This window comes from Poecilia formosa, unplaced genomic scaffold (assembly GCF_000485575.1).
Source record: "Poecilia formosa unplaced genomic scaffold, Poecilia_formosa-5.1.2 Scaffold21, whole genome shotgun sequence".
NCBI classification, from domain to species: domain Eukaryota; kingdom Metazoa; phylum Chordata; class Actinopteri; order Cyprinodontiformes; family Poeciliidae; genus Poecilia; species Poecilia formosa.
Window position 1 is genome coordinate 3,780,594 of NW_006799960.1, and position 126,335 is coordinate 3,906,928.

At 39.4% G+C, this 126,335-nt stretch overlaps 6 protein-coding genes across 7 annotated transcripts; all 6 read left to right on the top strand.

Annotated features, from left to right (window-relative positions):
* The first annotated feature begins 48,035 nt into the window (after nucleotides 1-48,035).
* pard6gb (par-6 family cell polarity regulator gamma b) lies at nucleotides 48,036-81,403 on the top strand. Its single transcript, XM_007547775.2, has 3 exons — nucleotides 48,036-48,564; nucleotides 54,972-55,194; nucleotides 79,836-81,403. The coding sequence occupies exons 1-3, from the start codon at nucleotides 48,493-48,495 to the stop codon at nucleotides 80,909-80,911; spliced, it is 1,371 nt and encodes a 456-aa protein (XP_007547837.1). The 5' UTR covers nucleotides 48,036-48,492; the 3' UTR covers nucleotides 80,912-81,403.
* Nucleotides 81,404-83,923: 2,520 nt separating this feature from the next.
* Nucleotides 83,924-88,524, top strand: bloc1s4 (biogenesis of lysosomal organelles complex-1, subunit 4, cappuccino). 2 transcript variants are annotated; one of them, XM_016669325.1, is made up of 5 exons: nucleotides 83,924-84,349; nucleotides 86,402-86,473; nucleotides 86,593-86,694; nucleotides 87,171-87,305; nucleotides 87,459-88,524. In XM_016669325.1, the coding sequence occupies exons 1-5, from the start codon at nucleotides 84,020-84,022 to the stop codon at nucleotides 87,549-87,551; spliced, it is 732 nt and encodes a 243-aa protein (XP_016524811.1). In that variant the 5' UTR covers nucleotides 83,924-84,019; the 3' UTR covers nucleotides 87,552-88,524. The 2 variants fall into 2 exon arrangements, with proteins under 2 accessions (XP_016524811.1, XP_016524810.1); XM_016669324.1 differs by having other exon boundaries at nucleotides 83,928-84,349; nucleotides 87,453-88,524.
* A 497-nt stretch (nucleotides 88,525-89,021) lies between these two features.
* Nucleotides 89,022-91,761, top strand: LOC103135165 (nuclear transport factor 2-like). The gene is made up of 5 exons (XM_007547777.2): nucleotides 89,022-89,133; nucleotides 90,526-90,646; nucleotides 90,754-90,825; nucleotides 91,001-91,099; nucleotides 91,466-91,761. The coding sequence occupies exons 2-5, from the start codon at nucleotides 90,542-90,544 to the stop codon at nucleotides 91,580-91,582; spliced, it is 393 nt and encodes a 130-aa protein (XP_007547839.1). The 5' UTR covers nucleotides 89,022-89,133; nucleotides 90,526-90,541; the 3' UTR covers nucleotides 91,583-91,761.
* A 121-nt stretch (nucleotides 91,762-91,882) lies between these two features.
* On the top strand, nucleotides 91,883-97,369 carry rrm2b (ribonucleotide reductase M2 b). Its single transcript, XM_007547778.2, has 9 exons — nucleotides 91,883-92,031; nucleotides 92,513-92,677; nucleotides 93,255-93,371; nucleotides 93,631-93,764; nucleotides 95,031-95,125; nucleotides 95,241-95,374; nucleotides 96,031-96,135; nucleotides 96,223-96,336; nucleotides 96,548-97,369. Exons 1-9 carry the CDS (start codon nucleotides 91,984-91,986, stop codon nucleotides 96,698-96,700), a joined length of 1,065 nt encoding a protein of 354 aa, XP_007547840.1. The 5' UTR covers nucleotides 91,883-91,983; the 3' UTR covers nucleotides 96,701-97,369.
* Nucleotides 97,370-97,939: 570 nt separating this feature from the next.
* Nucleotides 97,940-107,249, top strand: mtdha (metadherin a). Its single transcript, XM_007547779.2, has 12 exons — nucleotides 97,940-98,448; nucleotides 99,781-99,879; nucleotides 100,021-100,147; nucleotides 100,734-100,895; nucleotides 101,068-101,139; nucleotides 101,367-101,540; nucleotides 102,462-102,533; nucleotides 102,667-102,738; nucleotides 102,852-102,985; nucleotides 103,730-103,840; nucleotides 103,954-104,053; nucleotides 104,161-107,249. Exons 1-12 carry the CDS (start codon nucleotides 98,080-98,082, stop codon nucleotides 104,226-104,228), a joined length of 1,560 nt encoding a protein of 519 aa, XP_007547841.1. The 5' UTR covers nucleotides 97,940-98,079; the 3' UTR covers nucleotides 104,229-107,249.
* A 2,182-nt stretch (nucleotides 107,250-109,431) lies between these two features.
* Nucleotides 109,432-121,644, top strand: LOC103135169 (lysosomal-associated transmembrane protein 4B-like). Its single transcript, XM_007547782.2, has 7 exons — nucleotides 109,432-109,744; nucleotides 111,983-112,100; nucleotides 114,219-114,292; nucleotides 114,387-114,509; nucleotides 114,751-114,849; nucleotides 116,357-116,452; nucleotides 119,348-121,644. The coding sequence occupies exons 1-7, from the start codon at nucleotides 109,652-109,654 to the stop codon at nucleotides 119,420-119,422; spliced, it is 678 nt and encodes a 225-aa protein (XP_007547844.1). The 5' UTR covers nucleotides 109,432-109,651; the 3' UTR covers nucleotides 119,423-121,644.
* The last annotated feature ends 4,691 nt before the right edge of the window (nucleotides 121,645-126,335 follow it).

Here is a 126,335-nt window from a genome sequence, read left to right on the forward strand (position 1 = left end):
CCAGAAAAGTCCACGCAGAGGAACCCTCCACCTCTCCCCCCCCAGTCATGCCAATCGAAAACAGAATAAGTTTTGTTCTCCCTGCAATCATTAGCAGATAAAGCCTCTCTTTCTTGCCCTTTAATCAAACAGGCGATGGCTTGCCATGGCTGGTTAGCTCCTCGATAGAGTGCTCATTGTGCTGGCGCTGAAAAGAGCTATAGAGGGCCTGTCTGCGAGCAAATCATGGGATCACTGGATATGCATTCCTCCTTCACTCCCCCATCCATGCCTTCCTCTCTCCATGTCCTGTCCCATTTAAAAACCGTAATGCCGGGGAGGCTTATTGCGGATTTCCAGCCAGCCACAAACTTCAGGGACGTGCGACCGAAGTGAGAAGATGCTCAAAATAGCAAAACATGCAAGGATTACAAAAACAAAACTTGTGTTTACTTCAGGTGATTCCATTTTCCTTCATTTTATAATAAGGCTGCTCCCATAGAAAGGGTTGAGAACAATAGGTTGGAAGGTGAAGGAGAGTCCGTCATGCTTGCTGTCTAGTTCCTGATGAACCCTGAGGGGCGACGGCTCCTGAGCTCTGTAAAGGGTTTTTTTTTTTTTTTTTTTGGGGGGGGTTCTCTCTCTCTCTCTCTCTCTCTCTCTCTTTTTAAAGGTTTCTCTGGAGCGATGTGTACTCAGCTCAATTGTACCTCAGCTGCAGATGAAGAGGAACAACATTGTGACCTGATGTAAGGATTTTAGAAGAAATATGACCAAAAAAAAAAAAAATAGTTTTAAAAGGTGAGAGAGTAAAAGTGATGGAATAATACCCACGAAGGAAAAAGATAGTAAAAGAGACAAAGCGAGGCAGCAGCACTTCTTTCCATGTTGCATGTGAGGGAAGAAGAGACGGTTGAGAAACAAGACATTGCGGTTTCCCTGATCTAAATATAAATATGTGGTTGAACCCACTAACTGCTGTGAGTTTTTTTTTTTTTTAAGCGCCTGACACTCATAAAGTGTCTCAAATAGCAAATTTTAGAATCCAGCTGCGCAGCGTTTCTGTTTATCAATGCGTGAAACTTGATCTGGTATCGTGACGTTTAGAATATCTCTCTGCATTGTCCTCACATTTATCACGCATATAGTTTAAAAGTTGTAACTATTAAAGCATTTCACAACATATACATCCCTTCTACATGCCTCGCTGTAAACAGGTCAGAGGTCACAGATATTCAGAACTTGCGCATCAGCAAGTTGAAAATTAGACTTGTTTTGCCATTTGTGTGCAAATTGCAGTTTTTGTTCCTTTATTGAAAAATGCAAAAAAATAAAATAAAATAAAATATACCAAAATAAATAAATAAATCAATAAAAAAAAGTAAAACATCAATAATTGAGACGAGTGATGGTGTGATAGGGAACACAATGACTCAGCCGCCAGTCCTCAAATTCCCCAAATCACACTAACAGGGGAAGTTTTTGGACTACTGTGCAGGCCAGGAAAATTAAACAATTCCAACTGTAGGACAAAAAGTGCAATGGCTGCATAGCACTTAGAGAATGTGTGAAGTCATTTCTGCCGTACTGACCAGCGCAGTACGCGAGTGGCTTCATTTTTAAAAACCCAGAAGAGTTCACTGGTGTACTTGGGAAGTATTAATATACAGAACTAAAGGCAGCAGGAAGACAAGGCAAGGAGGATGGACAAAAACCACAAAACCCTGAGGGAGCATCTGGTTCCTGATGACCAAAAGGACCTGCGTTAAAGAACATCTGTTTAGTGTAGAATGACTCAACTAGCAAGGAATCAAACCAATCCAGACTCCCAGAAAAAAGGTGGATCTCAAGTCAAACCATAAGCCTTTGGGAATTATTATTTAACTCTTCCAGACCGAACGTAGCGGTGATGATCCAGCCAAATCCCCGCCACACTTTGCATTATCTGAAAAATTGGAACAGTTTCTAAAAGGGGACAACGTTGCGCTTTCCAGCAAATATCGGGTTATTACGGTAATTTCACCGTCGCCGCAGCAGGGAGTGAAATTAATCTGAGGGGCAATCTTTTAATATAAGGTAAATTGCGAAAATAACTTGCTGGATATTGAAAGTTCCGCTTGTTTGGATAAACGGGCAAATACATATTTACTCGCAGGACATTTAAAGAACTGCGTACAATTAAAATGAGCAAAAAAAATATCCAGGCGGACGTTTGAAACTTGGGTCATAAAGGGGCTAAGGACATTGTAAAAGACTGCTTTTCTATTTGTTTTGTTTGTGGCCCCTGTTTGGGCCTGTCGATACTTGAGAAAGAAATAATGAACTCTGGCTAAACCAGAACCACATTTTCTTACAGGAGCCAGTGAGCAAATAAAAGAAATTACTTAAAATCACTGGCTGTCGAAGTGGGTGAAAAACACTGCCTTAGCAAGTATGAGTTGATAATCGGTAGTCAAACACAAAGAAGTTAGGTAGAGCATTATCAGAGTGGAGCCCTGAGGGCTCTTAATAATAGTCTAATCCGATGCAGCAACATGATCAGCGCTTTGCGAGGCAGATTTCTTATTGATAAAAACAAAACAAAAATTCAGCATTTCTATTTATCTTATTATCTATTTATTTGCACATAATTCCTTTAAAAATCAATCCAAACTCTCCATTAGAGATTCCTCATTTGGCTCTAAAAGAACCAAAGCGATGCATTTAATGAGACCAACCGTCGTACTCTGCAGAATAAATGTTCAGCGTTGCGTTTTAAACGAATATCCACTTATTTTGTTCTGTTCGCAGCGCCATGCTGGCATTAAAAGGGCTTTTGTTGGGTAATCAGCACAAACATTCGATCCATAAATAGAACAGTGGGAGAACATAACCGGTTGTTTACCAATTCATCATCAAAAAAAAAAATAAATAAATAAAAAAAATCTCCAACAGAGCCGCTTCGGCAGCATAAAGCGAGTTTGTCTTCTCTTGGTATTTTGTTTTGATTTTCCAGTAGCACTGAAAGGACGACGTGACTGAACTTTTCGGAGAGGATAAACATCACCAATCTCCTTCGAACTCTGCTACTTCAAAGTTGCAAGATTGCTATCTGCCTCCAGGCAGTGAAGCATATCCGGCTGTAACTGCCCCGGCTCACATGCCTCACAGACACTTTTTTTTTTTTTACAATATGTGCCGGTTTTATCTAATTTTCTATCATCCCATCTGTTGTACAATCTCCTGCTGTTTCTCCATTTGTCTCGTACAACCTTTTTCTACCTCTGAGTCACATAGGGGGAAACTGGCGGCGCCTGCCAGGGGAGCAGATAAGGGCTTAGCTTTAAGTTCACTGCAGCTGTTGGCGACTCGTGCGCAAAGAAGAAAGCGGCAATCCGGTTAAAAAACAAGGTTCCACATGTACCATCCGACGAGAAACCACAAGACTCGACGAGGAAGTCATTAGCCAGCATTCCTGGCATGCGCCTTTGAGGAAAATGTGCAGCCCGGGAAGGGAAAGTGTTAAAGTGGCGATCCGGGCTCATTTAGTGGCAACCGACCTGTTTTTGATAGAAAACATCTGGTGGTGCTTCCATGAGTCGTCTGTGATACTTTTGCTGAAGAAGTTCGAATTTGAAGCAAATTTCAGGAAAATTACAGGTTATAGCATCAGTGTTGGGGGAAAAAAAAATCACACTGATTTGTCTCGTCTTCCTGTAATTTTATAAATTTATCAGCAGGGAACAAAATATGACTCTGCGAAATCATTCTGTCTTGAACAGTTTCTGCGGTTTGTTTCTACTTGTTCAGTGGTGTGTATTTTTTATCTGATATATGCACAGTAAAAATGAAGATACTTCTAGTAAATAAAGTTTAAATTTTACAGAATTAAAAAAAACAAAAAACAAACAACTGTACACCCAGGAAGAGAAAATTGATATTTTATGTGTAACTGGGTTGATAATGTCACAGATGGAAGAGGAATCAAGAATATCAGCCAACATGAAGTTATGAAGTTAATTTGCAACTTCATAGCTTGCATCACCTGAGATATTTACATTATTTGCCAGTAGAGAGATATTGCAACTCATATTAATTCAGCTTATCTGTACTCCAGCTTCAGCTTGTGCAGGAAACATCATTGGAACTTTCAAATTATTCCAATGTAATGCATCTGGCCTGACTAAATACTTTTGTTTGTTTGTTTGTTTTTAACCATCTGTCTTAAAAATGACTGGCATTGATCTTCAGTAATGTAGTTTGATTGTTGCAGTCCTGGTTCTCTTCACAAACTGCTTCCGTGTGCTTTATTTTTGCATAAATTTATGGAAATCCATGCAGAGTTCTTGTGCAAGGACCACATTTAAAAACACTTAAAACACAAATAGATGTACTCTAGAAAAAAAAAAGAGTAGATTTGTACGACGTCATCACAATCCTATGCACAAAGAAATTTGCTTTCGAGAGGACAAATTTGATCTTTAAGAAATGATTTGCATCAGAATAAATAAATAATCTGACCATTTAACAATGCTTTATCAACTAGAAACAATGACTAATGTGCATCTGATTCATTTTCCAGAAAATGTCTTGCGAGTAGCTTTAAAAAAAAAAGAAAAAAAAAGAAGAAAAGTGGCATCGTGTAAAGTGACGTTTATGAACGTGCGACGACAGTTTGCACATGAAACCAGCTGCTGTTGTCAAGACATGCAGAATATTTAATTGTTATGTACACTGCGGCAGAGATAATGCAAAGACAAGGTAATTGAAATGTTATCCCCATCTTATCGGCAATGATTACTTAAACACTACATTTCTAATGCATGTTGAATTAGGCAATTACATGCATCTAACGAGAGCAGAGTGAGAAAGAAAGAACGGGGAGGGGGAGGCTGGGGGAGAATTAGCAGAAAATGAAACAGGAATATTAAGCATTTCAGCCGGCGAGCGTCGGGTCAGAGATCGCTCGGCGCTTACAGGGATATTAGCTACTTGGTTAAGAGGGACGCACCAAGAGAAAACCAAAGGGAGCTTTAACGGTGAAAGCAAGTCAGGGATTGTGGACATGGAGACCAACATGTTTCGTAAATCCAACTGGAAAACTTTTTTTAAAATACGATCAGTTCGGTAGATATGGACCAGAAGCAGCAGGAACCGCGTCCTGCCTTTCCATTAACAACGGACCCGACGTCAGAAGAGCAAGTGTTGATAAAAACGATTCAAACTGAGCTGGGTTTTCATCTAGCTGACAAAAAGAAAAACTGAAAAATGACGAGATTTAAAGTATGTACTGAAAACTAATTAAATGCACAATTGGTAAAAGAACTGAAAGAACTGTTCTGGGATCTTTCAGTGAAATCAGATCCCAGGGTTAAAACGTCAACGTTGTCAAACCAACACCAAGCAGCAGCTTGAAAATATTCAAAGTGCAAATAGCCTACGCGGCAATTTGTAGAAAATGAATGACAGGCTTTCGTAACCGTGCTTAGTTTTCAACATGGCGAAAGAATTTAAAGAAATAAAATAATAAGAAACACGCAGGAGGCTTGTTGCAAAAAACAAATGAAACGTTTCAAGTGGGCCGTCTAATACCTAATGGTCACGCTTAAAAAGAAAAAATAAGAGAGAAGGAAACTACAAATTATTAGAAAAAATATGAAAACAAGAGAAAGAACATATAACAAAGCAATAATGTTTTCAAGATTGAAGTAACAAATCATATATTTTTTTTTTTTTTTTACCAAAACAAAATACGCTGATTTAAAGCATGAGTTTGTGCCTGGATTTTCTCTGTCTGTCTGCCACATTACAATGATTTCCCACTTACTTGACAATTAGACTCTGGCAGCTGGATGCTGATTTTTTTCTCTCTCTCTCTCTCTCTCTCCCTCTCTCTCTTTTTTTGGGGAAGGCGGTGAACGCTTGTCGCTGCAGTCATGTCACGTCCCTCGTGAGCTCATTAAGCGTGTGTGGAGCGCCTGGCTGATTGGCTCAACATACCAGAGATGGACAGACAGGCCTGTGCAGGGCTGGAGGGGAGGAGGGAAAGTGTGAGACAGAGACGGGCTGGAAAAGAACGGAGAAAGGAAATTAGCTAAAGTGACAGTAAAGATATCCTTAAGTCACTCTGTGTGTGTGTGTGTGTGTGTGTGTGTGTGTGTGTGCCTCTGTGTAAGTCTTCATCCTCATCCAGCCAGGCATGTGTATTTGTGTAAATATATCTACTCACATAAACACACGTCACATGACTGATTAACTGATTGAGCTCTAACTTCATTACCACGGGCAAGTCTTCTGCACACTAATCAATTTCCAGCATCCAGAAATGGCTTAGTACACTGCGCTGGCTGTCAGGGGCAGAATTAACTCCGGTCCTTTGGGGGGAAACGAACACGTGGCCTGCAGTGGAAAAGGGAAAAAAAAAAAAAAAAAAAAAAAAAATGGAGGGAGTTAAAAGAGTCTGATTAGAACGGCTCATACTTCGGCCCACATTTGCATGCAGGCCGCGTCTCCGACGTCCATCAGCGCGACGGCGGGTGCGTGTGTGCTGTTTAGCATTTCATTACCTAGCTGCTCTCCGTTAATAGCAGATCAAGCTGCTGCCTGTTAAGGCTGGCATTTTTACAGCCTTGTTTGGCTCCGACACTATCCAGCACAGGCAGGACCACAAACATCCAGCCATTTCCTCTGTCTGTCAACCTCCCTTATCCCGTTTGTAGTTGGCACTTTTCACCCATTTGCTTTACGGCCTTTACATGGTCTGGGAAGTTTGACGCAGTCTCGGACAAAGAGGAATAAGGATTTGGCTGTTTGTGACATTTCCTGTGATTATAATCTACGTGATAAGGCGATTATTTCTCACATATTTCACACATAAATGCTTCTTATCTTGTGACAGCAGTTGTAAAATGCATATGGTGGCGATTACAGAGGCGCTGGAGCAACTCGATGCCGATATTACGGCTCAATTTTTGCCAATAGGAAATGTTTAGATTTGTTTGGAGATTGTTTCTAACAATTAAAAGGTGGATGGAGAAATCAAATGCACACGAGAGCACAATGATTATGCAGGGGGATATATACAATAACAAGCAATGGTAAATTGTGAGCAATGGTATTTTGGTATATTGAAAATTTGTTACAGAGATTTGGACAAAACAAAAACAAAGAGCCATTTGTCTGAGGGTCAAAGTGAGGCTGGAAAAATGTTATTTGAATTTAAAAATGGCATGATTGTTGGTTGCAGACAGGCTGGACTGAGTACACATGCGCGCGCACACACACACACACGCACACACACAAACATCTCTTTGGTTTACAGAGAATGGTATGAGAAAGAGAAAACATTGAGTGTGCAGAAGCTGTGTGAACGAAAATACCTTGAAGTCAGAGAAAAATGGGCAGACTGGTTGGAGATGAAAGACATCTGAAGCTTCGATACAAGCAAGGTGTGCAGAATTACAACTCTGAACCTAGAATATGCGGAATAGTGAAGCAGCTGTGCTACAGCAGCAGACGACCACACCGGATGCCCGTTAGCTGAAAGCAATTTAAAGAAAAGGTTCAGTTCCAAAAGATTCAGTAAAATTGGACAATTACGGATCGTGACAATGTTGCTTGTTTCATAAGCAACATTAAGACAGCAAGCCTAAAAAATAAAATAAAAATAAAAACTCACAGAGTCAAAGTTTTGGCTCAAAAGCAACAAAAGATCAAGCAAAACAGAAAGACAAGAGTGGAGCTGTGCTGTTTCTCAAGTGTTGTTTTTACATGTGAAGAAGGTGAGAGCAGCAGGAAGTCTTCTTTTTCAGCCTCCTTTGGCAAAGTACGGCCAGCGGTCCACAACAACAACACCACCACCACCTCCTCCTCCTCCGTGCCTTCACGCCCCCGCTTTCCCCCTGATGAGCTGCTCCGCTACGGGACAAAAGCTGCTGCAAGTCAAGCATGAAAAGAGAGGAGAGGGAGGCACAAAGAAATTAAGGCTGCGCTCCAAACAAAATAACAGGGAGGAGGGGATAACTGCCAGCTGTTGTGGTCGGCTCCGCGCTCACCGAGTCTCCCGGAGTAAAGAGTGCTTCAGGTGATATCAGTGGCGATGCATCATTCATGAGCCACTTACCGTGTTTTTATTTCGCCGTGTCTTTATATTAAATTTAATTTGGGGGCACGGCTTTCTTAAGGTGCCTATGACAAGTCGAGAGAGCCGAGGAGCAGGCCCAGAGCTCGGACGGGAGTTATTAATCTCTCTCTGACTGAAACTTTGCCTTCAGACTGAAGTAGATTGTTCCTCAAAAGCGGCCCGGAAAATAGGTTAAAAGTCAGCTGCATTAAGCTGGCAACCATTCTGCTTTCCTGACAGAATGTTTTATGAAGCCGCCACAAAGTTCTTGGCATCATAAAAATGTTATTTACCACACCGCTCCGGAAAAAAAAAAAACAGGAGGTGTGTGAGCCAAAAACTCATCTACTCTGTTGTTGGGGTCTGCCCTCTTTCTCACACTCGGGACTTTTTTTTTTTATATATATATATATTGTTTGCCTTCACTGCATGAAAATTACTCGTGGTGCATAAAAAAGCCATCAATCAACTTCAGCTCTCAGGAAAGTCTTTCCAAAAGTCGCTTCAACAAGTTTGGTAAAAAAACAAACAAAAAAAAAAAAACAATCTTTCACACTCCATTTAAACCAAACAAGTTATATCTCCACTTACTGTGACTGTTTATTGTGTTTTTTGTGTGTGTGCTTTTTACACTTAGAGCATTTCTGATTACATCATGAAGAGGGAGGGGAAAAGCAGCGAGCCCAAATCACCCCCCTGGAGTGATGCGTATTGGCTGGGGAGAGGTGTTTTCTTCTGCTGTAATCAAACGGAGTGATGCTCGCGCTGGCTGTGACTTCCATCACCAGAGGCTAATGGCTAATCAAACAGGAAGGCTGCCAGCTCTCTGTTTCTCTCTCTCTCTAATTTTCTCCTCTATATTCATCCAGATAATCGAACAGACTCAATTCTCAACCATCTCTCTCTCTCTCTCTCTCTAATTTTCTCCTCTATATTCATCCAGATAATCGAACAGACTCAATTCTCAACCATCGCTCACATTCTACTAGTGGATATGTTTTATTATACTGTTATAATACTGTTGATTTGATGCAATGCCTGGCGAAATTATGCTTGTGCCTTGATTTTTTTTTTTCCATACTATCTGGAATTCCTCAGGACAGAAAAGCACAAAGTTTAGAGGAAAAAAAACAAAACTGAATATTGTGTCATAAATTTGAGATAAATTAGTGCTCAGGTGGGATAACCTGCTGAAAGGAGGACCGTTAGAGATTTACTCCACATATCTGGTTTTTATGAAAGAGTATGCAAGAAGAACGCAATTGTTCAAAGAAACCAATGAAGACCTATTTGCGATTTGCCACACACCAATGCATCTAAAAAGTTGCAGGATACTGGAGTTGAAAAGCCCTGATCTAAAAGGTTGTGAAAAACACAGAGCCTCAACAACTGGAGCTTGAGATCTTTCTGTAGGACAATGAATCTTGTAGGATTTGAAAATCGATGCTCTTGTTCCAATCTGACCGAGCTTGAGCTGTTTTTCAACGAAGGACAAAATGTCACTCTGTCAATGTGGAAAGCTAGTGGAAACATGCCAAAACAAAAAAAACCTACATCTGGAAATGCGGAAACAAAGTTTTAACTCTTGGGGCGGGGGGGAGCTGATTTCTAAACAAAAAAAAAAAAAAAAAAATGCCTTGAGGCCTTTTCACTACAATATGGTGTCGGTGTGCCAATTGAAATTCACATAAAATATGTTCAATCGTTTTGGTTGTAATGTGGTTTGAATACTTTTCTACACCACCGCAGCAGAAATATCTAAGAAGTTGCTGTCCGGGATGATCGTGCTCTGCGGCTGTGGAGGCGCAACGTTTGCACGCTCCTTTTGTCTCCCGTCTTTGTGATGTGCCTTGGTTCAAGGGTCAAAGTTCGAAGGCTCCGTGACCCCCACCGCTTTTGAAACGTCGCATCCCATCAGTTCTGTGGAGCGTTTGGAGGAGGATTTGTATGATTAATCAAAAGCCCCTCCGCCCTCTCTTCCCAGTGACTCAAACTCTGAGGCCATTCACGAAGCCCAGAGTCAGGTCAGCCTTGCAAATTAACTTCATGCGGCAACAACTTTAGCTTCATTTTGGGTACTGTGTTTAATTAGTTTTTATTTATTATTTTAAGCCGAGCAAAGGCAGCGAGATGGGCAATTAAAGCAGGACGGCTTCACCTCACGATCGGCATACGTGCGCAAAATTAAGTGTTTCGTGTTGTTCATGTTCGAATGTAATGAATCAAAGTGCTAAAGTTTCTGTCGCATCAATTTGAACAACTTGTCGAAGTGCTTGACGGACGACCAGTTGGGCTGACAAAGTGAGAAAAACAGGAGAAATTAAAAGTCACGTCACACTCGAAACGGAGCCGAGTTAAAATGTTCCTGCTAATTTGAAAACAACTTCTTAGGCTGGTTGTGAAAAAATAAAAAATAGATAAAAATTGGGGAGCGTCGCGCTCCACCCGACCACCTGGATTTGAGGTAAATTGGTTCTTTTACTGTCAGATTGTTTGTGTTTAATGTCTTCCACCTAATGAAGTCTTCCGTGGCAATATATTTTAATGGTCCAGCCTCGCTTCGGGCTACGGAGCCGAGGTGAAACTGGAGACACGCGAAGAGTGGGGTTACATTCGCAGAGAGGAAACAGCCATCAGCTCCGCTTTAAAAAAAAAACACACATGCCAACTATCATCTTACGAGAAGCCTTTTTACTTTCTTTAATTGGAAGAGTAAACGAGTCCTTTCCTTTATCTTCTTTTCTCAGATAAAAAAAAAAAAAACAGTAAAAAGAAAAAAACAGGCAGTAAACAATCGATGCAGCGGACGAGGTCTCGGTCAAATTTGCAGTCTGACGTGCTGACTGCCTGTCGGTCGTCCCCTGACCACCATCTGCATCCTGTTAAGAGTCGCAAGAGGGCTAGGAAGCATAATGCATGAAGAAAAAAGAAAAAAACATCTCGCTTCACAGTCAGTCTGCGTTATTTAATTAAATTCTGCACTCCATAAACCTGATATTAACAGAGATAGGAAAAAAAATGGTAATGGATCCAGCCTGGCATTATGTTTAAGGAATACGTCGTTGAGCTGGAATACATAATAGATATTAATTTATACACCACAAGGTGCAGATACACTCTTTTTGCATTTTTTTTTTTTTTGTTAAATTAATCTCAAATAAATGTGATTTATGGCCAAAATAAATCACACAAAAAATCTTTATTTAATGAAGACTAACATTTAATTCACATGGGATTTCACCGAGGGTGTGTTTTTTTTGTTTTGTTTTTTTGTTGTTCTTCTTCTCCGTCTTTAAAGCCTTTTCTTTTTTTTGCATGGAAACTCTACGCCAGCAGCCAGATGACTGCAGAGGGGATTATAGGTCACAGGCTTTGAGGCCCGCTCTGCGTGACCTCAATCAACGCTGAAGGGAATGTTCACAAATAGCTAAAACTATCCAGATGATGACCTCTGACCTTGACTCTGCACCCACCAAAAAACCCCGCCAAATGAGGTGGACTCTGGTGCCTCTGGCTTCGGGAGACCAAACGCCAGAATAAAACAGAAAAGGGAAAAAAAAAAACACCCAACCTGAATAAATTGTGTCTTTTCGTCTTTCCTCCATTTCCTTTTCTCTCAACCACTTTCGGAGCAGAGTTTTGCAGGCCTTTCAGTTTTACTTATTTTACTAGAAAACTGTTAAAACACTTCCTGTCACCCACTTCTGTGCTGAAAAACGCTGTCCAAACAAGGTTAGCCCGAGAAAGAACTAGTAGAGAATAAATACCGTGTTGTAATTTTGTTGCCGTTTGTGTTGTAAAACAGATCCAACTTGAAGCAATAGGAATATCTTTCACGTTTTTTCATTATATCCAAAGATGTTGTTTTTTTTTTATATGGGATAAAAAAAAAAGGAATACAGCTAATTAAAAAAAAAGTAAAACAAAGTTTTGGAGTAAAGTTTTACTCTGATTCACTTAATTAAAATCCAATGTAATTAGTTAATTTCAGAAGTCACAACACAGGATGTTTATTTAATTTAACATGGATAACGGCAGAGACATCTCCTTAGTGAAGCATGGTGTTGGCAGCATGGTGCTTATGCTAAATACTGGGCAAATGCAAAATAAAGCTTGACTTTCACTTTCTAGCCAGTCAATAACTAGTCAGTTTTTTAAAATTTCTATAAATTACAAAATATGTTTGGGTTTAATTACTACGACTATTTTTGCAAGGCATTATGTCTCAGCTGTAAATCATTTCATACTGTGCAGCAAAAACACAACGCTCTGACCCGAATAAAACCGGAATCCGACCTAAACAATGGAAGTCAGGCTGACGGATTTCCCAGATAAGAGCCGTCTTTATTACAGCTGCCGAATGACACATTAAGAAATATGAGGTTTCTAGCATTTTAACACGACGCAGCTAATCCGACACTGCTTGGCAGCCTGAAATCTCCTCGAGCAGACATGCAGAAGGCCCTAAATATGTAACGCCATTAAATCAAATTAGAATAGCATTGTCTGACCGTAACAGAGACAGAAACGCGCTCTCATACAAGATGATAACAAGCGCACCGAGAGGAAAGCAGATTCATTTGCACCGCATTTGTCGAGCAGAGATTCTTCCCATAAGTGTTTCTATTCCTCCTGACAAGTGCTCTCGTACCATGAAGCAATGCAGAGCGTTTCACACGGTATTTGTCGAACCAAACTCGTTTTTGCCATTTGGTTTTGGCAGAGCAGGCCTTGTGCATGACACCTCGACCTCAACGCGAAACTCAGACAGCGGCACACAAGGCAGCAGAGACGATTTCTTTCCTTTGAATCTGTTGTTTTACTAAAAAAAGGAGTTTGATTAGATTAGCTTAATATCAAATTTTACTTTCGATTCAATTTATTTTTACAGTTCCAATTGAGATTAATGTTATCCCAAGAGACTTTACAAGACAAACAGAGCCAATAAATATCAACTTGCAGAGAATCCAATTTGGCCGAGAGTCAATTGGAACGGTCAGTAATAGCTTATCAATAGTTTTTTTTTTCTTTTTCTGGAAAAAGACACTGCAAAGCACAGACGCACTGTGCAGGGAGTATTTTCCATGTCATGAAAACAAAAAAAAAGTGTACAAGTGGTTAATAGTAGCGACGTGCTAGCAACGAGACGCTATTAAATACGGAATAATTGAAGCAGGAGTTTATGTGTGTGGTTTCTATGCGATGAAAACAGATTACATATGAGTAATGGCAGCAACCGCTCCGTCGCTGACGCCGTCAAGGAAGAAGGTTAAACCAAGCGTAAAGGCCTGGTCGTGGGTGCTTTCAACAGAAAAGTGAGTTTGCATGAGTGATGCTGGGAATACTTCCATCATCGGTTGATGGAGCTATTCAATCAACCAATGATGGAATAGTTCTGGATACAACCATTTCTCTGGCTGTATGAAGAAAACAGGCAGAGCTAAACTCAAAGCACTGGACCAGTAGTACTTTCTACAGTACAAAAACACAACATGCAGCGTTGAATGGCAGCAACAGGTAGAGAAGACTCAATCTGTGAAAACTAAACAGAAGCACGGGGAGTAATGCACATCGACACCCTCCTGGTCGCTGCGGGAGATGACGGAGAATATCGTCCTTACTCTGATCGGTTCTGTAAACATTGGAGAATCATTCAGAACACTGTGAGGCCACACCCCAAACCCACCGCACAATTAGCGCTCCGTCAGAGCGGGTGATGTTCTCTTCTCCCTCCACGAACAAGTGCACACTTCCTCAGCACCCATGCAGCCTTTCCAGTCAACTTCAGATCTGTGAGTAAACAGGGTTGCATTCACAAGTAGCCTCTCACAGCTGCATGTCTTGTGTATCGTTTGTGCGTGTGGTTATTTGTGTGTGTAGCAGATGGGTGTTAACTGTGCTGCCAAGTTGAACATCTTTCATAGAAGGCTGTCAGATTAAAATAAAACTTCAAAGCCATTTCTAAAACTCTCCAGCTGTGACAAACGCCTTCCTACTTTCAGCACAAGAGTCAGATGTAACGCTGAGATAGAGGTGAACTATAAAAAAATGATCAATGCGTTTCGATGACGATATTGTTCTTCACGGCAATCTGAAGGATTTATTTTTTTACTTTAGAGGTCAACAGTAAGAGCTTAATGAATAAATCATATGAATGGATTATCTTGGAAAATAAAGTGCAACACCACAAAATGAGTAGTCTTAAATTGTATATATTTTTTTAATGCAGTAGCAAAGTTTCACATTAAATAATTTTCTCTAGTTCTCCAATAGTGAGCTTAGAGGATTGTTTTTTTTCCCCTTTACCTTACAAGCTACTCTCTCATCACAGCCCAAGTTGTAAACATTATTATTGCTGTGAACGTAGAAATCGGTGATTTTCAAATCTAACCGTTTTCTAACTTTCTGAAGACAATATATGCCTGGCTTACTTGGATGGCAAATGGTTTTGTCTCATTTTGAAATGTGACAGAGAGAAACAGGGCTGTTTAAAAGGATTATGCCGTGGGATTACTAATTAAAACCCCTTCAAAATACTTCAACCATTTCAAAAATACATTTTAAAAATAAACTACACATGTGACATTCTCATAACTGTGACGCCTGTGGAACAATTATTCCCTGATTTTTTTTTTTTTTCTTACTCACCAAATGAACTTGAATTTAGAGGTTTTGGGTCGTTTCCCCATTTTTATGCATTGTTTAATCATATAATTCCTGTTGTAATAAAAAAAAAAAAGCTTTTTAAATAGGTCTGCACCAATCTTAATCTATATTTTAAATTATTTCAAATTCTGATTACTCAAAACAAACTTGGCAGCTTTGAGTGAAGAGTGATCAGAGCCTGAACATTTCTATAAATTACTTGAATCCAACCTTTTAAACTAGGGCGTTTATGAATTGGATTAAATGGAGAGAATCGCTTTGCAATCGTTCCATACTGTTGCTCAGATTATTGTTAACATTAAAATGTGTTTTGGTAACCTGAAACCTTCAAATGTGACAAAAACAGGAAGTAAATATATTTTCTTCGTTTTTTCTTTTTTAAGAAAAAACAAAGAGGATCAAGATTTATTTCTGAAATGACCTTAAATTTCAAGTTTCACCTGAATAAAAGTCCTGAAACTGTGTCACGGCTTCTGGTTTTTGCATGCCAGCCCAGGATTACTGGTGGGACCCATCTGGCCACCCCTCCTTACGAAACTTTTGATAGGCGCCCTGAAAACAAATGGGTTGAAAATCCTGGTTTTGGTTACTATTACGACTTTTTTTTTTATTTCTTTTTCTGGAGTTCCTCATGGTCCTTCCCTCCACATCTGTTGGCCTTTTATGATTACAGTGTAGTTACACAGCTGGCAGTCAGCTGCAGCGTTACCACGGTGTCCTGGTGTGTGCCATGTTGTATTGGTACAGTATGCGAGAGGAACCCAAACGCTGCTCATCGAACGAGAAGACAAATCCCACTGGAGCTGACGTAGTTACACTGAGGAAATAATCACACAAACCTAAACAAAAAAAAACAAAAAAATAAACATTTAAGTTGAACAGAAAGTGCGTTTATTGAAATAAAGCAGCGAATGTTAGTTAGTGTCGCAGTGTGGTCATGTGAACATGTGTTTCTGCATGTAAGGCACAATTCTACACAATTCTAGCTCTGCACTTTGAAGCATGGCCCCAAAAGCTGTTCCACTTCTTTTCTCACTGGGGGCATTTTGCTAATATTTTCATTACATGCAGGGGGGAGGGGAGGCGACACTTTCCGGGGTTGTGGTCAGCACTTGTTTTCAAAGCATAGCGTTAAACCACAGGAATGCTAAGGCAGATACTTTGGTACACTGACAGCTGCCACCACCGGCCTGATTCTTTGAAGAAAGCTCGGCTCTGAATGCTGGGGCTTTCTCGTTGGCTCTGTGCACATGTGTGAATACGGTTCGTGAAATCCGGAGTCGAAAGGTAAAAATTCTTTGTTGTGATCTTTTTTTTTTTTGGACTCTCTTCTAGTTTACACACAATCCTCAGCAAGAGTTCACTTCTGATAAGTTCGTGCTTTTTCTCCAAAAAAGTCAGACTGTTTTGATTCCTCCTGGTTTCTCTCTTTATTAAACATTTTTCTGTCTAAAAACAACAAATTTTGAGCAAATTATATGATTTATCATGTGCAAAAAAAAAGAGAAATAAATAAAATAAAATAAAATAAAATAAAAGCCCTTAAAATAACTGAACTCACTATCCACTCCTGCACTCATCCTTCTGCATGAAAGGAAATCCGATTCGCCCCTGTTAATGCATCATTAATACCAACATAAACGTACGTAATTACATGCAAACATGGTTTTATGGGCTCCCACCTGTGTAAATAGACTGCCAGTTTATTTAGCTTTAGCTGAAAGGCTGACTGGTTCCTCTGCAGCGCCTTCAGGGTGCGAGGAGACTAAAGATTACATGTGTCATTATATTAAACAGCAGCAGCAGCTCTTGTTCTTTACACAGTAATGTAAGGTGACATCCATTTTACATGAGATCTACTGACCGGCTACTGCTCCACTTCATTTAAAGCCAATGCAGAATTAATTAGCTAAATGTCTCTGAGATTAATTATTTTCCCGCCTCTCTTAAGAAAGCACTTTTTTTCTCCCCCCCTTCCCCGGCCCCCCATTTAAATACTTTGTCCCGACACACTTTCTCATATGACAGCTTGCCTTCGCTGAAGTTTTAATCCTATTATTTAATCTCATTGTTTGCACTCTTACATTAACATTGTGTAACATGTAAAAGTGGAGCCAGGTGAACATGTTTGTGCACCGCAGCAGGAGTACAGATTAAAGCGCATCATCATCATCTGTCAGGCATACATGAACACACACACGCATACACACACGCGCGCGCTCTTATTAGAGGGTGGTCTGTAAAGCCTGAGGTTAGGTTGATTAATTAACACTGATATAGATTAATTAGCCGAAGCAACGCTTTGATCTGAGGAATGACCTCCATATGTGGAGTCGGCTCCGCAACGCGCTTCATGTTCACATTCATGGGATCTGCGTGCAAAATGGCACAACGTGCAAAGTTCCCGACGCGCATTTCTTCCCATCCTCCATCCTTCTCCATCCCCAGCACTTTTCTCTTCCTTTACCACGTCTAGCAAACCATCTTCTCAGTCCAATTCTGTTCAACGTTATGATGAAATTTGGTTAAATAGATTTCTTTTTATCAATTTAACTAGAAATGCATCATTTAATTTATGTAGTAATACATAAAAATAATGTATGTAAAAAAAAAAAAAAAAAAAATCCTAAACTAGATAGGTGCCATCTAAAAACAATAACACACGCCATGTTTTGCCTTGCAATGTTTAAGTTTCTGAGGCAGATGATGAATTGAGTTTAACAAGTGCTTGTTTATTAAGCTAATTAAGGTCATTAATTCACATTGACATGTGACTGCAGTTCAAGATACTGTCCGAGTTATCAACAGGTCCCGAGATCACGCACAAGGTCTGCATTTAGACTTTTAATGAAGATCTGAAAACACTGAACGAGTTAATTTACACCAAATACTGGATATGTTGTAATTCTTGCTGTCTGTGGGGAATTTTAACATTGCTTGGATGATTTTTTATTATTATTACCATTTTAAATAAATATTCACACGCCTTCGAAAACAAGTTTGGTTTGTTTGAAAGGATGTCAGAAAGAAACTTCCTCCTTCTAAAAACAATATTAGCAGACTAGCCGTAAGGCACATTTGGCAAAAACCCAACGCACAGCACGTCTGCTAAAGCATTTCATCCCTAGTGCCAAGCACGGTGTTGGTAGACGAGTTTTGAAGCCACATTATTTGGATACGTTGCAGTCACTGAGGTGAACATGAACCTCTACGTTTATCGAGGCATTTATTTGTTTGCTTTGGACCTCTGATAAATCCTGTAAACTAATCAATGAATCAAGAGGACCCACGTTGCACAGATATAGTAGACACAAAGAAGTATCGAAACTTTTCAGTTTCAGTCCCCAATAAGCTAATATATGTTTATGGTTTGTCAGGAAAATTAAGAAAAAACTCAGCGCGAGTTAGAAAAATAATACTCTCTGCAGTCAGAAATGCATTTCTTTAATGTGTTTTGTCATACGCGTCGTCTTTAAAATGTAAATAACACAGGCAATATAAACGATATGACATCAGAATCTGGAGCACCTTTGACATACAAGGAGGTTTTTAGCCACAACCGCAGCATGCACACTTTTGGAGCTGTTTACTCTTCAACAAAACAAAAGAAAAGTGGCCCAGAGGTCACCTTCCTGCCTCAACTTCTCTCTGCCTCTTTCTCTGCTGAAGACAAGGATCTCCACGGGCTGCTATCATTAAAAATCAATGTGGCTGCTTATTTAGAGTTTGTATGAATTGTTGAGGGACTGGGTGGTGGGGGGGCTCTGACAATTCCCCAGTGCTGAGCCCTCCAAGTCACATGTGGTTTGTCAAGCTTTGTCAGAGGACAAAAAGCGAGAGCGAGGCTGTAAGGGAGGAAGAGATTGAAGGTGTGTGTGCCCCCCTCCTAGCTACTGAGACTGTGTGTGTGTGTGTGTGTGTGTGTGTGTGTCTACAACATAAGGGGGAAAGCTCTGAGGATGAGTGGGGAGGAATAGCTGCCGGGGTCTCCATGGCAATGATGCTAGTTAGCTAGCTAGCACTTGGGGGCCCTGGAGAAAAGTGACAATACAAGGGACTTAGCAGCAGCCGTGGCTCAGCAGCCGCACTGCATTAATGAGATTTTTCACACCTATTATACACACTCACTCAGTCTCCTACACACACCCACACACACACACACACACACCCAGATAGTGTCACGGCAGCAGCAGCAGCAGCAGCCGATTGATGTGAGCTCATTGTGCTCTCAGGCAGCCTTCTTTTCTACGAGTCTGTGTTTGACAACAAAACCAGAAGCAGCTTCGGACTGTTTATGAGTAGATGCAAAAAAAATAATAATAATAATAAGTGTACAAACGCATATAAATAATGTTTTCCTCTTTTCATCTTTTTCAAAGTGTGATAACCGACACAAAGACTCGCATAAACAACACGACGGAAGGAAACAAACAAACAACGGCTAAATTATAGAGCGAGACTCAAGGCTGTTATTACAAACCATTATGCTCCTTTATGTTATTGTACTGCTTCATCTGCACCAGCAGCCTGGGAGTGGACTCTCTTTCCATAGGAAGAATGAAATGTGTGCAGTGACAGCTGTTCTCCAGTTCTGTGTTTTCAATACTGGACTTTTGTGGCAAAGTTGCATGCAAATGTAGATCTTTTAATTCAGTAACATGAAAAAACCTGTAGTCTGGGAAAAAAAAAAAAAAAAAGTTGCAAAGCCATTTCTAAGGCTTTGAGGTTCCACTGAACCAAAGTGAGAACCATGAGGCTCAAACGAAGAAACGTGGTAAATCAGTGACTCGTCCTGGAGGTCGCAACGGGGCCCCAGATCGACATCTGAGGCACAGCAGGCCCAACACGCCTTGGGTAAGGTCCATGTTCATGACTTTTCATCATTGATGAAACCATAAGTTCTGCTCTGCCAGAAAATGTCTGACCATGGTTTCTTTACCTTAAGCCAGTGGTCCCCAACCCCCGGTCCGTGGACCGGTACCGGTCCGTGGTAATAGAAAGGTTGGGGACCAGTGCCTTAAGCTTTAGGACTCTTGTTTTATGTAGCACAACAATGACATGAAGCACACAAGCAACTCTACCTTTGCAAAAAAAAAAAAAAACAAAAAATGAGGCGGCTTTGAAGTGGTATAATCAAGTTCTGGACTTAACAACGTTGTTGAGCCAAAACTATTCTTCAAGTGAATGTGAAAATGTTTGCTTTTTTATGTCAAAGTACCAGGGAAGCTGGAAATGAAAACCTCATTTGTATCTCCTATAATAACTGTTGGTGGGACATCCCAACGTTTCGATGTTTACCGTCTTCGCAGGATTTCCCAGTTTTTAAATTCAAGGTAAACGCTGACGGTCAAAGTGCAAACTTTGACTATTTAATTACTGAACATGACTGGAGCATAAATTTTATTTGACACTCGGCCGCGATGATAGAATAACAAGTAGAACATCAGAGCAGAGTCGTCACATCTGTGGATGACGATGCGATTGCAGAGCATGTGTTCTTCCTCATATTACAGCAGCTGTCTGTCAAACATTTCCCTAATTTGATTGCGCATATTTGAATAAAAATACAACATTCAGGTCTGATGTTCTGATGTTTAGCAGAGCCACCTTTCTATTGAAAACACATTTAGCTCGTCACCTACGCTGGTAAGTTTTCATTTTGACATTACGATCAGATAGCAATTAAGAACTGCAACCTGGAGTATAATTTTACATGCACAGCTCTGCAAAAGTTTATTCGGTTTAAGATTACTGGGATGAACGTGTCCTCCATTTTTGTTTTTGGAGCTTTTTTTTTTATATTCCTTTTTTTTAATTTTTCTGAAAATGTTACGATGCAAACTTGTTTATCCAATAACGGCAAATTAATTCAATATCTACCCAAATTCCATCTATCGTTCTGTTTTTTTCGCTTATTTAAATAATCAAGTTGGTTACACTAGTCACGCCGCCTGAGCTGAGTTTCTCATGCCTCACTCCAGCAGTTTCAGAACAGGAAGGTAACGCTGAGCTCTGCATTTTCACCACGGCCTCTTTCTGTGTGTGGTTTTTGTGTGTGTCAGTGGAGAGAACATGTTTACAGCCCGTGTAAGTGGTTGTGTGCCTGCGCATGCATGTCTCACCTCCTCCACACCCTGCTCCGCTGAGAGATGAACAGATGGACACAGTCGGAGGGAGGTGGGTGGAGGGCGGGGGGGGGAGTCTAGCACCGAGTAACAAAGGAGAGAAGGACAGACTTTTCTATCTTGTCTCCGTTCTGCAGTGACACGAGGCACCACGCTGTGCCGCAGACATGTCAGACTAACAGGTGATTCAGAGGTGGCTTTCAGGGAGCGTTCGGGCGACAGTAGGACGATGTGGATGGCAACTTGAGCAACAACGGTGGCGCTGTGGGAGAAAAGACTGCACAGGCTGCAGAAATGCGACTTAGATGGCCAACCGTGAGGAATCAAAGATCCACGAATAAAAAATTGATGCATTCATGTTGTAATCAGCTTTTCTTTGACGTAGCCTTCAACTTACATTTCTCTGACTGAGCTGTAATTGCCTTCTTCCTTTTAAATTAACTTTTAAAAAAACACACACACACACAAACCCCATTTATAACATTTATAAATATTCTCCAGAGAAAAAAACTGACAGATTAACTTATTGGACCTTTACTCAACTTGTGGAACAAATGTCTGTTCTTCATGTTCATGGTTTTATGCTAAAACCATGAACGATGGTTTTAGTGTATGTGGAAACTTTTTTTCCAAACAGTTTCCACATAATTATATTTTGCTAGCTAAAAGCAAAAATCATGGTGATCTGTTCTCTTTACTATAATAAATCAATGTAACCCAACAAGCACCTTATTTATGAGTTAACTGTAAGTAAAATGCTAATTTAATGTGGACAACCGTCCTGGTTCATATCTTGGAGTGTAAATTGTCCAGGTACATGTGTTAGATGTCAAAGCTTGGTTTGTAGGAGGAATTTAACCTCAAACTCTAATACGGTTTACATCCTGCTAGCTGGACAGGATGTGGTCGATTCTTATCTTTACAGAGCAAGAAACGTGGCATTATCTGAAAATCTGGTTTAGTTAGTAATTCTGTCTTCTTCCTGCCTGCATTTTCAAAAAAAAAAAAAAAAACACAAGATAAAAAAAATTAAAAATTCAGAATATCTAAATTCATTTTTTAGATAACTGTTGTACAAAATGGCCTCAACATTGCAGCAAAAAGTCCATCCTACCAATTCCCGTTTGTCGTTGTACAATTTGCTCTCCGTCTGTAAAGCTCCTCCAGTGCGCAGCGGTTCAGCTGCTTCTGCTCTTCGCCTTGCAGGAAATGTCCGACGAACCTCCAAAGCGTGGCCTCCTGACCAGATGCCTGAACCGCTCCTTCTGACTCCGTTTGATGCGGAGCAGCAGCGGTTCTAACACAAAGTTTGAGTTATGTGCTTAAAGTGTGAGCAGTTAAAAGACCAAAGGCGGAAAATTAGTTGCACTTACAACACCGATAACAGATTTATGTTCAACAATTTTCAGCTATTATTCATGATGGTAAGGTCCTATACTTTTACTCCCTCAAAAGAGAAGGTAAAGTAGATGAAGCTTTAGATTCGTGTGTGCTGTCCCGGCCGTTAGCACAGCAATCATCTACAAACTGAACAAATTGGATAAGTACATGGAGCATGAGCCATGAGGGAGTTTATCTTTTTTTTTTTTTATGTCATTAAAAGCATACGTCTGTGTGTCTGTTTTGTCCTCGCCTCCACATTTTTCCATTTTTCCATCCAAAAGCATACTGAAGAGAGAAATGGGTATGTAAAATGTTCAGGATCATCATGCAGTCATCTACAAATAAGCAGAATTGTCAGTACTTCGGTATGTTTCCACACATTTGCTTGTTTATACGTTAGGCCTTTATCCGCTATTGTCCATAGCCCTAGAAGTAGATCTGATGGGGTTTTTTTTCTCTCTCTCTTCTTTCTTGTAACTGTGTCAGCTGTGACAGTTCCTTCAATTTAAGGAGAAATTAGATTTACTTCCCTCTGCCAGCTCCGGTCTTTTATCAACGCATACGGAGCAGCGAGATCACATCTGACAAGAGCAGCAGAGGTGATCTACGACCAGATTTATCCCTTTAAAATCTTAATATCTGACAGCAACAACAAATCAACACAAAGGAAAACAAAAAGTGATCCGTGGGACACTGGAATAACAGTAGCTTGGCACTAATTTTGCTGCCTTTTTATGGCGTGAGCGGAACAAAATTTTGCATCGGAAGGGGACAGGCTGCTTTAAGTTTAAACATTTGCAAATTTCAGCAAATGCCAGTTTAAGAAATCTAAACATGTGAAAGGACTACTAAACCTATTTAGGAGAGATGTCAGTGTTGCCAACGCAGCAGATTTGTTTCTTTCTTTATTAACTGCATGAATGTGATGTAGTGTTTATGACCAGGTGCTGAGTCCAAAGAGTCCACTTTTACTTATGCTAGTGATGCTAACCACGTTAACAACTGATATTAGACGCTAAAGGGATATTTAAAATAGTAACATCATCATCAACATCTCTCTCAAAGATACAAAGTGACTCTGCCTGTCCTCCTAATATAATTATTAAACAACCGCTGCCGGCAGCAAAGCTAGGAAAACATAGTCTGAATGTTTTTTCTTATGCATCGCAGTTGGAAATTGGTTAAAGTTGGAGATAAGCAGTCAGCTCTAAAATTGCAACAGAAAATCTGTTCATTCAGAAGCCTCGATACTTTATTTGAATCACTTCCTGTCTCGTACTTGAAAACAGAGGCGTCTTGAGTAAATCTAAGACGGCAATGATATGCTTATTTATGATACAGAAAATATTATGAAACTGAAAACCCAAAGTAGTGATTCTCACTCGGTAGACATTACAAGCAACATTTATGTTTTTAAAGGAAAACAAACTTATTTGTGCTCAACTTGTACATTATATTTCAGCAAATCTCTTGTGTTTTGTTTTTTTTTGGGGGTGGGGGGGGCGATACCCAACTCAGTGCCAAAAAAGAGAAGATTTGTGCCCTGATTAAAGACAAATAATTTTATATTCAGAGATGATCAAAACTTGAGAAAATGTGTGTGCTTTTTACATTATACCCTAGGAGTCTTATCTAAGTTTCTTGAAGCCCTAGGAAGAAACATTTCTATATTATATGTATTATTTGTTATTTCATGGAGCCCGAAGCAGCAGTGATGCTTTTTCAAAGTGTACACTCGCATCTCTTTTGTATTCAAACTTTCTCTCTTTCCTTTCAAACACATGAAAATAAGAGAAATTCTGATACCTGGCTCAAAAACAAGCCAGAGAACAAGCAATCAAAAAACAAACTTATTGTTGGTGAACAAGTCACTTCATCACACAAGCCACAGGTATAAGAAGTAGCAATTTATATACATCTGCCAATATATGATTTCTAGCATGTTTATGATGCTTTTGGCTTTCTTGTTGAATTGCTTTGCAAAGGGGAGAGCTGAGTGGTTTAGCTCAGCCTCTTCAGGTAGCTGTCGTCTCTGACAGTATTTGCCTGCAGCCCATCATGGGAGCCAAGATAGATGTTCTGGCGCTTTTCTTTTTCTTGACGAGCCAAATAAAACTTTACGCTCGACAGTCTGTCCAAAAATGGATTGGTTTGCTTCCTGCAGGTACGAGACACTTGTAATCTATCTGACGCTGTTCGAGTATGGGACTGCGTGGCAGGTTGGCTCCCGCCAGGGAGTCACTTTAACACCTCTCTCTGTGTGTGAGAAAATTTGTCTGTACAAAGAAATTTTACTATTAGCATTCTGAAGAATGTTTCTATTCTAAAAACAATTTTCATAGCATTTTGAAGTGTCTTGGCCACAGCTGCAGTGTACAACGTGAAACAGGCGAATATGTAGATGCTCTTGTACTTTATTAGACAATAAGATGTCACACTTTGGCTTCATTGGTACTTGATAGTGTTAACACCCCTTGAATTTTTCACATTTTGTCATGTGTTTTGTTGGGTTGTTGTGTGTTAGATCAGCATCGAGTAGTGCATCATTTTGAAGTTGAAGGAGAATTAATATCTGATTTTCAAATTGTGTCAAGCATTTGTATCCAGTCTCTCTTAATTTAAATTCCCTATATAAAAAAACCGTCCAACCAATAGAAAGCCACTCTAGTTAGTAAACTAACTCAACCTGTGTGTAATTTAATGTCAGTATAAATCCAAATGTTCTGCAACTTTTAGCAATAGAGAGCAAACGCCATCATTAGGACCAGGGTAAAGTTTAAAGCAGAGTTAGCTTATAAAACACAATTTAATGCTTTGAAGAACTTACACTGTTCAATCTATCTGTATATTGTCTTAACCCAGTTATCCATGAAAGCTGATGGGTGGGGTTGGTGTCTATCTCCAGTGATCATTAAATAACCGGGCAGGGTGGGGGGGCAGGGAACCAATCTCAGGTCAACACTGAGACACACCGGACAAACAACCATGTACACACACACTCGTACCAAAGAGCAATTAGAGAGACCGGTTATCTGAAAATGCAATCCCAACAAGACTTTCCACCTAAACCCACAGGCTGGAAACAGCAGGGACAGGACGTTGGCGTTAGATACAGAACATTCTTAAGGAAAAGTTTTGACATGGCGTTGGAGGTTCACCTCCCAGTAGAGCAACAATCCTGAGCATACAACCAGAGGCACGATGGAAGGGTTTAATGACCCAGTCAAAGTCGAAACCCTAATTTAATTGATCATTTGTGGTGAGATTTGAAAGTGCTCTCCAGACATTTTATCCACCCTGACCGAGCTTGAGCTGTTCTGCAAAGAACAATGGGCAAAAACCTAATATCATAGATGTGCAACTCAGTACTTACTCAGAGTGGCTGCAGCCCATCATGAGAATCTACATCAGTGCAAATCTACATTGCACTGTTCTTATTTTTGTCTCCAAAAAAACATCTTCAGTACCATATTTATCTTCCTTTACACTTACAGCGAAGACTACTTTGGTTCGTCTGTCACATAAAAATCTCAATTAGATATTTCAAGTTCAAGAGACCTAAACTCTAATTGCTTAATTAGGTAGGAGTGGTTAGAGTCCAACCAGCGTCTATATATAGCATGGACTGGTATGCATTCCACTTCATACTTTTCCAGTACCAGTCTGCAGCGTACAGAGTGCATCTCCCATTTATAGGAACAACAAAGCAGAACCAATGAGTAGATTTTAATGCACCATAAAATATAGGGTCATTACAGTGCATGGTAGTCAAATAAACAGGCTATTTCCTTTAATGTTTACATTCACTTATTCAGCCTCGTTTTCTCCTCTGTACAGTATCTGTGCATAACAATGTGAGCATCAGGAGAATGGTAACCAAAGATGGAGTTGTTAATAGATATTGCCTCCAGGCAATCATTGATTGAACACACTTTGCTCGCTGCTTCTTTTGTTTAGCACACACGCGCACACACACACACGTTTTATGCTACAAATGCTTAGTAGGGAATATAACATGCATGGCGACTGGTTGAAATGTTGAATCGAGCACCGAAACAGACTCAGACTCATATTTCTGATAAATTATTTGCTGATTTTCATGCAACTTCACGTCACTGTTTGGTAATGCATATTTTTAGGATATGGTTCTGTTTTCTTTTTTTTTTGTTTATAAGATCCAGACACCTCAGAGAAGAAAGGACACAAACCAGAACCCGTGTTTTTAGCAAGAAACACAGATTCATGTATCTTCATAGCTGCTTATTTTCTGTCATTTCAAAAGAGTATTTCTACTTTGCTAAACACAGAGGACTCATTATTGTACTACTGCTGCTGCTGTTGCTGGGGCTTGTTTTGCATGCCGGCGCTTACATGGCTGCGCGATCACTTTATGTCTGAGTAAAAACGTGTGTGTTTGTGCAACTGCAGAGAGAGAGACACACACACACACACACACACTCGCGTCGAAGGTGTGGTTGAGACGCAGCAGCGGTTTGACATATATTCTCTTGTGTGATCACACACAGACACAGGATGTAAGGTGCAGTCTGCATAAGAAGAACGCGTCTACACGCATTTTACAAGTTGTCTAGAAAACACGACTGAAACAGATGAGGTGACAGAAGCTCTCCCATGGCATTAAGATAAGCGCATATCAAAAATCGCTCGCTTGCAATGAGGTATATATACTCTGCCAACAAAAAGAAACTGTGTATGCAAGCCTAATGCACACATCAGAACACAAAGTGGATGTTCAAGCGCTCCAGAGACGCCACGTTCAGTTATCGACTCCCCTGATAAAAACGAGCAAAAGGCTGAAAAATACATTCATGTTTATTACACTGGCACAATTTGACACAAAACAATTTCCTGAAGTTTTCTAGCCATGAGTTTTAAGAGCTGTTTAAATATCCTTTACCTTCCTCCTGACTGTGCACAGTGTTAAGGTTAGTCTGGTTGGCCATATGTTGTAGGGTTTCTTCCCCCCCTTTGTTTTAAATATTTTTTTAACAATTTATCTCACTGAAGATATGAGCAAGTTTAAGTGAGAAGCTGTTTTCTTGTAGCTTTTTCCATGCCTGTGAAGACTGACACATATAAGCTTTTCTTCAGAGATGTTTTCTTTTCCCTTTAGTCTTTCCTGTCTAATGTAACAGGCGAGAGAAATTTGTTTCTCATATAGTTAATATTTAGACCCCAGATAAACTTTATAAATTGAAATATTACAATTACAAGCTTATAAAAGGCTCAGTTAAATAAAATGTATGTATTGGAGTGCAATATATATAAATATATATATATATAAAATAATATATTTTTAATTAAAAAATGTATTTACGTTTCTTATCATTTCATTGTATTTTTAACAACTGAATACCTCTACTTAAATTAAAACCTGAATTTCAAAAAATGTTAGCATTAGATTGTGATCCTGCAATAAAAACATTGATTTTTGGCTGCTTGCACAGCTTTGTCAGGGCTGCCAATAAATATGTAGGATGCTATATACATGTAGTTGCTATAAAAAGTGTAGGTTTTACATAGTTTTCTTAAGAATAATGAAAAGAAATTGTAAGAAAAAAAAATGTTTTTTAAAAGTTCAGACAGGTTTTTTTTAGGCTTGTTCACTTATGCAGTTCTCTGAGAAAAATCAGACTCCTTTTTTTATCCGATTTACTAAAATGTCCAATGTTCTTAAAGATCTATTTTTTCCAGAGATAAGAGTACGAAACAAAAGCAAAACAGATTAAAAAAAAATGGCAGGATGTCACAAAAACATATTTTTGAACAGAGAACATGTGCAGCAAAATTGTGTTTCATAACCAACACTAAAACCCCAGTTGGGCAACATTGTAATTCAAAGATAGACTATTTATTTATTTATTTATTTATTTATTTATTTATTTATTTGTGGTTGTCACTGTGTGACTGTTCATCGGCAGATTAGATGTCTGTCGATGTTTGTAAAACAAGCTCAGGGGTTTGATGTCTCTGGTTTTTGACACACTGTCAGCTGGGATGTCTGAGCAAAAACGAGGAACGAAAACAGAGAAAGTGACAGTCGCTGACAATATTTATAGAATGTAAAAGGCGACATATCTGGATGACATTTTAGGGTTTTTTATTATTATTATTAATTCAATTAATAAGTTGAACCAAAAATCATTAGTTAGAGAGTAAAACAAACAAACAAACAAAAAACTGAAAAATTAACCCAAAAACATAGAATACTTAACAGTGGTGGGCCATTTGTGTTCCTTAAAATAATTTTGTGTGACCACAAAGTGTTTGGCACAACACAAAACATTTTTTCTTTTATTTTTGTTATCATTATTTCAATCCTAGCAATTTGATTTCATTTAAATTCCAGTAATATTCTTGTAATTAGGGCCATGCACATCTATTATCTTTTTCTTCAAAACCACCCTGCAGTACACCTATTTATTGAAATAAAATAAAATAAAAAGTCAAATAGTAGCTCAAGGAGGAGGTGGTGGAGCTCGATCTTTTTACAGATAATCTGTCTCATATCATACTGTCACGACACGGTGACAACTTTAACGAATACATAACAAACGTGTTTTTGTACAAGCTACAAACTGCACTATTTAAAGGAGGGAGCCACACCTAAACAACTCTGCATTTTGAGAAGCGGAACAGGCCAGCTGTCTTTTCACATTTTATACAATGAAAATGAAGTAACAATCTACCACAAACTGACATTACAGATGGCTCACTTAGAGCAGGGGAATTTACTATGAAGGAGGACTGGCTGCAAAAGGATTTTAAACAAGATCAGCTAAAGCCAATACTGTGTGGACAAAAAAAGGACACTTCTTTTGGCACTCTTAAGGAACGATTAAAAGGACACTTTTAATAGTTCAAGGAGCTGTAAAAAAATAAATAAAAATTGTCTCCTGCATTACTATCAACAGAGGTAATATTTACTTTCCAACTTTTAAATTTGGAGTGGATATCTTTTTGATACTGACATGCTCTACATGCAATGGGCTAAAATTTTTTAGCCTCCCTGCTGAGCAGCAGCAATTTGTGCGAGTTACTCGCGTTCATCAGCACCTAATCTATAAAAGACGTGACATTTAAAAAAAAGCTTAAACCCTCACCAGGAGCTCCACTCTAACACATTTAGCCTAGCCACATTAACCATCTGCTATATAGATTTACTGAGGATAACCCATAAAATTTGTTTTTATCACTTTTCAAACTGTTATCATTCAGCAGTTGAAATGGCAGAGTTTTAATGGGACGTATTAAACACCTAATTGAAGTGTAATGTGCTAAGATTTTATTTCCTTTGTAAGTGATAGTGACACGTGACGACATAAATCCACAGACCATTAAACAGGGGTCAGTGAATTAATTTCAATGCCGAGAAGTGCGTGTGTGTGTGTGTGTGTGCGTGTGTGCGTGCGCGACTGTATGAGCATGTGTGCAGTCGCTCTGAGGCCAACGCTGTGGAGGGCGCATGTTTCTTCTGCACAGGCAGTCGATGAACATACAAATGTATTCGTGACCCTTGAACTTCTTCATTTTGCTACAACGGGATTTTATGAGGCGGTCCACAGAAAGTAGGGGGAGTAATCGTTAATAAATAAAAAACTGAAAATGATGGTGTGTGTTTGAGTAAAGATTTTGCTAATATTACACCATGATGCTGTAACAATGTTTGACAGAGGGCATGGTGTGTTTAGTGGGGTGTACAGCGTTAGTCTCTTACAATATAACGTTGCTTGTCATGTCTTTAAAAAGTTCAATATTGGAGTCAAATGACAAAGGCGCCCTTTTGCCACATGTTTGGAGTGTCCCCTAGGTGTCATGTGGAAAACTGCAAAGGAGACTTTCTTCTTCTTGCCTGTTTTATATGAAAGCCAGATTTATGAAATGTGGTGGACAATCATCTGCTTTTCTACACATCTAGTTATCAGAGCAAAGGGAGCTAAAACAAACAAATGTGTGGCAGGTTTTATTGCATTTTTATTTGTTTAAAAAAAGAAAAATCACAATCGTGTTGTAGATTGTGTGGGTCTATTGCGTAAAATACCAAAAGAGTTCGGTTTGTGGTTGCAGCACGCAAAAACAGAAACTCAGGGCCTTTCTTCTACTTTTGCCAGGCGCCGTATGTGCAAAACAAGACGCATGTTTTTCTGTAAAAGTTCTGTCTGTGTGCTTCTTTGTGAGCCTGTTCTTGTTTGAAGGCTGAAGCAGCTCTGTGACAGCATCTGCCTTCCCCTCATCAACCCTCTAACCACCGTGATTAGCGAGTCATTTTGTCATTACAGGTTTTATATCCCACACGGCCTTTCCTGGAGAGATCTTCAACCGCACAAACACACATACAGACACGCAGAAACATCACTTGCGCCATGTGTCCCTTCGTACTCTAACCTGATCCGACTAAACTTAACTAGGCCACCACAAATCCCTTACACTGGTTCGAAACCATCAAAAAATAAATAAATAAATAAATAAAAATAAGAAATTGGTCCCTACATTTTTTTTTTTAGAAAGGCTCCACGTCTTCGAGTCCTGTCATTGTTCTCATCTTTAAGTGAAAAGTAAACACACAAAGTGAAAGAAACACACAATAGCCTGGCTGTTGATCACAAACCCCCTCCACCTTCACCCCTGCAGGCTGCCATCCATCACGGTGCCACTAAGGAGGGGAAAAAAAGGCACAGAGGACAGAGGGGAAAAAAGACTGGAAAGCGAAGAAAGAACCGAAAAGTGAGACAAAAAATGGAGGGGGGAGCAACCTCGTCTGTCTTTCTACCTTGAGCTGGGCCTCTCCTAATCCTACACACACACACACACGCATACACACGCGCACACGCAAGCATGCATACAGACAGACACACTCTTACAAACGGAACAAGATATGTGAAACCAGAAAGCCTAAAAGGTAACCACTTCCTCCAAAGGGCAGCTCTGGTGCATGTGTATGCGGCGAGGTGCAACAGAAGCGACACAAAGTCGTGTCAATGTGTGAAGCTGCAGGACTCCTAAATACTCATGCAAACATGCAGATATTCACACACTAGCAACCTTTAAAACACTGCAAGTAAAAAAAAAAGAAATTAAAAAAAAAAAGAACTAAGCTAAAGACAGATTTGGAATCTCATCGTCAACAAAAATTAGAAATATCTAATTCTCAGTTTAGTTTGTCTCTCCGTGGTAACCCATAAATTAACTTGAGCATTGAGTAAAAGATGCTAAATCGCTGGAAATGCTTATTAATAAATGCACATAATCTTTACACAGGATTTTAAGTCACATATTTAAGCTTTTAACCCCGTTTTTCATTTTTGTCAAGATATAAACTTTCAAGGAAATTTAATGTCAAAACTGTGCTTCAAGAGACTTCAACTTTTTCACATTTTTTTCTTATTAAAACCAAAAACTTCAACCTGCATATTATTAGGCAGTTACATGAAAAGTAAAAGGTAGTGCAAAATTTTAAAAAAAGTTGAAACAATCCAAGGTTTTTAAATTGCATTACACATTTAAAAAAAAAAAAGAATCACAAAAGTGTAAAACAAAATCCCTTTGCTATGATGTCCCTAAATAAAATCAATCACTTAATTTGCAAATACACTCCGCCTGAATCTAATTTAATATCCACATAAACACACATCAGGCCTTCATAAATGGTTGGTAAAAAAAAGTCCAGCAGATTTGCAAACATGTGGAAGAGGTTCCTCTGTTCAGATGAGGTTAAGACATTTTGGCCTCTATGCAAAAAGCTGCGTGGTGAAAAGTAAAACTAAGCAGCACTAAGCCTTGGAGTTTCATGCTTCAAACTGGCCCAGTCTAGGTAATTACCCATTATTATTAAAAGCATGTAATTATAACCTTACATATCAAGTCTACAATAGTGACACTGTTCTGTAAAAACTGGTAATTCAGAGAATTTCCTAAAATATTTCTAATTCGGTGCAAGTAAAAAAAATTGCTTCACAATGTAGATTTTTTTTCAACAAGAGTGCACATGTCCAACAATCATTTTTACAACACATTCTTTTCAACAATATCTGAGAATATATTTTGTAAGTATTCAGAGATATCTAAATAAAAATATCTGATACTAAAGGCAATGTCACACTTTCTTAATCACACTATCATCTCTTTTTCCTCTGCAAGGAAACGGTTTCATAACAACTTTGATTTCACATTTTTGAGAAAGGGCAAATCTCCAGCAAAAACTTCCTTTTCTGTAGTATTAAATGCCAAGCAAATTAGTGTTTGCAGATATGTAATCCTTATGATTAAAGATTTAAAAAATTATATTACTCAGTTCTCTGCAAGTTTGTCACCAACGGTGTAACATTAACTTCCTAATGACACTATTATCTTCTTTCCTCTGCACAAGAGCAGTGTTAAAGAAACGTGACCAACTCTAAAACATTAATATGTGTTTTAGAGATTGGACTGATCTCTGCGTCTTTGAAATTAACACACAAAAAGAAAATAAAAAACAAGAGTTGCCAGTAAAGGCAGACATGGTGCAGGGGCAGCAGTTATTGCATGTTGTTTTAAGATAACGTCGGCTTCACCACATCTACGTTGCACAGATATCGATTAGACAAAACTGATTTTCTTATAATGGAGTCAACCCACCAATGATATGACAAAACACTGGCCCGAAAAAAAAAAAAAAGGGGGGGAACTGGTCCATGTGGTCAAAACGTCAGATTGGCCCATTGGGAAAGGGCCCACTCGTTCCGATTAGCCACAAATTCTTTTGCTTTCACTTTTCAACTATGCACCCTTTTATCTCATAAAATCCAAAGAGTTTAAATTGCTATTTGTGTTGGGAACGCTTCAAAGACGTTCTATCTGTACACTTACATAGAATTGTATGCAGTTTAGGAAGGCAAAAACAAAAAAAAACAAAAAACTGATCTGAAAGTGGATTTAAAACTGCGAAACTCAAAAGATCTTTCAGCTTTCATACATTGTTTCAAACTATTGCTAAAGAAATTGACATAAACGGCACGCTTATTTAACTGTTGGTGCAACCCCGAGTGCTCTAAATTTGGGTCAAACTTCCACTGAGACAAACATCAAATGTCAAACGTTACAGATCTTTGTGCATAGATGAGTCAGTGAGCCGGCTATGACGTTCAGAAAGCGCCTCTGGCGAATACCCCTCCGTAGCAAAAATAGAAGCAAGTCACAAAAGACTTCAGAGAGCTTTGCCTGCGTGATTATGAGGATGTACGCATTCTGTACATGCTATACAAGCAGCATTAGATCTGGCTTTGCAAATATTTTCTTTGCCTTGTTGCCCCACTGTTCCACGGCTCGTGTTTTGCGTGTCACACAGGACGAGTCGAAGCTCTTTGTTGGCCTTTCTTTGATAGCTCTTCCTACATCTGTGTTTCGGTGACACCTTGTCCGACCTGATCCAGCCGAGCGGACTCGACCGACTCCTTCTCTCCATGCCAGGAGACCGTCGAAATAATAATCCCACTCTGGGTCAGAGTACATTAACGGCCTCTTTTATGAGATAGAATATCCCCAGAGCAATTCGAGGGGCAAACCTGCAGAACAATGGAGACTGATTCTAGACGGATCCGAGGCAATAAACCCAGTCTGCTGGGACATTTTCAGCCCACACGGCTCAGCTCCTCTCACTTCTCAGCGGCCGATACGTTTGAAAATGTTGCTGTTCTGAAACCCTGCTGTGGATCTGCCGCCACACAATGCCCACATATGAAAAAACATAAGGTGTTCGAGGGTAATGTAATACCTACGTACCCTTAAAAAAGGGAAAGAGGGTGGGGGTGTGGGGGGGTACTTTTACAAATCAGACTGAAACAGGTGTGGGAGAAAGATACAGAGACGAAAGAAAGTCAAGGCCAGACAGTTTGGTGAAAGCTATAGGGCTGCAAGGATCTAATCCCACCCAGACCCGCTTCGTCTGTCTTCAAGCAGCGGCACCTCATAACGCTCAAGTGTGTCTTACACTGTGTGTGCATGTCAGAAGAGGCCTGCATCATGTTCCAGCTTAGAAAGATAAAAAAAAAAAAAGTTTGAGAGACTTTGTGCAGAGTCTGCAAGCTCTCCGCTTTACTACCACGGTGCAGCGAGCGCGCTCTGTGGCACAAGTGTTAGAGTATGTGCAGGCGCTGGTGTGCGGTTTGTCTAAACCTCCAGCCATATGGGCTGTTTTTTTTTTTTCTCTTTTTTTTACCAGGTGACCCAGCGGACAGGATTACAGGGTGACTGAGAAGCATGACGAGAGCTCATCGATTTCCACGTCTCTAGCGAAGGCGGGGAGTGCAACTTTTCCACATGTTGTAGTTCACAAGTGAGCTCCGCAAAACCTCAGTCTATTTAGAAACAGACTACAGTTTCTTCTTGACTTTGCGCATTTTGAATCCAGCTCCATTTCTCAGTAACATCTCGGGCTTAAAACGACGCACCCTGCCGCACGCAAAACAGCAGGTCTCCCTAAACTGTCTTTCTCTTAACCTTCACTCCCACACAGGCTCCTCTCTTACAGCCTGCGACAAAACAGTAAACATGTCAGATGACATTTTTTATCAACAGAAAGCGTTGGAAAAACAACTGCAACAGCATGTCAGCTACTGTTTCAAAAAGATTGAAAAAAAAAAAAAACCTGTGACACCGTGAACAGGTAGCTATCAAATCTTCAGCGGATGCACAATTATTGTCTGATGGCTGTCAAAACAGCCGTCTCGCACGGTGCCTCCGAGGTGAAACGCGACTAAAGGCACGGTGAGATTTCAAAACGGATGAATGGAGAATAAAAACTAAAAATATTTAGCAAAGCAGCGTTTATGACAACAGAAGGGCTTCAAAAGTAGAAGTATGTCGAATTCAAATGGCAACATTTCTGGAGAATGTGCTTTGTGTTGTTTTATGAGTTAAACTGAGTGAGGGCGTAAACTTTTGTTTTGTTTTTGTTGCTCACAGAAACCGTCCCTGTCACAGTGCCTCAGTGTTCAGCTGCTTTGTGAGAGATTTTTTTGCAACGTCAATGAACTCTTTAATATATTGTATGTAATTAGGACTGAGTTGGAGTGAAGGTGATTTGAATCTGACCGGAAAAGTTGGAAAGAATTGGCCCAAATTTTTACCTGAGTTTGGGCTGAGCTTCTGAAAAAAATAAAACAACAAACGAACAAGAATTGGACTTGCTTATTTTGAAAACGTCTCGAGAAGAAGTCAGTTTTGTCGGTACCGTTTAAATAAATGGAAGTGAGTGAAGCTGAAAATAAAACAAAAAGTACAAAAAAAAAACAAACACTTTTTATGTTGGTTAATTCTCTATGAAAAGCAATCAGTGTTTGTAGTTCTATTTTCTACAAGATGCAAAGTGACTCTGTTGTTTTGAGACATGCTTTCATGTCTCTGTCATATTGAAAACCTAAATCTTATTAATCTCCAGAATAAATATTATTGGATTATCAGGAGCTCTTGTGTGTTTTTCGACATACAACACAGACCTACTGCCCAAATGGTTTCTACTTATAAATACCCAGAACACAAGTGCAGCTGTAAACCTAACCTTACAAATTGATTTGTATCATTGCCTCCTCTTATTCTTGTTTTTTTTGCTTTTTTTTTTCCCCTTATGTCTTCAAAGCGTGCTCTGAACTAAGGGCCAAACAACGAGTCCAGAAAGCAGCCCGTCGGCAAATAAACTGAGAGAGGACGACTGAGTTTGGGGAGCACTGGGAATGAGCAGGGGGAAAAAAAACGAAAGAAAGAAAAGGGGGCATGTTTACCTCTGTTCTCTTGGGGCACTGCTTCGGGGTTGAGAGGGGGCTTCACCAGAGGAGGCGGAGGGGTAAATCTGTCTGAGAGGGAAGGGGGAGTTTCGGTGAACACTTTGGGAGAGGTGAAATAAAAGACAAACATGCGAGGGGGGGGAAGTGAAGGTTGTCCAGTCCTCACCAACAAGTCTTAGGTTGGGCCTGAGGAAAATCTGGACATTTCACTCCATTTTTAAGAAAATTTCATCTGATTTCTTTTTTTCTGTGCAGCACTTTGGTCTGCAATTTGTTTCTTTTTAAAGCGATTCATAAATACAGTAGCGTGGGAAGCGCTTTATGCATGCGTTTCCTGACATTCTTGTCTGCAAGGAAAGAAGTAAGAACGAAACGATTTAAACGAAAATATTGGGGGGAAAACTTTGTTTCTGATGTCACCCAAAAATGTGGAATAACGCAAAAGGCTAGGATAAATCGCACCACAAAAGATTGATCATTTAAAGAAGACCGGGAAATTAAAGAGGTGATTTTTGTTTCTTGTTGAGAATGAAAATGTATTTTGTTTGTATCCAACTTTGTTATTCTTTTATTACAATATGCTCAATAAAGTCAAACCAAACTTGTCAGATGGTGATAAATGTCGACCATCTGCAACCAAGTATAAAAGTTAATGTTTCAAACCTGCTAAAATCCTCCACCGTACTGTTTCTGCAGCTGCTTAAGAAACAAATAAAATAAATATAATGATAATAAAAATTAATATTACAGGAGATAACAAACCTTTTTCTCTTTTTTGAACATAGAGTAACCAGGTGTTACCTCTCCATGGCCTGTTGCTCACTGCCAGTCAGCTGGCTGAAAAGGACCTGACACACTTTTAACAAGTGTTCAGACTATATATTTATCTCATTCTATGCAATGACACCATAATAACTACAAATGTTATTAATTAAAAGGTAATAATCAATGAGTTGTATTATTTTGCCTTGGTTTTCCATTTTAAACGGACGTAGTTATATATCTTTATACATCAACAGGTGAAGGCTTTTGGGTTAAATAAGAGAAAAAGTCTTTTGTTTACTAAAGGTTATCATACCGACCCATAACTATTCCCCTCATAATGTTTTCACATGACTCACTTTCTGTTAAATTAATACTTCTCACTTTACTTTTTCTATAAAAAGACTCATGAACTTAATGGAGCAAAATAAATATCCAAGAAAACCCCTAAACCAAACCTCTCGAAACTATGCTCATTTTTACCCCTTGAATTAACCCCCCCACACACACACACACACACATCGAGAGAGACCAAAGGGCAATACCAACAAAGAGAGGGGGCAGCAGAGGAGCCAGAGGGGCAAAGAAAAGGAGAAGAAGGAAAATGCACGCTTGACTAATTCTTGTATTCATACGGAGCTCCTTTCACCTCCCTATTCCTCTAACTGTGTGGGTGTGTGTGTGTGAGAGAAAGAAAAAAAACACAGAAAGAGGGAGAGAGAGAAAGAAATCTGGCACACTCTAACCTTGACATTTTACCATCATGGGGGAGATGAATGAAAATGACCACAGAGCACTTAGAGGGGGCAAGACTGGGGGAGGGTAAGGACAACAGATGCTGTCTATCTATCTATCTATCTATCTATCTATCTATCTATCTATGCTATAGGAGCCTCGCCTGCTAACACTGTCATGGTTATTTTAAAAGGCCTTGAGCCCTTTGCTAGATTGATGCTGTTTTCTTTCAATCTTGGAGCCGTGTGGGATGCGCTCGCTCTCTGCTGACTGCGTGCATAAACACTCTCGGCTGTTCTTGGAGTGAGGGAGGGAAGCATGGCCGAGTCACCGTGTCTCCACCTGCCTCATTTCCCTTCTGCTGCTCGCCGACGCCGAGTTATTAGTGGAAACTTCTCATGAACTCGTCGTAGACTTCTGCAAACAAACACTTTGTTTTTTTTTTGTTGTTTTTTTCCCCCCCATCTTTCAAAATGTTGACACTAAATGGAGCTTGTCAGCTGATCCAAGCTCATGAACAAACGCAGGGCCCAATTCGAACCCCCAGGCTGTGGAGCAGAGGAAGTTCCTCTGTAGTCTGTTTCACTCATATTAGTATTAAATATTAGAAACTGTTTGTCATCCTGTTGAATGACTACGGCCTTTTTACACACCGTTTGGTGGTTAGCATCAAATCAAATAATTCCTCCAAGGCTCCACCTCCTCCTTGAGCAGAAGCCGACAGCAATTTTTTTATAGTCTGAAATAACAGACTAAGTCAATTATTTGCTAAAGTCAAATGTTCTCCACATTTAACGTTAAGTGTCCTGTGAGGAACTAATTGTCACCTCACAGGTTTATCCTGTTTTTGCTCTTCTTTTTTTTTTTTGGTCACATCTAGAAGTTTCAGATCATCAAAAGTAATTTAACAATATGAGTGAGTACAGTTCTTAAATGATGATTAGTTTTATTCGTCATTTATTAAGAAATCAGACAGCTCCAGACAGATTTGTTTTTGGGGTTTTATTTGGTCCAATATAGCTCCTTCAACATTTTGGGTTGCCAACCCCTGGTTTAGAGTATCTTGCAGAGGTCGTCACACCTACAGCGTCTACATCAGAACTGGAGCAGATAGAAGTCAGCAGAAATCCCAGTAAGAGAAACATTACTCTTGCATAACATCAGTATCCACCATATGTACTTCATGAATTCTAGACAGTAATAGAGCTGAACATTAATGTTGTCTCATCCCACCAACTTTTACTGATATTTGACCTTCTTGTGAGTTTACTCAATGCGAGTTTCACTTCAGGTGGTTGCCATTTTAACAAAATAGTAAAAGATTATTAAGGCACTTAATAAGGCATACTTCGTTAGCATAAAGTAGCATGGATGTGAACACTGAAAGTTTCATTGAAATATACTTAGACACTATTTATAATCTACTTACAAATATTATTGAAATGTATTTATTTTGTAATTTAGTAAGGCTTACCAAACTATACACGGAACCTTAAAAGTATTACAAAAACTTCTGAAATGTGTTGTTTGCATATATTTGTAATTTTTAAATTGTACATTCAAAATATATTTTTTTACAAATGAATGCAAAGAGTTTTTTTAAAAAGATTATCCAAAGTATAATAGAATTTTGCCGAACCCCACAAAATTGCTCTTAAAAATGCCCGTTTATAGTCCCCCCCAATAATGAGATGGGATTTACGCCCTTGATTGTAAGTAAGGTAACGTCAGCTATCGTTAGCTAATGCTAACGCTATCGTTCGGCGTTAGCTAATGCTAACGCTATCGTTCGGCGTTAGCTTATGCTACATGACAAATCAGGTTCGTGTTGAACAATACAAAACACACAAAACATCATTATGTACTTACATCGCTATCATATGCAGATTTGTGACGAACAGTAGGAACAGAATCTTCCTTCAGCCGAAGTATTTTGGTAAATCCTCTTGTACAATTGGTATTTTTCAAAGGACTCCTTCCTTAGCTGATTTGCGCAAACTACAACTTTACTTGGCGATATTTCAGGGACATTGCAAGCAAAAATGAACTGAAGCTGTTTTACGTAACTGGGAGAAAATTCATGGACATATATTCTGTATTGCAGATGACAACAAAACATTTTTCCTTCTTTTTTTTTAGCGGCCATTGCAGCGGTAACTTGTAAAGTAGCGGGTGGAGGTACACTTGGGTTGCCAGGTGAAGGGCTGGGCTTGGCTTGAGGTTGCCAGGTAACAAATTGTGACGCAACAATTTAGAGGTTTTTGCAAAAGGTTGTTTTGTAGACGTCAGCAAAAGCAAAGTGTTTGTTTGTTTGCTATCGGACTGTTTCTAGAAGCAAGAGGTGCCCAAATGGAATAATATGCAAAGGGTGAATTTTGCGTGATGGTGGGCCTTTAAAGTAGTTGAGGCCAAAACCAAAACCAGTACTGAAAAAAAGAGAACAGGAAAATATGAGGTGGAGTGATCAGACAAAAGGGGAACTTTTTGGAAGGCTCCCCTTCACTTTTAATTCAGCATAAATCTAACGCAGCATTTCAGGAAAAGGACATCCTACTTACTGTCAAACACGAGGCAGAGGCCACATCACATTTGTACCCCTAGCAAACAAAAGGCCGTTAAAAGTTCAAAGTCTGATAGCATTATAAAGCTTAACAGAAATATAAAATTGATTCCATTACATGTATTTTACAGGAATTGTTAAGGAGCATCAATTTGTAAGATGTAGGATGTGAATGTATTTTTTTTTTCAGTACTCAATAAATAAACTTTAATTAAAACATGCAAAAAAAAATTTTTTTTGTGTGTGTGAAATTATATATTAATTTCACTTCAGGTTTTTTCAATTAATTTATCAGTGGAACCAATAAATAATGGAGGGTGTTGTTTATTACATCCTCATCTTTATTATTATTATTATTATTATTATTATTATTATTAATTCCAGACAAGGTTTTTATGGCAGAGCCTTTCTCATGAATGTAGATCCTGGTTAAAAGTACAAGGTCTGCCTGCCCTCGTTTTTTCTTACCAGTGTGTACTATAATTGCCATTAGGATGTTTCCAAAGAAATGGGAGATATAAAAGCAACAGAAACATTATGTAATACCTCTTCTACTTGAAGTATGTTGCTCATATCCTTTCCTGCAAACATAAAACAGTCATATTTTGTCCTTTCCCATTGAGAAATAATTATTTTTTCATTTATGATAATTATCCTCATTAAGCCGGAGACCATTTCTTCTTCTTCACCAGCCTTGCACACGTAATGCACTCAACAATCAAATTCACCTTATATGTAGGGGAACTCAATGCAGTGGAAATATTATGATTAAACTGATCCGCAGTCGGAGAGCGTGACTAAAACATGCTCTCAGAGGTTACTGGTAAAACAGGAGAGGTGGTGGTTTACTGCTGAGTGTTCCATTATTCCCACCATTGCTTGCATTTCCATGGCAACTGCACTAACACAGGAGCACACACTTGCAACTGCATTGAAGAGTCTGCAAAGAGAATAGAAAGGAAGTGAACGTAATCGAGTTTGCTTGTGAGATCTATGCTTTTTTTTTTTTTTTTGTTTTTTTTTTTTACCTCAACTCTGTGATTTTCAGTATGTTGGGTTGCTGCAGCTTTGAGGCCAAACGAGACCTGCTGCTGTTATCTAACAGCTTATCTTTGAATACAGCTAACTCCAGCAGAAGCGGACAGGACATTTCGTCAAGGTGGAAAATAACTGGAACAAATTATGTGATATGGTAAAAAAAAAAAAAAAAAAAAAGAAGAAGAAGAAGAGGAAAAACATATACACACTTCCAAGTTTGTATTTCTACCCATTTTAGGACTTTGTTCATTCATTTTAATAACTCCATTTATGCCTACCTGAGACATTTTCCTTAACCCTAACAAAAACTAGTCTATTCCTTAACATTAACCAAAACTTAATTCACAACATGCCTCTAAACCTAACCTCTAACTCTGAACAAGGAGATCCACCATATCAGCAGACCATTTTTACTGGTCCCCATAAGGACCACTGGTCTTGAGAAGTTTAGTAAATATGCCAGAAATTGTCCTAAATACAATAACTGGACAAGTACACACATATATGATGTCTTTATAGATGACAATGATTTTGCTTTGACTTCTATTAATTTTTCATTCATCTCGATAGTCTAACTTTGACTCTTGCCGTAAACCTAACTTTTACTAGCACATGTTTAACCCCAGACCTAACCCAAATTCAATTCACTCCTTAGTCTCGACCTAAACCATAACCCCAAAACACCACTTCTTCTTATGAACCCCGGGCTTTTGGTCCCGTAAGGAGCAATCGGTCCCCACAGCATAGTATGTGTTAGGAAAATTGTCCTTACAGTGTATCAAATGTAAGGCCACACACACACAAACACCTCTGTCACAACAGCAGCCTCTGTGCCTTTTCTTTCTCATCGACCCGAGCTATTGATGTACAGAATCCTAGAAGGGTGAGTCGATAAACAAGAGGAAAAAAGCTTTTTGAGGAGAGAGTGACTGAAAGGTACGGGGTAGCCACACAAAGTCCGCTTTTCGGTGCACTACATGCAACCGTGCAAACGCCCTGGCACCTTTTTTAATTTATCCGCAGCGACTTTGTCCGCGCACCGTCTCCTTCCGGGCACTCAGATCTCCCGTCCTCCCACTAGACGTGCAGAGCTCACTCGTTAATGTTTAATGCTCACTCAGGAAGCAGACACGCTGAACTAACCACACACACACACACGCACACACACACATAGACACAAATGCACTCACTCCTCCAACATCCCCCAAGCGACGCCATCCTCATTACCAGCCTGAGGTTTGACCTCTCACCCCTCGACCAGATGGCTGATGTTTTCATTCTGCAGGGAGGAGAAGAAGTGAATCAGGACAGACTCCGCTCTGCACCGCATCACAGGAAAGGAAGGCGGACAAGTGATGGGGGTGTTCGTGATCAACAGGGGGAACCACTTTTAGCTTCACTGAACCAGCCAGGAACTTCAATACATGAGGTGAAATTTTTCACTTTTATAACTCTTTAATAGAACTGGTTCTAAGCCTCCTAATGGCTTCAGAAACTGTGACAAAGTCCAGATCAGGGAGCAGGCCTTTTTACCACTTTACACATCAAAAGACACCACAAATCACAGAGTCCGCAAAAAGAGGCAACGCTCGCACAGGACCGAGAGAAGGCGAGGATGTGCAAGAGTTGGCATTGTCTGAATAGATAGACGTGTGTGTGTGTGTGTGTGCGTGCGTGCGTGCGTGCGTGCGTGCGTGCGTGTGTGTGTGTGTGTGTGTGTGCGTGAGTGAGAAAGATGAGGACAATAAGAGAAAGCAGGCCCTCGTACGTGCCTGAGAGCATGCACGAATTTGGATTTGCTATGACGATGGCACCCCCAAGTGGTGGCAGCATCATGCTGGAGATCTCTGGTGTGAAAATCCGGTCAGGGTTATTTAACTCTGGATCACATGAAACTTCTCCAAGACCATCGACACACAACTCGTTGGCATCCCAAGCATGAGAGCGTGATAAAATAGAAAAAGGAAAGAGGTCAGATATGACCAAAGCAGGAATTACACAACAACAGATTTACTTAATCAGTAAAGTCACAATCAGGGCTAGTACTCAGCTTAAGCTTATATATTTATCAAAGAAGTAAAATATAATTAAAAAGGAAATGTTGGGACTTCAAATTGACACACTACATAGATTCATTTGACAACATAAAATAGAAGAGAATAAGCTGCAATGTATTAAGGAAAGCATTGAGTTCAGAAGCTCATATTATTGATTTGAGGATCATAAGGTGTTACTGATTTTTTATTTTTTAAAGCGGGATTCTGTGCAATAGCAATCAGCAGTCACCATCCTACTATCAGATCATGGTTCTCTAATCTATTACTGTTTACTAAATGCTTCTTACACAAAGTGCATTTGGATAAAACTTTTTTTTCTACGCAGAAGCGTATGATTCTCCACTCTGTAAACAATTAACATTCCCTCCAGAACACTCACTAAAACTTTGACCTGTTAAATATAGCCTGGCAAAGAAAATATCTTATCCTATATTGCAAACATCTATAAACACTTTTTACATAAACTACAATACAATCTCTTATCCTGGAGTTGGTAATTCACCCCGGAGTTTGAGCCACTGCAAATAGTTCATAGTTTGACTAAACCAGCTGACATATTCATGAATCACAAAAAAAAATGCACAATACCCCTTTAAGAGCAGGCCAGGTTTTACCTTGTATGTAGTCAGTAGCATATTTAAGAAATGCAAACATGCACTCTAGCTAATCTAGTCCATCTTTGACAATCCAGAAAGAACAGAATTGGTCCAACAGGCTGAAAAATGTAAAGGTGTAATTTTCATCCTGTTTATGGGTTACTGAATGAATCATTTCGATTCCTTTTAAATGCAGAGTAGGCGGTTAAGTTTCTAACTAAAGCAAGGGGATGCGAGACACTAACCGAAAAGTGCTCTCAGGTTTCAAAGGCATAACCCTGAGCTTTTTCCAACAGAGAGCTGCTGCTAAAGTGAAGCCTTGTCTTCCTGTTGGAGATCTTAAGATTTTTTTGTGCTTTGATCATGTCTAGTCTCTACCGTTTGTAATGCTTCATGCATTAGTCTAGATCAGGCATCCTAGCAACACATAAAAACCAGTCAGGTTGCACATCTTTAAACGAGTACTTGCTCCACAATTTTAAAATGCAATGCCTTACATTTAAAGTTTTAAACCCGACCCCATCTTTTTTTCCTCTAATCATTATTCATTCACCTTCAGGAACATTCCAGTCAGTCAGCCATATTTCTTGATATTCTGAGTTCATCTGTATAGAAACGATTTGAAGCAATAGTCATCATAAGGAAGATGAAAATGTTCAGTTCATACTCTAAAGAATCTAGTTTAGTGTATGGTCAGTTCATTTCCCATTTAGTCCAATACAGTTGGATCCCATTTTAATTACACACATCGACTGTACTTATTATTGTTAAAAGAAAAAAAAATCTTGTTAAAAAAATTTAAAAAATCAGTTTATGTGGCTGCTACCCTGACCTGGAATCTCTTATACTAAAAGTTATTTCGGTTTTCAGTGGGACGCTCTGCTCAAATAAAGACAAACTGTAGATGAAAAATAAATTAAAACATATATTATCTATTGCCAATTGATAAAAAGTTATCTATCAACTTAGGAAGCCCAGCCAATTACATCCAAGACGCTGTATTTATGTTTGTCCCTCATTTTGAACCGGGCATACACACAAATATGATCGTACGGAGATCAGGCTTTGCTGTTCCTGATGTAATGAAACAGTTGCTCTCCACACATCTGCAGTGGCCAGACTGCTGATTTACTGAATCGTCCTTGAATGAACTTCTCTTTACTTCAGCATGAGACCTCCAATGGATTTTATGAGTGTTGCTTCCTCCCTCTATTTCAGGTTTAGTTCATCCCTTCTTCGGCTCATGCCGACAGCCGAAGCAAAATCCGGGTGAGTGTGATGAAAATTAAAATATTTCTAAGGACAGAGTGTGTTTGGTGTCAGATCATTTATGAACATGCAGCTTTTAAAGTGGCCTTGAAGACGGTGCCAGACCATGCCTCCTACTTCTGCTTGCATTTCTTGCTCACAAAGTGCCTCCCCAGGAGAAAATAGACTGCAGGGAAAACAGATTACCTTTTACATTTCCCAGCTTGCACTGTGTCTGCATTTAATTTAGACCGCCAGTCAGACGGCTTGTCTGCAGAGTCTGCCGGTGTGTCATGACTCAGTGCGGCGCAGAAGAAAAAGCTTTGGGTCTGATGATGTTGTAGTAGAGCTATATTCAGTTTGATCTGAATGCTGAGACATTTTCTGTGTGTGTGTGTGTGTGTGTGTGTTTTTTTAGCATACTTTAATCAGAGAGTAAGTGAAGCAGAACAGAATCAGAAACCTTTTTACCGGTCTGATTGGCTTAAGGCTGGTACTCCTGCCACCTAAAACAACCCAACTCCAGATGTTTCTCTAACCCCCAAAAAACACACACACACTCACACTCACACAGGACGGATTATTTCGAGTATCTCTTCATCTCACTGCAATCATCTCCTTTCATATTACCACCACTGGACCACCTAAACACAGGCTGATTCAGGCGTCAGCTCTGAGAATCAAGCTAACAACAGCCTGCCGTGTCTGATGAGACACGAAGCACCTTCGGGTGGAAAATAAGAATCAGTTTTTCCATCTTTTTGTTCTCCATCTTCATTCTCTTGCTGAAACTCTTATTTAAGTCGTTACTCTTTTCATGAGAAATTACACAACTTTGGCTCATTCCCTTTTTTCATCATTGCCTCCTAAGAAAAAAATATATATTTGTTATTACAAGGAAAAAACTTCAATGCAGCCTCAATAACTGATCAAGATATGTTGAAAGATTATTAGACTGCCGGTGTCACTGAAAGGAAAGTATAAAGAACCTATGAGGAGTTTAAAACTTTTGCACAGTACCAGAGATATTAAGGATTTGAAAAGTAAGCCGATACATTTAAAACACATTTTATATAGGCTTATTTTAATTTTGGGTTAAACGCAGGGTTTTTTTTTCTTCTTTAAATTTGAGGTTTTGCTGCGCTCTGCTGGACATACGTAGAATTACAGAAATTCTCAGAGTCTTGACATACATTTTCTTTTACGTTAGTGAACTGAAGGGTTTTAGTTTATTCACAGCTCCCTTCGTATCTACAGTCACCCCTGGTAAAGATTTACATATTAAACATATAAAGCAATTTTTTCTTTTATTGCATCTTGATAGTCTCACAGTAAAAACTGTTAAATTATTACTCGAACAACATGTTCTCTTGTCTCTCCCATTTTGAACAGCGGCTATGCTACTTAAAGTACAGATAAGTTGTGTAAAATGCGGAGTTGCCTTATTTTCTGCTCTTATGTATTTCATTGATGTAAAAAGGAAGCTGACAAAGAGACGCAGTACCACTTTCTGATCAGCAGTAGGCAACATTTTCCTGTAAATAAACATAACATCCTAAGTCAACAGCTGCAAGTTTTCCTAAAATTTATCTTCTCTGAATTGTTAAGTTAAATCAGCTCAAATGCTGATTCAAAAAAAAAAGAGAAAGAAAATAATCTCCCTGCTGAAATTTATCTAGAAGAATGTTTCTCTACTAACTGTTTCACGACCTGCTCCAACCCTTAATACATTTCTACAAATAATAATTTGGAAAATTTGGCTGGATATTAATTAGGTTGTTTTGAAAACATAATTAATTAAGAACAAGTCACAAATTTGTCTTCGGGGGAAATAAACAACCGATTGACTTTAATTGAGCTGGGCCTATTTTAGCTGTAGCACAAATGGTAAATTAAACCAACATAAAATATTTGCTTTCATTTGTTTTTGATCATGTGCACCATCTGCACTCAGTCTGGGTAAATAAGAGCAGGCCCGCAGGAATGCGTCCTCTGGCGCTCTGGAGGTCTGGACCAAATGGTGATGTGTTCACGTCTATCGGAAATAGTAGAACTCTGTAGAAAAAAAATCTGTTTCGTAACTAAAAATAACAGAATCTACTAAAAAATACTTTGCGATAATGACACTTATGTTTAGTTGTTTTTTGTTTTTTGTTTTTGTTTTTTTTTTTTTGCAATAATTTAACGTTGCGCTTGAATGTTATGTAAAGTCCTTTGTCGAAACCTGTTTTGCTATTTTTTTTTCCATGATGAGTTCTTCAGTAGTTTAATTGTTTTAATCGGTGGAGTTGTTTTCATTATTGAAGTGGTTTATATTTCGTTCTGAATTTTGTTCCTCCCAGACGTGAATAATCACCTATAAACACTGTAACGGTGTCATTTTGTTTATACGTGTCCATATAATCCTTTGGATTTATGTGTCTACTATTTTAACTTTATTTATTTATTTATTTATTTATTTATTTATTTATTTATTTAATTTTTTTGTACGTTCTTGACATCTTTTGGTTAGTAAATCATAGATTTTCTTGGCTTTGCAGCTGCTGTAAAAAAATTTATTATTTTTTTTACTTTCGTTTATATTTTTTATGTCTCTCCACAGATGTTTGAGGTCTTTATAAAAGGTTTTTCTTTTATAAAGACCTCAAACATTTTATTTGCTTTCTGTCTAATTTATAATTGATTTTCTGTAACCTCTGTTTGTTTGTTTTGTGGTTATCTACTTTTTATCATCCACCTACTTAGGGAAATAATTGCTGGGTTTTTGTTTGTGTGCCTCGTTTTATTGTTGGTTCTTGCTTTGCCATTTATAAGTTTGTGTTTATTCTTCAAATTACTGTCTCAAGTATGACTTGAATGTCTATACATTGTGTTGTGTTAAAAGTCATACATATATATTTTTAAAAGCATATTTTTTGTCTTTCTTCCTCTTTCTTGATTCCTTCCTTCTTTCTTATTTCCCTTCTTTCTCTCTTTATTTGCAAACATGTATTCATTTACTGTGTCTTTATTTCTATATTTACATTTACCTTTCTTCTTCGTGTTTCTTCACTAACTCGTCTCTTCATTTCCCATCTCTCGTTCGTCCTTTTACTGAACGAACGAGAGACGGGAGTGAGGAACGTCAGATTAACGAGCAGCACTCGAACGCATCCCTGAATCCCTTTTTTTTTAAGGAGCGCTGATGTCATTTCAAAACTTACCCCACTCTCCCCAAGTCAACGCGGTTAGTTTCTCGCTGGCTTTTGCAACGTGAAGTCATCTGTCGCTTCTGACGGAGCACTTTGGAAACACACAAGAAGAGCAGAAACCACAAACAAACTTTGACTTTTCTGCAGGAAGCGAAGCGGACGGACTTCCAAAGAAAAAGCTGAGGATCGGAGGATCCCCTCTTTCTGCGGAAAAAGGGAGGCTTAACTTTTTCCCCCCTTCTTTTTTCTCCCTCTTTTTCTTCGTTCACCAAAATGAATCGGAGCTTTAACAAGTCGCAACCTTTGCGACACACCGATTGTGACGCCGTGGAAGTGAAGAGCAAGGTGGGTGGTTTTATGTAAATAAATTAAAGACTCAACCAGAGTTTGGTGTAAGAAAAAAAAGAAGAAGAAAAAAAAGAAAAAAAAATCGCACACATGGTCGTCTCGTAGCGAAGCAGGAGCTGGAGGGAGAATCTGTCTGCAACTAGCAACACATTTCCTTCTCTTTGCAACGCTTTGATCCGAACCGGACCAGGTTCTGGGTGTTTCTGTGTGAACTGCAGCGATTGTTTTTATTTCCGACAATACAGATTGTGTGCTGTCTGGTCATAATTGGCTTTCACGACGCTTTGTGGGGTTTTAAAACACAATACAGTTTGTTTGTTTGTTTGTTGTTCAGCGACAATCTTAGAAGAATGTGGGGGGGGAAAAATCTATCAAATGTAACATTGTGGCTGCAGTTGTTACAATTTATTCTACATATTGTTGTTTCGTTGGAGGCCTACACTCTGGTGGCTAATTTGAATCAATTGACGTATCCACAAACTAATTAATTACAGAGTCATGATAGTATGTAAAGATTTTTGTTTCATCAAAGGGGAACCAGGTTTCCTGTGGAAAGTCCTACCATTGCTACAGGGATTTAGAAAATTTTGAAACATTTTGTTTGCACAGATAAACATAGAATTTTTCCTCATTTTTAACTTTTAAAGACTGTGGATTAAAAACCAAAACTGAGTTTCTGAGACATTTCAAAAGATACAGAGGACTGACTGTTCTTTTTGTTTAGTTGTTTGTTGTTGTTCTTGCACAGAATGATGTATTCAATCATAGTAATTGAAAGTTTAGTGGAAGGAAAGAGTCCAGACAGTAGTTTGTGGGAGATTCACAAGGCTACTGTGCTTCAGGGGCCACCACCCACACACACACACACACACACACACACACACACACACACTAATGTAGAGCTGATCTACTCTCATCAGAATCTGTCAAGAGTTGCTTTCCCCCCCATCGTGTTCACCAAAGCCAGTGGCTTACCTTCAAACTCTCTCCTTTTTATCAATCAGTAAATAACTAATCATCTTCCCAGAGTGCTACATCCAAGCTCAATTATAGAAAGCTGAGTGGAAAACAAAAGTTGATCAGAAAAGGCGCTGAAACAACCGTGATCACCACAGCCTGAGAATATTGATAAGGAGCCCCTCCCCCATCGATCCGCCTGACAGGTCCGTGAGACGGTTGACAGATGCTGCGGCTGGGGAGCTGACAGCAGGTGGGCAAACATCCAGCCCAGGGGGTCAACCATGAACACACACGGTGACCTTGGAGAGTCGCTCTCTTCTGCATCGTTTGGCTGTGACGCCACCGGGAGGGTGGGGTGGGGGGTTGTTTGTGGGTGTAGCTGCCACAGAGCAGCTTCATCAGCATCATCATCACATCGAGAGCTGACTCACCGTCGTGTTACGTCACGCGTTTTCCCCCCCCGTCCCGTTTGATCAGATGTAGCTCCTCACGCACAACATTACGTGACTCTCTGTCACTTTGTTTCCCTTCCAGCCTGTTTCCCGTGTGCTGAAGAGTCTGAGCTGCTTAGTTCAGCCCGTCACCTCAACTATGACTGAGAAGAGAGATGAATGGCGAAAGCTATATTTAGTTCATACTGACCTACGCAAGATGGGATTTAGTGACGTTCTGATTATTATTTATTTTCCTGCCAATTTGGATTTCAAGGGGCTAAAAATGTCTTTCTTGATTCACGAATACTGGATTTAAATATTGTTTAAAAACGACTCGGTTTTGGGGCAATCGAGTTGACTTACAGGGAGAACATTTCAAGGCATTATTGTTTAGTTTTCACATTTTCTTAAGATTCGACAATCGGCCCCTTTTCCACGGAGGAACCCATCTGTAGTGCATCTGTCACCAAAACCGGATCTCCTTCCAATTTTAGAACATGGCCAAGGTGTCTGTGGCACTATAAAAAGAAAATAACTCCTCATCTCCAGTTTGGTTTCATTCTGAAGCAAATTTAGTAGAGTTGAACAAAGTCCGACTTATTTCCTGACGTGCATATTTAATGCTGTTATAATAAAATATCGTCTAGTTTTGGTCTACACCAGTGGTTTTCCAACTGGGGGCATTTACAACTGGCTCCTTTCAGGAGAAATTTCGACATCAATGAAAAATATATATCAGAAGTCGAGTTTTAATTTGTTGAAAAAGAGGATCACCGTGGAAACAAGATGTTGTAAAAGATTCCTAAACCCCTATCTTTTTATTATTATTATTATTTTAAAGCTGGAGGGGGTTGTTTTTCTTTTAGTTTTTCTTAGTTAATAAACTGCATCTTATTTGAACCATACGCATATTTCTAAGAACAATTTCAAAAGATCACTCCTAAGTTCGCTTTGCCACTGGACTGAAACTTTGCTGGTGTAACTTTGTCTTCTAATGAGAAATTAGTTTAGTTAGAAATGAACTCCAACCAGAACTGCTGTGTTCTGACCTCTCTGGCCTGTTAGAAATGCAATCCAGAGCGGATCCAAACACAGTTTAACCTGAAGAAAAGATGACATTCCTGTTACTCATCATTAATTGCAGGCAATATTAACTACAAAACAAACAAAAAAAAGCCATCAGATCTCAAAATCAAACCATTAAAGCCAGCTGATGCTTAAAAATGTTTGTCCAAAAGAAAACACAAACCTTGTGAACATTAGATAAGCTTCCTCCACATTTCCAGAAGTGACACTCGTCACTTGCTCTGATACTTTTGTATGCTTCTGATTGATTTGTGTGTGTGTGTGTGCCTTGCGCTTTGCAGGTCATGTTTGGTTTTCTCTAGGGAAACTGTTCAGGCGATAAGCTTATCAGGGATAACATTGGAGGTGTCTGGCTGTCTGTCAGGGAGCCTCAGCAAGGAGCTGCTTTCAGTCGCCTAAAGCTCTTATCACCGTGTGTGTTGGGGGGGGGATAAACTGTAGGCAGGTGGGAGTAGTGGTGAAGCTTTTTTTCCACACTACCTAAACACTTTGTTTTGCATACCTTTAAATATAAAGAACTTATTTGTTTATCATCTGCGCACTCCATAGTCGGCTATTTATTTACAGAGAATCGGTAAGTCAGCCTCAACTTGCAGAGCGTTGCACGACGAGGAAGTGAGTGTTGACCAAAGTAAGAAGCGACTCGTCTTCCTTTTTCTCCTGTGTGTCAGTTAGGAGGCTTCCAGGCATGTTTGAGCTTGTTTGGCGTCACTTCATCCCGATAGGCCAGAAGGACAGGTGATGTCATGTTTGAGGTGATGTATTCTTAGTGCCAGGTTTGAGTGCTTAAGCCTGTGAATAATCATGCCATGTCCGGGCTTGCTCCAGGCCTTGGGGTGGTTCTGCACTGAGCACAATGAACGTGACATACCGTACCAAGAAGACTTTTTCCCCAAACCACAAGGTTGATGGAGATCAACAATTTGGTAACTCAAGTTTAACATGTTTAAGTATTGCAGACTTGATTGCAGACGAGGTTTCCCTTTCCACAAAGTTAACAGCTCCGGCCTGAACGCCGACAGAACCTGCTGGTCGGCTTCTTGTGTCATCCTCCGGAGTAGCTAGGCTTATATTAGCTTAAACCCAAATGGGGCGTCACATTTTCATCATAAAGCTGCTGACTCGCAAGTTGTGCCTGAAGTAAACCTGGCAGGAAGTTTCTCTGGCATCCCCACTAGGCTTTCTCTGAAATTTAATATGCCATCTTCTAATTACGGTGTAGCATATCTTCTGCCCGTCTGCAACCATGTCAGCACTTTTCCTCTCCTTCCTGTTCGTCCCTGACCCTCTCTCTCTCTTTTTCTCTCTCTCTGCTTTCTGCCTTTGATAAAAGCTCACTAGTGATGTAAGCTGATGATTACAGTAACAAACGTCTACAAATTACCCATGTGAATCACGCAGCAGAACTGCTGCTGTCGTCTTTTGCGGTGGATTATTGAGATGCGCTTTAATGTTTCGGTTGTACATCTGTGTGTCTGAGTCACGATAAAAAAAATTGTTGTTTTGTTTTCTTTTTTGCCTACTTTAAATTTCAGCCTTGAGGTTATGATGTTTTACTGACCTATCCAAGAAAGACACCGCAAGAATCTGTTCTTATTGGTGCACGTGCATCAAATGGTGAACCAACGTCTATGAGTGCAACCAGGTCAAAGTAGGAACACTCTTTAGTGTGGAAGTTGGTGTTGGGATCAGTGATGCAAGTAGAACCACAGAAAGGTGCAGAGCTATTTAAAAGTATAGTCTAGATTATTTACGTCTATTTACCTTATTTTCTCTTTCTTTTTTTATTGGTAGACAATCTAGTAAACAAAATGTATTTTAAGCAGAATCGCTCAAAAAGGGTCTAAAGAGCTTCTATGAGCTGAAACTTAAACCTTAAGATAAATGAATTAAAAGAAAATCTGACTTAGAAGATGTTTTAAGAGCTAAATAGATCTGCCAGAAGCGTGAATCATTTTGGGTGGAACTTTATTCCGTGTTTATTTTACTGCATTTTGTGTTTTAATGTGATTCATTCATGTGGTTTATCCAGCTATAAAAAAATGTTCTACGGAAATAGTCGACTGCCGTTTTCAGTGATTAACTCAGGAAAGTGACTTTTGTATTTGTTGTTCATTTTTCCAGCAGATAAAACTTTTTGGCGTCATGAAACAATCGGAGCCATTAGGACTTTAGTGGGACAAATTAAAACAAAGAGAGCCAATCAGAGGGAGGGTGTCCGCCCTTTTCTGTCTCTGTAAACATCTGTCTGTTGTGAAACCTCAGGGAGGCTTTCAGTTTCACGGGGGGTTTCATTTGTTTTACCCTCAGCGACTGGTTGCACCAGTGCGACCTGTTGAGAAATCCAGTCGCATCTGAAACCAAATTTGCTCCACTTCAGAGCCCTAATAGAATATCTAAGTTTGTTTCTTATCTTGAGAGATATTTGTAGCGAAGCGCATTCAGGCTGCGCGATGGTGAGAGAGAGCAGGACTATAAGAAGATCTAGGTTACAATCCTTGTCAAACGGCGTTTTGACTAAAGTCCAAAGGGTTGGAGTCCCAGTTGACGGCGTTTCGACTAAAGTTCTACAGCTTTTTATTTCTCTTTCTATGTTTTAATTGTTTTTTAAATCTCTTTCTCACATGCTGTTTTCATTTAATTATGTAAAGCACTTTGAAATGCCTTGCTGCTGAAATGTGCTATACAAATAAAATTTGATTGATCTAGAGAACAGTAAAGTTGCTCTGTTTTAAGGGATGAAGTTTAGCATTCCTGATGAAGTATTTGTTCAAACATTTGACATTTGAGCTGCAGTAGATGGTAGAAAAAAAAAGTTGTTTAATGGCTCCTTTTTCCTTTAATTTAAAATGAATACGATCCAAAGTTTTCACACTCATTTCCTCTCCTGGTTTATCTTTGGTTGGCTGCTAACACATTCAATGAGGCGGAAACTGAGCTTCACAGGTTGTTTACAAACCATTAAAGAAGCAGAATACATATTGCTGGTAGTTAATTAATCTTAAATCCTAGCTCAATGCCCTTTACAGAATACTTCTGTTTGCTTTATTATTATTATTTATTTAAATGCAATACATTTAAATATCAGACCAGAGTAATACTGGAGGCCATGCTGAAAGGATTATTTCATTTATTAAACAAAACAAGCTGTACAAACAACTGAGCCTTACGTGGAAAAGTAATTGCCTCTTAAACATAATGAATGGTTCTGCCACCCCTGGGGGCAACTACTGTCATCAAGTTAAAGCGATAACTGTCATTTACAGTGCAGCAGAGGAAAACTGGATGATTTGATACTCGAATAGATTTATGTCTAGACATTGACTAGGCCACTCCAAAACTTTTTTTTTCCTTTTAATTTTCCTTTCTTTATCATGAAGTTCTTCAGATTATATTTTTTTTTTTCCCCAGATTAGACAAATCGGACAGTGATGAGGCCTATTTGTGCTTTAAGAAACGGAACCCAAAAAATGTGGTTATATCATCATAAATAATTTTTTTAATTTGTATCTGCATTTATCAGGTTGAATAAACTGAATAAATATGTTAACCTTCTGGTTTTGAGTCTGTGCTAATCAAAGTTGAGAAGTAGCTTAGCATAAAAGCAGTGGATGTGCAAAAGGAAATTCATTTCTCTTACTATGGCATAATTATTTCTCTCACTTTGTACTTGGTATGTTGAAAAGCAACCTCAATCTGTTTCTTCCCCGAAGGTCAAATGTTTTTTGCTGTCGTGTGTAAAGTAAATGTTTGAAAATATGCACCGGCTGACTGTGTCAAAACTGGTTTTTCAAAGCTCCATTTTTATTTATACATTGTTCAGAAGCTTACTTTTGCCGTGGCTTTTTATTTATCCAAGTGGCATCCTTGTTTTCTACTTTAGGATTAACATCTATTTTTTTTTTCTTCCTCCTCTTTCTTTAGTACGGAGCAGAGTTCAGACGGTTCTCCGTAAACCGGGTCAAGCCTGGTAAATTCGAGGAGTTCTACAAGCTCATCCTGCACATTCACCGCCTCGCGAATATAGAGGTGATGATTGGCTACGCCGACACTCACGGGGACTTCCTGCCGATCAATAACGACGAGAACTTCTCCAAGGCAGTCGACTCGGCTCATCCCCTGCTCAGGGTATTCGTACAAAGACGAGGTGAGTGTACAGAAACAAGTTGTCTCAAAAGTTGTTGGGTAGAATCAAACATTTTTGTTTTAAACATCCTAAAACTAGTTGAAGTGTAAAGTAAGCATCTATTTTTATTAGCTGCTTCCTCCATTGCAATCACTCTGGCAACTAGAGGTGGGGGGGGGGAATATATACATTTCCTCATCCAATTAAATTTGCCCTGAGGCCCGTTCTGTTTACTTCATGCAAGACTTTCTGTTTGTGTTCTTTGTGTCCCCTGCGCTCTTGTACACCGGATCAGACTTGGTCTGTGTCTGTCTGCCCAGCTAAGCCCTGTGCTTTATCCAGAGGAAGGCCTTGCAGGCAGATGAACACAGACACAAGCGCAGGGAGAGAGAGAGAGAGAGATTGGTGCCTCGGCAGCCCCATAGAAATCAGGTCATTGAGCAGAGCTGGCATACCAGACATTACTGAGAGACAAAAGATCTGCATGAAAAGGGAGGCTCCTGAAGGAGCTCCCTGCGTTCGTGAGCTCCTGTGTGTGCCTGCATGCGAGCGCGTATTTGTTCAATACCCAAACCCGCGGCGTGCTGAATGGGAACCAGCTCCTCTCTCCGTCTCCGTTCTGTCATTGATCCCCGAGTTTGGAGAGGGTTTTGACCGCTTGCCAGAGAGCTGGCTAGGATGCAAATGAATCCATCAACATTCGCATCTATTCGTACTCTCGATCCTTCTAGGAATGTTGCTCGCCGTGTTGGGTAATGTGTGGACACGCTAGAGTATAGTTTTAATTACATTTGGCTAAAGTTCAAAAGCCGTGCAGCAGTTTTGTGAACAGCAATGATGTGGATTTCCATCTGAGAATAGGTTTCAGAAACCAAAGAGGCCCAAATCAGCCTGAAAACTAAGATGACCAAAGCTGACTAAACTCACTTTTGTTGGTGTTAAATGATGCAAAGGATGTTTAATCCGATGATGGTTTTTATTGTGAATAATTTGTGGAAATGCTTAACGAAATTTTGGCTCTGAATGGCGACTGCCAAGCCAGAAGCTCAGATGTACAATCCGTCTCATGTGATCGGTGAACGCAACATACCCAAGAGTTGGCTGATCATACCGATCGACACTCCTCTTCAAAATGGAAGTTGTTGATGTATCAAAGAGGTGTGAAAGGCTTAAGTTGGTGCTCGTCATTTTGGCTGCATTAACCGTTTCTTATTTTGTAGTCGTGGTTGTTTCAGTTCCGGTTTTATTTGGGTATGAAAACGACAATTTTCCTCCCCTGGTGGAGGTTTCCTCTAGCCACCGAAGTGGCAGATTGACTCGGAGTAGACTTGAGCAAATGGCTGGAAAGAGTGAAAATGTTACAGAAAAGTTTCTCTTGTTGTATATTTTTGAGCTCCGTTTGTTGTGTTGTGTTTTAAAAATTGCTTGCAGATTGTTGGGAAGCCTTGGATGTATGATAAGGAGCTACATTCTGTAGGGAACGCACACAGAAACAGTCAGAGGTTGGAATCATGTGGTTTTTGCTTTGATCGGGTCAGATGAGATGTAGGTGGGTCGCACATGCCTCCCTCTGTTTTCCTGTGCTCATTAAATGTGTCAAGACCAACAGTTACCACCGTTTGGGTCCACAAACACGTCTGCATTGAGATGGTTTCATCTTGAGTTTTATAAAATCAAATAAAGATTGGGAATGTGTTCTTTAATCGAGATAGTCCTGCAATTTTCTGTTGGACCGTCTCTCCAGCTCAAACCTTTGGCTATGTTGTATATCAGACCTTGGAATGAGTAGCTGGAACGGGTCGAAATCAGAATCAACAGGTCAAATATGCCGTTCAGATCTTAATCGTTTATCTCTAATCTTTTTACAGCAATTCCTATTTACTCGCACTCTGCTGCCTCTCAATGTGAATAACCGCTCATGGCAGAAAGTTTAACATAATATTTTAAATGCTGCAAATCTCAGCTCTTACAGAGAAATTGGAATTTGCAAAAATCAGTCAGAGTTTTATTGGCTACAAATCTCAGCTTGGTGCATCTCGGTTAACACAAATCAATATGGTTGTACTTTTATAGATGTATTTTAAACATGCATTTAGATTTTTTTTTTAATCCATACACACTTATGGTTTTTATTTTTACTCTCGATATAATCTGATATTCAAAGGTAAGGTAATTTTTATTTATTTATTTATTTTTTTAACATGGCACATTTTCTGTAACAAGGCAGTTCAAAGTGCTTTACATAAATTAGAAGAAAATACAAACAAAACTAAAAGAAAAACAAAAGGGTAAAAGTATAAAACTACGTATTGGTTCCCCATGTTTAATAATAAGTAATCCATAATCTATAAACTAGTTGGGGTTTCTCTGGACTCTTGTTCTGATAAAGCTAAATGTTTTATGTGTCATTAAAACATTTTATGTGTCATATTTATCTTTAGCTAAAGCTAAAGATAAATATAAAGCTCCATAAGCATTTACTGGAAAGGAGTGATGGTCCCTTTTAAGGAAAAAGAAGAGGTGACCTGGGAGTGGAGCAGAAAACGGCAAGACGTTCTGGTTGAAGATGACATGCTGGCCATGTCAGCCTCAGCGCTTCATCAGAATGTGCCGCTGAGGCAGTCTGACCGTCCTGCGTATCTGCAGCCTTTTGTTAGCAGCCGGACAAAGAGGTGAATGTGTGGCTGTGTGAGTACCTCATTCCTCAGAGCAGATACCCTGCACCCATTGTGATGCTGGCATGAGAAAGTGAGCATGATAATGACTGTGTCAGACAGTACCACCCTGTGAGTGCAGGTCATCAGTGGTGTCACCGTGTGTCTTCTGTGACCGGGGTCAGCAGACCACCCCGTGTGAAAACGCACATCACCACTGAGACTCGGACGGTAAAAAAATAAATATTTATTGGGAATCACTAGTGTTTTTTAAAAAGAAAACACCCCTTAAAGGTGTCCAACCCATGTTTTACTTGATTTATTACGCTGGGAAACTAGATTATCGTCTCGGTTTAGGCTATAAATTGAGTTTCAAAGACTTTACTGATGAGACATGAAAAGAAAACTAATAGCTCACTACTAAAAGCTATTTGATGTGAATTGACCTGTAACTCGGTGAGAGACGGCCTCCTCCACCCTCAGATCAGATAACTTTGTGCATCCTTTCCCACTCCGCCTGCATTAACAATGGCTATGACGGCATGCGCTGGTCTCTTTCATCTACCTGACACTCCCTCGCAGGCCCAGATTTCCTTTTGTTTGCGAAGCATCTGCAGCACGTGCCACGGTTTTGTTGGGACGTAGTGATAATCCTGCTCCTGATGCATGCTGCTCTCCCTGTGGGGTCCGAATCTTAACTGATGACCTTTACGCAGACAAAGCAGGTTAGAAATGTGTGGCGTATTCCTGGGAGCCTCGTAGAGTCTGTGGATAATCGCCACTTATCTCCTGTGAGGGTGAAGAGATGGAAGGAAGATTGATTGGGTGTTTTCAGGTGAGGTCTCTCTGATGGTTGAGGAACCCTAAGAGGGTTTTTTGGGTGGGGGTTTTGTGGTTTCTACCACTAATAAGACCTAAAAACCAACGACTATCATGGATGGATCATCTAACAAATAGAACCAAGAACTCGCTTCCTTTGTTTTGATTAATGGAGGCATAAATAAGCTGGGTTTTAAAAAAAGAAAAAAAAAAAGATGAGTTTTCTAAAGAGCAACACACTTCTGCCCCACCTGTTGCTGTGTGTCATCTCATAAAATATTATGCTTTCTGAAGGAACATTTTGTATATTGAATACTGAACACGAATGATCTCCTAACAGCTTAAAGTTCACTTATCTTATCAAAGTAGATGTTGGGTCATTTTGTTCTGTTGTATGTTTTGTATTTATAATCTTCTTACCAGGAGGAGTGACTGTACAATAAGTAGGGGTGGACGATGTAGCCAAAAAAAAAAAGAAAAAAATTATATCTTGATATATTTTTGAATTGCCTCTAAAGATATCACAGACAGTATCCCACATTTTCTGCTTTTTCTTTTTTCTTTCTTGTTAGGCAAATTGTAAGACGCCTATCACTCATAGATGCTAAAGGATGCTTCAGAAATTACTGAAGCTAAAGGTTGCTTTAAAGTCGAAATACGACATGACTAGCTTTTTGATTTGTTGTATTCTTCAGTCTTTTAAGGTGAGGGAGTTCTGATTGCAACTTTCCAAACTTAATTCTATGATGGTTTGGTAAAAACCCTCGTTCAAATACTTGCACCAGTCACGAAACGGCAAGGCTGCGGCCTGCGTTTCGTGAGGGGAAAGTTCAGCTGTTTTTCCAGACGCTACAAGCAGACTGCATGTAGACTAAACTTTTTTTTTTTTTTCTTTTTTAACAAAGAGCAGAGACCCCCGTTTGCGGAAAAGGCTAAGAGTTTAAATAAACAGAGTTATTCAGCTGATCCGAGGTCGTCTCTATTTGGCTTCGTATGCAGCGTGCCAATATTTACGGCTCCAACAACCCACGGATGCCGACATCAGCCAAGCTAAAGAGAGACGTGCAAATGTAGCACAAGTTTAAAAAACAAAACCCTGAGATCTGCAGACAGATGTCGTTCTGCATGTTGGACCTCCTGGTTTCCTGAAGATCAAAGGAACTGTTGCTTCTCTGACCCGACGCTGGCCTCCTTTGCCGTTTCCCCTTTTGCATTAGAAACGTGTTAACAGAGACCCAGGCTGCTGTGGTGTCATTTCCACTAGTACTGGGTTCGGTTTAAAGGAAGCAATGCAGGAAAACTACGACAGCCTGATGAAATGGCTTGAAAGAAAACTTCACAGATTGTTTTTTTTTTTTTTTTGGTGCAGCATGATGTTAGTCATCGCTTTAAGGAGTTGCCTCTGTGCGTTGTGCAATGTTGACAATCTGTCCTGTCTTCATTTTTTTACCCAACTGACTTGGGTACTATGGAAATGCTAACGTGTAACTAACCAATTGTCGTTTTGCCAAGCGTGTTCCCTTTCCTCATACCTGCACATCCATTTTGTTCCTACGAAGTTTATTGTCTTGTTGTTTAGCCTCGGTAATCTTTTGTTGTGCCCGTGCTTCATGTACACAGGTGCTTCTGGTGACCTCCAGCTGTGCAGGGAAGCTCCCGCTATAATAAGATGCCAATAAAAACAAAACGGGGGGGATGCTTCTTAGGAAGCACATTTATTTACCTTGTCATTACTTGTTTTTAATTTCTTTTCCTGGACAAAGCTTTGAAAGTGCAATTCTCTCCAAGAAGCCCATCTGGGTGATCATCTTGGTATGCGTTCTGGGGTTTTCTCTTGTACGTAGCTGCTCAGACTGGTCGTCATCCTTCTCGTAAGAGACCTCGGGCCTGACTCACCGATTAAGGACAAGTAGAGGGGGGGGAACGGAGGCAGACAGTGGGGAGTCTGCCTGACTGTGAAACGCAGACAGAAAGTGGGGAGAAGAGGAAGCGAGGATACACTGAACATATTATTACTGCTTTTTTTTTTTTTTTTTCTTCCTCTCGGGAACAGAAAGGGGGGAAAAAAATAATAGAGTGAAATTTGGGAATATGCTTATAAAGTTTAAGCAGGTTATTAAGTATCGGCCACTAATAAAAATGTGCCCCTTCCGATTCCAAATGACAGCCGTCACGCAACGTTAATCCTTTCAGATTACATAATTGTCTGTGTGGTCGGGCCTCTCAATAAAAACCTGTGTGGCCTTTTCTCCGGGTGTCTTTCTACATTAAGCGTCGTAGTTCAAGTGTGATGGAAATGCGCGATCCCTGCCAGGAGCCGGACGCAGCAGCAGCAGCAGCAGCCATGTCTGGTGTGGAGAGGCCTCTCTTTGTGCCTCTGACTGCAGCAGCACAGGAAAGCAGATTGAGCGACGCCGTAAATCACAGCAGCCGACACGAAAAAGCCATGAAGGCACAAACCCCGGTCAAGTGCCAAGCATGCAGCTTTTGTCTGACATGTCTTCACTGGGTTTCTGGAGCTGTTTTCAGACGCGCATGTCGATATGCAGCCGACACACGGAGTAGCAATGCTCGTCTTTGTTCCTTTGGCCTCTGTTGCAGGGTGTGGGGGTGAATTGGCAGTTTAATTAAACTCTTGTTGCGTTGTCAGAAGTATATTGGAGTTTATGTTTCCTAAGTCCCGGCTTTCATTTTGGTTTACGACCCCTCTTTGAACCGCTCCTCCACCCGCCCCTCCTGCTCTCCCACAGTGAACTTTCCAGACATCATGGGAAAGGAGTGTCTGTCAGGAACCCCTCCTACAGTTTTAATGAGTATTTTATAGAATTATCTCCCTTTTCAGCCTTAAGCTCAACATTATCCACTTTTTTTGTGTTGGAATGGTCAAGTAAAATCTTGCGTTTAAGGATAAAGGAACTGGTCAGAGTTCAAGGGTCAAATTCTGATCTGTGGTTTCTGTACAGCTTCTAACTGATTTTGATCTCTTTGAGATCTGTTATGTGAGATGTATATAACTTTAGCTGCAAACATTTTAAAGCATAGACAAAATGATTATGGATACCTTATATTTGGGATTACCCGGGTTAGGATATCTATAATTACTAGCTAAATTATTAAATATACTTTGTGTGTATTCTCTAAAAAGTCTGCCAACATTTCCCAAACCTGAATCCTCCATGGCCGAGATTAAAACCTCAAAAGCATAAGACACTTTGTTCAGCCTTTCCGTGTCCTGCTGAAAATATCGCTCTCTCTTGCGGCCCTAGTAAACTGCAGACATGTCTCTTTATGTAAAAAGTAAAAATAATTTTATCTTCTTGCATATCAATACTTCCTCTTATTTTATTCTTCAAAAACCTCACTGACCCAGAAAATGGTTCATTTTGAATCTTTTCTTTTTCACTCTGCAGTGGTGGCCGCACCGAAGAGTGTTGCTGTTTGTGCAACCTGGTAGCACGAGAGCATGGTGTGTTTTCTATGCCGACAAATATATCCTGATATGGCTATTTCCTGAAACATTTCATTCATGTTGAGTAAGACCTCTATAAACTCCTGTCTCTGACTTACAGATGTGATTGTGTCTTTGTTTTGTTTTTTTTGTTGTTGTGTTGAGTGTCAGAGATCTCAGTGGTCAAGTTAAAATCGACCCGGTCTTTCCGGAGCAAACAACATCCTAAACCACCACCACCACCACTGCAGCCACTCCTTGAGCCTTTTACAGAGGAAAAAACCAGATTGAAATGTTTGTCTTCCTCTCTTGCTTTTATGGCTTAAAAGGAAATTAAGGATATGTGACATGGTTATCTGATTTATAGACTAACTGACCGAAGCACACGTTTCTTTTGACATCGCTCTAACAGCTGTTGAAGTTATTAATAGGAAGGATTTCTTTTTTCCAGAAAATTAAATTTTTATTCTCTATTCTTTCTTGTTTATGGGTATCTGGCTTCCTTGCTGGATTATCTTCTTCTTTTTTTTTTTTTTTACTTTTAATACAGCTCTAATACCATAAAAATAAGTCCAAAAACATCATATTAAGAAGCTGATCTGTCTTTATATATATATATATATATATATATATATATATATATATATATAGGTGAAAATCTAGAACCCTGACTGATGTGTAAAAACAAACAAAATAATTTAATTTAAAAAAATCCTAATATTCCCAAAGTTCCCAGATGTTACCATTTTAATACACTCAAAGTGAGGCATTAATACCGTTTTAAATGAAGCACGTCCTCATGTTTTTGGATCACGCTGTTTTTGAATACCTTGTATTTGAGGTTTCAGCAAACAACTTTTTTTTAATGAATAAATTGTTACTCATAAATGACAAACGGTAATTTCCAGGACAGAGACACTGAGATGGACTGGATATGGGAAAACCGAGAAAAAATTCCCTGGCTACATTTTTTTTTTTTTTTTGGCAGAGGCATGAGAAAAGCGGGGAAAAGGGGCGAACGTTTAGGGTTAGGGAGAGTGGGGGAGTTAGCATGCCGGGTGGGCGTTTAGTGGGTTTTCGAGGGCGGAGTCGCTGGTTTGTGCAGAGACGGCTCGCTGTGAGACTGCTCACTGCAGTTCCTCCTTAATTACAGCCTTGCTGGATGACAAGACAAGGCCAGGCATGCTCTGTATGTGTGCGCAACAGTAGAAAACTCGCACTAATCCCCGTTTTAAAAAAAGAGTTACCAGCACAAGTGTACGCTTGAGCGAAAGATTGGTTTCCTCTGATGAAATCCCAGCTCACCTAATTCTAATCAAAACGTGCAAATTGGCTTTAAACGTGTGCAAGTGGGGGATTGCTGCGGTTATCTGGCGATCCGGCGTAGTTTCCTGTTCGTTTTCGACGGCGTCCCACGAGGGTTGTCTTGCTCCAGATGAAGTAAACTTCCAAGCATTTCTCATTTATTTTACGTACTTCAAATAGACAACTTTTCTTTTGAGGTTGTACAAAAATCTCTTTAATCCCCCGAGGAATTCGTCTACATCCACTTAGTCTGGCTTAGGAGAGACATCACGCAGCTTTTGTGCGTCGGAGTTCAGCGAGCACAACATGAACCTCGGGCCTTTTGTAAAGAGTTATTTTCAGAGTCCATAATTACAAAGGAGGGACCGACTCCGCTCCTCGACGCTCACCGCAGGCGAGCTCGGCTTCAGAGCCGCCCGGCTCATGACGAGAGGCGCACAGCTGGTAGCGAAGGAAACATCGAGGCTGTAAACAAGACAATTTCTTCATATTGTCTTGGTATTTGGAAAAATTGTGAGTTTTAATAAGAGGACACTTTCCTCTTTGTATCCTTACAGCAGGAATGTGGCATAAATACGGGACGGATGCACACAAGTATGACCCGGCTTGTGCAAACCAGTATATCTGCAGAAAGGTTGCGTGTATGCCTATCAGTTTCTTTATCTCTCTTTTATATTCACTTAATGATATTTGGCTTGTCAAGCCTTGTTTAGCCAGTCAGAAGTGTTTTAAAAAAAAAGATAACATTTTTTGCGACGGTACAGTTGATTTATTTAACGTTGTTGTTGTTTTTTGACTAGAAATAGTGAGCGAGTCTGTCCTGCCAAGAGGGAGTTGACCGTTTCTTCAGGGTTGTTTACCTTTCCGGCATCCCTGGTGAAATGGGAACTAATTTGCTGTTGAGGAAAAAATGGTGGATAAAGTAGATTTAAAAAAAAAACATTGCCAGGGTGTAGCTGAACTTAAAACGGCACGTGGGCACAAAATCTAAATATAAGCTCAAGAGGTACATTTCTTAAACGCAAAAAAAAAAAAAAAGGTTTACTTGCTTTCCTCTTGTATTTATGACCATTTAGTTTAAGTCATTTTACTACTTAAAGATAAACTCACTTCCTTGTCTACGATGTTGGACGTGTATCGACACGCTTCTTAGATGTCCTAAACTTTTATCTTGTTTTTGTTTTTTTGGTTGTTTTTGTCTTTTCTTTTTAAGATTACCGGCTTCAGACTGCAATCTTATCTGCCGAAACGGTACAGTGGATGATTCTCGAGTCTTTCCTTTTTGCTTCAGAGTTTCCTGACGCGTCCGACTTTCTTCTGATTTCAAGCTGATCTGCGGGCACTTTGTTTAGTAATCGCAACTTTTTTTTTTGTTTGTTTTGAAGGAACTCTGATAAAGAATTTTACTGGGGTAAAGAAGATGTGACCCGGGGCACTCATCTCTGTAAAAATGGCTCCGTCAACGCCTATGAAGCTGCTGCTTCTAAACATAAGGCGCTCGGGGGACCCGCTGAGTCACAGAATGTATCCAGAGGGGGTGTTCAGGTGATCTTCAGAAAGCAAATTAAATTTCAAAATGTTTAATACATAAAACCGTTAAAGTTTTTACCATCTGTTTAACCTAAGTAGATGAGAGCAGGGTTCCAGGTGTTGAGGTTGACCAAAGTTTTTATCCGTTACTGTAAGAAAATGGCTAAAACTTTCCTTCATACCGTTGCTGCAAGTGACTGGAATTTCTTCCAGCTCGATAAAGATTAATAATTTGATTCGCCAAATCTCATGTTCTCATTTTACTGCTTACTGAAGAATATATCTTAAGAAGCTGGTCCAAGATAGTAGTTTGTAGTTGATCACGTTAAATTGTAGCCCGACGTACAATTCTCTTTAACGCTTCATACTTTAAATTGCATGGATCATTCAGCCACTTATTGCTGTTAGGTTATCTGCTTCTGAAGTGACTCAGATGCCTGACAAAAGCAGACAGCCACACCGTGAGAAGAAACTGCCCCCCTGTCACACACACGCACACACACACACACACCCTTTTCCAAACAGCCAGGCCACGAGTTGGCGGTTGAATCAGGCCAACTCAGCAGTTCAGGATGGGAGAGGAAGGAAAAGAATGGAGGAGGGGAGGAATGAGCCCTGACTCTTGTCCTGATATGAATTGCGGCCTGAAACAATGGACACTGACAGCTCATGTGGAAACACTCCCACAGACACTTTTTGTTGACATGGTGTGTGTGTGTTTGCAAAAGAGTGAGAGAGAGAGAGAGAGAGAGACGGAAGACGAAGTTCTCTCCAAAGACCAGCAGAAGTCGTCCACAAATGGAGTCGGTAGAGCAAAGAAGGAGCAAGGAAGAAACCAGGATGTGTGTCATCGTGCACAGGAAGCGTTGGGTTACGCTGTGTTGGTATCTAACAGAGGGGGGGGGGTCGGATGTTTCAGGTGCTGGGCGAAAAGGGCGAGTGATCTGTCCAAGCTTGCAAAAGATTTCGCCCAAGTAAACACTAGACAGCTGTGGTGTGCTCACGCCGGAGTGTCTGGAAAGGCTTTTCATTGTTTGTCGATTTGAGATTGCAGCTCCACGGGTCTTTACATAGATTCCTAAAAGAAACATTTAATGGTACTAAACTGCAAAGTGTATTCCTTTTTTTTTTTTTTTTAATAACTTGACATTTCTTCATCGTTTAACCAATTCTACATTTTTGCTCCAGATACAACTAATTCACTTCTATGCAGACGACACCGTGTTCTCTTGTATGTATCCTTTCTAGCATATCAGTAAAATTAAATGCAAAAAATGACAAGTTGTAGTGAGGGGAAAAAAAACTGTACAAACTCTCATTTTCCTTGTCCGCGTATATCATACAAAGCAAAAGTAAATGTCTAGAAAGCTGCTGTAATATGTCAGGTTTGCTCAAATCCAGTCTTTTTGTTCACTTTAATCGAGGTTTGGAAACTTTGTCCAAGTCAAGTGTGATTTCCATTTGGAATAAAACTAAAACGTATCTTTTTCAAAGTATGAAAAAAGGAACTATAACTGGATAGTACCTAGAGATGGACTAAATGTAAAATCTCAGAGCTGAGGATTTTGGGGAGCATGAATACATGTGTAGCCTTGGATTTGATTGATGAAATCAGGATGAAAATGATCCCTATTTGTTTCTGAGGTTATATTTTCTTTGGCTGCTTTCGGATCGAGTTGTAATGCGACTGGTTGTTGCTTCTTTTTTTTTTTCTGCCCCTGATGTGAGTGAGAAATCCAACAAGGAATTGCTTTTCTTGGGAATACGATGTTTAGATCCTCTCGGCAAGATGTCCTCAGTTGACCGCTTTCTCGCCCTTTCTCAAAAACCCCTAAGTTCAACACAAACAAAATTTGATCCACACATAAGTCGGTTTGATGTTTTGGCTGAAAACATTTTTCTTTTTCTATCTCTTCTAAGCCACATCGGTGTTTATTACACGTCTGGCTCGTTTCCTTGCTTGTCTCTCTATATGTTGCATCCTCCAGCATGTCATGGCCTGGACTATGTAGGAGGGTGTGTGAGGCAGACAGGCGACATAATCCAGCTTGTCTGCTTGTTGTCTGTTACCTGCAGCTGATAAGATTAGAAAGTGATTTGAGTTGAGCAAAGTCAAAGGGTTAGGAAGCAGAAGGTTGTAAAGAGCTTTAGAGGTCTCCAGGAGTTCAGTGCAAGAGAACCGCCAAGACTAGACTAAGCGATATTTTGAAAGCCTTGTTTTAATTTGACCCATGCTTGGATTTTGTGGTGCAGAGCTGACTAAATTTAGTGTGTGAAGGAAGAGTTCACATGCACACGTGCACATGAGGGGGAGAGTAAAAAAATGGTGGTAGCAAACATAATGACCTAATTAAAAGATTTAATTGTGACCCATGAGTATGTCTTTTGACAGTAACGACTAATAAATATCAACCCATTATGTGAAATCAGTAGTTTTGTTGCAAAAAATGGGTGAAAATAAGACGGGAATAGAAAACGAACCAACAGGTGTTTTTTTTATTTTTTTTTAATGTCAAAACGATAGTCATCAACTCCCAGCAACATTCCTCCTGTTGATTTTTTTTTTTTCTGTTTCTTTATTGCTTTTCTCATTTAGGCACTATTGTAAAGTTGCTATATTTGCCCGAGATCAGATTTTAGATGATGCCACTTCACCAACTGGCAATTACTGGATTAGTTGGTAAGGATGTGTACAAAAAGCTTCAAGTATTTCTCCCAAGATGCCTTTTTTTTTGCCTTCTTATGATTCTTCTCTCACTATTTGTAGTTTATAGACTTTGGTCAACCTTGATTGTGGTTTGAGTTACAGCCGTTTTTAAAATCTTGGGTATATTTAACCGTAGTCCTGGAACAGGCTTAGGTGACCAGCTGGTTTTCTTGTAGCCACTTCCTGATTTGTGGCGATCAACATTCTGCATGTTGTGGAAAGGGGATGATCAAGAAAATGTGGGTTCATCAGAATTGGTGTTATGTCAGATATGTCATTCAGTGTTTCCCTAAAACCTTGCAGCCCCCAATTGCCAATATGAGTTCAGATAATTTATAGAGCAAATGTACTGAGCTGTCTGAATACATTTCCAATCTGCTAAATGACATTCAAATACCCAGCAAGATGACATTTGGAAAATCAATAAAATGAAATGCATTTTTCCGCAACCATAAGTAATTAAGTAAAATCAATGTTTAAAAAAAAAAAGTACTTGTTTTTGCTCAACTTTGAAGTTCAGGATGTTTTCAATCTTTAATTTAAAACCAGTTATTTGCTTTTGTTGAACATATATGTTTATATTATTGGAGTACGGGGTCCGGAATAATCAGGCCAAAGCTTTGCTCACCAAAACAAAAACTCATCGAGTTGATTTGAAATTTGAGCCAATTTGAATCCAAACTGGAAATACTTTGGTGCTCATTGAAGTCATAATGTTTGGTTCCACGCTTAAGATTTGCTCCAGTAATGTTAATTATAGTCATTGCTCAATTGTTCACATAAGAAAATATGTCATAGAAATATCTTTCAAACTACAGTAGGGCTATTGTTTTTGCGTATGGCATGTAATGGTGTCCATAATGCTGCTCTAAATGTTATAATTGTCTCTCTGCTTGACTTGGATTTCATTAGGTCACCGTTTTTAATCCCGTGCTTTTTCGTTAATCCGGGTTCGGACAGTAAAAGCGGAGTCAAATGCGCGGCCTCCACATTTCAGGATGTTCCCATGTTCGTGTGCCAGATTCAGAGTCAAAACTATGTTGCTTCAAGTCTCGGCGGTTGAGCAAAATTTATAGTGGAGAATATTGCAGCTTGTCCAGCCCTCCGCTGCAACCACTGCATTCTTTTCTCTGTTTATTAAAGTTGTTTCCATCTATTTAAATATCATAAGTTCAGCGTTTTTTTTTGTTTGGTTTTTTTTTACGTTATTCCAGAAGAAGCTTTTGTGAATGAATGCTTGTCTCGTTCTCTTCCTCATTGCCGATGTCGAAGCAAGTGAACTGTGCCCAGACGGGACTGTGAGGACGATGTTTTTCTTGTTTATCCGTTCTGAAGAACGTCCAGTTGAGAGCAAATCCTCTAAACCCTCGATTCATTAAACATCTGAGGAGGTGAATCAGTGGTTGAATGTAGGAGTTTGATCTGAGGGATTGTTTCTACTCTAGATATCTAAACCTTCACGTCTTATGAATGTCAACAAAAAAGCTTCCCTGGTGTCTGTTTAAAGTTCAGGGAGTGTTGGTAATCACGCTGTTATCCAAACTGTTTGTATCTCCAGCATGTACTCCCTTTTTAGTCACTAGCATAGAAGCAAAGCAACTTATTCCATATGCTTTCTTTTAAAATCCATCTACTCGGATCCTCCTTTTACCTGTAAAAAAAAATAAGAATTACAAAAGTATTCACAACACTTTGAACTTCTCCACATTCTGATGTCACAACCATGAACTTCATTATGTTTGGGATTTCACTTTAAGTGTGAAGCGGAAACGTTAAGGCTCAGAATAAAATTCAGAGCAATCGATTGACCTTAGAAGTGATCAAATTGGTAAACAACATTTACCGCAATTTTAAGTGTCGCTTCAGTGCAAAGTGTTTCCAGAATCTGGATTCAGTTTAGCGTCTAGTGGCAGCAGGCATTTTTCGGTCGCTTGAGCAGCCAGCAGTGCCATCGGCCTCGGTACCTGTTGACCAGATGGAAGTGAATGTGGAGAGCTTAAATTAACGGCATGTGTTTTGGGGGCTTTTTTTTGTGTGTGTGTGTGTGTGTGTGTGTGTGTGTGTGTTTGTTTTATTTTTTTGTTAGTTTTCTTCTGGAGGGGGCTGGAAAGGTGCAGATTACCACGAGCGGGCCGGCTGCAACAAAAGGTTTGCTAAGAAACCTCAGTTTATGAGTGATAACTCGACCAAGAGCGGATTGCTGCCTTTCTCAGGAATGCGAGACCTGCACGTACCTCGCCGCTTTGATCTTTTCTTCCCATCCCCATCTCTGCTGGATATCGGCCTCTACTCTCTCCAACACACAAATAAAATTAATCTCCTTGTGAGCAGACACGCACACGTTTCCCTTTAAACGCGCTCCTCTTCCCCGCAGATGAGTCCTAAACCTGCGACGCGCTCCGCTCCCCCCCCCCAGCACCGCACGGGCTGTTCTGGCAGGCATCGCGCAGCCTCGGCAGCTCTTTGTAACTTGTCCCAGATGTGCGGCTGCGGCCTCTGTGTGCTGCGGCAACTGCTCGTTAAATGAGCGACTGCAGTGAGAGAGTGCATGCAAATCACTATTCAGCTTATACTGCAAATGCACGCAAAGGTTTTACAGCCTTGTTGGGTCTTATCAGGAGTTCAAATGACTGCTGTAGTTTTGTCTTTTTGTTGTTTTCTTCGCTGTTGAGGAAACAGTTTGTGCAAATCACACCTGACCCTGTTTTCTTTTTTTTTTTATCTTGCTAAAGTCTGCATGCTAAACAGATTTAGCATAAGCAGGCTATGCTATTGTAGATTTTCCTACTAACTCTGCAGAGTTAGTACAGTGGATTGGAAAATGGTGATGAACCGATAACTGTTTTGTGGCCAATTTCATTGACTTTTGCTCTGTTTTGTTTTATTTTGTGTTTTTTTTTTGTTTGTTTTTTTTTTAGATTTAACTTGCAGTAGCATTGCTAAGTAAGAAAAGAGGAAAAACCATCCTAGGATGTTTTATTTTATTTATTTATTTATTTATTTTGCCAATGAACTCAGTTCGACCAAAGCACATGGCTCCGTTTAATGTCCCATTAGAGGTTAGTTATGTCCATATATCTTCATTTGTGTGACTGTGTCAGAAAGGTGACTGTTCCTCACTGTGCCCCCATAAAACTGTCCAACTGTTGTCCTTGTTGCCACTTTCTTGCTGCAGTTCCTAAATTGTGAGCCTTAGAGATGTTACATTACAACCTCCCTCACTGTACATTGAGTAAGATGAACATGACTTGCAAATTTGTAACTGGGTCACTCGCCTCGTATTTCCAACCAATTAAGCTCCAGGAAAACACGTCGGAATGTTTACCTCCAATAAAATATTTCCGAATTGAGATTTGGATTTTTATTTCACCCCCAAAGTGACATTTCTCTCCTGCTTACGGATGAATTTGTCTGAAGGCTTTTTGCGAATCTGTGTTTACTCTTTTCTGTAGGGCAGAACGTCAAAGCTGTGCAAAGATGAATGAAACTTGTGGCTTCTCCGTTTAAACTCCAACTTTGTGCACCACTGTGTATTATATTCTGGTATGTTTATCGAGCTCCTCCAAATTTCCACCCAGGCCCTGCCTTAACCTCCCCTGCAAGAATGTGAAATATGTTTGCATGTTTAAAAAAAAAAAAAAAAAAGTTCATCTGTCTGGACTGCTTTTTTTTTCTCTCTCTCTCTCTCTGTTAGGGTGAGCTAAGAGTCTTTGTTGATGTCTTAAAAATGAGTGGTGAGAAATGCTTAAAGGAAAAGTCTCTAGTCCTACTAATACTATGCATTTCAGTGTGATTTAACGAAACCACTGAGGATCATTCATGAAAATTAGCCATTTCTGATCAATGTCATCTACAAAGTGCTGTAAAGAGTGTTCTGCGTTTGTTTATTTATATTTTTTAACCTTTTACTTCAGCAAGAAAGACGGAGGGGAAATGTTCTGCTTCCAGGGCATTTGGTGAACTGCATTGTGTTGCGCTTATCTCCTTTTGTCCAGCAAGGATGCGCCGTGTCATGTGAGGTTTCATCCTTTTGTGCTTTATAGGTTTGAGAGAAGGGGGTTGGGGGGGGAACTTCCAGCTGCGTGTGTGCATTTCTCACTGTGAGGCCCACGATAAAGCCCACTGTCACAGCATCCAGTGACCTAATGCTAAAGGCAGCAGCGTCCTGCACTGTTCTTTCTGCGCTCCGTCTCAGATTGTGGCCTCTGCTGTCACTGAGCACTCTGTCACGCCTGGACGAAGACGGCGTTGAGGCCGGGGGGGGGAGGTGAGGGGGGCTGGTGGAAGGTTGTCGGGGTGCAGGAATGTCACATGCATAGATGGACTGTAGCCGAGTGTGCTTTCGGACACAGCTGCAGACTACAAGGTATATATGCTTGTTCTTTTTGCTGCCGAGGAAATTACTTCAGCGCTGTCCAGTGGAATCATTGTTTTCAAACTATGAAATAAGTTTTATGGCTTGGGAAGCGCCGTGATGTTGAACCGCGCCGGTGTCGACACGTTCTGTAAAGCCGTCTCTCGGTCCAGAGAGGTCGGGGTCAGAGGTCGTCTTATGCAGTTATTGGCAGGACAGTATATTTCTAAAAACAAAAGCCTTCATACTCGAAGAAACCCGACGATCATGAGCAACAGAAACGAGATACGAATGACACAACCTGATGATATTCCTCCCAGGCAGCACATGTTTTGCTAAAGGTAGCAAGTTTGGGTGTTTTTTGCAAGATGAGGAGTTGAATAAATGTTTTTCTTAATAATAGTTTTAGCTCTTCTCGTGCGTTGAAGCTGGAGCGCCGCGTGAAGTAGTCTGAAAGGAACGGCTGTTTTTCAGAGATTCTCTTTGGGGCTTTCTAATCTCTAGGTCATATCGCAAAGTAAAAATATCACAAATGCCAAGGACTGAATCTTTGTGCAGAGTGCTGACATGGGTCGGTTTCAAGGTAAACGTTCTGAAAGTCGGTTTCAAGACTTTTGAACAACTCGGTTTCTGCAGGTTAAAATCTTTCTAATAAATTTGGGCCAGTATGATTGATATTTAACATTATTTGTGCTATGGCCATTAACCAATATTTACAGATATTCTATGTACATTTCCTCACATTTTCAAGACTGAGAAATAAAGACCACACATTGCTTCTCTGTTTCATTTAAAACCCCCACAATCTGCATCGTTGTCACTATGCCATACCCAAACAAATAAAACTTCATATTTAAAGGGGGAAAAGCTCTGTTTTACTTCTTCGTGTTGGATTGTAGATTAGTTTATTGCAAAAGTACAACACCCTAAAGCACGATTTCTGTTGTGAACGATTAGCAATAATAATATTGGGACGAGAGGCGACGCCACACTGTGCGAGAAGAGAGCAGACACTGTTGCACAGCTCTGCGGTTGAACCGGATTTCAATAATATTTCAAAACATAAAGCATGAGTACAAAGTTAACATTTGAGATCAGGCTGCAGACCGTAGTTCTGATTTAAAAACATCAATTTTCTGTGCTTTCTGACTCGCTTGTTAAAATCCAGACCTACAAAATAAAAAATTGCTGTCATTTTCATTTTGAACATCTTCCACCATTGTTGTTTTTAGCAAGACGTGTTGGCACTTGCTTTTCCTGACCAAACTATTCAGTGAAGCGTAAAATCACCATCGGCCAGTTTCTTTCTTCATTTCTTTCTTTTCCAGAATATATGTTAATGTTCTGTTTTAGCCATCAGTCTATTGTTATCAGTGCTAAAAGATACTTTCTTAATTTTTTCCCTTTCTGTTTATTATTCTGACAAATGTGCTGATGCACTTCAACATACTGTGCTAACGCTGCTTACTGCACTGCATGAATTAAACATTGACAAATTGCTCTTGTTCCTGCGGGCAGTTTGGCTCCTCCTGTCTTTGTTAGCACAGGTACAACAAGTATAGTGTGTGCAAGTTTTCACAAAGCCCTGTCTGAAATATCACACCCAAATCTGGCCTCAAACGCTGCTTTTAAACGTCCGCAGTCTGGATTTCTGAATGACGATGATTATGGGGCTTCTGCAGGTTTTTCTGCGTGCCGTAAAAAAAAAAAAAGAGTTCCCGTGTTTGTGTCCGATACGTTTTTAGCATTAATGCTTCATTTGTTTCCCTTCATTACGCCAGCAACGCATAAAACCATACAGACTCTCTAGAAAGGACTTGAAGTACTGACTCAGCTGTAGTTGGTTTCTGGTGCTGTGTTTTCAGCTGCGGTGAGGATTTGCCAGGAACAAGCGTGTTGAGGCATCCTAATGGCTGATCATAAAACCCTTAGATTCTCAGCTTTTATTGGGGGATTCTGGAAAAGTTGCAGAACATTAAAACAGTTTTCACCGCTTTGCTTAACTAGAGGTGGGCCTCGGTGGAACAAAGCCCAGCTTTCCTCTCTTCCCTGTACTGTTTTACTTTAGAGGGCTAAAAACAGCGTGGGGCTTTTAATGGGATCTGAAAACCCCGACCGAATTCAGTTTACTAGAAGATTCCCATCGAGCGGATTCTGGCCACTACGGGATTTGGATCAATAAAAAACCTGTGAAACACTTTAAGGATAATTCAGTGACGGGATCATGTTACCCCTCGCAGAGGTCAGAGGACCTCACGCCTGTCTTGGAGGAGTACTGCAGACCTTCAAGCTGTTCAGTGATATCTCCAGCTACATTCCTTTAGTGTCAGCCACGAGAGGTAGAAGTCGACCAGGAGCCGTCTTTTCACCTCTGACCCTTCCTCCGACTGCTCTGCGGGTTGGTCAAGAGCCCGTCTTCTGGTGTCAGAAGGTCTAAGCTCCAATTTTTCTTTATAAAATTCCCCTTTACGGTTTTTCTGTAGGATCTAGATGGATTTTGCAAAGCATGACAACAGTAATCTCATTCTGTTATGCACGAGTCTGGAGCAGAGCTTTTATGATACTTTGCACCACTTAAGAAGTTTTGTTTTGTTTTTTTAGTGCAGTTTCCTGATCATGAACTTAGAACAGAATCATGTTAAACATAAACACAAGCAGCTGTTTGCATTTCTAAACTGGGATTTCCTCTAAATCTGTGGCTTCAACCTTCAAACTTCCCTACTTGTATCCCAAAAAAATAAGCAGCACGCTCTCCTCCTGCCTCCACCCCTTTGCACCAGATCGTACACACTCATATGGACACAAATGAACATTATTAAAACTTATAAAGCTCCTTTTTATGAATATCTCCAGTCATAAAGACAAGATATCTGGAATAGCATGCTTTACATTTGATTTATGTCAACTGCAACATTTTCATTTTATCTGTTAGTGTTTATACGTTTTTATGTTGCTGACTAAATGCACACTCACTCAAAAAGGTTTAACGTAGTTCTGATTAAAATGCTAAAGAACTCGCATGGCTATTTTGCTGAATTTTTTTTTTTTCTTATAAATACAAACTGTTCTTTAAAAAAAAAAAACTGTTGTCTTCAGGTTAGATAGTTTATGTCTACTGTGAGAATTTCCAAGCAGTACTGTAAAAAAGTTACTTTTATGTAGCTAAATGTAAATAATGGTAAGGAATTACCGAACAGGAGCTAATTTAAAGATCTTTTCCAGCAGAGAAACTGAGTTTGGGTGGTTCGGTTGGACGTTCGGTGACCCGTCGGTCTTTGATCAGACGCTTCACATGGGCTCGGCTCGATGCTCTCGTGTAGGCGGGAGTTCGTTTTCAGAAGGCATTACAGTGACTGCAGTGTTATCGACTGGGTCACCCTCTCGTGTGTCGCCCACATTAAGCAGAACTTGGACCTTGATGTCAGAGACTCGATGGTTAAAACCTTTCTGGCTCCTTCAACTGTTTTTATGAGATTTATGAGATTATTTAGGTCTACAGTCAAAAGAAGTGCTCCTTTTATTTTAAATTAGACTGGAGGAACCACTCATACACTATTAGTACAGTAATGAAGGGACGTTTTAGGTTCGTGTTGTTGGTTCCTGCTCAGACTACTAATTAACTTATTGTTCTGGACACAAAAAGGAATCATTTTCAACATCAGGTTAGTTGATGACTATTTTCTTGAAAAGAATCAAATATAAATATATCTACGTCTTTATGCAATTCTAGATGAAAGCCGACTTATCAGTTGGTTTCGTCATTTACAAATAAAGCACATCCTCTACTCATCACTGAATTCAACATTTGACGATGCATTGGTTTGTCCAGGCATCGTTTTTTATTTTTTATTTTTTTATCCATCCTTGACCATTATCTATTCCTCCCTCCTTCCTTATCTGTTTTTTTTTCCCAGATTCTATCTTCAGAGCATTTTATTTGCTCTGAATTTATGGTGAATTTTTGCATTTGAACTGAAAACGTTGGTCAAAAATCAGTGAGAACTCTGTAAATTTGAGCCTAAAGAAGCATAGAATCATTACATAAAACGTGAAGGAATCATGACTTAATAGTAGCTCAGTGGTAGTTGGAGGACAGTGTAATTAGGGTTGTTTTCTCTGGCCGGAGTAAACTGCAGCGGTTTTCAAATGATTTGTTACGTGCAGAAGGGGGGGAGAAAAATCTGCTATTTTGTAAGGACAATAGAGTTGAAAGAACCACGTCTGCTAAACTGAGAGGTCGCCTGTGGTCGTGGGTGGTGCTGTTGCAGCTTACTGTTAATGGAGCGCTTGTGAAAGTTTTAGCAACAAAAATGTTACCATAATGCAAAACAGTTGATCTGAACTTGGATGTCGGCTCTTCTTCAGTGCAGCTCAACTGTGAGAGAGATTGATGGAGCCAGTCTGAGGAAAGGGTGAAAAAAAGAGATTTACTGCGTTAAAAATGTGAAGCAGAGTGTCTTGATTTTATTTTTTCTTGTTGTTGTTGTGGGTAGAGCTGGGCAGACCTGCTGTTGCGTTACTGCTACGGACTTTCCTAAAATATAGTTTCCGTAGCGTTTCTGGGGTAAATCCCAAAACACCTGCTCAGATTAACTAGACATTTCCACCAGTAGTTGTTACCCTGCACTGAGCCACTCCTCTCCCCTTTGAATTTGTAGGTTTTCATAAAACAAATTACTCCAGCATATGCCTTCTTTTTTTTTTTTTTTTTTTCTCCATTATTATTTTATTTTTGCCAAACAGCTGTAAGACGTTACCCCGCTGAAAGCAGCGTTTGAGTTGCAGACGTTGGCTCTCTCGCTGCTGGGTCGTCTATCCCACGGCGTAACCCGGGCGATGCGGCGCGCCGTTTGCTGCGGCTCGAGTTTGAGAGCGAGGTGAGGGGTGTGGACCCAGGGTGTTGCACTTAAAAGCCTATAATGAGACTCTTGCTGCAACCCCTCCCCAATATGGTTCCCATCAGTGGAAAACTTGCACTTGTGGCAGAAATTCCTGCCCTGTAGCGAGCACCTTGTCTGGATTCAATCAGACCAACTTCTGCCAGAACATGCACCGAAATCTGAAAATACCACTTGATGGTTTCTTTTCTTTTTGGGGGGAGGACGGGGGACGAGCGTATGATGACTTTGGTGCTATTTCTTTCAGACTTGCTGTCTTAAGATTGTGAAAACTGAACAACACTTATTTTGTTGAGCTGGAAGACCTTTTCTCCCTTTCACACCTCTGGAACCCGTTTCACATCTTTGCCACTTCACAACCCCGAGCTTCAGTGTGTTTTGTTGAGATTTGTAATTCTAGATCATAAGTACACATTGACCTAAACTATTCCCTTGTAGCTCTGGCTGTGTGTTCAGGGATGATGACCTGTTGGACAGTGAACTTCCTCCCAAGTCTCATGTGTTTTTGCGACCTTTAATACATTTTCCGTCCAGGATTTCCTTGTATTTACTGAGCTCCATCCATCGTCCCATCACCTCTGGACAGATTCTTGTGCTTCATCCAAAACGAAGCATCCACACAGAATGACTCTGCCACCACCTTGTTTCAAAATGTGCTCGGGATGACCTGTAAACATGCTTACTCTGATCCCTAAATGCCATGTGACAAATGTAAACTAGATTTCAGCTTAGATGCATGATCAAAGTTTGGGACATTGTCATCCAATTTCACCCTGCCTCAATTCTTTCTTTCTTTTTTTTTCCTACTTTGCTCCATTTCTTGGTTTCCATGGTAATGTTCCCCAATAAGGCCTTCACATTTTTACAATTTGTGCCCTTATGCACAATTTTCTGTTTTGCAATCATCTTAAATCCCCCTGCGATACTGTAAACTTTGTGTTTGCAACATCAGAAAGCATTTCGGCAAATTGAACAGCGTTCCCTAACAGAGAGCAGCGTCTTGACTCCCAGAAGTTGCTTCTTGCATCTGACTTGCACCACAAGCACGTAACAAATCTCCCCAGATCCTCCACACGCTTTTCCTTTTCTCCCTCCCTTTCCCCTCGCGCCCCCATCGCTAGACTTGTTCTTGCTGAGTCGACAAGTTACAGAAGGAAGAGAAGCTGCAGGAGAAGACACTTTACAATGTGACCGAGGGGAGCCTGAGGAGCTGGCCTCCGTTTCTGTTTAAAGGCTCTAAATTAATTTCAGGGGTGCAAAGATTAGGGGAGAAAAGTACAGAAGAGGTTTCAACATGCATTACTGGACAAAAAATAAATGAGTAAAGCTCGAAAGGGCAAATGTGACTCATAAAAGTCCAGGAGCTGATGCTCCCACTGGGAGACCTTCGCTTCCTGTCACATCCTGGTTTACTTCGTCCAGATTTCCTGCCGGTCGCAGAGAAAGATGTGAAGATCAGACAGATATCAAGTTGTTTTTTGTTTTTTTTTCACCGCAGCGTTTTTATCTTCCCCTCCAGCTTGGGGTGTCTTAATGTACTCGCAACTATAGGAATACACCAGCTTGTGGTTGACCTTCAACGCAAACTAATCTTTTTATTATTATTCCTATTTACACAAGCACATGAATATATGCTCATCAGTAGTTGCGATATGTTGAGGATATGACTCACCCTTTGAATCAGTGATCCAGTCCTCTATGAAGGCCTTCATTGTTCCACTGATTGCTCCAAAACCTCAGACCTAAAGCATCAGGCCTTAACTCAAATCACCACAACTATTTTCAATCGGTTGCCCCGTCCTGTATTCCCTCATTATCCCTGACTGATGGCTGATCTGCTCGCCTGATGGATGGCGCACGTACGCGCCGATGTGTTTGAGCACAGATATCCGGGGTGCGTGCAGCTGCTCGCTGCTTGCGGAGGGGTGGGTCGTTGCCGTCAGCAGAGGAATGCGCTGCAGCACTCAGCAGTCCTGAAACTAATATGCACACGCAACATGTTTGCTGCTTCTCGCTGACAGCAGCGTGTGGATCACATTTGAGTCTTTGTGTCGTTCCTCGCTGGCTGATCACCAGTTCGGCTTGATCTGCCAGTAAGCTGATGATTTTCAGCTGATTGTGATGGAAAATCATCTGAATCTGCTCACCGGGTGATTTCTAGCGTAAAATCATTTACGATTTGTTTTTGGTGTCCTTAGGGCGTTTTCACACCAGACAGTCTGGCAGACTTGGTTTGATTTGGGGACTGAAATTGCAACATTTGTTACATTTGCAGCTGGTGCGGTTCACTTTGACACTGCACTGTCAAACGAGTCAAACCATTTGAGAAACCTGTTTCACCCCCTTGCCTGTGGTGGCGCTGCAGCACCACCTCAGGAAGGAAAATACATGAAAACATCCCGAAGAAGACAAGAGCGCAACTTCCTTGATCAGTTAAATAGCATTAAGGGGGGGAAAAAAATAATTTTTGTTTTTTTAATAATACTGGGATCATTATGAGAATTTGAGGTATATATATTGGGATCCATTTTGGGTGTACTGTTTTTTTTTTTTTGTTTTGTTTTGTTTTTTTTTTGTGTTTGTTTTTTTTTAGGGGGGGGGTGCTGCTTATAGTCCGGTGCTGCTTATGCGTGTATGGCTACTGTTTTTTGTTGTTGTTGTTTTGTTTGTTTTTTAAATGTGGGGTGCGGCTTATAGTCCGGAAAATACGGTAATCAAGACCTAGATTTGGAAAGCAGACCAGAGTTTGTTTTTTTGGCCTGCATCAAAGTTTGATGCATTCACATCTCCCCAATTAAAACTGTCTAGAAAATCAAACTAGTGTTTGATTAAAGTGAACTAAATGTTGAATACTCTTTTAACATAGCAGTCACCTAACGTGAAGATTTATTTTTATTTGTTTCTAATTTTTCCTGTCCTTTCTTTCTTTTCTTGCGTTTGTTTGCAGAAGAGGTCGACTACACCACCTTTGGCACCAACACCTTGACTCGTAAAAAGAAGGCGGTGGTGACGCTTCGCAACAGCGACATCAACCGTAAGCGTCCCCGCGTCCCAATCGGCATGCCGCAGGACTTCCGTCCCGTCTCCTCCATCATCGACGTGGACATCCTGCCCGAGTCCCACCGCCGCGTCCGACTCTACCGCCACGGCTCGGACAAACCCCTGGGCTTCTACATCCGCGACGGGACCAGCGTTCGAGTGACTTCCCACGGCCTGGAGAAAGTTTTCGGCATCTTCATATCCCGGATGGTCCCTGGAGGCTTGGCAGAGAGCACTGGACTGCTGGCGGTTAATGACGAGGTGCTGGAGGTGAACGGCATCGAAGTCACGGGGAAGTCTTTGGATCAGGTCACGGACATGATGATTGCAAACAGCCACAACCTGATCGTGACCGTCAAGCCGGTGAACCAGCGCAACAACGTCGTCCGCAGCAGCAGAATCTCCGGCAGCTCAGGCCAGTCGTCGGACAGCAGCGGCTCCATCAGCAATCCGAGTTTGTCGGTGGCCTCGGCGCGGGAGGCAACCTCTGTGGCGCATCACAACTACCACGACGACCTGGAAAGCGACGAAGACACGGACATCGTCATTGAGAACAGCCTCAAGCGACCGTCTCTCCGGTCCAACGCCTCGCTGGCTTCCAACGCGTCCCGAACACACCAGCAGACTCCGGCGGCTCCTCCCAGCCCTCCAACGAGGCCGCCGTCGGTGGTCTCCACCTCTTCCTTCCGGTCCCAGACCAGTCTCAACGGAGGGTCCCACCACCAGCACCACCAGCAACCACAATCCAGCATCAGCCTCAGCCACCAGCTGCACAGAGACCTGAACCTTAAACACAGCCAGCACCAGCAGTCCAAACACAGCGAGCTGCACATGCAGCCGCCTCATCACAGCAGCAATCCGGCGCTCCGGCACAGCAACGGCAGCTTGCACAAAATCCTCAGCTCTCTGAAAACGGACCCACGCCACAGTCTCGCTCTGCCCAAGGGAGGGGTGGAGGAGGATGGCACTGTCATTACCCTATAATAATTACAGATAAGGAAGCATAAACATCCCAGCTGCTCAGAGACGATACTGGAACACCCGGATACACACGAGCACAGACTGCGTCCTCTGATGTTTTGTTTTGTTTTTTATAAGGCAATAGAAAGTTTACAATAATGATACTGTGTATATATCTTGTATTTTTTACGTTTCTTATGTTCAAAAATTGTGTATGTTCTTTATAAGCGTCAGAACAAATGGCTTTTTATAGTCCACTGTAGGTTAGAGCTCTGAATGTACCTGCAGCCTGGTGTCTTTTCTTGGTGTCCATTTTTAAGACCCTCTTTCATTCTCAGTAGGGGGACCAATGTGGGGTTACTTATGGATGTGTTGTTTTTTTTTACAGAGTAAATCTATACTACTTATATTCCCATAATGCTGTGTAGAGTTTGTTTTTACTAGGTCTTTTATGCATCCATGATTGTGATCAAATCTTTGTATCTGTTTAAATAAATTATTCTCTCATGAAAAGCAGATGTGATGAGTCAGATGTTTCAATTTAAGTCTCATTTTCTGCATGACATACAAAGTTCTGGAAATGAGATGCGCCAAGCAGAGGTTTTCCTTACAGTAGTGTGGAGGGGAATGAGTTTTTGGGTACGCTTAAAGGACAGAAATATTTATGTGATTGCAAATTGGTTAACAGTCAAATTGTTGGGGTTGTACCCCGGTCCATTCGTCATCGCTTTCAATCGATCACTATGTCCGTACATGTCCTTTTTTTCATCCACCCATTTCCTTTTTTAATCCATCTGTTCATCCACCCAGCAGTTCATCTCTACATACATCTGTCATTCATCACTCACTGCTTCAATAATCCCTTCATCTGTTTGTCCATCCATCTGAACTTTTCATCTGTTCATCCATATATTCATGCTTTGATCCATCTGCCAATTTCACCATGTGTCCTGTTCATTTGTCTGTCAATCCATCCATTTATTTTTTTTCAATCTGTCCATCTTTCTTTCATTTCTGCATCTGTTCTTCATCCATTCTTTTCCATCACTCATGCATCCATCCACATTATACATCATGATTCATTTGTTTCTATGTCCTTTCATCCATCCGTCTATCAACCTTTTGTTTTACTTTGAGCATGGAAGAGAAAATAAAAAGATAATGGAAATAACTCGGCGTACAGGCTATTTATATTTACAGCAGCCTGCAGTTCAATAATGTAGGAATAGGAAAATCTTTTAATCCTACCCAAGATAATCTGTCGGTTTGTTCATCCATACATTCATCTCTAGTCTTTTCCTGTTTGTTTTTTTGTTGTTTTTTTTAACGAGTTTCATATTCAAAGTTTGACATGCAAAAATTTCTGCCGTTTGTATTTTAATGATCTGTTCGGTTTCTCCCTCGAAATAGACGGAGAAATAACATATTTCAGTAGAAAACTGGTTATGTCTTATATTGAGATTATTGTTATTCTTCTAAAGAAATTTAGTGAAGTTAGGGATTTTTTTTAAGCTTACACCTGACAGTCATATGAGTCATGACGGAAATGGATGCCTTGAGTTTCTTTTAGCGGCACTAATTGTTTTCTATAAATGTGTGACCAACAGACGATGGCACGAGAGTTATGAACTTGTTTTCTTTCAAGCATTAAATGACATCAAGTATTGTAACAGGAACACTATGTTTGATTAGCTCCTCTGTAGTATTTTCCACTTTTTGGGTAGACCGTGATGTTGAGACCAACTGAATAAATTAGTATATTTAGAAGCGGCAAAGTACATTCTCTGAAGGTTAGATTCCTTTGTTGTGGATCAGCAATCTTTATCATTAAGTTTTTGACTGCAGGCAACCTTCATCAGGAATGCAGCATCTTTCAGTCTTAGAGGCCCTGCAGCAGCAAACATTGTGTCACCTCTTTGCTAGTGAATGTTTGCCCGCCATGTTTATTCAGGATGCTGCACTAATCAACCGGCTAACTGATCCTTTACATCAGGCTAATCTGCACCGCCACTCTGCAGATTTTAGGGTAAGTGGGGGAACTGAACTGCTAACAAACAGGGTCATTGTGTAAACAGTGGAAGAGCACACACTGTACACTGAGACTGCAAACCATATTCACATTGCAAAAGACAAGGAAAAAAAGTAAAAAAAAATGTAATTAACATTAAAAGTCCCAAGTATGGTTCTTTCAGGCAAGCATGTGCCCAAATGTATATGTTTTGTATATAACAAGTTTTGAAGCATGTTTATGACAATTTATACTTTTGGAGAAAAGCGCTGCACTGAGCCTTACACGCCATGTTATTATCCTGGCTGCCATCTGCTGGCGGCAAATGCACCTACATGCTAAGAGCTAAACGGTAAATTGAAACATCCCCGCAATGAAATGCTGCTGGACACCGAAACGAATCCCAGTTCATTTTTGTTCAAATCGTTTTAAACTTTAATGTTGAGTCATGGTGTTAAATAAAGAACATGACAAAATTACGTTAGACCTGCTTTATTCATTTGTGTGGAACCCGTCGACAAATTTGAATTCAGTTAACTAGAAAATAATAGAAAAATAGTTGAATTAAAAACATATCCGTTGATAGAAAGCAAATTTTTAGTTGTTTAAGTAACATAATTTGTTTATGTTTAGTGAATGAAACATAAGTTCACTGAAAGAGTGTTTGCTTTGTCAGACTATCACAAAAAAAGTTAAGTTCGTTCAACTAACTTCTATTTTGTCAATTTGAGGTGATTTGAAAGACTTGAGTTAATTTATTAATTTTATTTTAGTCAAACATAAAGTCATAATGTCAGATTATCCATTTTTTCTTTCAATTAACATAATAAAATTATGTGAAACCTGTTGATATATATGTGTGTGTGTGTGTGTGTGTGTGTGTGTGTGTGTGTGTGTGTGTGTGTGTGTGTGTGTGTGTTAAGTCAATGATTCATTTCTTTTATTCTGAATTAAATCCAAAGTATTATATTATATTTAATATATTATAGAGAATATTTGAAGCGCACTTTGGTATGTTTGTCCCTCACGAGTTTCCTTTTACAGTGCGTCACACGTGACCCAGTCAGTTGACAGGGCAAAACACGGCAGTTGGTCAGTGGGGGAAAAAAGAGTAGACAGGGGAAATGGACCATCATCGGGTGGACAGAGTGGGCCTGCTGTCTCCTCTGGAGGAGTCCAGCGCGGAGATCAGCAGGGACAGCGGCATCGTGTCTCAGAGCGCCAGTAGCCTGTCCATGGTGAGCGACCTGTCCAGCAGCGGCACCGTGTCCCAGAGCCCCAGCTTCGGAGCAGCAGCCGCGGCTAACGTTGTATCCCGGAGCCCGAGCTTGAACCAGGCAGCAGGGGAGCACGGGACAGCCGACCAGCAGCACGACTCGGAGCAGGACGACGAGGTCCTGAGACAAACCGCGCTCCAGTACTCGTCCTACATCCGAGCCACAGCTGGAGAAGAGGTTTGTTTAGTCGTCAAGGCACAACATGGAGTCCTCAGCTAAGTTAGCATGGTTGTTTATGGCACCTCTGCTTACCGTAGAGCCATGTTGTGGCTCGATGGGGAATAGTTCATAAGCTTGACGTGTTCGTGGGATCATAAACAGTGCACGAGTCTTTTTGAGAGCTCTCTGTCACTCCTGATGGACATTAATTGAACAGGCATGACTCCGGGATGTTTATGCAGTCATGGCTAACTGATGGACAAAGGCTCCTGTGTCCTCAGCTTGAAGTTAGGTGTGTGTAAGCATGAATTTGAGGCTGTCACATGGTTTCTAGATAATCTTTGAAGCTGAGGTTGGCCGATTTACATTCCCAAAGCATTTTCACTTTGTGTCACGTTAGAACCACAAACTTCAACAAGTGTTATTGGGATGTTATTTGATAGACAAACAGATAAGACTATCGTATGGTATTTTCAAAGATTTTTACTAATAAGAATCTGAAAAGTGTGGCATACTTTTATATTCAACCACACTGAGTCGACGGAGTGAAATTTTTAGCTATCAAAAATAGCTAAACTTAACTCGGATTGGATGGAGAGTTTTGATTAATATCCATTTCCAAATCTTTCCACAGATTCCTAATTGTATTTTGGATAATGAATCTGCTTTGATATAAGCAGTGCACAACTCTGGCTGTATGTTTAGGGTCATCGTCCTGCTAGAAGGTGACCTTTTACCCCAGATCTTTGCAGCCTTTAACAAGTTTTTATCCCATTATTGATGGATGGATGGATTGTCCTCCATCAGCTCTGAACAGCAATCTCACAGCAAGATTTTGTGTGTTACTGAGTGAACGTTGCGTTTATGGTGCTGTGCAGTTTTAAAGGTGCACTCAGTGTCTACCTCCGAATTGGAATTTACTAGTTCCACCTAGAAAAATGAACCCTCCCGAAGTTTGAATTTCAGAGGCGTCCAGTCATTCCCAAGTTAAGATTAAGATGTTGAACATTTTTATTTGTCGACCTGACATTTTCTGTATCTAACCAAAAACACAGAGAGTGCTGTTGGCTCTTTTAAATAAAGAGAACTACCTTGGCTGACTACCTTTTTTTTTTATTGTGATTTCTAACTAGAACCTGTTCAGACATCTGAGTGAGCTCAAACGCAGCATCATTTTCCAACAAGCATTCGATGTAGGCCGGAAGGATCCGTTTTGCTGTCGCTTAAAACAATGTCTCCAACATGGCTTCCCCTGGTCTTCTGTGTCCTTCGGTCTTTTTGATGCCGTTTGTTCACTAATCTTTGGCTATTTATTGAGGCCTTCACAGAATAACTGCATTTATACTCAAATTAAATTACACACTGATAAACTCTTCTAAAGGCAAATAGTTTACTTGAATTTTATTTGGGGTATCAGAGTGGAAGGGGTGAATAAAAATGTACCCCTTACCTTTTTAGATCTTAATGAGTAAAAAAGTAATGATAAAAAAAAATACATCCATGCATCATTTCCCGTACACTTCACAACTGATCCTACTTGCATAAGATCCCATTAAAATTCATTGAAGTTTGTGGTTGGAGCAGAAGAAAATGAGAAAAGTAATGGCCATCTGTCTTGCCGTAGTTTAGTCAGCAGCCACAAAGGCATTTCTGTTATGAGCTGTGTCTGTGCATATGTGATTTCTTTTAATTGTTACATAATCTATGCATATTTATTGAGATAATGAAATAAAAAATAAGGAAGTGTAATTCAGGCAGTTATTTCAACAAAATATCAGATCAGAAAATGGAGAAAGGAGGTTACTGTTCTAGCCAGTCACAAACACATTTTTCATTTAACAATATAAATTTTGATCCCAGGTACAGAGGAAGAAAAAAAAAGATTGGTGGAGGGCGTAGGAGGTATTTGAGTCGCCCATCAACTCCCCAGATACCTAAATATCGACATAAGCTACAAAAAAAACAAAAAAAAACCTCCATGTCAGTTAATATTTAGGTTTTAATGATCAATATTTTCCTTTCTTTTCTCATGCTCAAACTTTACATGACTGCTCCTTTTCTATATTCCAGATCCAGTGCTTGGAGAAAAGCTTGGAGGAAATGCTGACGAGAGTGGATGAGTTTGTGGGGATGCTTGATATGGTGAGCCTGGGCAGTCTCTGAAACGACCGAAGTAACTTTTTTTTATTATTATTTATTTATGAAAATGGCAACCATTTGGATTTCTTTCTCTCTTCTTTTTGTATATCATGTCCCACTAGATTCGTAATGATACATCCCAAGTTGTAAATGAAAATCTACCAAAAATCCAACAGAAGTCTGATGAAATGAGGCAAATATACAGAAGAATTGATAAACTGGAGGTACGTAAATCTTCCAAGGATGTTGTCAATAAGCATTCTGTTGTGCTGCCAGGCCACTGCGGTTGAGCGCTTTACTGATTGTTTTCTTAAATAATTGTACCTGCTAACTTTCTTTCAGAAGTGCTCCATGACTATTGGACAATGTTTCAAATTATTTTCAATTTTTTTGTTTATGGCACAATTATATTTTTTTCCATTAACAATGCTCACTGAAACCTTTCGTAGTTTTGAAATTTCTTCAGCAGCAGCATGTTGTGTCTCTTCCAACAGTATGAATTGCCATAAAATCCACCCTGATACATTATTATTATTAAAGTGGTCAACAAGGACATTAATTTTCAAATCCAGTTCAAAGCACAGTCAGATCGCTTGTGATGTTTTGAGATCCAAATGTGTTTGGTAAAAGGAATGTGGCATAAACATTGTGCATTTTGGGCTTCAAGAATCTTAAATTTGTTGCTTTTGTCTGTTTGCAGGCCTTTGTGAAGATGGTTGGAACCAACGTCAGTGCAATGGAGGAGCAGGTCACGCAGGCAGAGACCGACCTGGGAACACTACCGAGTGCTTTCAAGAAGATCCTCCGCACAATGACTGTCCCAGGATTCTTAAATGTGAGATTTCATGACAAAGTTTTCTTTAACAGTTCATAGTTTTTATCTGGTATGGTGGATTCTTTTGATAACAGACTATTTTGGTTTTGTTCTGTGCTCCAAGACGAGTCGGTCAGTGGTAGCTGAGTCGAATGTGTTTGCTTCCAGAAACAGGCCAGTCCACGAAGACCAGCCCCAAATCAGCGCCAAGAAGTCCCCAGCGTGTTCCAGACAGACGATTATTTCTCATCACAGCCTGAACAGTGACAGAACTGCAGAGTCGAAGCCTGTTTCTAACCTCAGAGGCCCGTTTAGCGAAACTGTACTGACAACTGCCATCCCTCTGAGGAGGATCCATCGATGCAAGTGGCCTCAAGAAGCAATAGTAGCTTTTTTCCTGATCAATTCACTGGAAGACAAATGACAATTTACCACGGTTTTATTGTCATTTTTTTCTGTCTTTTTTTTTTCGAGGCGACGACAAGCTCTGAACTGTAGCAACATGTTTTTTAAAAGTGCCTACATGGAGTTTTACGCCTTTCAAGTTCGTGGAGTTAAAACTGTAAGATGGTTAAACTTTTGACAAGTAAGGAAGGAAAAAAAAAAAATGGTTAAACTTTTGACAAGTAAGGAAGGAAAAAAAAAAAAACCCTGCTTGTTTACAAGGCACAGTAAAGACAGTACAGTAGATGTAACGGATGAAAAATGACCCCAGCCTCTTTTTCTACAAAAATATATTCCTGTTACTGGTGTTTGTACAGCTCTGCACGTTGAACTAATCTGTAATTCTATATGACTAATTCCTTGTACCCCAGCAATATTGCTATTACCCAGTTAAGCATTTAATGTCTTCCATTTCAAAATATTCACTTCTTATCTAGCCTTATCTTTCTGGCTGTGGATGACAGTTGCTTCACTGACATGGGGCTAAATCTTTAATAGCACCGTTTTTTTATGGAACAAAGCACAGGTGCAAGGATTGGTAGTTTTAGTTTCTCGTGCCACACTCTTAGCTAAAAGCTTTGCGCCACAAACTGTGAATTATCACAACAGGACACTTTGATTTGTCTCAGCATGATGTAATGTGGCTCTAACCCCCAAAGCAAGGTGGTAGGTGTCACAGCCATTATTTATATATATTTTTTTCTTTTTTGCCAAAATAGTTGGTACAGATCTCCTTTTTACATGCTAACTTTGGTTGAAGTTTTTAAATTAACCAATAAAATGTATTTAAGTCAAATTATTTCATGTCCTTATATTATTTCAAATTTTTTTGCACAGATGTTTATTTGCTCTACAAATCTGACTGTGCACTGAAAACCAGTAGGATTTGAGCTTTAGAATTGTCGCTCAAGGTGGCAACATGTTTGAAAAGCTCTATTAGATTAGTTCTTATTTACTCTTTTTGTACACTTTTGTTTAGGTTGGGGCATTGCTTATTAGGACACTCATATCCCTATTGATATTGGATATGAGCTGCTGGAAGGATTTTTGCTCTTTTTGTTTTCTGTCGGTTTTGATGCGTTTTTTATTATTATTATTTTTTGTTTGTTGTTAATAAACTACGACCCCCAAATTTTGCCAATGGAGGCTTCATGGATGTAGAGTATCTAACTATTATTAAAGATGAAAATGAAATTTCCGCTCCGCCCTCGAGTCATCAAACGCCACCCGTCTCATGCGCTGGTGACATAAAAGGAGCGTACCCACACAAACCAGGAGGAACGTTCCTTCCAGAGTCTTGATTGGTTAACGTGCAATGACGTCACTGGTTAGTTACAACTCTCAGGAAGCGGGAACGCACAACGTCGACTTCAGTCAACTTTGTCACGTTGGTTTGTCGAACAAAGTAAGTCAAACTAAAAAACACGATACCGTGTGCTTTGTGCCATATGCTTATTAAAACACGACAGTATCGATACTTTTTGCCGGGAAGAGCTAAATGAATGATCACTGGGAAAATTTGAGACTTAACTTTTCGAAGAAAAAAAAACTGGCCTTTGCTCGTGCTCTGCTAGCAAATGGTGTTTAACTTTGCGTAATATGACCAAACTTATTAAGTGTCAAATGCCTTAATCTTTCAATAATATGATACGAAAATATTTTGACTTTTCCATATTAATTATTAGTCGTAACGAAGCTTTTACAGGAAGGGCTACAAGTGAGCTGTGGTTTATTGAGCGTCATATGTTAACCAAATCTAAGTGATTTACTGGCATTTTTTTTTACATCTACGGCAATAACACGCGAAGCATCTTATAAATAGAAATTTGGCATGTAATCTTTTGGTTGTGTCGAGTCTAAAATGATCTTTTTAAACAGAGCACTAAATAATTGTAATAGGATGGAATAGAAATGTATTGTATTTCTATTCCCACAGTGGGAAAATTAAGGTGTACGGGTATCAAAGTGAAAGGCAAGTGGAAGTATGCATATAACATATAATAAATATGAAAACTAAGCAAAAAAGGGAGAGATTTACAGCATAAAATAATGCTATGTAGTTATTAAAATGGCACTCCGTTTAAAAGAAATATGCAACTGGTTAAATTAACACGACATGCAGTTCTACTTGCATAGATCTAAATACCATTTTAAGGGATGCAATATTCTACAAAAATATAAAAGTCAAAGAAATTAATATAGTAAGTAAATCACACTAACCCTTTGTTGTTGTTTTTTAAATGGACTGTGTTGTTTCAAGTTCAAGATTCTAGTTATTCATAATGCCATAAATTAAAATTTCATCACATTTTGTGATGTAACTAGCATAAGCCCCTTTTTATTTTATGTGGTAATTAACGCAAAGTAATTTAAATAAAAAATGAATGTAGACTGATTTGTGGTCCAGTGTGTTTCAATTTATTAAATACATAAGTGTATCATGAAACTTCATTCATAAGTATAATAAGATATTTCCAGTTTATTATCTATATAATAAACTATATAATTATTGTATAATAAGATATTTCCACTTTATTATCTATTAACATAGAAGTTTCATTATCTCCTTCAACATCTTAATTATTCTGCACTTAAGATTTATCTATTACAGTGCTTAAATAACAATTTTAGTTTGACCTAGATTTCTTCCTGTCAATTTGGCATATATTTAATTTTGAGGCCAATATTGACCCCTGATGTACACCACAAGTAATCTCCATTAATGCTTTTATTAACAGAAGTTAATCGCCTGTTGTAATCATAACAGCTATGCTTTTTACTTGCTCAATCTTCACAGATCCAAAGTCTCACACATGGCAGGCGATAAAGAAATATGGCAAAAGATTGGAGAGGGCTTTGTTCAGGAGTATTACAACCAGTTTGACAATACCAACAGGATGGCACTTGCTAATCTCTATGTAAGTTCTGCATTATGGCGTCATTCTCACTGGTTATAATCTACATATTATCCCATTTTGCTTTAATCCCACTCAGCATAAATAATCCTCCTTTTTCTCCCCCTCAGTCTCCCAGCGCCTGCCTGACATGGGAAGGCTCACCGTTTCAGGGAAGAGAAGCAATAGCCAACAAGCTCGTAGTAAGCACGTTGTGATAACAGTTTTGACATGTATCTGAAAAAATGTCTGCGTCCAGTCTCAATTATTGAATGCTCCTACTAAGAACCAGCAGCTCTCCCTGTTTACTAGCAAATGATTATTGTTTTTTTAGTCTCTGCTGATAATTTATTTCATAATTTTATGTTTTATTCTCAGAACTTGCCTTTCAAGCAGATCAAGCACATCATTACAGAGCAAGACTCCCAACCAACTATCGACAGTTGCATCCTCATCATGGTCTTTGGACAGTTAAAGGTAAACCAGTCAATAATAGCTTATTGTTTTCAGGTGGTGCCACCAACTCTTAAAGTTTTGCCTACAAACATACTCTGACATGTTATGTACACATGCTCCATGTTGCTGCCTACAGACTCTTTTGGATTCAAGTAATGTTTAAAATTTAAAGTATGTTTAAATCTCGGACGTCTTGGTGCCATTTTGCTCCTGTTTTACTTTTGAGAAATTTGTATTTGTAAACTGGGTAGGATTTTCACTGGCAGTAGCTTTATACCTTGATTATAAGTGGTGCTATCTAAATATAGGAGACATTGTTGGAACATCCATTTTTTTACTTACAGCAGTATTTATATGAAAATATATTTTGTTTTTGTCTTGCAACAGGCAGATGATGATCCACCAATGGCCTTTCATCAGGTGTTCATGCTGAAATCCCAAAATGGCGTATGGGTTTGCACAAATGATGTGTTTCGTCTCGGGGTGCACAACATACCAGTGTAGTGATCTGGATTTTTCATACACATGTTACAACCTGTTCTGAACTGATTTTGTTGTTCTGCGATATGACAGGACTGTATGTAAAGTTCAATCAATTAAACATAAATGGTGTACTTGCTGTGTTGTTGCTATGCAAAATAACATTCCTTACAAATTAAAGAAATTAGTATTCTAAACTAAAATGGGTTTTTTATTATTATTATTATTTCATTGTTATAAATATTTTGTCTGGTGTAAAGTTTTGTAATATGTTCCTTTATGTCGATGTGGTTTCGTTACATCACATGTCAAGTATCCTGCCGCTAGAGGCGCTGTGGTGCTCCGTGTGGCACATTAAAAGCCACATTTAAAGGGTCATGGCTCCGAGCTCCAGATAGCAACAAAACGCAGTTTATTCGTCGAAAATGACGCCGACGGTGAAGAAGTCCTCACAGGAAACTGGACACGTAAATGTAAGTCGACAGCCTGATCGTTGCTACGATATGTGAGCAGTTTGTAACATTAGAAGACGCTTGTGTAATCGTCGGTATTTTTGGTTGAATGCTGACGTTACTTCTAACTGGAGGCCTAATTAGGTACAATTATCGTTGAAACTCGTTGAAGATGTTGGATTCATTGTCAGATACGAATGTAAAAACAGGATTTTTGTCAGCTCGTGGTGGCCATCGGTTGTTGACAGTTTTTGGTTTGTCAAAAATTACCCAAAAAATGAAATTGAATCTAAATTCTAGCTACCATCCAGTGAAAATAAATGTGACTAAGTTAGTATGTTATAAACGTGTATAGAACGACTTCAATGTCGAGTCCTTTGTTTTGAGTCAGTGCGCAGGCGCATAAGAGGTAGCTTTTGTAATTAAAAGGAAAACGTAAAGGAAGCGTACAGGGAACTCAAATCGAAGCAGGAAACATTGCAACATGGCTTGTACTTTGCAGAACGGTTTCGAGGAAAAATATGAGGGTCATCAAAGTGGTACGGAAGCCGAGGACGAACCTCTTCTCCGGGAGAACCCCAGACGGTTTGTCATCTTTCCCATCCAGTATCCGGATATCTGGAAGATGTACAAGCAAGCTCAGGCGTCTTTCTGGACGGTGGAGGAGGTAATTATTACTAATTAAATAACTAATTCATATGTGAATATATAATAACTCAATGACTTACAGAATATACTCTTTGGTACCTAACAACAGCATTGAAATATTTGTCCTTAAATAAGCACTGACTAAAGTATTTATACTTCTTGACTATTTTTTTACTTTGTGATATGCTACAACCACAAACTTATTGGGTTGCCTAAACAAAGTAGTGTGTAATCATAAAGTCAAGCTATTCTTCTTTGCAAATTGCTCAAAGTTTGCCAGGTCAGGGTAGGTGGTGAGCAACTGTGATGATCGATTTTTGAGTTAAATCACAGATTCTTAATTGGATTTTGACCTGGACTTTGACTGGGTCATTCTGACACATCAATATGCTTTTATCACATCATTCCATTGTAACTCTGACTACAATGGAATGACGAGATCCACTTTGTCTTGCTAGAAGGTTGACCTCTGCTCCATGCTGAGGCGTTTTGCAGTCACTAACAGGTTTTCTTCCTGGAATCCTCTCCTACATTTCATTGGTTTACTTGAAATCTTTACCAAATCTGACTCTGAACTAGATTTTTATGTTTTTCAGGTTGATCTCTCCAAAGACTTGGTCCACTGGGACCTCTTGAAACCTGAAGAAAAACATTTTATCTCACATGTCTTAGCTTTTTTTGCCGCCAGCGATGGGATTGTCAACGAGAACCTGGTGAGAAGCGATGTTTCTTAGCTGTAATCAATGCTATTTATTTTATAGATGTAGCCTAGCATGTATTTAACCTACTCGATTTACTGTGTAAGCAAGCCAACAGTGGCAGTTTTCAAAGCCATTTTCTATTTTATAGTAACTGATTGTTTTGTGTGTGTGTGTGTGTGTGTGTGTGTGTGTGTGTGTGTGTGAGCGGCACATTGATTGTTTTCCCAGTGGTTTAACGGTTTTTTGGTTGTTTTTTTTTTGGTCTCAACAGGTGCAGAGGTTCAGCCAGGAAGTGCAGCTCCCTGAAGCACGCTCCTTCTACAGCTTCCAGATCCTCATAGAGACCGTTCACTCAGAGATGTACAGCATGCTCATCAACACTTACATCAGGGATCTGAAAGAGAGGTCAGCAGCCTATCTGTGATTCTGTCTCACGTTCTTTAGCCTTTAGTGTTTTTCTATTTTTGACTTTACATTGTTTGAAATTAGTCCTAACTCATTTTTCTTGAACATGCACCTGTTAATCAGATTTGTAATCTTCACTCTCAGCTGCATCCCCAGACGCTGCAGCTTTAATGTACCCACAGGGACTAAGCTTAACTTCTTTTTATTAAAAAGAGAAAATGATAAGAAACGACAACAAATCTTCCTCCTGTTGCAATGATTTCATTCTGCATGTTTTGCAATTTGTTCCTTGCATCTTATACATTTTCAAGCATGAAAAAGACAAAATAAGCCTATTCTCTAACACACATTACTTAAAAAAGCAATTTCATATTAGCATTTCCTCACTGACTATAAACCAGCTCTTAGAGTGAATACACACTGACTGACAACCACTTTTAGTGATATAAAGAGTGACTTCATGATGGATAACTAAAAAACTTTTTCCAGCTTCATTGTCAGAATTAAACAGTATAATTCAAATAAAAAACACAAAGCAAACTTATTTTTTTTAGGCTACAATAAAAAAGCAATATTTGACACTAAAAACAACAACCGTGTATTGCCAGAATAAAACCACACATGATGGCAGCATCATTCTTTGTGGTTTGTTGTTAGTTTTGACCCAAAATCTTCACGTCTTATTGGTCTTATTTTTTTGTAGCATCACAGTTAATCCACGTAGATTCAGATTTAATCGTGTCCCAAATGGGGAATTGATGTTACAGCAAGTATAAAAATTAAAAGACAATATGTTAAAGTTAAAAAATAAAAACAATAAAACATTCTTTAAAAAAAAGACATCAAAATACTAACAAGTACAAGTACACCAAATATGCAAAAAAATGACTTTATAGAAATATTATTGAAGCTTTGGAATGGCCTAGCCAAAGTACAGAACTGGATCTGTCAGAGAATCTGTTGGGTTTCTTGAAACGGGACATGGACAAGAGATGTCCTTTCAGTCTAAGAGATTTGCTCAAGTCAGAGTTGGCAAAATGTGACACACTGATCTACTCCTGCCAACGGAAAAAAAAATGCTTTAAAGTTTCAGTTCACTCTTTCAACTTGCTGTTTAGCAGCTAGGTTGCATTTCATTGTTGCAAGTTTATTTTTTAACAGATTTGATTGTTTGTTTTTTTCAGTCGACCTGTACAGACAATAGCATACAATAAAGGGTAGAAAAAGTCACTGTCACTGTTTAATCTGATGCTTTGTGTGTTTTAGGGACCATTTATTTAACGCTATTCAGACCACGCCGTGCGTGCAAAGAAAAGCGGATTGGGCCCTCCAATGGATAAATGACAACCAATCCACCTTTGGTAAACCATGACACTTCAAATAAAAGATCACCATTGACTAAACTCTATAAACCCAGACTAGAGGAACTTCTTGTTTACGGTAATTCAATAGGAGTTTTCTTTTCTGTGACCACAGGGGAGCGTCTTGTGGCTTTCGCAGCAGTGGAGGGGATCTTCTTCTCAGGCTCATTCGCTGCTATCTACTGGCTGAAGAAGAGAGGCCTCATGCCAGGCCTTACCTACTCCAACGAACTCATTAGCAGGGACGAGGTGAGGCGGTCACAAATTTATGTCGGCCAAGCTTTTAAAATACTTACTTGTGATTTCACCTGGAAAATTGTTGCAATGTAGCACAGAAAATGGTGTAGTTGTTAGTTTTAAACCAGATGCAGATTTCTGGTAGGTACTGCATCTTCTCAATGTTCTAAAAAAAAACAAAATAAAATAAGGCACATTTTTCACATTATTTGCCTAATTGTTGCCTGAAATGTGGAAAAAGTCTCTCTTCTTTCCCGGTAATCTCTTGCTACGCAGGATAAACCTGTAAACCTCATTTTCCAGCATAATAAAACAGTCGGAGAGTTCGATTTGCATTTGAAAATAAATTCCTCTTTACAAATAAGATTTTGTTTGTGGAGGCTTTCTTTATAACTGCTCTTTAAACTGCATTGTAAATTTTTAAGCATTTGTAGCATGCCACATAACTTTTGTTTCAGAAAATTAATTTGTACAGTAGGAGAAAATTATCTTAGATCCTGAGGCAAAAAAAGATGTTCAAGAAATATTAATTCAACAAAAAGTTAGATTCAAGAAATCCAACTTTTTGTTTTGTTTAATAAATTTCTGTTTTTATGTCTTGATTTTGCTTTGTACAACACTTTGAGCCTCGCCTGTGTTTAAAGATTTTTTTTTCCCCCTTTTTCCAGGGTCTGCATTGTAACTTTGCCTGCCTGCTGTACAGCTACCTGCTGAAAAAACCTTCAGAGGACAGAGTCAAAGATATTATCAGCAAAGCAGTGAGCATTGAGCAGGTGGATAATATAATTTTATATTGCAGGATTTCGGTGTCTTGTCTTCTTGCAGTGTTTTCGTAAATGTTTTGTGTTTTTGTTTTATAGGAGTTTTTGACAGAGGCCTTACCAGTCGATCTGATTGGAATAAACTGCTGCCTCATGAAGCAGTATATCGAGTTTGTGGCCGACCGGCTGCTCGTCGATCTTGGATTGACCAAGGTAATTCTTCCAAGTAATCATAAAACAAGTTTAAGTCAGAATAAACGATGTCAGTTTGATCTGTAAGAAGTGTAATAAAAGTCATAGTCCTTTTCCTGAAATGAAATTATTTGTGCAAAACATTAAATAATATTGGTATTTTATTTGTTAATGAAAAAATGTGTAATAGGTGGGAAAATGAGTTTCTTTTCCTCTTTTTTTTCTTTAAAAGGTTTACAATGTGGAAAATCCTTTTGACTTCATGGAGTCCATTTCTCTGGAGGGAAAAACAAACTTCTTTGAGAAAAGAGTAGCCGAGTACCAGAGATTCGGAGTGATGTCGAGCAGGACGGACTGTGAATTCACTCTGGATGCAGACTTCTGAAACCAAGGGAACATTTCTGTCATTACTGTACTGATTTTCACAAAGCAACCACTCCCTGAATTACATTTTAAGTTTTCTTTATCCAATCAAAACAAACAATTCTTAATAGGTGCTAAATTGCAAAAAATACAACCTCAGATAAACAGCAGATGACATAATAATATGCAATATGACATATTGCTTGTGTACTAAAAGTGAAGCCTTTTCTTGTTGTTTATCTGGGATTTTATGTATGATTTTTTTAACACTTGATAAGGCGAAGATGGTTTAATTTTATGGTGAGATGTAAAACATTAGAAATTAAAGAAGGTATTCTTTATTTTTTTAAAACTGTTTGTTATATTTGATCTATTTATTTATTTTTTGGCAAAGTGGACATTAGGTAAAACATGCCAAAGTTTTGTTATGTTTCCTTTAATTAGATTCAATCAGTTTTTAATGTTGGAAAGTTACTGTTTGCTCTTACTTATTGACACAATTAAAAACTTGTAACAGCAGTATGGAAAACAAACCAAGTCCTGAAAGCATTTTTTGTCGGTTTTCATTTGGTTTACTCACTTTAACAGTGTACTTGGCGTTTCTATGAAAATAAATCATGCTTGAGTCGCCAAAATCAATTACATCCCATGTATATCTCATTTTACATTAAACTGTGGTTTTTAATCATGACTACGCCTCATGCGGTGTGGTGTTCTGGGTCATGGCTTGGTTGTTTGTTTGTTTTGTTTGTTTTTTTTTTGTTGTTTTTTTAGACTTTTATATTCAGTGAAATATAGTTTGCAAATAAAAATCAAGTTTTGTTGGGGGGAAAAATGCTGCTTGTGTGCTTATTGCTAGAGCCTACACCAACATTTAGTGAAAGATTGGTGAGAAATATTTCTGTTATAATTGGATTTCTAGACAGCATGTCAAGTTTACATCCAGAATTTTCTGCAAAATCAGGACAAATTATTTATGCAAGTTCTGCTTTTTTAATGAATTGACTTTTCGCTGTTTTTGTAATTTGGTGAATTATAACCAGAGTTATAAAGAGTTTGTTAATGGGCGCCGGCCAGTTTAGTTATTGAGCCTCTTACAAATAAAGCAGAGTGTTAGCTGTGAGTTTTTTTTTTCTTGATTTTGCTTTTTATTTTACATTCGTGAAATCTATAGGTTTAAATCAGCACTTTACCACTTAACTGTGCTTGTATTATTAGTGGGTGTTTGTTAGTAGAGTGAAAATACCCCAGTGGACAGTATCTTTAAGTGCTTTGCATGGAGTTTTGATTTCTTGCAGCGAGATTAGATTAGCCACTCCTCCGATACACGGATGCGGAGTAAAATGAAAGCTAACAGCTAGTGTGGTTTGTTCGCCTTTTTTTTATTTTATTTTGTCAAACATGGCAGGGGACTTATGGAGTTTCGCGCTGGAAAAAGCCGAGCTGCTCTCTAGCCGTTTACGGGAGCTGGTGTCTTCGGGACAAGGCTTGGTTCGGGCCCAGTTCGGAGTGGATCTGGGTCTGAAGCCCGAGCTTTACCCGAGCTGGCTCATCCTGTCAACGGCAGCGGTCGGTCTGCTGCTGCCGCTGCTGCTCGGGGCGTCCTGGGCCGCTTTCTGCGGCGGCGGCGGCGGAAAGCGACTGGTCGGCAAAAAGCGGGCTTCCCAGGTCAACCAAGGCGGCGAGGAGACAGGAAAGGCCAGCTTTAATATTAAAAGTGTCAAACCAGAGGAGCCGAAGAAGAGAAACAGAAAGAAAACCGGCGACAAGGTGAGGAAGTAGGAATGACACGTCTCATCTCAATGGCTGAATGAAGCAAGCGATTTTCCTCAATGTGTTTTACTAAAGATGCTCTCTCTAGTGGAGAAAAATAAATAAATAAATAAAAGTAAATATAGCTATATTTGTTTTCACCAGCTACCATTTTACGCTAGTTTACCTCAGCTGCCTCCCATATAATAAACTAAGTATTAGCTTGACGCTCCTTTTGTGTCCATAAATGAATTACAAACTACAAAAAACTAAAATTTTACCTACCATGACTTAGTTAATATGTAATATATACAATTTCTGTTGGGGGAAAAAATGAGAGATATGCTAACTAGCTACGTGTTGCTAACTGACACGTCATTGATTAGGGTATAGCGCCTAGTAGTGATAGCCTCCATTAATAAAACAGCCTTCGTGTGGTACTTCCTATAGCAACACATTTCCTTCTGTAAAACGAGATTATGATTAATAATACCTTTCTATTCTTATAAATTGAGACAAATATTTACACACATAAGACTCTTGAAAAAGTCCTCAGTGATTCAATAAAGAGTTGAGGAATCCTTCATTGTTTTTTTTAAGTCCATGAAAATAAGTAAAGTCGTCCTGAAATACGACATTTGCAGATAAATGAAAACTTGCCATCAGTTGCAGTGGATCCTTATTTGTCTACCATGCCAATGTTAGGATATTCATCACCATCTGTAACAGGTGTGCATGAAAGGCAGTCAAAGTCAATCCAAATCGACAAAATATGTTGTTGGCATGCAGGATTTTAATGCAAATTACCTTATATATCACAGTTGACCAAAAACTGCATCCAGCAGATATTGCTGATGACCCTAATTGGCCTTCAGTCATGCAGCCCCATAAGTAAGAGTGAGGCACTGTGTACTTCATCCGGCGGGTAGGGCCAGATGTGCCAGCCTTTTTTCTCCATGTACCATCACAATACTATCGCTGGTTTAATAGTGTTCCTTCTTTGGATAACTTTTAATAGCTGATGATTATTGTAGACTGGAAACAACCGACAAGATCCGGAACTTTGGATGTAGTCTGTCTCAACCATTTTATTTGGTGTCTGTTAAATTCTCTTAAATCTGTACTTTTAGCTGTTTTTTGCTGCTGCTGTAGCACAAAGTGTTAACTTGTTATCTAATATCCTAGTCAGCGCACTGAGGAAGTGACCGTCAGTGTTACTTACTTCACTTTGTCAGCTTTTGTTAGTGTTATGTTGTGTGATGTAGCTTGATTAGCAAATGTATTTACAAAGCAAACTAACAATAGCTTGTTTTTTTTTTTGTTTTTTTGTTTCATGTCTTTGTGGTGCAGAAGACTCAGTCCAATGGACAGCCGCCGGTCGTTGTTCAAGAGGAAGTTAAAGAGATTGTGGCAGCTTCAAAAACAGCAACACCGATGAAAGCTGTTAAGGTAAGACCAAAATTAAGGGGAATCGAAACTGTTATTGTTGGACAAGTAAGCTACAAGTTTTATTTGGCGGTCTGTCTTGTAATGGTCTAATTCTGAAGAAAGTAATCAAACTATTTTTGTTGTTGATTTTCAAAATCTCAGCAGGTGCACGAGGTGCCGCCCCCGGTGCAGGTGAAAAAACCCAAGAAGAAACCCAAGACAGAACCTAAGCCAGATGTGAAACCAGTTCAGCTTTTGGTCACCAGTGACGTGAAAGAACCGGACGATGGTGCGTCTCCACTGGAGGGGTTGTCACTTTCAAGACACTTATACTGTTAGCCTATAGGCTAGCCCCTTGTAATATGCAGGGATATTCCACCTACACTTGAACTGCAAAGCATATTATTGAGATTTTAAATGACAGACTAACATTGTAAGCTGTTCAAAGGTTTTTACAAAAAAAAAAAAATCTTAAAAGCACCTCGGAGGTTTGTTAGGGAACATTAGTGAACCCCCCCCCCCCGAGAAAGAAATACAAGTTAGGAATGTTAGGTTATGAAACAAAATTCCAACTTTTAAATATCCAATGTAGCACCTAAACTGACAGACCAGGCAAGAATAACATTTTAACATTACTCAGAGGTTCACCTACTAACAGGACGAATACTCGAAACTTACCATCAGAAAGAAAAAATGGAAAGATTTAAATCAAAGTCTGACCCTAAATTCATCTGTGAATTAAAGTTCACAGAGGCTCCCCAATACTTCTACAATGCACTTGTGCAAAAAAAGTCTTAAAAAAAAAAAAGGTTTATTCTTATAGAAGGTAGTTGTTGCTTAATCATTCCTTGTTGCTTCGTCTGTATTTCCCCAAGGTGCCTGGGAGACTAAAGTCAGCAATCGAGAGAAGCGGCAACAGCGAAGGAAGGACAAAGGTTCAGAGGATTCTGGGAGCCCTGGAGGCGACAAAGCTTCCAAGGCCCACGTCGAAACACCTGCGGCCGCGGCAACGAGCAAAAAGAAGCGAGGAAACAACGGTAATCGTCCCCTGAAGATCAAACTCATTGTTCCCATTTGTTTCAATAAGAGAATTTGATGCCACGCCCAAGTTTAAAGTGGCTGTTTAGACTCGCTAACGCAGGCTTTATATGTTGAGTACGATGTCGCAAAGTTGACATCGACACGTTATTTGCTCTACATGTGATGCAGAGAACCAGCAATCGAGACCGATCACAAAGGCAGACGGAGCCAGTGGGAAAGGCAAAGCTGAAGCATTGAACTGTAAGCCTGTTCTGTACTTTTTTTAAAAAATAAGCTTAGACCTGCTACATCTTAATGTCGGGGAGATAAACCTAAGAGGAAACAAATAAACATTAAACTTGAAATTCTTTTGTTTCATTTTAAGTTTCGCAACAGTTACATAAAGATGCTATGAATGTAACCCAGGATGTCCAGCAGCAGTATCACAAGTCACACGTTTCCCTCTTTTTTGCTACTTCTATTTGTAGCTTCCTCTGCGTGGAGAGTGGAGCCTACAGTCAACGGTGGAGGCTGGTCTGATGTTCCGTTGAAGGCCGCTGGTCAAGCTGGTTCTGTGGAAGGAAAGAAGTGGAGCTCCATACCTCCATCTGGACAGTACAGGTCCCAGTCTGACCCCCAACCCTGGGCTCAGGAGTCTCAAGGTACCACTGTTATCCCCTCATGCTTTCACATATCGTATCAAGAGTTTATGAGACGGATCAGCAAAGTGGTGCGTAATTCAGTTCAGTTCAAAAGTACTTTATGAATACAAACGCAGGATAAATAGGAATAGGAAAAGTCACACATGATTCCAATATTCTTTTACAAACTGAAAGGTGTGGCATGTGTTTTTTCTTAAAGCCGCTTAGGCACTGCCCATTCTTATGGCTCAGTATCAGTCAGATTAAATGATTGAGTTAATCTCTGAACAAGCGTGATCAAGTTTTGGTGCATTTGTCAGTAAGACTTAGGTCTGGATTTTGACTGGACTGAACAGAAAGCCTGTTCATGGCAACCCGAAGTTCAGGTTGCCATGTTTAGAGTCGTCATCCTGCTGAAAGTTGAACCTCTCCCTCAGTCCGAAGTCATTAAGCCTCTTGCAGGTTTTTCTCTTGCTGGACTGGCCTGTTGAAGAAAAGCATATCCACAGCATGATGCTGCCGCCACCGTTTTACACCGTGGATGGTGTGTCCAACATGATGTGGTAGTTCTTCCACCACAGCATGTAGGCATAAAAATATTCAGTTTGTGTCTTAGCTTACCAAAGCACAAACTGTAAACGGGGTTTCTTATAACGCTGAAGGCATTTCATTGCACTGGATTTTATTTAGGGGTGTCACAGTAAAGGGGTGCTGAATAACCATTCAGATTGTGGCTTTTTATGACTTATTAAATCTCTTCTAACTCTAATAGGATGATAATAATTAACAAAGTAATGCATCTGTAGCAACTTCGGAGGAGTTTTTCTTTTTTTTAAGAATTAGTTAAAAGTACAAGCAATAACTTAGCAGACTATTGTTCTGTTATTGACAAATAAATCACAGTAGCATTCCAACCACATCTTTGTCTCCATGTGTTGTCAGCGGCCGCTTGGAGCAGCATGGACGGGAAGATGAAGACGATGCCCTTTTCTGTGGTGCAGCTGAACTCTGCAGGTTGGTGCTAACTGATCACATCTACTTCCTGCTTGTTCTGTCCAGGAAATAAAAAAAGAAGAGTTTCATAATGAGCCAGAATGGATTTCATAGCCTTACAAAATGAATAATACGAAACCTCCTTCTCGCTTAGATCCGTTATCAAATTCAGCTAAGTTGCAGTGGGCCAACCAAACCATTGTTGACGATCAGTGGTCAGGAGTCAGTGAGTAGCCACTGTTTCCTCCTACAGAACACAGCCTTAGAAGTGACTGCAGCTTGTTTGGATGCTCTTCTTTCTGATATCTAACCTGCAGCTCTCTGCTGCATGTTTTCCAGAGGGGACGGCAGCAGATTCCTCCTCCGACTGGAATGCCCCAGCGGAGCACTGGGGGAACTACGAAGAGCCTCCTGCGTCGGTGGTGGTGGCGGCAGCGGCGGCAGCAGCAACCCTGCAGAAGGATCAGCCCAAGGTTTTATAGTTAAACACACTTCAGTTGTTGTTGTTCATACTGTATACGAACACTCACAAGTCGTAGCTCTGTTAATATCTCGGTTTTTGGGTTCATGGTTAAGCACTAGTTTGGTTAACCAGCAGAAAAGGAACTGGTACTGAATAGTTTGTTTGTTTCCTGTTCTTTTAAATAGACAATCTTGCATGAACGAACTTAGAATAATAAAGAAATCATTCATGCAAACGAGGGGCTCTGAGGTGCCAGGCTGCAGTTTGAGATGCTTGTAAATTTACTTCAAAATTTAAAAAAATATTTTTCAACTTTTTTCATTTTGGGTTAAACATCGCCCCCTACTGGCCATGTGTGAAACAACCCGTTTGATTGACACTCAAAATAAGATTTTTTCACTTTTGTTTATGAAAATAGTTCAGAATTAAATAAGAGTGTTTTTTTTTTTATCTGCAAAGGATGAAAATAAGGGGAAAAAGGGGAAAAAATAATGGATTCCTTTTGTGGCATTTGGTGATTTTTTTTGCCTTGTATATTTCACAGCTGTGTTTAGAATATCATCAAAAAGTTAATTTATTTCAGTAATTCAGTTCAACGGATTATAGACATGGATTTCACATTGGGGTTTACTTAATTATTGCACTTTTTGCCTTCATCAAAACTTACCCTAATATGTCAAAACCCTTGTTTTAATATATATATATATATATATTATGTAGAATTCAAAATGTTTTTTTCTTTGTTTTATGGAAGGTATCAGAAGATGAGAAGGACACTGACGATCCCTCAGGTGGAGCAGCCAAGTCTAAGAAGAAGAAGAAAAAGAAGAAGAAAGCAGAAGAGGAGCCTGCAGCTGATGCTCAAGTAGGAAATGCAACACAAATCCTTTTTTTTTTAATTAAAATATTTAAATCAGATCAATTTCTAAAAGTACGTGTTTTTCTTTAGCAACTTTTCTTGTAATTGTTTGATTATAGACTCCAAGTGCAGCTTCCATACACAGCGCAGCAACCAAAGTCCTAGAGCATCCTGCGCCGCCGCTAAACTCACAGAACACCAGCATATCATCCGCTCAGAGTGAGTTCAGGCTCTGTGAATCACAATGTAGCAACGATTTTCACTTCTTTCCATATGCGCTAAAATACTTGCTCTAAACTGACCTCTGCCGTTTTGCCTTGTGACAGAGAAGTCCGAGCAAACCGTCGAACCTCAGAAGCCCTCCCAGAAGAAGAAGGTCAGAAGGGAAACTTGAAGGACCAACACAAGTCTATACAAACGTTATGCAAATGATTAGGAGTGTCTCATGCAATAATTACCAGGTACAGTTTCTGTCTTAGATGTGTAACTTTTTAATGGCGACAAGAGGACAGCGAGCAGCAGATCTAACCTGCTGTACAGCAGTGACATGTGGTCCTATGGACTGTTAATTGTAACTAATTTTGCACTATTTGCTAAACTGCAACCAGAGTCAGAGTTTCAGGTGGGATTTCAGTAATGCTACATGTTTAATAGTTTTGCAAGTGTCTTTCCATCTTTTTTTTTCTTTTTATCCAACAGGAGTGTGTGTAATTGCCAACCCAAAAACTACAACGCGGGTTTCAATTATTATTATTATTATTATTATTGTTTTTTTTTGGCTCGCAAAGTCTGAGTTAGGCTGGTCGCCCTAAACGATGCACTTTGTTTTTTTGTTGATTTTACACTCCCTCTCTGTGATTTAGAAGGATCTGTTTATATTTTGGTTGAATCTAACAATGCAGAGTCCAGATGTTCACTGACGGACTCAAGGGTTTCGTTATAGGTTATCTGTTTCGTGCAAAATTTTCTTGTTAGCTAAAAAAAATACTCTCAGTTCTTAAACAGAAACTAATAGGATATATTCAACACCATTTTATTGTAATATTACAGTTCCATTCAGAAGCTTACATACGTTCATTATCGACATAAATGAACCTTTAACGATTGATTTGAACTGTTCTTGTCTACAGAGTCCAGCTTTGATGATTTCAAAACAAGGCCTAAGTGTCCAGGTTTGAATTTAGGATGATTTTTTTCCAAAATGATACAAGCAAGCTCAAATATTTATGTTCTCCCCCTTTTTGATATGTTAATTTCAATCCACTAGCAAAATCCAGAAAACTGCATGTTTTGAGTATCAGTCAACCAGTTTAATAATTCTGACTGGATGTGTGACCATCCAGTCAACCTACCATTCCACCTGAGAGGAATGGTAGGTTTCCTTTTATGTTGTTGGTTTTAGCAGATCCAACTTTTCATCATAGTCCATCAATTTGTAATGAAATTGAAACTGAGGCCAGTTTCAGAAGTTTGCTGCAGACAGCTTAATCCATTCATTTTTATTTTCATGTGTGCGCCGGCATGACATCCAGCCAGAAATATGCCAGAAGCTGAGGTTTCTCTGCAGCTTGCTAGGGGATTTTAAACAAACATTAGTGGGATGGCATATACAAAATATGTATCTGAGCCAGTATGTATAATTTTGAACCTGTGGTAAATTCAACCATTAGCTTCTAAGTCTTGTTTTTAAATATAATCAAAGCTGCCTGTTGTATGGACACATGGTGCTGCCGTTTGTATTGCGTCTATAAAAATCCTAACATTATCCTAACATTTACGCCCATAATGACCGAATGTAGGCATCTGACTGGAAATGGAGACACATTTTTAGGTAATCTTTGAAGTAGAGAATATTTGTGGAAAACATCTTGATTTGCTTTGCTAGAAAGGGCAGAACATTTCAATGAACTCTTTAATATGTCATGCTCTCATGTTTGATGTAGACTGCTTCACTCTCACTCTAAATCAAGCGTGTCGTTTTTTCCTCGCACCGTTTAATTACAGCTAAATGTTGTAAGTTAAAGCATTCCAACCTGGCTGTTTTAGACAGTAAGGGTAATTAGTAAAAGAAAAAACAAGCACTTACAATATATGATCTTCTATAAATGTAGATTTCATGATTCCTTAATGACATTCCTTGACATTCTTCATGTTCAAACAATCCAACTTGCGTATTTTCAGATGAATATGGTCTTGATATATCGGGAGATTAAAAAGTCTACAAAAGGTTCAGAGTTAATTCCTCCTACCTTGTTCAATACCTTTCTTTGGCTTTTACTGCATTTTCAAAATATTGAAATTTAGATTGAAATTTGCTGCATGTCGACAAATTAAATTTCCTTGAGATTGCAGTGACTGGTAGAAGCCACCAGGAGGCACTGTGACTGAGACTTGAGGCTGATGGAGTCAAGGCAATGAAATAGTAACATCGGAAAATGCTGTTTTTCTATTTTTTAATCAAAGTTATCATTATGATTAAGTCTGTCCTTTTCTAAGTAGCTTGTATGCTTTTTTAAATGCGTTCTTCTGCTCTCTAAATGACTTTTTACAGGATTTCTTCCAGTTTTTTCCTAGAAAAAGCCACGCCATATGTATAGATTGTAAGGGCTTTTTTCTAGTTTGTGATTGCACTGTGCAGAAACCTGTATAGTTTCTTTTTATTGCGAACGAATTGTTTTTCCAACGGTTTTTGCCGTGAAATTTTTTTTTTTCTTCCCAAGAATGAAGCAGAATTTTTTTTTAAATGAACTAAATAAATAAATAAAAATAAAAAATAAAAAAAAAGCCTAATGATAAAGAGCTTTGCAAAAATGTGACATGGAGCAGTTTGAACTCTTCATTCAAGTTGTTTGAGCGTATACATTTAAAAGAAATTAATTTCTACTGCCTTAATCTACCGTATAGAAAGTTTGTTGGAGTCCTTTTTTATAGCTTCCATCCTTTTGCAAGTTTTGATGTCAGGTTTTTTTTTTTTTGTTTGTTTGTTTTTTTGCATGACTTTGGTAATAGTATTTGTGGGGGGAAAAAAAGAGACAAAAGACCAGTCTTTTTTTTTACTTTAACTATTTTGTTCTAGAGTACCTCTTGTTATAAATACTGTAACAGCTTTATGTTAGAAGAAAACTTGCAAACTTCCTACTTTTTATGGGTATCCATGTTTTTTTTTCTGACTCTTGAATTACTCTTGAAATATTAAAATGTTAATTGACTGGTGTTGATTCATGTTTGTAGGTCTGAAATGATGTTACACTGTGGATTCAGGTGCCCATTTTGTTCCCTTTTTACCAATGAGTAAAATTATTTCTTGTATTTATACAGTTGTGTCTAGAAAATCTCGGATGATTTTGTTAAGGACATCATAATGATCTTTCTATGTTTGTTCTGGAAAGAATTAAATGAGAAATGCTTCATATCATTTTGTGGATTTCATTGGGCCTGATTCTGACATGTGATGCAGCAGCCTCCTCATTTCTTGGCAAGGCAAAAAATGATAAATGAAATGACAATGCAAGGTATGGCAAGGCAGGTTCAGTTGTTCAGCACGATTCGCCCAGAAGGCTATTTGAAAGCGGCTTATTTTAAAATAGAAGAACAAGCACACAAAAAGAACATCAATAGCAAGAAATATATTAGTGTCACGCTTACTTGGGACTGTGGTCATGTGTATAAACTTATGTATCATCAGCATACATGTTAAGGTAGGAAGACATTATATAAATATTAGATAAGATTGACGCGAGAATCTTACCAACGTTTCCATTCTGTTAGTATGTTATGATCAACTGTGTGAAGCTCAATGTGAGTCATTGATGTGTGAGAATAAATTAATAAATTTTCCATTGCTGTGCCATAATCTTACTCCCAAAAAAAAGTGAAAACTCCAACAGTTTAGATTTTTTTTTTTCCTGAATTTTTATTTCAAATTATGCCACTTCCATAAACATGTTTATTTTAAGGTTTTTCCACAACATAAATATATTTTATGTAATATAAAATAAGCTAAAACTGACCTGATGTTTTGGTGCAAATCTATGTCAGCAGCCATGCTCTCCCCCTCCCGAGGCCGAGCTGCTGCCTCAGTCAATGTGTTGAGGCAGTCGCGTGGCATGTTACTCACACAACCTGACCCCCTTTACTGCATCTCTCTTTCTCTCTGTCTGTCTCTTTCACCGTCTCTCTCTCTCTCTCCCTCACTCTCTTATCTCTTAGTTCATTTAGGATTTAGCAGCTTTTAATCTCTTACAATCTCCAACATCTCTATGTGCATTCAGCTGCACCACAGTGGATCGTCACAGCATATTCTAACAGTGAGAGGTCACGCTGCGATGGCTGACTGCTCAAAAACGGACTCCTCCTGTTGCTTTTGTAAAGGTGGAGCTCCACTCTCATGATGCCTGAAACTCAGAGGTCTCACTGATTAAAAGCAACAGATGTTATGAACTGATAGATATTAACTAGATTTAAAGTATCCAGTAACAGCTGTGTTTTTCGCAATTTCTGATAACCGAGAGAAATAATTTCCAGAATCTGGATCGCAACGTTGGAGCCCCGTCTCTGCTATGTGGCGGTTCAAAACGTGGATTCGGGAAAAAATGGACCTGAACTTAGACATGTTTGAATTGTGCTTGAGCATTTAATGAGGGAGCTGTGTCATTTCAGAAGAGGAAAATCCCCAATCTGAGTATGACGCAGTTCACCTAACAGAGCTTAGCCCTGTGTTTACTGGTGGCCCAGCTGTCCGGCTTGGTTTAGGCCATCTGCACAGACTGACATGAAATGAAGCCCAATCCCTCAGTTCAGATGTTCCGAAAATTAAAATATCTTTGAGAGACTGTTTGGAAGTGATTTAAGGGCAAAATATCTAAAAATTATCTTTCCGTAGCACTCTGTGCTCAAGTTACTGTTGAAAATATTAATTTAATATATGTTATTATGTATGATTGTAGTTTATTGCACCAAGTACTCTAAGGACACAGTGCTGGTCAAAGTTATTGGAAAGAGAAATTAGATAGATACACGGAGTAAAGGGTGGAAGAAAAATTAATATGCAAAACAAAAAACTTGAGAATGGGGTGGAGGTTCACCTTCCAGCTGATGGAAACCCCTAAATATAAAATATGAACTGCAACAAAGTGGTTTAGATCAAAGAATGCATTTAAAAAAAATAAATACATAACTCAAAGTCCAGACATACAATAAATTCAGTTGAGAATTTGTAGCAAGACTTGAAAATAGATGTTCGCAGTTGCTGTCAAAACAAACTGACCGAACTAGAGCTATTTTGCTAAAGTGTTGGTTACCGCAATAACCGCCCTTCTAGAAAAAGCGTTTAAAAAAAATTGTTTGTAAAATGACAAATGTGAAACGTCCGATAAGGACGAACGCTTTTACGAGATTCTGTTTCTGCTAAAAGGATAAATTGCAAGAAAACGTAACGAGAAAGTTTCAAATTAATATATTGGGATTGTTATTTTTACTACAAAACATTCTCCGTAATCATCATCATCATCATCATCATCATCATCATTCTTCTCTCATTTTGACCCTAAAAAAAAAAAAAAAAAAAAAAAAAATCCTCCCTGGTCACGTGACGGAAGGATAAACCAGATTAACGGTTCTCTCTCCCTCTGCCTCTCCGCTCGCACGACTCCACACTCTGTGGAAAAAAAAAACCCAGTTCAAACGTCCACTGGATGCTGCGCCGGCCGCTTCACCTGCTTCTGACACTGTAGCTTAGAGTATCTTTAATATTATTGTCGGGGAGCAGCATTCATGAATTAACCGCTTAAAAACAAAACCCCACAGCGTTAGTGAAAGATGATTTCGCCGTGGGACCGGTGGTACTCGACGAGCTGCTGCCTCTGCTGCCATGTACGGACGGGCACCATTATTCTGGGAATATGGTACATGGTAAGGTCCAGTCTTTTCCCTATCACTCTGTGGGCACCGAATGTGTAGCAGGGTGGGTCAGTGGAATGTTTTCCAAGTTGGGTAGTAGCTACTAAGCGAAATTGCTGGTGAGTTGTTGTTTTATTTATTTTTTTTTCTACTTTGAAATTTTTCGGATTCCCCCGGTTTAATGAGCTGAAGCGACCGTTAGACGACGACGTTAGCATCCGCCTCGCAGGTGTTTCCCTCCGTTAAACCATCCGTGATCCGCACTAGCTCGAAATCTAAAATCATATTTTACCTGTAATGTTATACACTCATTACAGATTCTATAAAACACTGTTTTATATATATACATATTTTTTTAATTGTTAAATCTTTATTCAGTTTGTGCGGAGCCCTCTAGGGGACATGGGGAAAAAAATATTTTCTTTTGCGTTACATTCCAAAACTTTTGCGTTCTCACAATAAGCTCACTGCGATGTTTGCTGGTCTATTTTGTATGCAGTCACAAATCTTAGTTTAAAATTTCAGATATTTACACATTCAAAGAACCTCAGTGAAAACGTGTTTATTAACTCTTAGATGCCAAAAAAAAAAAAAAACTGATTGAAAATCGATTTATTCACTGCATGTTTATGTCTGTGTAAGGTTGAGATGGAACTGCACATGAAAACGGCCTTTTAAACCATTCAGACTATTAACACAAAAAAGACGCAATAAAAACTGTCAGGTGACTCAGAAATAGTCCAAATAGTTTGGATTTATTTTTATATTTCTTTCCTTCTTACGGAAAGTTTCCATTTATATCATAGGTTTGTGGTGCATTTATGTCCTAAAGAAAAAAAAAAGTACTTAAGATATTTCACAACGAGATATTAACATACATGGAACAACCTTACGAAAACTTTATATAATAGCAGAAAGTACGATGGTCACCGTAAGAAGGCTTACAGTATTCATTTATGTCGCATGAACTGATCAGTACATTATTGCGAGGGAAAGCAAAATAAATAAAAATGCCAATACGTACGTTTGTGATAACTTAAAACAGGTAATTTTCCAAATATTTTTAAAGCATCTAAACCAAATTAAAAGGGCTCCATCTCGAAAACTATACTACATAGATGGATATAGAAGGATGTGGGTACCTGGGCTGTAGCCACTTTTGGTGCCCTGTTCATTAGAAAATTATTTTACTAGGATTTAATACCACCTTTAATTTCCACCTTTTTGATGTTTAAAAACAATGTATTTTAAATTTCTACATTTCAAATACTACTATTGTTTATATTCAAAACATTCCTATATATAAATAAATAACTTAACCTGATATGGGCCTATGAGTATGTATATATAAGTACAATGTTTGCAAAACATGAATTCATTTAAGAAAAGAAAAGAAAAATCTTTGCCTCCCCACCACCCCAAAAAAAAAAAAAAAAATTATGCCTCTGTACACCCTTTCTAAAGTCGGACACAGTCGAGAAAGTTCACAGCCGTGCAAAATTAAACTATTCCAGTAATAGATTTTATAAAATACGGGTTGTGTAAACTTCATTTGGTTCATGAAATTTTTTTTTTTTTTTTTTTTTTAAGGGTTTTTTTTTTTTTTTTTTTTTTTTTTTTTTAAAGGCTTTTTTTTTTTTTTTTTTTTTTTTTTTTTTTTTTTTTGTCTTTTTCCCCCCCAACACCTTTGGGTTTCAGCTTGAAAACTAGCAGGGTAGGAGACAAAATAAGCCTATAAAACTAAACCTTTCCAGGACAGTTTCTTGGTATTTTAAGTAACTGCTTAGTTTTCTCAGAAAGCTTCACCTGGTTTGGTTCTTTTTACGAATTAGGTAACCAGTCTTTAATTTGTCCTACAAAATGTAACAGGTTAAATATAGCTAGTTGCCTCTGTTTTTACTCATAAGTTAATCTGTGGTTTTAAACATAGTTCAGTAAGCTTTGCAAATCCTTGACCTTATTTTATTTAGTTTGACTCCACTACTATTAACAATACTTTAAAATAGAGCCATGGGGATAGAAATAAGGATTTACATTCTAAGAGTGATAAGAGTGGGTTGTTTGTGTGCGATATGTTTTTTGGACCAACTGCAGACGACGGTAATGACATTTTAAAAAAAATAACACCTAAGAGCTGGACTCAATAAGAACAACTAAGGATCACCAAAAATGCCACTATAAATGTGTTAAGCATGTGTTTACTGCACCAGGTGCTGAGTTTGCCGTTATTTCTTTTCTTTCCTCTCTCAGATAATCAATGCGGTGGTCCTACTCATCTTGTTGTCGGCTCTCTATGACCCAGTTCAGTACCGCTACCACCTTACCAGCTCCGAGTTGGGAACTGACATCGATGTCATGGACGATGCAAGTAAGGGCCACGACTTTGTTTTGTGTTTTGAGTTGAGCACTAGTCTGTGATTAGGAGATAACCGCTTTGTGTGTTAATATGGAAACCCAGATCGTGTTCTGAAGTTTTTTGGGGTTTTTTTTTGTTTGTTTGTTTTGCTTTGGTTTTTTGTTACTCAAAAGTGGACATGGATGGTTCCCATGATTCTCCTAGACTCATTGCGTGCCATCTACATCTGGGTTCTTATGTGTCTAGCTGTTCTGCCCAACTGGCAGATTTCCTTTTTCAGAGTGCTGCCCTCAGCACAGACATAGCTGTGTTAGCTGTGCAGCATAGAGAACAAATCAGACTGCATGATGTGTATTTTCAGTTCTCTCCCTGCAGCGACTGTCATCATCACGGTCGCCTCTGGAAGACTTCGGACACCGTCCCGGGCAGCTGATTAAAAATGACTGCTCTAATTCTCAGATTAAAACCGCCATCTTGACTAACTCCCATCCCAACACGTTTGCTCTGCAATGGGCAGAGACCGAGAGCCAATGGGATTGTGTGGACAAAAGCGCCTGACATTTTTATTTTGTTTGCTCTTGTTTTCTTTTGCCATATTTCGCCATCTTTACTGATCATTATACACAGAAATGTTTGTAATAGAAACTTTGGGAACTTGCTGGTAAATTGTGAATCAGCAGCAAATAAATACACAACAAGAGCAATCAATCCCATGATAATGATGAACCTATGTTTGCAAAACCCCATTATTCCACTTTGACCAATAAGAGCGACATGTTTGTATTTTATTATATGACTCTGTATAGTTACTGTGGAATTATCAATGTTGCAGTCTGTGCTAAGGGTATTCGTAAAGTGACACTATGTCTAATTTGACAAAATAATCTTTGTGTAATACTGTTAAACGTAAGGTTTATGTTGGATGACCATAGAGCCTGAACACATTGATATACAGCATGAGAATATTAATGAGTGTAACAGTTTGGAGCCTTGACACAGAGAATACACAGGAGCCCCTATCAGTTTATGCTTTTAGTTCTTCACTGACAGTAGCAAGTGGCTCATCAGTGAGACTTGAGAACGTGTGAGATTTTGGTAAACTTAGCACCTCTGACATCATGTTGGTTGTGATCTGTTCATAGCAGACTGAGGACAGAGGCTCCATATGGTTTTTGTTTTATGAAAATGCAGTTTTCGTCTTCTGTCTAACACCTATGTTATAAGCAATATCGGAAACAGCATTTCCGATATTTATTTTTCTAGGCTTTCTGTTTTGATTGGTCTTCTTTACTATTTGTTTTTCATAAAAGAGGATATATATATATATATATAAAACTGAGCTTTATTAATATAAATAAAATGCTATAAGAGTTGACATTTTGAACTTGCTTTAATGCATAAGCAGCAAGTGTCGTATAAAACTTTCAGAAAGTTTTAAACAACTAATGACTAATAAGCACAAACTCTTTAAATTTAGCTAGGATTAAAAATAGCTAAGCCTAAGCCGTCTTCTTTCAGTAATAATCTCCATGGTGAAGAGTGTTGTTAGTGGGACCTTTCAGCGCTGTTGTATGGTGGAATTACAGATTGAAAAAAACATCAGATTTATTTAGTTTCCATTCAGCTGATCACTGATCAAGACCAGTCAAACAAAAAGTCATCTGATTTCTGTCACCGTGCATTTTCCTGTTACATCTCTGGTGCATAAGTTTACGCAAGTTTGCTATTAAATTAAATCTTCTGCTTATTTTGAATGTTTTTAATAAAATAAAAAAAAATCCCAACCATTTAAAAGCAATAGCCTTTTTAGAATAATACATCAAACTATAACAATATATATATAAAAAATAGATGTTTCTTAAACACCAAAACTGGTCTTTTGACCAACATGTGTTGCAGAATGAAATATGCTTACAGTGTTAATTACACAAATTATTTAAGCCGTCCACGGATTACTTTAAGAAAAACAATCATCATTTATTGCACCAGTCAGTAGAAATTGTGCTGATCACCAACATGCAGCATCTTGAGTCACAGTCCTTAAGGAAGGCATGAATTTATTATTTTTCATCTGTAAACTGTCCTTCTAATGTTATTTTGTCTTTTGTTTTTCGCTTTCATTTCCTGCAGACATCTGCATTGCAACTGCAATATCCCTTCTCATGATTCTCATATGCGGCATGGCAACATATGGTGCTTACAAGGTAGAAGAACGCGCAACGCCGACGTGAAACAGACCCCAATCTGGATTTAACAGAAAATGAGTTTCTCTGTTTAATCCTAATCTCTCCCTCATAGCAACACGCTGCTTGGATCATTCCATTCTTCTGCTACCAGATCTTCGACTTTGCCCTTAACACACTGGTGGCCATTAGTGTGGTGGTTTATCCCAACACGGTGCAGGACTACCTTCAACAGCTGGTGAGCAGCAGCTCAGTAAATCTCAAACACCCGCTCTAGAGGTTCTTGTGTTATTTTTTAAAACTGCAGTGAGACAGCAGTTTTTTTTTTTTTTTTTAACTGTAGAATCATTTAGTGAAATTAACACGTTAAATTAAATATTAGCCATGCAGAATAAGTGATCATTGTTGACCTCCTTGATTTAAAGATGCTTTTGTTCTTGATTTCTTTTTCTTTTTCTTCCTCTGCGTGTCTTGTCCAGCCGGGGACATTCCCTTACAAGGAGGACATCATGTCCACAAACAATATGTGCCTAGTCTTTGCAGTCCTGCTCTTCATTGGCTGCATCCTCTCCTTCAAGGTAGGCGCTTCTCGAAGCTAAAAATGTTTGAGAATATCTGTGAACAAACAGAAGACTAAGGAACATAGCTGACAGCTCAGGAATACATTTTTCTCCCATTACTTTGTGTTGGTCTATCGCATAAACAATAAAAAAAAAATAATAATAAAAAATTGAAGCTTGTAGTTGTAACGTGAACAAATCTAAAGAGCATGGATCCTTTTGGAAAAGGCCTGCCGTCAGAGAGCAGAGGGTCGTGGACGTCAGGAATCCAACTCTTGTCAAACCGATTCTCCCTTCATGCACGGATGACTCTCCAGGCGCAGCTACACTCCGAGGCTCTCGGACGTGATCGGGCATAAAGTTGCAGTCATCTGTACAATCAAATCAAGTCGTTTCTCCTCTAAGCCGAGATTAGAACCGTTGTCGGCGGATATCCGAAGCCAGAGCCGGGGTTTTTATGACAGGAAGCAGCCACTGGAAAACAGCCCGCAGTCAAAACAGTTAGAGATGTCGTGCCTTTGACAGTGAACTTGGTTCAGCTTATGGAGTCCATGCTGGAAAACGATGCGCTCGTGACACGGGCCGCCGTATACAAGGACGGCATATAATTGCTGCCGTTCTTTGTACAGAGCATCGAGACCCGCAGAAAGCACCAGATGCTAACGCTCAAGGACTCCTTAGTGAGCACCTGCTGACGTTCCTCCTCCAGCCAACATCCTTCACTTGACTGCACTTGGCAGAGATGACACTGGCAGATGGGGGGGGGAAAGGAAGAGCTGGATTAAAAAAAAAAAAAAAGATGATAGAAGATGAAAGAAAAGACGATTTAGGAAAGAGGAAGATTTAAATGTCTTGAGTTGACTGGGTTGAAAAGGAGATGCAGAAACTTGAAGGAAAGAGGGTTTTTGTTGTTGTTGTTTTGGAGTGATTCTCGTGAGATCCAATAAGAAATGCATCAAACGCAAACCACAAGAAAGAAAATGCACATTCGCACTCCGCGTACAGTTGATTAAAAGAATAAAATTGTGGACAGAAAAGCAACGCGAGGAATAACAACGAGTTGACGAGCGAGGCAACGTTTCAAACTCGAGCAAATTGATGCCGACTGCTTGAGTTGACCTTACACGGAGAGGGAGGTTCGGCTCAGCAGATGGTAAAGTGATTGGCTTGCACTCTGCTTGGCTTCCTGGTTGATTGCTCCCAGTGCTGGCAGGGGCACCGACTCAGCAGGCTAATCACACACACACACAAGGAATCTGCTCTTCTTCTGCCAAGTCAGAGACCTCCCTTTCATTCAGGTATAGTCTCAGTGAAGCAAGACATGCCTGTTAAGTGGCTTCTGGTAGAATGGCGAAGGCTCAGTAAGGACGAGGAAACGATCCAGAAGGTTCTAATAACGCCGTCACATGTCACTCTCTAACCCACCTTCGTGAATATATTCACAACAAAACATCATCAGCATAACTGAAGGCTCTTTGCGTGTTAATACTTTTGTTTGGTTTATCCTTTTACTTCCTGTGTGCAGGCCTACCTGATTGGCTGTGTGTGGAACTGCTACAGATACGTGAGCGGCCGAGGCACCACGGAAGTCCTGGTTTACGTCACAACAAACGACACGACGGTGAGTCGCCGTCTCTCCTCTCCTCTCCTCTCTCAACGTGTTCAGGTTTTATTTACACGGTAAGAGAGGTCACGCTTCTGCCTGAAAGGCTCTTTGTAAGCCGCCGTCGCTTGAGCTGCGATTCACAAAATTCAGGCACAGTTATTGTCTGATTGTGGTTACGATGGAAATCCACATCTAAGACTGAATTCAGGTTTAGAGTTTACAGCACCATGTCGAATACCTGCCCAGGCAAAGACGTGGAAAGAGTTCAGAAATAATTTGGCGTGGCATAAATCTGACCACAAAAAAAAAAAATTGTTTTTAAATATATTCCATTTTTTTATTAAAGATTTTTATTAAAAGAAGGTGAAGTTGTCGCTTTGTGTTGCAAGATCAGCTTAGAAATACTAAGCAGTGGAGTATGAACTGAAATTAGTTTTAGTTTTAATTCAGGCTGGAATTTATAATTAAGATCTAGTGGTGGAAAAAGGTGAAAGCTTGAAATATTGTCTTCCTTTTCTCTTTGTTACCTAAACAACTTTTACCTGCTGAGTTACAGTTTTCTGGGAAGCGGGCGGCAGCTTCCCAGAAAACTGGGTCTGAGTCTCTGTTATTTCATTTCGTCCTCCATCTGTTTGATGGGAACCTGAACTGGAGATTTGTTCAAACGTCTTGTGTTGAGTAATTGCGCGGAAATAATTGTTGTAAATAGAAGCGCAGCTGCGTAGACTGTGTACCGCGTGGTGAATCCGGCCTGATTCGGTGTTTAGTTGTTGTTCGGTCGGACTCGGCGATCTGATAGTCGACGGGTTTCTGCTGGCTTCTCCTGAGGAGGTGTTGCCGTTCCGTTTCTCTCCCCCTCAGCGTGAACGCCGTTTGTTTCTAAGAGGCTTTAGCGCGGTCATGGTTTCCATGTGTCTGTCGTGTTTATAATCCTCCAACCTGATAGGTAAGACATTAATCTGCCTCACACCCCCGGTCGACTCCATGCGCAGCACTTTATCTGTCTGTCACTTTGTCCTTGTGCTCCGGTGGCCACCCTTCACGCTGATGACGCTTTCCCCTCTTAAGCACACGACTCCGTTTACAGCTGCTAATCCGGCAGGCTCTGATGTCGCACCGTGCATCATGCGGGCCTTCGGCAAACATTAGACATGTTCCAGTTACTGTTTTCACTCCTGGATAACGAAAGGAGAAAACGTTCTGATTGTAGTTTGGAGCTTCTGAACTGCTTTGGCCCAGAGAGACTTCCATTTACTTGCAAAATAGCTTAGAAGTGAAATGGAAATACACAAAACACAAGCAAATAAGGAAAACATCTCACGAAACCACACATGCAAATTATCACAGTCGACAGTGAAGGCAACAACAGAGTGGCCGAGGACACAATAAAACTAATAGACTCAATACAGACCAGTTGTTATTTTGAAGCTGCACCTTTTCTGTCATTCTTACTATTATATAGGGACAAAGGATAGTAAACAAAAATAAGTGTTACCAAAGGAGAGTAATGATATTGTTGATTGTGTATGTTAAAAACTGAGGTAGTTTTTAACATACTGGTGATGCTTTCCTACTTTGCTTGTAATTTTTATTTTGTAAAGGCTGTTTTTGAATACATATTTTAAAATTTTAAATATATTCATAAAAAAAAAAAAAGCCATAAGTGAATTAAAAGGGTAGTCAAAGTTCTGAAGTAACCAGGCCAGTTGAAGGCCACAGCATCTGCTGCTTGCATTTTAATCACAGTCGTATGAAAGAGCAATTTGTTCCTGAATGCAGCAGAGATCTGTGGCAAACAGCAAGGTTAATCCAATTCTAGATTGGACTAAAAACACACTAAAACATGCTTTTATCTCTGCATTAACTCTGCCCGCTGATAAATAAAGCACTCTGGTTTTTTTGGGGGGGGGTTTTACCAATGAAAAGCCAAGAGTGTTCAAATAGCTTTTTTCGCAGCCTTCGGACATTAAGCACCCAGCTGCTTCCTCCTATCTGTTGTGCTTTTCTATAAATGCCATTAAAATTCACCAGGGTCATCCCCCTCTCTCTTCCTCTCCTCTTCCCCCTCCTCTCTCCACATAGCTCTTCCTGCGCTCCCTTCTTCTGGAAGCGTTACATAACTGTCTGCTTGTCTACTTCGTTTCAAATCCTAGCCGTGATGAGTTCGCAGGGCCTCTCCGACTGTTTCTCCCAGCGCACTCTCTCGCTCTCTGAATTAGCGGCAGTGCTGGTTTTATAACTTCGTTCATAGAGAAAGACCTCTGACAGAGAGCGGCTCACAAGCCGGCCTTGTGTGTGACGCTTCCTTAGAGCTGGTTCTGCGATCTGTAAAATGACCATCTCCCAGGGCGATGGGAGGAAACCAGAAACTTTAATTAATCACTTACTTCTTTGTCTCCTTCATTCCCAACTTTCCTTTTGGTCTTTTCTCTCTGTTTTTTGTTTTTGACGTTTTGTTTAGAAAGAAATCCGACATCACCTTTGGACACGTTTTTTATTTTCTAGGTTAAAATTTTCATTGACATATCAGAATCTTCTTAAAATAGAAAGTGTAGGGTGCGGGAGAAAACAATTATCTCAGAATTAAACTCATTGTTGTCTATTTTAATTTTTTTTTTTTTTATTTCAAATTTAGTAGTGAATAGATAGGACCACACACATCCAGCAACTTTGGTTGCACCACTTCATTCAGTTTGGCTAAAAACAACAATGTGTTTTGAAGAAAGATTTGATTGTGGCCTGTTCTTCTGAGATTGGATTTCCTTTTTTTTAGATTCCAGATTAGGTAAATGGGAAACAATCTCCTAAAGAGTTTATTTTTTACTTGCAGTGAACCTCTATCTAGATTAAAAATGAGAGTTTCCGTTAAATTTGGAGTCGCTGAGCTTCAGTTCTTTGTTTCCAACGCAGGTCCTGCTGCCGCCGTACGAGGAAGCGGTGACCATCCCGCCGAAGGACCCCCCTCCTCAGTACATGGAGGCATGAGAGACGACCTCGCTGCTGAATTAGACACCCAAACAAACACCTTCCACATCTACTCCTCAACAGTAGGATCCCAACTCAGGCTGCAGTAACATGTCATGCCCACGTTTTTTTTTTTTTTGTTTTTTTTCTAGATGCCAGTTTCAGCCTGGATTCCTGTCAAGTTTAGCTTAGATGAAACTGACCTTGACGTAACTTTGCTACTTCCTCCCGCCCCCCACCCCTAGTTTGTTGTGACGCATCGTCTCCTCCAAGGACAGCGTGACCGTTCCCACCAGTGCTCCCTGCAGGCAGCTGCTCTTCCCTGGAAGCATCTGAACTCTTGGCACTGCCAGAACGCTCTGACCCAACTTTATTTAAATTCCCTTCTTTTTCTTTTTTTTTTTCTTTTTTTTTTTTTCTTCTCCCGCTTAAATTAAAAGCTGCACCCGCTTGGCCGCCAACTGTTAAACCCCGATACTGTGAATCAAACCCTGGTGTCTTTGAATAGAGACTTACTACGTGACGATGGATGAGAGACAAAGAAGGGTGTGACAGGAAAAACAACAAATGTTATCAGTAAAATAGCACTTTTAAAAAAGAAAAACAAGTAGTTTGCAAATTTTCTTCAATGAATGTAACGTCAGGGTATTTTTGTATGACTTTTTGTATTACGGTGAAAACCGACGGAGGGGGGAACACGAGAAGTGTCGTCTGTTATAACTGGAATATTAACTTGTGTCACTCATCCTGTGGGAAGGTATGCAGAAAAAAAAAAACAACAAAAAAATGTCTTCTTTGTGTTTACCCATCAACTACTAGTGGAACCGTCATCCAAGCCACTGGTTTCTGTCCCAGTATTCCAGTTTGCCTTCCTGTCTTTTCCTCGATCTAACACGGTGTAACGCCTGGATGCGAGAGCTGTTTACAGAACGACCCCTGGCAGATCCACAACCGAATAGGGAGTACACGGGAACTAAAGTGAGCACGTGAGGTGAAACGTTGTCAGCAGCATCGACTGTGTCTCTACGGTCTCACAGAGTTACAATGTGACCTTTAGCTAACAGGGCTTAGCCGGACCAAGGGTATCTTCCTGCAAAGACCGCATGACGTGCTGCTGTAACTCGCATCCTTGTATTTGTTTGCGTGCTGCACATATTATGCAATTACCCCCCCCCCATCCGTCTTCAGCGCTCAGTGATATTCTGTTCATACGAGATGTTGGAGTCAGCTCAATATCAGCGGATGAAGATGAAACTGTGGCGACAGACAATTAGGAGAAGTAGATGTGCAGTAAATAATCAAGTGTTTTTGTCTGAATCAGTCGTATTTATAAGTGCATCTCAATAAGTTAGAATATGGTCAAAAAGTTTATTTTTGTAATTCGATTTTAAAAATTATAAAAAAAATTTTTTTTTTGTTATGACATACACAGTCATGGAGAAGCCTGCTAGCGTGACAGTTTGTCAAGGTCAATGCTAAAGAAGTGGGTTGTTCACACAGTGATTATTAAAACATTTTACCAGAAAGTTTAGTGGAAGGGGAAAAAAAAAACACAACCACCACATCTTTAAGAGGGTTGTCAAGGAAAGACCCATTGAAATGTTTGGGGATGATTCTGAATTAAAAGTCCTTATTTTATCTTATAAAATATCATAATTTAAAAAATTTACATTTTGGAGGTTCATTAGTTATTAAAATTATTAAAATAAGCAGAAATAAACATTTAAAATCACCCAGAAGTTGGACCTTTTGAATCAGATTCCTGCGTTAACTTTTCGGTGATATTGTGACGCGTTGACATGCACCTGCATCACACAGGCTACGCACCTGTTCGGTCTCATTCTGCTCCATTTCATACTTGAATCCTGGTCTCATTAATCTCCCCCATGCCTCTGCTAATCCTCCAGTACTCGGACTGTAAACGCACTTTAAAGTCAGCTTTGGGCCGCTGGAAGCCGATGTGTGTTTTTTTGGCTCGTCTTTACCTGACTGTGCTGTAGGTAGCCGTCTCCCGATGTGACCCGGTTTTGCAAACTGTACCCGCTAATGGTTAGACGTGTCATAAGTCCATGTTTGCATCGTGTGAAAGTAGCAGAACCGACAGACTTTCAGACGTATGTGAACCACTTTGTTTTCAGAGGCTTAATGGATGGATGGATTTATCCTGTCAGGACTTCTGCCTCTCCTTTTGTTGGATCTGCATGAGCTCATGTTTTCAAGTATGAACAATAAAACTTGAAATCAACCTGTGTTGGTTATTATTTATTGACTTGTTGCAGCTGTTGATTCTGTGAATTAATGGAGAATAAGAAGATAGCCATAAACGACCCCTTGTCACATCATATTAGTGTGTTAGAGTAGGAATGTAGCACTGGTTTTTGACATACCAGTTTGTAAAATTTTCAGTAGGTTTATCCAGATTGGAATTGAATTATCTGCTTTTCTTTTCTTTGTAGAAATAAATCTAAAATTGCCCTAAGTAGTTACTAATGTTTTGTTAGCTCTTTGTCATTTGGTCTGTTTTTGCTGTTACTAAGATAATCTAAAGTTACATTAAACACATTTCATAAGTTTCAAAGTTGTTGTTTTTTTTTTTTCTTTTTTTATCAAGAAATACATCAAGTGTAAAGCATCAGCATACAAAGAGTTGAGATTTTGTTTTCACAACGGATGAAGATTTTCAAAAATGAGTTGCCAACTTTATCGGCACCTAAATATAGAGTTTAATTGTTGACACAATTGACGGCGTGGAGCGAGACATTAAAAAGTAATTCCAAATAGGCTGTAATGGACTGCATGAATAAATCAATGAGTGTTGCAACTCAATAAAACTTGCCATCTAATCACTTAAATTGGTATTGATTTAAAGAAAAAATCATGTAAATCCATCCTGGTGGGGGCATAACATTTATAGAGGTGACTAATGCCTCTCCTGGCACCAGATGGGTGGACAAGTCGTCCAATACGTTTGACCCATTCTTTCTTTACCAGAGCTTGGATGTTGTTACGTGGAAATTTTTTCAATTTCACTTTTTTTATTTTATTCCCATCTCTTTTTAAACGCAGAAATATTGTTCCATAAACTGAGACCTTGAACTGAACATCATCTTTCCATCGTTACTTTTACTTTTCAGTCAAGGCAAACGTTTGTCTCCTGTATGAGCGTTTTTTATTTTATTTTTTTACAAAAGCTAATAGCAATCATTCAGTACAGGAGCAGGATTACTGAGCTCATCTCTAAGACATTGTATTCCTTTCATTTAAAACTCTGTTCTCATTTAACCTGAACCAAAAGATATTTCAGAAACCTTCATTTGAGAGTTGGAAAAGCAGATCTGTAAGCAACCTAGAGACGACTTCTTTTTTTTTCAGTGCCAGATCCGTGTTTTGTGCGAGAGCAGTATATGGAGGGATTGATTCTGGAAACGATGCTTGCACTCTCCTCTATATTGAGTCAGCTTGTTATTAGAGCTGAATGAAAGTGCTCGAGTTACAGTATCTTTTTACGGCCAGGATATCCTGGGAAACATCGCTCAGCAGAAAATAAAATGCACCATAAGCCTAATTTGAGCACAAAGGGCTGACTTGGATCCGTTCTGTGCCAAAGGAAAGTCTCAGAGTTCATGATCGTTTGGGAGTTTTTCCCTCCCGTTGTCACGGGGAACGGCAACAGGTGGACGTCGTTCTAACATTGCTTTGGAAAAAAATCTATCCTTTTCTCTTTATGGGTTTTCATTAAGCAATTTATTTTTCAGTCAGCTTTTAGAAAACCTTTTGGCCAAAACATCTGGATTTAAAGTGCTGCAGAAAACTAGACAGATGCACTCACCTACTTTCTGCCAGTAGGACGGAGCAGTAAAAAAAAAAAAAAAATCTGGGTCACATTCTGGCTGAGATGGTTTGTCAGGAAAGGAAACGAGATTACAGAATAAAATCAGCTTCAAACATTTACATTTAATGGAGGTCACTGATCTAAACACATTTCTTTATCTACATCCCTCTACAAAAACAAAAGCTCGGGATTTGGTGAAACATTCACATTAAACACATCTAATGGAGGGATTTTGATTAAGCGTCAAAATTGTTTTATTTTATTTTTTTATGCGACAACATATTTTCTCTTGTTGAGTTGATGCGAAGCAGCAAAACAAGTTTCCTCTGTTCATTAGTACCGATGCTTTCACAGAGCCTCAGTAGATGTTGTCCTGATTTTCCGCTGGGATTCTGCGGCACGTGAATCAGATCAGCAGAAATGAATTTAATGTAACTGGAAATCCAGGAAGCAGCTTAGGGATGCAACGGGTGGAAAAACTGGGCCAAACGGCTCGATGCGTGACGGACCTACAGGCTGGCAGCCTGATGGCGCAAACCGCTGACGGATTGGATCGTCTTGTGTTGATGAATTCTCACATTTTTATCCTTTTTTTCATTAACAACTTAAGATTCTGTTCCTCTAAACCTTGAGATCCACAAAGATGTGATTGCTACTGCGACAGTCTTAGATGCATCTGGCTCTTAAAAGCTTCCACTTTGACTCAAACCTTTGAGTGGTTTTGCTTCACGATCCTCTTGAGGCTGCCGATATGTTTGTTTTCTATCACATTTTTTCCTTCCACTCAACTTTCCATTAATGCTCGTATAGATCACTCTGAACAATTTCTTTAGCAATGGCCTTTGGTGACTTACATCCCTTGTGAACGGCATCTGAAAACTGTTGAGTCAGCAGTTTCCTCCATGACTGTGAAAGCCATGACGTGAGAATAGCATCAACATTTCTGACGTTTTATTGTATTGGCCTTAATTATGCATAACCTGTGAAATTAACAAAAACTAAAACATTTTTTTTAACTGAATTGTAGCTAACTTTTAAATGTTACTCTTAACATTAATTAATCATTTATAAAAATGTTTAGATTAACACATTAGGTATAACCTTTATCTCTTATGGCTATATTTGTATTAATATTTAATGCCTCATATGGAGTAGCTTGTCAACAAATAAGCAATTTCTCTTTGGGATCAATAAGGTATATTCTATTCCAATGTAGTGAGATTAATTTGTACAACAGAGAAGTTAATGTGCAGCCTTAAGATCATCTCTAAAAGGAACTTAAAACTCTGATCTGATTCCTTTGGGTGAATTTCGTATGTGGGTCAAAAACAAACAAAATGGCAGTAGGCTGCTGATTTTGCTCTGTAATTATCATCTTACACAATAAATATCCACATATCCTGTTGTGTAATTTGATTTTATACAACATTCACACGGGCTTCCCCTATAGTTTTGTCAGTGAAATTTATAATGTAGAAAGTTTATTCACAGACAGCAAATGGCTGTTCATGAAGCAATAAAGTTGCAGAAAATGCTAAAATCAGAGCCACCATTTGCAATTCAGAAGCTTTGAGGGACAGAAGGTCAGCACTGACCCATCTACGCTTTACATGACGGATCATCACCCTGTGTGGCCTCTCATGCCTCCGACTGTCCTTGCATGCCAGCCAACAACACGTTCTATAGTTTATGCAAGTGTCTGCAGGAAGGGAGGGCGCGGCGCTCAGAGATTAATAGTTGCATAATTTTGACATCGGAGCAGTTCCGTCCTGATGGTTTGCGCTGAACGCGCTAATCCAGTTGTGACGCTTTGTTACACAAGTATCTAAAAATAATGTTGGTTTAAAGTTACATCTGAAGGATTTTAGCTAAACATGTCTACTGTTCATATAGACCAGAGTGAATCCCTTGCAGCAGTGTCAAACTCGGTTTTGTTTTGGGCCAAATCAAGATCATGAACGCTCCTAAAGGGCCGGTTGTGCCAGAATGTATTGATAAAACCTGTTCACGAACTGTTAAATATCAATGAATTCTTAAAATTAAATAATATTGAACAACTTTTAAATCCCTCCAGGATTTTTTATTTTTTTTTGCAATAAAAATCAAAGTGGTAACTGTGACTTTTTATTACTCGCTCTATAAATCATAGACTATTATCTGACATCAATTAAGCCTGAGGCAACTGTTTAGTACAAGTAAAAGTTTTTGGAAATTTTTGAGAAAAATCTGCAATAAACTCCCAATTATGTATTAATGCAAAAAAAGTGCAAGAATTTGTTGATTTTCCATGAATTTCCACAATAATTCTTAAGAAACTGGAGTGTTTAGTCTAGAATCTAGAGGGCCACATAAGAAGCTATGACGTGCCAGATTTGGCCCAAGGGCCTCGGGTTTGACCCATGTGCCTTACAGCTCATGAAAATGATCCCGACATTATGGGAATAAATAAGAGTACAGGGTTCTTTAGGAGAGGAAGTGGCAAAATAAAAACATTATTTTAATGAAAAAGAAACCACATGGTTATTGTGTTATTATTGTATTTATTTAACAATATTGCTGGCCAATCTACTGGGGCTGCTGCTGCTGATCCGGCATGCTCCTGATGATGTCAGAATCGCCTAAGGACAAAAAGACGAGCCAAGTCAGTAAAATAAATAAACCACCGTCACATTTCATTCAGTTCGCATAACTACATAGTAAACATAAATATTTGTTTCAACAGCAGAAATAAACTAGACAGGAGGTGGATAAATGTTACTAGCAAAGCACTTTGAACTGTCCAAAAGGATGATGCAGTTCATTAAAATGCTCCAAGCAGCTTTGATGTAGCGAACCACTAGTCCTGAACTGGACCACTCTGACTCAGGTCCATCAGGCGCAAAAATTCGCACTAAGTAGTTCTAACAAAAAAGGTCATCTACAGCACTCATTTACATTCAGATACTTAAACTTTTACATCTGCAGTCTCAGATCTACGGACCATTTTAAGAGACCAATTTGCCAAAAACAAATTTTAAAAACACACGTGTTCAAACTGCACTTTTAGAACTAAATGATAATAAATGATTGGTTGTTTGCATGTAACAAGACCCTTCTTTAGGA

Bases quoted from the DNA above. Each gene is read 5' to 3' on its own strand.
- LOC103135165 (XM_007547777.2), top strand. From the start codon at position 90,542: ATGGCAGGCGATAAAGAAATATGGCAAAAGATTGGAGAGGGCTTTGTT. The intron at 90,647-90,753 runs GTAAGTTCTGCA...TCTCCCCCTCAG, and splicing joins TGGCACTTGCTAATCTCTAT to TCTCCCAGCGCCTGCCTGAC. The intron at 90,826-91,000 runs GTAAGCACGTTG...TTTTATTCTCAG, and splicing joins CAATAGCCAACAAGCTCGTA to AACTTGCCTTTCAAGCAGAT.
- bloc1s4 (XM_016669324.1), top strand. From the start codon at position 84,020: ATGGACCATCATCGGGTGGACAGAGTGGGCCTGCTGTCTCCTCTGGAG. The intron at 86,695-87,170 runs GTACGTAAATCT...GTCTGTTTGCAG, and splicing joins GAAGAATTGATAAACTGGAG to GCCTTTGTGAAGATGGTTGG. The intron at 87,306-87,452 runs GTGAGATTTCAT...GTTTGCTTCCAG, and splicing joins CTGTCCCAGGATTCTTAAAT to AAACAGGCCAGTCCACGAAG.
- pard6gb (XM_007547775.2), top strand. From the start codon at position 48,493: ATGAATCGGAGCTTTAACAAGTCGCAACCTTTGCGACACACCGATTGT. The intron at 48,565-54,971 runs GTGGGTGGTTTT...CTCTTTCTTTAG, and splicing joins CCGTGGAAGTGAAGAGCAAG to TACGGAGCAGAGTTCAGACG. The intron at 55,195-79,835 runs GTGAGTGTACAG...GTTTGTTTGCAG, and splicing joins GGTATTCGTACAAAGACGAG to AAGAGGTCGACTACACCACC.
- rrm2b (XM_007547778.2), top strand. From the start codon at position 91,984: ATGACGCCGACGGTGAAGAAGTCCTCACAGGAAACTGGACACGTAAAT. The intron at 93,765-95,030 runs GTCAGCAGCCTA...TGTGTGTTTTAG, and splicing joins ATCAGGGATCTGAAAGAGAG to GGACCATTTATTTAACGCTA. The intron at 95,126-95,240 runs GTAAACCATGAC...CTGTGACCACAG, and splicing joins TGACAACCAATCCACCTTTG to GGGAGCGTCTTGTGGCTTTC.
- LOC103135169 (XM_007547782.2), top strand. From the start codon at position 109,652: ATGATTTCGCCGTGGGACCGGTGGTACTCGACGAGCTGCTGCCTCTGC. The intron at 114,293-114,386 runs GTAGAAGAACGC...TCTCCCTCATAG, and splicing joins CAACATATGGTGCTTACAAG to CAACACGCTGCTTGGATCAT. The intron at 114,850-116,356 runs GTAGGCGCTTCT...TCCTGTGTGCAG, and splicing joins GCTGCATCCTCTCCTTCAAG to GCCTACCTGATTGGCTGTGT.
- mtdha (XM_007547779.2), top strand. From the start codon at position 98,080: ATGGCAGGGGACTTATGGAGTTTCGCGCTGGAAAAAGCCGAGCTGCTC. The intron at 101,541-102,461 runs GTACCACTGTTA...ATGTGTTGTCAG, and splicing joins CTGGGCTCAGGAGTCTCAAG to CGGCCGCTTGGAGCAGCATG. The intron at 104,054-104,160 runs GTGAGTTCAGGC...GCCTTGTGACAG, and splicing joins CAGCATATCATCCGCTCAGA to AGAAGTCCGAGCAAACCGTC.